The 144179-nt window shown below is 39.2% G+C and overlaps 2 protein-coding genes, 1 long non-coding RNA gene and 1 pseudogene across 5 annotated transcripts in view; 3 read left to right on the top strand and 1 right to left on the bottom strand.

The window, feature by feature from the left end:
* ism2b (isthmin 2b) overlaps positions 1–22193 on the top strand; it is a gene marked incomplete at its 3' end in the record, with an annotated part of 95363 nt that extends 73170 nt beyond the window's left edge. The window contains exons 2-6 of the mRNA XM_079889441.1: positions 17385–17627; positions 18147–18429; positions 21001–21138; positions 21231–21299; positions 21676–22193. Coding sequence (XP_079745567.1) covers positions 17385–17627; positions 18147–18429; positions 21001–21138; positions 21231–21299; positions 21676–22193 — 1251 coding nt within the window. The remainder of the gene's footprint in view (positions 1–17384; positions 17628–18146; positions 18430–21000; positions 21139–21230; positions 21300–21675) is intronic.
* A 9049-nt stretch (positions 22194–31242) lies between these two features.
* On the top strand, positions 31243–48823 carry LOC307168906 (cholesterol 24-hydroxylase-like; annotated as a pseudogene). Its single transcript, XR_013824094.1, has 13 exons — positions 31243–31315; positions 31421–31494; positions 32623–32709; positions 32789–32927; positions 33026–33137; positions 33229–33385; positions 34308–34379; positions 34454–34526; positions 34612–34696; positions 38772–38882; positions 48471–48559; positions 48661–48727; positions 48791–48823. The product of XR_013824094.1 is annotated as a cholesterol 24-hydroxylase-like (transcript).
* A 6004-nt stretch (positions 48824–54827) lies between these two features.
* Positions 54828–116827, top strand: ccdc85cb (coiled-coil domain containing 85C, b). 2 transcript variants are annotated; one of them, XM_079888655.1, is made up of 7 exons: positions 54828–56156; positions 94457–94536; positions 101270–101308; positions 104608–104709; positions 108250–108342; positions 109837–109935; positions 113078–116827. In XM_079888655.1, exons 1-7 carry the CDS (start codon positions 55457–55459, stop codon positions 113165–113167), a joined length of 1203 nt encoding a protein of 400 aa, XP_079744781.1. In that variant the 5' UTR covers positions 54828–55456; the 3' UTR covers positions 113168–116827. The 2 variants fall into 2 exon arrangements, with proteins under 2 accessions (XP_079744781.1, XP_079744782.1); XM_079888656.1 differs by lacking the exon at positions 101270–101308.
* Positions 116828–135670: 18843 nt separating this feature from the next.
* LOC307169051 lies at positions 135671–138737 on the bottom strand. The gene is made up of 3 exons (XR_013823032.1): positions 138254–138737; positions 137749–137837; positions 135671–136828 (listed from the first exon to the last, which is right to left on the bottom strand). It is a non-coding gene; the product is annotated as an uncharacterized lncRNA (long non-coding RNA).
* Between the last annotated feature and the right edge of the window lie 5442 nt (positions 138738–144179).

The following is a 144179-nucleotide window of genomic DNA, read 5'->3' as shown; positions in this document are numbered from 1 at the left end:
ATAAAAACGAAAGTAAGCACTGTTGGGCTCACGTAACCCTCTCATTAGAATCAAAATGTTTCAGCATTTGCGATGTATTTGGATGCTAAACTATTCTTTATTATAGGCTTTGTTCTTCACTCGTGTTCCAATATCGACGGAAAAAATCATCCTCTTCACACGCGCAAAAATGTGCTTGAAACATCACAGTGGTGCGGTGCTTACTGTGAATGTACGAATTGTACTACTGACTATTTAGAGCAGTGTAATTTTTATATGTTAGGTTAACTATTTTATTATTATATTTTATTAAGGCTATAATGAACAGGCTGCGATGTCAAGATTGCAATACTGGAATGTGTGTTTGTGTGTTTGTGTGTGTGTGTGTGTGTGTGTGTGTGTGTGTGTGTGTGTGTGTGTGTGTGTATATGTGTGTTCATGTTTTTCTATCCCGGTGGGGACTTCAACCTGAATGCACACAGACTCATGGGGACTCATGTCACAGTGGGGACCTAAATAGAGGTCCCCATGGGTAAACAAGCTTATAAATCATACAGAATGAGTTTTTTTGGAAATGTAAAAATGCAGAAAGTTTTCTGGGATAGGTAGGTTTAGGGGTAGGGTTAGTGTGAGGAGATAGAATATACAGTTTGTACAGTATAAAACCATTAAGTCTATGGAGAGTCCCCACAAAGATAGTAAACCGTGTGTGTGTGTGTGTGGCGTGGGCGCGATTGAACAGTGGACACATAAAAACATACTCCGTCATTATACAGGACGACATTCAAACTGCAAAGTGTTAACTTATATGTGTGTACAGTCGCAATAAAACACAACATTGTGCTTTTGTAAAATAATTTCAAGCAATCCACCCCCCGAAAGGCGCTAATTGTAAAATTAAACTAAAATGCTCATGGCTGCACGGGCATTCATAACGGTGCGCATCCACGGCGAGGAACGAGCAGAACAGAGTGAATGTTTTTCAGTTAATTCCTACTTCCATAGGAATTCATTTGAAACGCTCGCTCAACCACTATCAATGTCAGTGCGGACGAGCATATTTTACTTTCGTTTTTAAGTTGGCGATTCAAAAGCCCCCAGCGGTGTCACACATAGATTAACCAGTGGTAAAATATTCTCACCGTCACAAACCTAGTATATTTTTATGTAGATACAATAGGCCTACCTGATTTTGAACACAAGAGGGCAGTATAGCCCTATGTATGACTTGACTTTTATGGGACTAAATAGTACAATTACTATTTTTAAACTTATAAATAATTATTAAATTGGAAAAGAAAAGAATAAAATGGGTTTAGTTGTGATATTTTTATACTTTTATATAGAAATAAATGGTTTAATTACATTTTTAGAAGATGAGGCTTTAAGTGTTACTTTACTTTAGTCCCTCACTATAGCAAAACCGTTTGAGATGTTTAATATCCGTTCACAATTTAGCATCTTTAATGTATTTTCATCATTTTGAAAAAGTTTGGTGTGAATAAAATAAACCAGTTAGGAAGAGTAGCTAAAAACTCAGAGTCTGAAATATCCAAAAAATCCACATTCAAACCAAAATATCTGACTTCCTTTTGCTCTGAGCTAATAACTGTAAATTAGAAAGTTGTCCGGCTCGGTGAGACCAATATATATACTGATTTTTGTAACTGTTGGTAAAACTAACCCACCCACTTTTGTCAAACGCATGTTGAAAGTGACACACTTCCTGCTGCCAGTTGGTGGCGCTATAACTTTGACTCACGATAGTTACATCCATCTGATCTGCCTCTTACCACGAACACACTGCTAAAGTTTCATCAAGATCAGTTAATGTATGCAGAAGTTATAACACTTCGTCTCCTCTCTTTTCTCGCCATAAATTTGTTTCCTCGCCACGGCCAAACCGTTCGAGATATCAAAAATCCGTCCGCAATTTAGCATTCTCAATGTCTTGACTTCATGCTGACTGAGTTTGGAGGTGATTGAATGAATTCTCTAGGAGGAGTACATCGCATTCCACAGCAAGCGTTTTCCAAACAACCCATAATAGCCGACTTCCTGTTGGGCTGGCGTGAAACTTGACAGAGGGAAAGTTGTTCAGCCCGATGAAATCTATATGTGTACCGAGTTTCATATTAATTCATGCAAGCGTGTTTGATATATGGACCAAGTTTTCAGACCCTGTTCAAGAGGGCGCTGTTGAGCCCCCCTGCCACGCCCGTTTCTGAAACTTTTCACATGTCTACTGGCTAATAAGTGTTATGTGTCTGTCGAGTTTCATCCAATTTCAAGCATGCTAAGAGTTTCAAACGCATCCGAAAAGAATATTAAAATTTGATGCGTTGCCACGGCAACAGTATCTAAGATATCAATAATCCTTTCACAGGTCTACATCTGCCGTGTGTTTACATTATACACATAAAGTTTGAAGCAAATCGGGTAAAAGTAAGAGGGTGACTTCAAAGCATTTTGAAAGTGACACACTTCCTGCTGCCAGTTGGTGGCGCTATAACTTTGACTCACAATAGTCACATCCATGTGATCGGCCTCTTACAACGAATACACTGCTGAAGTTTCATCAAGATCAGATAATGTATGCAGAAGTTATAACACACTTCCTGTGTCCCATTATTCGCCATAAATTAGTTTCCTCGCCACGGCCAAACCGTTCGAGATATCAAAAATCTGTTCGCAAGAATTCATCCTCAATGTCTTGACTTTATTCTCACCGAGTTTGGTGGCGATCGGATGAAATCCCTAGGAGGAGTATTTCACATTCCATTGTATGCGTTTTCCAAACAACGTATAATAACCGACTTCCTGTTGGGCTTTTGTAAAACTTAGAGCACGAAAGTTGTTCGGCCCGATGAGATCTATATGTGTACTGAGTTTCATATTATTACATGCAAGCGTGTTTGATTTATGGACCAAGTTTTCGGACCCCATTCCAGGGGGCGCCGTCGAGCCCCCCTGCCACGCCCCGGGTACCAGCTTCAGTCCGGCCCTGATGGCCGTGGGTTCTGACGTGTGTGCAAAATTTCAAGAGTTTTTGAGCATGTTAAGGGCCCCAAAAGTGTCAAAAAGGCAAAAAAAAAAATAATGAAGAAAAAAAAAAAAAATAATCCTTACGGAAACAATAGGGCCTTCGCCCTTTCAGGGCTTGGGCCCTAATTAAAGCTGCAAGCAGCGATGAAAGGGCCCTCGCACCCGTGCCATCAACACTCGGTGGCTTTAGGAAGGCAGAGCATGGTTGGGAAATGTACATTTAAGGAGGTATATATAGTAAGAGTATGTCAAAGTCAGTTACAAAATGTTTTGTATAATGGTGATAATAGCATGCTTCATGACTCAGCTAAGTGTTGCTAGCATGTTCAGTCTGTTTCTAGCATGCTTAGTACACAATAATTATGTGGTTAGTACTGCATTACTGTGTTAACCATGTCAGTTTCTGTTGCCAGTAGGTGGCGTTATGACTATAACTGAATATGAGCATGGATGTGTGTTCAGGACAGAACTCTTATCAAACATGTGAAGTTTGGTGCAAATTGGACATTGCCTTCTTGAGTAACAACAAAGTCATGTTTCATTGAATTAGCATTCTTTAGAACTTAGCTAAGCATTGTTAGCATGTTTTAACATGTTGCTAGAACGGCATCAACGTGTTAAACATGTCACTTCCTGTTGCCAGTTGGTGGCGCTATTACTATAACTGAACATTCTCATGTAGATGTGTTCAGGCCATGACTCTTATCAAAAGTGTGAAGTTTGGGGCAGATTGGACATTCCATGCCTGAGTTACAGCAAATTCCTATTTAATTGCAATAATAGCATGCTTTAGCACTTGGCTAAGAGTTTGCTAGCATGTTTTAGCATGTTTCTAGTATGTTGTTAGCATGTTTAACACTTGCTGGCACTTTTTTATATGTTATTAGGAGTCCACAACAGTGTTAAACATGTCACTTCCTGTTGCCAGCAGGTGGCGCTATGACTGTAACTGAATATAAGCATGGTCATGTGTTCAGGACAGAACGCTTATCAAAAGTGTGAAGTTTGGGGCAGATTGGACATTCCATGCCTGAGTTACAGCAAATTCATATTTAATTGCAGTAATATCATTCTTTAGCACTTAGCTAAGTGTTTGCTATTATGTTTTAGCATGTCTCTAGTATGTTGGTAGGATGTTTAGCACCTACTGGCATTTTTTTATATGTTATTAGGAGTCAAGAACAGTGTTAAACGTCACTTCCTGTTGCCAGCAGGTGGCGCTATGACTATAACTAAATATGAGCATGGACATGTGTTCAAGAGATAACTCTTATCAAACGTGTGACGTTTGGGGTAGATTGTACATTGCCTTCTTGAGTAACAACAAAGTCCTGTTTCATTGAATTAGCATGCTTTAGCACTTAGCTAAGTATTGCTAGCATGTTTTAATATGTTTCTAGCATGTTTAGAACTCAATGGCATTTTTAACATGTTGCTAGAACGGCATCAACGTGTTAAACATGTCACTTCCTGTTGCCAGTAGGTGGCGCTATTACTATAACTGAATTTGAGCATAGGCATGCGTTCAGGCCATGATTCTTATCAAACATGTGAAGTTTGGGGCAGATTGGACGTTCCATGCCTGAGTTACAGCAAATTCCTATTTAATTGCAGTAATAGCATGCTTTATCACTTAGCTAAGTGTTTGCTAGCATGTTTCTAGTATGTTGCTAACCTGTTTAGCACTTGCTGGCTCTTTTATATATGTTATTAGGAGACCACAACAGTGTTAAACATGTCACTTCCTGTTGACAGCAGGTGGCGCTATTACTATAACTGAATATTCTCATGTAGATGTGTTCAGGCCATGACTCTTATCAAACGTGTGAAGTTTGGGGCAGATTGGACATTCCATGCCTGTGTTACAGCAAATTCCTATTTAATTGCAGCAATAGCATGCTTTAGCACTTAGCTAAGTGTTTGCTAGCATGTTTTAGCATGTTTCTAGTATGTTGTTAGCATGTTTAGCACTTGCTGGCACTTTTTTTATATGTTTTTATATGTCCACAACAGTGTTTAACATGTCACTTCCTGTTGCCAGCAGGTGGCACTATGACTGTAACTGAATATGAGCATGGTCATGTGTTCAGGACAGAACGTTTATTAAAAGTGTGAAGTTTGGCGCATATTGGACATTGCCTTCTTGAGTAACAACAACATCCTGTTTCATTGAATTAGCATGCTTTAGCACTTAGCTAAGTATTGCTAGCATGTTTTAACATGTTTCTAGCATGTTTAGACCTCAATGGCATTTTTAACATGTTGCTAGAATGGCATCAACGTGTTAAACATGACACTTCCTGTTGCCAGTAGGTGGCGCTATTACTATAACTGAATATTATCATGTAGATGTGTTCAGGACAGAACGCTTATCAAAAGTGTGAAGTTTGGGGCAGATTGGACATTCCATGCCTGAGTTACAGCAAATTCCTATTTAATTGCAATAATAGCATGCTTTAGCACTTAGCTAAGAGTTTGCTAGCATGTTTTAGCATGCTTCTAGTATGTTGTTAGCATGTTTCGCACTTGCTGGCACTTTTTTATATGTTATTAGGAGTCCATAACAGTGTTAAACATGTCACTTCCTGTTGCCAGCAGGTGGCGCTATGACTATAACTGAATATGAGCATGGCCATGTGTTCAGGACAGAACTCTTATCAAACGTGTGAAGTTTGGGGGAGATTGGACATTCCATGCCTGAGTTACAGCAACTTCCTGTTTCATGGCGAAACATCGAAATTTGTAAGGCCGCCGAGGACCCGCCCTTCGACGAAAACTCAAGATCTTCGCAATTTAACGTCGCAAAGGCCTTAAGATTACACTCACCAAATTTGAAGATGATCAGATTAAAACTGTAGGAGGAGTTCGTTAAAGTACGAGGCCTGAAAATGGCAAAAACTGCACAAAAATCTGAGAGGAAGTTCAAAATGGCTGACTTCCTGTTGTGTTTAGGGCTATGCTCCAAGAGACTTTTTTGTAGGTATTAGGTCATTACACGTATGTACCGAATTTCGTGCACGTACGTGGAACGTTGCAGGAGGCGCACTCCGTTGAACTTTTATAGGTGGCGCTATCGAGCCATTTTGCCCCGTCCAATTCTGAAACCTATATCAGATGTAAATTTTCGCCAGTTCTGACGCGTGTGCAAAGTTTCGTGAGTTTTCGCGCATGTTTAGGCCCTCAAAAATGCAATTCAATGCGGAGAAGAATAATAATAATAATAAATATAGCTGCGAGCAGCGATTGCGGGCCCAAGCCGGTGGCACCGCCAACCTGGTGCCTTTAGTTACACTAAAGGCACCGGGGTGGCGGTGTCACCGGCTTGGGCCCTCCATCGCTGCTCGCAGCTATATTTATATATATATATATATATATATATATATATATATATATATATATATATATATATATATATATATCAGACAAGTAATATTCTTTGTCTTGTCACTTAAAAAAAAAAAAAAAAATATATATATATATATATAATGACCTTTTTTTGGATGCTAAACTATTGTTTATTATATGCTTTGTACTTCACTCACGTTCCAATATCGAAGGGAAAAATGATCCTCTTCACATGCGCAAAAATGTCCTTGGAAAATTCACAGTGGAGCGGTGCTTACTGTGATTGTACGAATTGTACTACTGACTATTTAGAGCAGTGTAATCTTTATATGTTAGGTTGACCATTTTATTATTATATTTTATTAAGTCTATAATGAACAGGCTGCAATGTCAAGATTGCAATGCTAGTGTGTGTGTGTGTGTGTGTGTGTGTGTGTGTGTGTGTGTGTGTGTGTGTGTGTTCATGTTTTTCTGTCCCGGTGGGGACTTTAACCTGAATGCACACAGACTCATGGGGACTCGTATCACAGTGGGGACCTAAATAGAGGTCCCCATGGGTAAACAAGCTTCATACAGAATGAGTTTTTTTGGAAATGTAAAAATGCAGAAAGTTTTCAGTGATGGGTAGGTTTAGGGGTAGGGTTAGTGTAAGGATATAAAATATACAGTTTGTACAGTATAAAAATCATTAAATCTATGGAGAGTCCCCAAAAAGATAGTAAACCGTGTGTGTGTGGGTGGGTGTGTGTGTGTGGCGTGGGCGCGTTTGAACAGTGGACACATAAAAACATACTCCGTCATTATACAGGACGACATTCAAACTGCAAAGTGTTAACTTATATTTGTGTACAGTCGCAATAAAACACAACATTGTGCTTTTGTAAAATAATTTCAAGCAATCAACCCCCGAAAGGCTCTAATTTTAAAATTAAACTAAAATGCTCATGGCTGCACGGGCATTCATAACGGTGCACATCCACGGCGAGGAACGAGCAGAACAGAGTGAACTTTTTCAGTTAATTCCTACTTCCATAGGAATTAATTTGAAACGCTCGCTCAACCACTATCAATGTCAGTGTGGACGAACATATTTTACTTTCGTTTTTAAGTTGGCGATTCAAAAGCCCCCAGCGGTGTCACACGTCGATTAACCGGTGGTAAAATATTCTCACCGTCACATACCTAGTATATTTTTAAGTAGATACAATAGGCCTACCTGATTTTTAACACAAGAGGGCAGTATAGCCCTATGTATGACTTGACTTTTATGGGACTAAATAGTACAATTACTATTTTTAAACTTATAAATATTTATTAAATTGAAAAAAAAAGAATAAAACGGGTTTAGTTGTGATATTTTTATACTTTTATATAGAAATAAATGGTGTTTAATTACATTTTTAGAAGATGAGGCTTTAAGTGTTACTTTACTTTAGTCCCTCACTATAGCAAAACCGTTTGAGATGTTTAATATCCGTTCACAATTTAGCATCTTTAATGTATCTTTATCATTTTGAAAAAGTTTGGTGTGAATAAAATAAACCAGTTAGGAAGAGTAGCTAAAAACTCAGAGTCTGAAATATCCAAAAAATCCACATTCAAACCAAAATATCTGACTTCCTTTTGCTCTGAGCTAATAACTGTAAATTAGAAAGTTGTCCGGCTCGGTGAGACCAATATATGTACTGATTTTTGTAACTGTTGGTAAAACTAACCCACCCACTTTTGTCAAACGCATGTTGAAAGTGACACACTTCCTGCTGCCAGTTGGTGGCGCTATAACTTTGACTCACGATAGTTACATCCATCTGATCTGCCTCTTACCACGAACACACTGCTAAAGTTTCATCAAGATCAGTTAATGTATGCAGAAGTTATAACACTTCGTCTCCTCTCTTTTCTCGCCATAAATTTGTTTCCTCGCCACGGCCAAACCGTTCGAGATATCAAAAATCCGTCCGCAATTTAGCATTCTCAATGTCTTGACTTCATGCTGACTGAGTTTGGAGGTGATTGAATGAATTCTCTAGGAGGAGTACATCACATTCCACAGCAAGCGTTTTCCAAACAACCCATAATAGCCGACTTCCTGTTGGGCTGGCGTGAAACTTGACAGAGGGAAAGTTGTTCAGCCCGATGAAATCTATATGTGTACCGAGTTTCATATTAATTCATGCAAGCGTGTTTGATATATGGACCAAGTTTTCAGACCCTGTTCAAGAGGGCGCTGTTGAGCCCCCCTGCCACGCCCGTTTCTGAAACTTTTCACATGTCTACTGGCTAATAAGTGTTATGTGTCTGTCGAGTTTCATCCAATTTCAAGCATGCTAAGAGTTTCAAACGCATCCGAAAAGAATATTAAAATTTGATGCGTTGCCACGGCAACAGTATCTAAGATATCAATAATCCTTTCACAGGTCTACATCTGCCGTGTGTTTACATTATACACATAAAGTTTGAAGCAAATCGGGTAAAAGTAAGAGGGTGACTTCAAAGCATTTTGAAAGTGACACACTTCCTGCTGCCAGTTGGTGGCGCTATAACTTTGACTCACAATAGTCACATCCATGTGATCGGCCTCTTACAACGAATACACTGCTGAAGTTTCATCAAGATCAGTCAATGTATGCAGAAGTTATAACACACTTCCTGTGTCCCATTATTCGCCATAAATTAGTTTCCTCGCCACGGCCAAACCGTTCGAGATATCAAAAATCTGTTCGCAAGAATTCATCCTCAATGTCTTGACTTTATTCTCACCGAGTTTGGTGGCGATCGGATGAAATCCCTAGGAGGAGTATTTCACATTCCATTGTATGCGTTTTCCAAACAACGTATAATAACCGACTTCCTGTTGGGCTTTTGTAAAACTTAGAGCACGAAAGTTGTTCGGCCCGATGAGATCTATATGTGTACTGAGTTTCATATTATTACATGCAAGCGTGTTTGATTTATGGACCAAGTTTTCGGACCCCATTCCAGGGGGCGCCGTCGAGCCCCCCTGCCACGCCACGGTACCAGCTTCAGCCCGGCCCTGATGGCCGCGGGTTCTGACGTGTGTGCAAAATTTCAAGAGTTTTTGAGCATGTTAAGGGCCCCAAAAGTGTCAAAAAGGCAAAAAAAAAAATAATGAAGAAAAAAAAAAAAAATAATCCTTACGGAAACAATAGGGCCTTCGCCCTTTCAGGGCTTGGGCCCTAAATATAGCTGCGAGCAGCGATTGCGGGCCCAAGCCGGTGGCACCGCCACCCTGGTGCCTTTAGTTACACTAAAGCCACCGGGGTGGCGGTGTCACCGGCTTGGGCCCTCCATCGCTGCTCGCAGCTATATTTATATATATATATTAGGGGTGTAACGATACGCGTATTCGTATCGAACCGTTCGGTACGAGGCTTTCGGTTCGGTTTTCGGTACGCATTACGTACCGAACGGTTCGCTGGACCATTTTTTCTGCCGACCAAAATTTTGTTATTTCAAATGAAGGCGCATCGCGGGTGGCAAGCGTGCTCATAGAGGCTGGCGCGACCACAACATCAACTGGCAAACGCAATGTAAGGAACGAAACTGAGCTATGTGTTTGTGTGGACCGTTTATCAGTTTTGACCTGTGAAGCGGGACTCGCGAGCCCTATGCGCGAGCCTGATCAAGCAACACTACCACACAGCGCTAAGAGATCCAGACCAATAAAGAAAGCATTTGAATTTCAAATGCTTTTTGAATTCGCCACTGAAGTAATAACATCGCTGCGAGATCTAGTGAGAAATATGGACATTTCTCTGTTAACGGATCAAACAGCGCTGACGTGGAAACCAGGAAGAAACATCGTGCCATGAATGAACTGGCCGGTGTCACAGATCAGCAACATTCACCGTGGAATGGATTTGCTTAACACTAACTGCAAGGTATGGAAGTTTGTCAGGAATAGTGGGCTATAATGCTTTCAAGTAACATTACGTCGGTTTTATTTTGACATTATGAATACAATTGCTGCCCTCAAATGTAATCTGAACTAAACTAGCCTACTACTATACTGCCCTACAAAGGCAAAAGACCTTAAGTCGCTAGAGTGTGGAACTGAGAAAAATGACTTTAAAGATTTTTAGTTGTCCCGCCAAATTAATTATAGGTAGGACACTGGAAATCTGGCAAATAGATGTTTTAGTAATGGAAATTATATACATAAAAAAATCTTGAGCTCAAACTTGACTTTTGTCCACTATTTTAAAGTTACTGTACTCTGCCTTTGTATTGTCAGCAAAAAGTGAGAAGTCATGCCAAGGCAAAAGGCAGTAACTTCCACATTATCAATATTTAGTTGCTGATCACCATTAACAAAATCATTATAGTACACACCTGTATAAAATCTAGTGATCATGGCATTTATTTTGTATGATTTACAATTATTTATAGCCATCTACTTATTGCTATCCTGTGCTTTGGTTGCATTCTGATGGCATTATTAATACATTTGACATGACAAAATACCTCCTTAGTCCAGCGTTGACTCGACCGCGTTTAGGGCGGGGCTGAAGGCGAAGTTTTGGCACTCTGCCAGCTAGTTTGCCGAGCTTTAATTCTTGGTTGTATTCATCTGATACGGCAATGTGTAACGTTTTTCTGTCAACTCTGCAAATCCTTCGCGATCGATATTGCACGTTTGTCGATGGAGCAGACCATACTAAATGTTCTGACCGCTCTTAGGACATCAGAAGTCAGAGCGACTGATGGCAGCTGTACAAAGTCACAGGCTACACCGTAATTTTAATTTTAATGGACATTAAAACAAAGGCAGATAACCGTACAATCTGGTAGGTAGCATTATTTGATTAAACACCGGCACAGTAACTTCATATTGACGCGCGCTAAACAAAGGCAGAGCAACGTAACTCGTAATTTGAGCGTTCCAAAACAAAGCCAAAGAGCGGTAACTGATGTTACGGTGTTCTGCCTTGGTTTCTCATGGGCTTTTGGAAGTTACTGTTAAGACAAATCATTATTTTCTCGAAAAAAAAACGGAATTGATTCAAGATACTTATCCACATGATAAAGAAGGTCTTGAATGTGCCAAAAATATAAATAACTCATTTTCGACCAAAAACGAAGTTACGGTCTTTTGCCTTTGCACGGCAGTATAATACATTTCATTTTGTCCAAGGAGCTGTTTTGTTTTATATGCTCATAAGAAGAGTCAAGTATAGCTCCATTATTGCTAAAAAAAAAAAAAAAAAATCATACTTTATGATGTTAGTTTTAAAAATTTAAAAAAAATTAATTCAAGGAAATTTCCCTGGCATTTATTTATTTTTGATGTATGGAAAACGTACCGAAACGAACCGTACCGAACCGTGAGACGAGTGTATCGTATCGAACCGAACCGTGAATTTTGTGAACCGTTACACCCCTAATATATATATATATATATATATATATATATATATATATATATATATATATATATATATATATATATATATGCCAGTTGGTGGCGCTATAACTTTGACTCACAATAGTTACATCCATTTGATCGGCCTCTTACCACGAACACACTGCTGAAGTTTCATCAAGATCAGTTAATGTATGCAGAAGTTATATTACTTCGTGTTTCTCTTTTCTCGCCATTGTTTCCTCGCCACGGCCAAACCGTTCGGAATTTATCATCCTCAATGTCTTGACTTCATGCTGACCCGAGTTTGGAGGCGATTGGATGAATTCTCTAGGATGAGTACATTAAATTCCACAGCATGCGTTTTTCAAACAACTCATAATAGTCGACTTCCTGTTGGGCGGAGCTAATAACTTAGAGTGCGGAAGTTGTTCGGCCCGATGAGATCTATATGTGTACCGAGTTTCATATTAATTCATGCAAGCGTGTTTGATATATGGACCAAGTTTTCAGACCGTGTCCAAGGGGGCGCTGTTGAGCTCCCCTGCCACGCCCGGGTACCAGCTTCAGTCCGGCCCTGATGGCCGCAGGTTCTGACCTGTGTGCAAAGTTTCAAGAGTTTTTGAGCATGTTAAGGGCCCCAAAAGTGGCAAAAAGTCAAAAAAAAAAAAAATAAAAAAAAAATAATAATAATCCTTACGAAAACAATAGGGCCTTCGCCCTTTCAGGGCTTGGGCCCTAAATATAGCTGCGAGCAGCGATTACGGGCCCAAGCCGGTGGCACCGCCACCCCGGTGCCTTTAGTTACCTAAAGGCACCGGGGTGGCGGTGCCGCCGGCTTTGGCCCTTCATCGCTGCTCGCAGCTATATATATATATATATATATATATATATATATATACAAACACGTACACATGTACATTATATATATATATATATATATATATATATATAAATAATGTATATATATATATATATATATATATATATATATAAGGGACAAGACACAGAGAATTTTACTTGCCTGACCTGATTAGAACAACAAAAAAATTAAATAAAAAGATAACTAGGGAGTCACTAAATCGAGAGAATTATTTTGATTATATGATACACTCAAATAATTCCACAACAAATCCTTTAAATGTAATGATATTCAGAACGGAACAAGAATAGAAAAATAACTATAAACAAGCAAAACGAAATAAAATAAAAAAATAAATTCAAGCAATCCATGACATGACATGATTTATTTATTTTTTGGACTAAAACATTCTGGCTGTTTTTAAACTCAAAAATAATTCTTAAATAAAAAAAATAAAAAAAATGGGTTTAGTTCTGATATTTGTATAATTTTATAGAGAAATAAATGGTGTATAATTACACTTTTAGAAGATATGAGGCTTTTAGTGTTTCCTTTTTTGACATTACTTTAATCCCTCACTATAGCAAAACCGTTTGAGATTTTATTTTTATATTTTATTAAGGCTATACTGAACAGGCTGCGATGTCAGTGTGTGTGTGTGTGTGTGTGTGTGTGTGTGTGTGTGTGTGTTTATTCTGAAATTATTCTGATTTTATTCCATTAATTTTAAGTTGCAATAGTTGATAATAAATGTGTTACTGATCAATGGTAACAAGGTTGCGCTGCTGAGGCTCGTGCAGCTTCTCCAGGAGAAATGTAAACAAGTAAGCGCAGCACACATAAAATAAACTCAGTTAACAACATAGGCCTGATGACTAAAAATTACAAATATGGAGATTTTTTATATTTTATAACATATGATAGGCTACAGTTAAGCAACCTCGAGTCACTTGACGAGTGTCATTTCCTGAATAAATTAACAGTTGATAACTGTGACATACAACAGGTTAATAAACAGTTACAATTAAGTCACTTACATTTTAGATGCAGTATTGACTGTTTTTGTTCTGTTTCAGCAGCGAAAATAGTTAAACAAAGATCACAGCAGAACCATCACGCATCACGTGTTTTCTTATAACTGAACAATTCAGCATTTTTAACGAATCGGTTGACTCAAAGTTTGAATGATCAATCCATAAACATCTGTCTTAATCATGATCGACTCATTCGAATGAATCGTTTGAACGAATGAATCAATGACTCGCTTATTAAGATGGATGCCTGGCGACACCTAATGGCGATTTAGTGTTGTTTAAAAGCATCATTCTTTCCAACGTGTGTGTGATTTGTGTGTGCAACATTATCAATGTCCGTGCGGATTTTTCTTTCACTTTTATATTAGCAATTTAAAAGCACCCGCTCGTGTCACACGTCGATTAACCGGTGGGAAAATATCCTCAGACACATACCTAAAAAATGTATATTTAAATACAATATTGGCCTACCTGGTAAAAAGTTTTATATACTATTTTGATGTCCTTTTGGACACAAGAGGGCAGTATAGCCCTATGTATGACTTGGTTTTTTTTTTTACTTAATTGTTTTTAATTTTAGAATAAAATTAGAATAAAATTCTTTTTAAAAACAGAATAAAATGGGTTTAGTTGTAATATTTGTATACTTTTATATAGAAATAAATGGTTTTTAATTACATTTTTAGAAGATGAGGCTTTTAGTGTTTCCTTTTTGTACATTACTTTAGTCCCTCACTATAGCAAAACCGTTTGAGATGTTTAATATCCGTTCACAATTTAGCATCTTTAATGTATTTTCATCATTTTGAAAAAGTTTGGTGTGAATAAAATAAACCAGTTAGGAAGAGTAGCTAAAAACTCAGAGTCTGAAATATCCAAAAAATCCACATTCAAACCAAAATATCTGACTTCCTTTTGCTCTGAGCTAATATCTGTAAATTAGAAAGTTGTCCAGCTCGGTGAGACAAATATATATTCTGATTTTTGTAACTGTTGGTAAAACTAACCCCCCCCACTTTTTTCAAAAGCATTTTGAAAGTGACACACTTCCTGCTGCCAGTTGGTGGCGCTATAACTTTGACTCACAATAGTTACATCCATCTGATCAGCCTCTTACCACGAACACACTGCTGAAGTTTCATCAAGATCAGTTAATGTGTGCAGAAGTTATACCACTTCGTGTTTCTCTTTTCTCGCCATAAATTCGTGTCCTCGCCACGGCCAAACCGTTCGAGATATCAAAAATCCGTCCGCAATTTAGCATCCTCAATGTCTTGACTTCATGCTGACCGAGTTTGGAGGTGATTGAATGAATTCTCTAGGAGGAGTACATCAAATTCCACAGCATGTGTTTTTCAAACAACCCATAATAGCCGACTTCCTGTTGGGTGGAGCTAATAACTTAGCGTGTTTGATATATGGACCAAGTTTTCAGACCCCGTTCAAGGGGGCGCTGTCGAGCCCCCCTGCCACGCCCAGGTACCAGCTTCAGTCCGGCCCTGATGGCCGCAGGTTCTGACCTGTGTGCAAAGTTTCAAGAGTTTTTGAGCATGATAAGGGCCCCAAAAGTGGCAAAAAGGCAAAAAAAAAATAATGAAGAAAAAGAAAAAGAAAAAGAAAAAAAATAATCCTTACGAAAACAATAGGGCCTTCGCCCTTTCAGGGCTTGGGCCCTAATAATCCTTACGGAAACAATAGGGCCTTTGCCCTTTCAGGGCTTGGGCCCTAATAAACAGAGCAATTCCAAGAGGGTCCTCACACCATCGGTGCTCGGGCCCTAATAAACAGAGCAATTCCAAGAGGGTCCTCACACCATCGGTGCTCGGGCCCTAACTAAGCCCCCATTTTTGACTAAAGGTGGCGCTACTGAGCCATTCCACCACGCCCGTTTCTGAAACTTTGCACATGTCTACTGTATAATAAATGTGATGTGTCTGTCGAGTTTCATGCATTTTCAAGCATGTGAAGAGTCTCAAAAGCATCCGAAAAGAATATTAAAGTTTGATGCGTTGCCACGGCAACAGTATCTAAGATATCAATAATCCTTTCACAGGTCTACATCTGCCGTGTGTCTACATTATACACATAAAGTTTTAAGCAAATCGGGTAAAAATAAGAAAGTGATTTCAAAGCATTTTGAAAGTGACACACTTCCTGTTGCCAGTTGGTGGCGCTATAACTTTGACTCACAAAGGTCACATCCATGTGATCGGCCTCTTACAACGAATACACTGCTGAAGTTTCAGCGAGATCAGATAATGTATGCAGAAGTTATAACACACTTCCTGTGTCCCATTATTCGCCATAAATTCGTTTCCTCGCCACGGCCAAACCGTTCGAGATATCAAAAATCTGTTCGCAAGAATTCATCCTCAATGTCTTGACTTTATTCTCACCGAGTTTGGTGGCGATCGGATGAAATCCCTAGGAGGAGTATTTCACATTCCATTGTATGCGTTTTCCAAACAACGTATAATAACCGACTTCCTGTTGGGCTTTTGTAAAACTTAGAGCACGAAAGTTGTGCGGCCCGATGAGATCTATATGTGTACTGAGTTTCATATTATTACATGCAAGCGTGTTTGATATATGGACCAAGATTTTGCACCCCATTCCAGGGGGCGCTGTCGAGCCCCCCTGCCACGCCCGGGTACCAGCTTCAGTCCGGCCCTGATGGCCGCGGGTTCTGACCTGTGTGCAAAGTTTCAAGAGTTTTTGAGCATGTTAAGGGCCCCAAAAGTGGCAAAAAGGCAAAAAAATAAATAATGAAAAAAAAAAAAAAAAAATCCTTACGAAAACAATAGGGCCTCCGCCCTTTCAGGGCTTGGGCCCTAATAATCCTTACGAAAACAATAGGGCCTCCGCCCTTTCAGGGCTTGGGCCCTAATAATCCTAACGAAAACAATAGGGCCTTCGCCCTTTCAGTGCTTGGGCCCTAATAATCCTAACGAAAACAATAGGGCCTTCGCCCTTTCAGGGCTTGGGCCCTAATAATCCTTACGAAAACAATAGGGCCTTCGCCCTTTCAGGGCTTGGGCCCTAATAATAATAATAATAAATAATCCTACCGGAAACAATAGGGCCTTCGCCCTTTCAGGGCTTGGGCCCTAATTATTTCAAATAGCGTGAGATTCACCACAAAGGCCAAAGACGCAATCACACAGTGATCGTAACAGCTTCCTACAGGCGTCCAAAACCCACAATATCGCACATTGCTCAGTGATAATGAACCTTTAAAACCAAATCAGCACCTCAACTCCCATCCGTGAGCAAAGCATGAGTTTGATGGCACTTCATAACAGACAGTTAGTTAAGGGTCACCTGGTTCTTGTAATAAAGTAAAAGGAAGTGAAAGGTATATATCAGCAGTTACTTCATTGTTAGGCTCTCTAATCAGTAGACACTGGTTCTGAGAAAGGTTTACTGTTCCCCCAACGAGAACCGGCCAAGAGCATCAGCACCATCACAGTGATAATTGGGTACAAGTTAACTCATTATAAGCTTTTATTAGGGAACGTGATACTTTTTGCTTGAGAGTTATACCTCTAATGGAAAGTTGCAAGGTCTAATGCAAAGCCATTGTCAACTCACCATATGCAAGACTTCTGCAAGAGGAAATATCTTAATAGTGACTAAAATGTATTTTTCAAGTGAAGGTCACTTAAGATGTTCCGAAATGCTGAAATGCAGGTGCAGTTAGCACTTATTGTTGCATGCTATGTTTGTTTTTCATCAGACACATCCACAGACATCTTTGAGAGAAATTAGCAACGACCATAATCTCCTGCACCAGCAGAACCAGGTCCAGAGTGATTTGGCAGACTCACATCCTCACCAACACAGGTGGCTCCAGCATCGCTCTACAGGTGTCCTGCCACAGCCTGAGCCTGAGGAAGAATCAAAACCCTTTGTTCTAGACCTCAAAAACTTTCCAGACCTGGCAAATGCTGACATTGGCTCCCAAAACCCCAACATTCAGGTGAGAGCATGCAAGAGAACACATCTCAAGTTAGTAGTCATCTCTGTGAAATGCTTTATGTTAGTGAGTCCCTCCAAAACTTTTGGTGACTGAGCAGGGCAAGTCAAAAATGCAGGGCCGGATATAATAATCCATTACAGGGTTTCTCCTCTCTGAGGCTAATGTCTAATCCTGTCTAATCCAAAGTGGATTCATCAGCATCCATAGTGAGTCATCCCTCCTCATAGGATGTAATTAAGTGTAATAAGGAATCTTATCTTGAGATGAGGAGGAAGTAATTCTGCTTGATTTGATATTGAGCCTGAGCTCAAATCAAGAGACTCGATCGGTGAGTCACTGCTGAAACTAACTGCCACTGACTGTTCTCCAGACTAGAAGCAAGGCATTCCTCATGCAGAATGATTTGTCTTTGTTGCCTTTATTAGCTGTGTGTTTAAGTTCTTAAAACAACACCCAATTTTCAATCAAATTTTGATTCAGTGCTTTGAATCCCTGCATACTTTGCATCTTTGGTTGTAGGTGACCATTGAGGTGTTGGATGACCCCCCTATGGAAGTGGAGAGGGATCTGGTTAAAGAATGGAGCAATGACTGGCCCACATCTTCTCCCTCCTCTACTGTAGAATGGCTTGGTGGAAAGAAGCTTTTCTGGCCTTTATTTTGGGGCTACACGGATGCAGATTCAGGGGACGATGGTACTGTCCAAGCAGTGGAGGAAGAGGACGACTACACACTGGAGTATGACAGCGGGGAACCCCTCCCTAGTGGTCTGGGCAAGACAGATGGTGCTCAAAGCCATTATGGTGAGTGCTCTCTTGTATATTAGCTGTTTCTACACACAGTTCTCAAGCCTTTAGAAGTAAGACTGTTTGAACTAAGTGAAGTTCCTAAATGTAATTTCGGGAGGAGTGAACCCATCTAATCTTTCAATTACCTGCCGGAGCATATAAGCAGGCGCTCAACTTGCTCTGGCATCAGCTGTTTTGGCATCCCTCCACCTCCCCAAACTCCACCAACATAATTTAGACATCTTGCAACTAGACTTATCTTCCAAGCATTAGTAGTCCCACTGGGGGGTATATCTAAGCTTGAGTTGAAGCTGCTTCCTCGAGCCCCTCTACTACAGACAGCAAGCCAAATATGTTTATTAAAAGCTTAAAAAATTATATGGGCAAATGAACTTGTGAAAAGAGTATTTTCTGGAGTATAAAAGAGTATAAAACTGGAATGGAGAAAAAAAAAACAGCTGTTTTTAAGCAAGACCAGAATTAAGCAGATAAAGATGGAGGAACGGGAGAATTTAAGAAAGCTGGATTGCCAGCAGTCAGATAAAAGGTGATTTGAAGAGTAGTTGAAGGGAAAGAGAGATTTAGAGATTGGGGAGGGAGGGTCGAGCAAGCTGGTAAGGAGTGTTTCACAGCATTAATTCGGACTAAACTTTCAGCCAGTGATGGGGTATTTGTGAGTGTCGGACCTTTGAAGTAGACACTGGTCCCACTCTGTGGAGAAGACCGCTGTTTGAAGACGAGCCCGATCCGCTCACTAATGGCAGCGTGAGTGCGTTCTCTTGGACAAATAAGTCCATGCTTTTGTTCAATTAGAGCGCAGATCGGGAACACAGAGTGAGAGGGGTCATCTGTTTACTTTTTATGTCCCGCGGGTTGGGCCCCAGACCCTGCACCCCCTCCACCGCCGTCCAGTCCAGAGCGGCTGGGTCTTTTAAGCCTGTTCAAGAATCCTAGGCTTTTCAAGGCCATGCATAACATCACGCCTCTGTTGCTTTTTTGTTTTTCTCTCTAGGACATGTCTGTTTCGTGGTGGGAATTGTGCACTTTGCGCTGTAGCTCTGCAGTCTTGTTTCATTGGAGACAACGATGAAATGGGACAGGGATTTAATTTGAGGGGTCAAGGAAAGACATTATGATTGAGATTAAGGATGGCCTCAATCTAGACCAGATTCTCATAAAACATTCAGATCAGTGTGATGGGGCAGAAATGATATTCACGGATAAGAAAGAACATTTCTAGTCTAATATAACAGGAGAAAGCTATCTGTTAGAAGTTGCTTAGTTGCTACAACTGAGCTAGAAGAACATGGAAAAACATGGACAAAATATACTTGTCTACTCAAGAACTGAACAGTGGACCCTTTAAAAGTTCTTTCTGCCAAAGGAATCACTTTGGGGTCCTAAACTCAGATATACAGATATAATAGCCTGTTCAAAATGTTCTTGACTCCAGCAAGGGGTAACTGCTAATGCTAACCATCCTAATCTTGACCCTCTGGATGTAGTGGCTGTTTCTGCTTTGATTAACCTCTGATATAAGACTAACCCTGTGGCTGTTGTGGGTTTCGCAGTTTGGCACTTCTACAAAGCCAGCTAGAATAGTCGCTGAGCCTACGCCTCCTTTTCATCATTCCCTAGTCTGTCTGTAATCAGGGTGCCATCACTGTGTGTGCAATATCATTGGCACCCCACCCAAATTCAAGTTAAATATTTAAACATTCTAGTCTCTAATCTATACTCTTTATTACAGAAGAAGGAAGAATACATCTGTTGTCCTTGTTTAATTCATTATCTGCAGTCTGCTTTTGGTAAAGAGTTTTGAGATCTCCCCCAAAGCTAAAAGCTAATCAACTATTTGAGGCCTGTTTTCCTTTTTTTGGAGGCTATATTAGGCTTACTTACTCAGCTTACCGGTGTTTGTCCGTGGAAAAGTTGCCATCATGGTGTTCAAGTTTTGTTGTTGGTGTTTTCCAGGGTGCTCCTGTGCTAAGGTGTTCTTAGGGTGGTATCTTTAAGCTCAAAAGTGGTTCTTTGAGTGGTTGTTTTGTATTATCGTAGAACTGGACATTTCTGACATATAGACTTACTTGGACACAGTCACGTCTGATATTAATTTACTCTAAATTGTAATGTAGACAAATTAATTTTCTGTAAAGCTGCTTTGAAATTATATGTATTGTAAAAAGCACTATACAGTGCTGAATTGAATTAGTGTGTTGCTATGCATTTGCTGGGATTATTTATAAGACATTGCTGGAGTGATTGCTAGGCCACTTCTAACTGCTAAGTGATCTATTTGACTATATTTACACATTGCATTAGCATCAGTTTTTTGTTGATCGGATCACTGAAGCCCCATATGGTGGTAGTCAGAAACTAAATAAGCAGGGTTGTCTTGACAACACAAGTGGTCATAGGCATTGCATCGGAAATGCATGTTAATGCCAGGTGGAAATGGTAATTGTTATGAATTGATCACTGAACAGTACTTAAGGTTAGGGGTTTTGTTCAGAACCTTTATAAGCAATAGGGATGCTTGTCTTAACCACACATAAATGTTTAAACTCATTAGTCTTTTCCTCTTAGAAGAAGCAGAGGAAGAGTGGAGTGCATGGAGTCCCTGTAGTGTCACTTGTGGCCATGGCAATCAGACCCGCTCACGCTCATGTGGAGATTTCTGCACATCCACTGAGTCCCGGAGCTGTGACCTTGTCCCATGCCCAGGTTACTTCAGCACTCAAAAATGTGTCTGTTTTTATTTTTTAATTCAAACCCATTTTTATGTAATTTAATGTTAATGCTGATTTGTTTTTCAGATGATTGGAACAGTGTGGCTCATGTCTTTCCATTCGAGATGGAGAATGGTACAGAACCCTTTGGCACTGGTAAATGCTTTAAGTTTATACCTTCATCAGGCATATACAACATACTGTTCAAGCTCAATCACATGTAAAATTATATAATCATGACCAATCACTGCGAAGATCAATGACTGAATACATCATTAACTCCACATCATCATATACAAAAGTTACATCATATAACATTGTACATTGTTATTATATTATAACATTGTACATTATATAACATAAAAAATTGTACATTATATAACCGAGAATAAAAAAAAAACTATAGCACCACATTAAATAATACTTTATCATTCATGCCCATAGCTGAAAAGGGCATGAACTACCATAAATGGCACTATGCTATAGATGATTTGACTAATGTGTAATCTTTTTGGGTTTGGCTGTTTTGCAGATGTTGACAGCTGTGAGAAGTGGTTAAATTGCAAGAGTGAGTTTCTTCAGCGTTACCTGCAGCAGGTATTGACTGAATTACCCAGCTGCCCCTGCACCTATCCTTCAGAAGCCTCCAACAATATAGTCAGTCTGCTGGATGCAGAGCACGACCGAACCTTCCAATGGAGGGATGCTAGCGGCCCACAAGAACGATTGGACATCTACAAGCCCTCTGCACAGTCCTGCCTGCGTTCCAGCCTATCTAAAGATGGCACCACTCTGGCTGCCCAGCATTGTTGCTATGATGATAACATGCATCTAATTACAAGGGGCAAGGGGGCAGGAACCCCCAACCTAATAAGCACAGAGTTCTCTCCAGAGCTGTATTTCAAGGTGGATGTAATGCCTTGGATACTGTGCAAAGGAGACTGGAGCAGGTTTCATGCAGTCCGCCCACCCAATAATGGCCTGCATTGCACGGAGAACCCCCAACAGGACATTTTCATGAATGAATTGGAGGAGGCCAGAGAATATTAAATCACCAAATTACTATCCGTCCTCTGACTCACCGTCCTGCTGTGGTGCTTAACCCTATTAAAATAAATTAATTAATAAAAACCCCGGCCAGCCGCATAAGTGTGCAGTATAAAGCCAGTCTTGTGTTGTGGAACGCATAGCCGTAACTGTGTTCGCAAAGCCTCTAGCTTTTCTTATGTTTGGAATATTGTGGAAAATGAATGGAACGATTAATACAGCATTTTTTGTTGTACAACAGTTGTTGCTGCTGCTGCAATCACATACAGTGGGGTACAAACGTCTGACAATGCTAGTGAAAAATATTTGTTTTTGTGGTGTTTTTTTTATAATTTAATACAGCTTTATTACGAATTATATTATCAGAACAATACCATGAATTTCATAATTTATTAGTATTTTGGTGTGTCCCTTTTGTTTGAACGACTGCAGAACTCAAGCTGACATGAGATCCACATTTGTGCAAAACCTGATGATCATGTGATCCGGCATGATTTGAGAACGTTCCAAAGAGCATCTTATGTGCTTCAGTCTGACCCTTTGTACAAAAGAGTTGCTCATGTGATCAATGTCATTTGGTTATTTGGTTACCCTAGAAATAGTATAGAATCCAATTATTCATCCTAATTCATATGTAAAATTATTATTTGTTTTAACATGAACATATAATCCTAATAGATTTTGAATCCCATATATTCAGTGTGGCCTCAGACCTTTGGACCCCACTGTTTTTACTTCGATATAAGTGCCATCCAATGTAAAATCTGGGTCCTGAAGCAAAATGAGTTAAGAACCTCTGCTCTAGACTTATGGGTGAATGGGCACAATTTCACTGCCAACTCAGGGGAAATCTTTCCATAACAATCAGTGTTCATTTAGTTCTTTAATTGTTTCAGAATTTCAGAAAAGGGAATGAGCCGGCAAATGTAAAGAGAATATTATAATGTGATACTTTTAATATGATGCTTATGTATCGTGTTGCTGTTGTTTTTGGAAACTATTGCAGGGGAACTACTTAAAGGTCCCGTTTTTCGTGTGTTTTTGAAACTTTGATTTTGTTTACAGTGTGCAATATAACATGTGTTCATGTTTCGCGTGTAAAAAAACACAGTATTTTTCACACAATTTACTTATCTGTATACCGCTGTTTTCACTGTCCTAAAAACGGGCTGATGACTTCCTTGTTCTATGAAGTCCCTCCTTCAGAAATACGTAACGAGTTCTGATTGTGCCAGCGGTTCCTGTGTTGTGATTCGACAGCAGCTTAGTGCACGTTGCCCGTTGGGAAGGCCAAACAAAGGTGATTGGACTCCGGGTGAAAATAACAGCGTCTCGACGACATGGCAGCAAACACACTCTACAAACGCAACTCTTGCTCTTCTCCGTGGGAGCGCAACAAGACCATGCCCCCTTTTTTTTGTATTCCTGTGGGCGGAGGTTAGTCAAAAAACTGTTCTAGTGACGTCATTAAAGAAGGAAGTAGAGGGATGTAGTCCAAACCGGCCGTCCACTGTAGGCGACTTCTGTTAAATAAAATATCTCGCTTGGCATTGAACTTTGAGCTTTATAATTTTACAGATATTATTTATACTCTAACAACAACATTACACACTAACTAAAGTTTGAAACATGGGATCACGAAGAACGGGACCATTAATACTTCCTGAAATATTATTATTAAGAGTATGCAGACTGAATATGCACATGCTACGGCTGGCACTTTATTTAACATTTATTGAAATGTATATTTGCGTGATGTTATCCGTGTTTCTGGTGTTGCTATTGTGAAGAGATAGCTTCCTGGTCATTGTTACATTAATGCCAAGAACAAGTAGCCTATTTCTGTGTTGGCATGTGTTGTACAGTATTTATTGTATTTTTATCGCACATTTGCTGACGCTTTGAACTGATAATTCATTCAGGTGGTACACTAGCCAGAATCCTCCAAGACAAACTGACCTAAAAAGGGAAATCATACACCTCTTTAAAGACAATTAAAACAAGTCGATATTCGCTGTTCATTATCATGTGTACTTGCAAGTTGCAAATTCTATTAAAAAAAATACAAAGATGAGTTTGAAAAGACTCTTGCTTGTTTCTTGGAATAAAATGCATGCATCGATGTTCATTTGGATTATGAATGAATCTTCACATCTGGACAGAGGTGGGTAGTAACGAAGTACATTTACTTCGTTACATTTACTTGAGTATTTTTTGGGAAAAATTGTACTTTTAAGAGTAGATTTGAATGTGGGTACTTATTACTTTTACTCGAGTACATTTCTAATGAAAAAACTGTACTTTTACTTCGTTACGTTGGGCGACGTTCCTCTCGTTACTTTATTTTAATGCAATATGTGTTGTTAAATGCGTAGTTTATTCCAAGCGCGATGTATCTTTTTTTCTGGACTTGAGCGATGCTCAATTCACAAATAAATCACTCTTTTGAGTCGATTCTGTTCAAAGACTTCATCAAACAAGTTGGCAGATCTGTCTAAGTCAGTTCGCGAATCAGTTTGAATGAACTGTTCAGTTCCTGATTCTGTTCAGTTCCTGCACGCACTGAATCGTCTGAAGCGATTTCAATTCACACTCGACTCGGAGTCGTAACAGGAAGATTTAAGGACATCAAGAGCGTTGGATGAAGTGGCAGTGGACCTACAGTACAGTCAAGTGAGAGCAAATCTTCCAATGCATCATATATTTGCCAGCGATGAAGATCTTTATTAGTTGAACATCTTCGTAAGCTGTTTGTGAATGAATGATTCCACAGGACGATATATTCGATTTCATTTCACTCAGGTAATACATTTTACAACCAAACAGATTATCACGCCATGATAGCACTACTAGAAAGTATGACATTACCCGTTTTTTGGACATATACATTAATTTATACATTAAATAAGCTACCATTGTTCACAGTTTATGAACACCCGCCATCCCGCGGTAGTTTGTGTATTGTTGCGCAGTGGCGTGCGAACCCGACTTGAAAACGAATGCCTTGCCTGCCGTCGACACAGTTGAGTTAACCAGTTTAAACATGCTTGCAGAAATACAGTATAGCCTACATTTGATTATATTTTGGAGAACCGACAGAAGAAGATCCGTCGATGTACTTTTTTTTTTTTTTTTGTGTTCAGATATTCAGTAGCAGTCATGAGAGAGTTTTAACTCTTTCTTCTCTGTGTCAGTTACATGCTTTGAATGCAACACTCTGCAGATTCACTTTATTTCGACATTGTCTAATAATCCAAATGTAGTTGTATAAGTTACTATTATACAAACCAGAGGACAGTCAATGATTTTCTTTTTCGGGCTACAGATTTTACTTTTTGTTGCAAAGAGAGCCAATCTACTTATGAAAACAATAGTCATTTAAATAAATAAAAAATCTAAATAATATCAGTTTATATATATGATGACTTCAGATGCAAAATCCTAAGTACCATCTGAAATTTTCTTCTAAAAGAGCATTTTTATCAAGCTTGTATGTTTATGTTCAGTTATTTCACTTAAATGGCAATGAAAAGTACCTATTAATTGTCATTAAAGTGAAATTACTGAACTTAAATATACAAGCTTGATAAATGCTTGTTTTAGAAGAAAGTTTCAGATGGCACTCAGAGGCTTTTGCATCTGAAGTCTTCATATATATATATATATATATATATATAGACCTATATGATCCGAAGTAAGTTACTCGCTACTTGAGTAGTTTTTTCATTGGATACTTTTTTACTCTTACTTAAGTAACTATTAAGATTATTACTTTTACTTTTACTTTGAGTAAATATTTCTATAAGTACTTGTACTTTTACTTGAGTACAGTTTTTGGGTACTCTACCCACCTCTGCATCTGGACTAACTTATGCTAAGCACTAACACTCTGTGGAGAACTTTTTGGCACTACCAAACAAATACCTGTCATCCATTTATCTGAAGAACCATCAACAATAGATCAGTTAGAGACTCAGGGCTTATGTTTTTGATTACTCTATTTTTCCATTTGCTTTTAACTAGACACATCCAGCAAATGGAAACTCATCTCCCCGGGGCTATCATCCCCCCCCCCCCCCCCCCCCCACACACACACACACATTACAAGTACACATTAAAAGTAAAGTAAGTTACGTAATCAGATTACTTAGTAAAGTAACTAATAAAGTAACGGCAAAAACAATTCTGAGTTACTTTTTCAAAAAAGTACCTCAAGTTACTTTGTTTGCCAGTTTATTGACTGACAGCTCTCCTGTCCTCCTGTTGAGAAATCGTGGATAATGGTTATTGTAGTTCTATCTAGACTAAATGAGCACACATTTACTCATCTCACACAAAAACAGATTAAGTATTCCTCAAAATGAATAAAAACATGAAATGCAAACTCAGAGTATTACACAACCCTGCAATAATTAAATATGTTAAACTACACAAATATACTTCATGTATTTAATCTCACTTTATTAACCAATTCTTTGCTGCTGATCCAATTTAACAGTACCAATAAGCAGATGTAACTTTAGATAAGCATCACATTTGTTTCATTTTTTATTTTTTTTATTGCTGAATTAAGAGTGTTGAACTTTCTTTTTCTGCATCCCATTCTTCGGCAATCCAGAAGGTTTGTTTTAGCTACTGTACAAACGTGAATTTGCATTTCCTATCGCATTTGCACTTACATTTGCCAAAAATATACCTTTTTTGTTTTTAAAAATAAACAAGCAAGCCCAACACAGTTGAGAAAGAGTAATGCAAAAGTAACATAATGTATTACTTTCCATAAAAAGTAACTAAGCAACGCAAATAGTTACTTTTTTAGGGAGTTACACAAGTGTGGGGGAAAGTTTATTTTAAAAGTACAGCCCTTGCTCTCTGGTTGATAGATAGATAGATAGATAGATAGATAGATAGATAGATAGATAGATAGATAGAGGCTTTTTTGCATGTTGTCATGTCTGTCAGTATGTTCTTAGGCAGGGATTAGGGGGTCAAAGAGCAAGGTAACAAAAATCCATAGGATTAGGATTGCAGAGAAATCTCAAGGATCTTGTTCTTCAATACATATCTTAGAAATCCATTGACTTATCCAATCATTTGCAAATGGGTCACCATAAGATATTATACCGGAGGTCTGCTACAACATTACTTGGGCCTTAAGATGTTGTCTGTCAGAAAAGGTCTGTAGAAGTTCCTGTTATTTCAGGATGAAAAGATAAAATAATGTACATAAATGTCCATTTTTTGAAAGGCTACTCTTAAAATCCACCAGTATTTTACCATTACCAGTATTACCAGTGTGAAAAATGCTGGCATAATGCAACACAATGACAAAGTAACAAATGGTTAGGGATGAGCGAGTACAGCATTATCTGTATCTGTATCTGTATCTGTTAACCATATGAATTATCTGTATCTGTATCTGTACTCGGACTGGGTGGGGCCTAACCCGGAAGTGGGTTGGGTTGTCTTGAAATGGGCGGGGCTTTAACCGGTATGTTATTTTAAGCATGCAATTGATATGGGTTGATCAGAAATTGTTATATTTATTGCTGATTAGAAAACTATTTACATGACAGCATCAGCATTGAGCTTCAGATCAATGGTTTTGATCACGATAACAAACGAACTACAGAACAAGTTTTGCAACAATGAATACAACACATGCGGTTGCAATTATGAAGTAAAATGTAATGAACAAGAGTTTTCATCTCAACTAGGGCAGGGTGATATGGACCAAAAGTCATATCCCGATATATTTAGGCTGAATTTCGATATATGATATATATAGGCTATCCCGATATTTTTTTATTTTTCATGTTTTATTTTTTTCAAAATTTGTTGACACACACACTGAAGTACTGTCCCCCTTTACTTAACATAAATTGTAAGAATATGACTAATAGTAAAGACTAGTACTAATAAACATTAGGCCTATGCTAAAGGTATTAAATAGCAGTCCCAAACTAGTTTTTGTTAATACAATGTTGGTATGAGCCACCACAGTCATTTAAAAATATAAAAAAATAACACAAAGAAAAATAGTGGCATTTTGGGGTTAATATTGAAACGACAGTTACCATGGTGAATACACAATACTAACAAGAACTGTTAATGAAACATGGAAACTGCTCCTGGTGAATAGAATGAGAATTATAACTGCATTACTTTTATTTCGTGTAATTTACAACGTAACGGCGTTGCATGCTCGTAGTTTATTTTGCCCTTTATATACAGTGAGGCGATACACAGCGCGCGCCGCCGCATTTGCGCGTGCAATTGAGTGTGCGCTACTACGACTACAGTATAACGGCTGACAGGACAAGAAAGTCCGTTTTTCTGAGGTGAAAGACTTTATTTCATGTTATAACATAACATGCTCTAAACACGCACGCAAAGTGGAAAAGGATGGGCGGGGGCGCGGGGAGCAGTGCAGAGAGCTCCGGGTCAGCTTGCTTGGAGCAAGGATCACAGCGCAAATTTGAACTATATTGATATATGCGATATGGTCTAATTCCATATCGCATTTAAAAAAAAAAAAAGATATATATATATATATATATATTCTTTATATCGATATATCGCCCAGCCCTAATCTCAACATAACTTTCTTTTTTTTTTTTTTATCCGAGCACAGATATTGACTCGTATTACTCGTATAATACTCGTACTCGACAAAAGTGCTTTATCCGTACCGGATACTCGTTTCAGCCGAGTATCCGGCTCAACTCTACAAATGGTTGATCCACATCAGAAGTGCGGTCTCAGGCACCCTGCCAGCACTGATGTCTGCAGTGCTGTTTGCTCTCTCAGGGCCACAGGGATCTAAAACACACTCTGTGTGTGTGTCTGTGGAGCCCCTTCAGTACTCCTGTGCAGTCTGCCACCCACCGAGACCACAGATGGAAGTGATACAAGCCACACATGCTATAAACCCGATTATAGCATTCAACCGCCTTTTTTTCAGCTTTCTTTTCAATTAACTGGCTGTTTGAAGACTGAGAACTGTGGTGATTTGCACAGATAGAGGATGTGTTCAACTCATTGGAGGGCATCTGTGTAGGACCAGTTCATTCGATCTTCCATTTCATACCAGTGCATTATAGTCATTTGATTCTGATATTTTCTGCTGCAGATATGTACAATTTATTTAAATGACTAATGATTAGGCTTTAGGTCAAAAATCTCAATACACAAATGTTTTCTTGAGCAGTGGTTTTGAAATCTGGTTTCAAACACCTAGCTCATAACTTAGCTAGGTTTTGATCCTATAAAGCCTACTGTCTTATTTGATACACAAATTATGGTCTCTAAATTATCAACATGATCAAAACATTTCTGAAAAAGCTGTTAGCTACGTAATCTACCAGAAGCCTTCTGACGTCGGATTGACAGTTTATCATTTTTAACAGGTACAAAGCCTTTTAGTACGCCTTCAAGTTGTGGTATTTTATAGCTTTTGTTAGTATAGCCTATATTTCAAGATGAACACTTACTGGACTAGACTGGACTGAACCTGTAGGTTTACTTGAGCCATATCCATGCGTTATTTTTTAGTCAATACCAAACATAACATATCACTTTGAGCTTTTTGAGGAAAGTTAATTTGTACATTATCTGTTTTGTACCCCACAATAAAAACTACAGAGCTCTGATCATAAAACTATGCATGATTTGAATATCATCTTACATAGCCTATTATCGGGATATATGGTGATATTTAGCCTATTTGCATTTTATGTTAGTGTTCTGGCTCATTGATTTGCATTGCCAGCCATCAGAATTTCATCTTTTTGGCCTTAAAAATATAAGCAACAATTGCATATTTTTGCTCAGTTTGGGTCTTTAAATAAAATTTTAGATGTTTTTACCCTCGCTTCAACCTTACATTGTGTGCGTGTGCGTGTGCGTGCGTGCTTGTGTGTGTGTGTAAGAAGCTGGACAGACATTATTTTTCCTCTTGAATGTAGGAATGGAAGAAGGCTAGTACTGCCCTCTATGGTCCACAACCGTTCAGAACAAGTTCCAGAGACCCGGAAATTAAATCATTTGTAGGTAAGGCTAAGGCCGTAAGGCAGACGCACATTATACACTGAGCTACTGTACTGAACCATCATGATCTCAGAATGGGTCTCCTTTATGATGTTTTACCTGCTCGCTGCTGTTTTCAGTGCATTTATTGCATATTGTCTGTATGTAAGACATGTTCATCAGAAATATGATCATATACCTGGACCTCCAAGAGATAAGTAAGAAACTTTATGAATGTGTTCTCTATATGTGTTTAATACAACTACAAATACAACTACATAACGGTATTGCAGTAAGTCAGTATTTGTCAGTATATGATCAAAGCTGAGATAAATTAACATGAAAACTGATATTCTGACAGTTTTCTGCTGGGGCATATACCATCTTTCAGTAGAGCAATGAAATCGAAATTCTTGTGCACGACCTTTTTCTTCAATGATAAGAACAAAACTCTTGTATAAACAGATTATTTGCTAATTTTTACCAGAGTAATATCTTTTTGTTTTGACATTGCATCTACAAAACGTGTCAATTGTTACGTAATGTCACATAGGTAGTGACATTGCATCTCTCTCTCTCTCTCTCTCTCTCTCTCTCTCTCTCTCTCTCTCTCTCTCTCTCTCTCTCTCTCTCTCTCTGTGTGTGTGTGTGTGTGTGTGTGTGATTTGTTTAATATTTGTACTCTAAAAAGTCAAATGATTTAATGTAATTTAATATATTTTTTTCAGAAGAAAACTTCTGAACGTTATTGAAATATAGAGAAATATTAAGCCATTTTCTAGCATGTAAGCTTCTGAGAAACTGCTGGAAAATAATAGCCTACAGTTTTATGCTTTCCACTTCATCAATATACATTTACTAAACTATAATAAAAACACAGTTGTTTCACTGAATAGCAGGCATTTCCTCACTTCGGCTAAATAAATAGATATATGGATATAGTGTTTATTAATCCTCTAGGGGAAATTTGGTAAAGCGTTCTTCTCGCCAACGTGACCATGTTCTTGTTTTTAAGGGGAGAGAAATATGGCCCTGTCTACAGGATGTACAGTTTTCATTATGTCATGATCATGGTTTATTGTCCTGAGGCTACAAAGGTAAATATTTAATCTTTTATTTCTTTATTAAAAAAGAAAAGAAAAAATTGTATCAGAAGCCACAAAATCTAATAATAATAAAAAATCTCTGCCCTGTTATTGTAGACAATCCTGATGTCACCTAAGTATCTCAAAGATCCTTTTGTCTACAAACGCCTCTTTAACTTGTTTGGAAAAAGGTATGTTTAATGTTTTCTGGATATGTCATTGCATTGCTAGGTGAAGTCTAGTGTCAATATCTCTACATTGATAGCAGTGTGCTACACTAAGGCACATTACTACTATCATCTAGAAGTTTTTATGGTAGAGGCCCCATGAAATCAAAATCTGAGCTATGCTGCATTTAGTCCGATAGCTTTAAAATCATATACAGTAGTGGCAAAAAGTGATGTCCGGAGGGGATGTTTGTTTTTAATGACAATACAAGTTTGATAAAACCATCTACATACGAGGGGATTTAAATATGAGGGAAGAACAAAATGCTATATTCAGTTATTCATATATTGTTGTTTTTCTTGTTATTGCATCATGTGTTCATAATTTCTTTTTATGACAGCTTGGACAAAATTATGGCTGCACAATTTGGCATGTTTCATTGCACAACTCCACAATACACTGTATATGCTTTCCTAATGCTAAGTATACTTGCAGCCAGACTAATTCAGTATATTTCAAGTGTGTTAATGATTAATTAACTTGAATGTGCTATTTCGGAACAACTCATTTTGTATTATTATTACTCATTAGTATTATTAAATTGTAGTAAAGCATAACTTTTTAGTGTACTTTTATGTGCTAAATTGGAACAACTTCAAGTATTCTTAGTATACTTTAAGTATATGCCTGTGTAGGGACTAATTACATGTTTGATTAGTGATATTAAAGTGTGCTTTATATGTGTTACAATTTCAAATTCATTACGAGTGTCTTCGAAACATACAAGCAATATACCATAAGTGTATTATATTTGAGTAAAAAGTATATGCTTGCACTTATTGCACTCCACATGCTCAGTAATACCTTTGGCTTATTCCAAAGGTATTCAAAGAACTCACACTTTAAAGCTGCAGGTTTGCAGTTTTGAGGGGAGGTGGAGTAGACTGTAGACTATTTTTACATTTTGTATTTATTATTATTTGTTATATGTTGAATGTATGTTTTAAAAAATATGTATTGAATAAATTTTGCATTCTCAAAGTCTAGTGTGACTGCGGCTTAATTCATATTCTAATTGGAATATTTTATGGGATTTGCTTTGCCAGTGGTGAATTTACAGTTGAATAAGTCACATGACTCAATCTTCTCAGGTTCCTGGGGAACGGGCTAATTACGGCTGCGGACCATGACACCTGGTACAGGCAGCGTCGCATCATGGATCCTGCCTTTAGCAGCTTGTGAGTCAAATACAGACAATCTCTGATATACTTAAATGTGATACAGATGCACCTCAGCTGATGCGGTCTCATTCGTCAGATACTTACGAGGCTCGATGGGCACTTTTAACGAGATGTCGGAGCGCCTAATGGAAAAGCTGGAGGAAATGGCTGAGACAAAAACACCTGCCGTCATGCATGACCTGGTCAACTGTGTCACACTTGATGTCATTTGCAAGGTTTCACTTTCCTTTCTGCTAATCCAAGGGAAAGCCTAATACAAGGAAAGTCAAATCAGCTGTTGATCAATACTTAGTAGTCATGTTTTCATCCACAGGTGGCTTTCGGTGTTGATTTGAATTTCTTGATGCAAACTGACAGCCCCTTCCAGAATGCAATAGAGCTGTTTAAAAGGCATGGTGTTGGATCTCAGAGACCCATTTTTTAGTGTTAGAATCTAACCAAATTGCTTATGTCACCCTAAAGTAGTATGGTTAATGTAATATAATCTGTTTTTATTTTTTAAATGTGGGACCTCAGCTTTTTCCCAATAATTGGAAGATTATACAGCAAGTTAAAGATGCAGCTGAACTCCTGCGTAAAACAGGACAAAAATGGATACAAAACAGGAAGACAGCAGTAGAAAATGGAGAAGATGTACCCCAAGACATTCTCACACAGATCCTCAGAGCGGCAGGTATGTGGGCCTCAAGTGTATTTTCCTTCTTCCATTTGTTGTACAGTTAACTTTTAAATGGGCTGCATATTATAAAAATTTTAATTAATTATTTAAAAAATGTGCGTAAATTAACCATTTAATCATACCATACCACAGTTAAACCTAACAAGTGTGAACATTTGATAAGTAATTTAACATTTGAACAATAAAAAAAAAAAGTTCAAATACAATGCCAAAAAGTGAAAAAAATGCAACCAAAAGGAACAGAATACAGGAACCAGACACATTTTAAAAAGTTAAACTGTATTTGTAAATTTTAAACCTACTAAATCTGTAAAAATTGGTAAATAATTTACCATTGGAGCAGTTCAAGTTCAAATACAAGTTGGCCAAAGATCACAGAAAGGACACATTTGAAAGAAAAAAAAAAAGTTAAACTGCATGTACTTTAACTTGACACATTGTCTTAAAAACGTAGCTTTCATGGTGCAAAATGCAACTTAACGACTAAAGATGTCCATGTCCATCTAAAATGTTTACATAGATCAACACGGGCCAGAGTGGGGGCCATTTTCAGCACGGGATTTCATCAAGTTTTTTGTTTCAACAAAAATATACAGATAAATAACAATTAGCATACTAAACTTTCAAGCATTCTACAATCAAACTAAAAATAAAATAAAATACTGCACATTCAAAAATTCTGCACATACAAATTAAAAAGTCAAATAAATTAAAATGAATATCATACAGCAGTATACACACCTGTTTGTTCTTTGATTTTGCCTGAAGTATATCAGGGAATTAAAGTGGTTAATCAGCATATCATGTAATTAATTTCATTCCAAATTTGAATCAGTTAATAACCCTAATAATAACATATTCAACACAACACTGGTAGAGTTACTTAACTATTTAACACTTTCCATTTTTGCTGCAGAGGAGGAAAATGTTACTAACGCTAAAGATGATGAGCTGATGTTGGACAATTTCGTGACTTTCTTCATTGCTGGTGAGTTACAGCTTTGTTTGATTTTTGCTCATAAAAACCCCTGTCAATATAAACAGTGCTTGATTCTTTTGCAGGGCAAGAGACAACAGCAAATCAGCTCTCGTTTGCAATCATGGAATTAGGGAGACATCCTGAGATATATAAACGGTAAACGATAAAATATGGAAATATGGACCTATTCCACATTGACTTGTATTACAATGCTCTAGTTTGAATTTCTTTTCATTCCCAGGGCTAAAGCAGAAGTGGATGAAGTTCTTGGGACAAAGAGAGACATTTCATATGAAGACCTTGGAAAATTCACTTACTTGTCTCAGGTTGGTCTACAGCTGGGATGCCCAATCCTGTTCCCTTTCAAAAGCTACAATCAATGCTGCGCTGCTTAGCGCATTGGGAACGTCTTTAATTGTGACCAGCTGTGAATATTGTGTGTAACACGTCAATAGAATTGACCCGGAGGTAATATAGCTTCGGTCGATGAAGTCATCGGCACGCACCCGCGACACGAGGCTATAAATAGATGAGCCACAGGTGCATCGTCAGGTCTTTTGTCTTCAGAGGCCATTCTGTGCATGTGTGCGTCAAACTCTCTCTCTCTCTCTCTTTATATCTGACTACAGATCTTTGTAAGGAATTAGTTTCCAACTGGCAGTGTGCAGAAATTCTCATTTTCTCTGAACGTCTATAAAAGAGTTTATACAAGTAAAAAATTAGTCAACAAAAGAGTAAGTGCTGTGTCCCTCCATGTTCTCATCCTATGTCAGACTTGGATACACACAATTACTGTTTTGTTTGGTTGGGGGAGGAGCATGCGGCTTTGGTTTTGGAGAATGGTGAGTGTGAGCATTGTGAACTATTTACTGTTAAGATGCTGCATGCTCGCCTGAATTATTTCCAAACCGCACTCACATTACCATCGTGGGGCTCCCGCATGGATCTGAATGATGAGCAAGAGACGGATCCTTCCCTATCGCTTGCTGTTTCACCAGATCCAGACGTCCCCTCTCGCAAAAGTAAATCTGTCGAGGAATTGCTCGAGGTGGTTACTCGTGCGGTGGCCAGGTTACAGCTTGACTGGCCACACGAACAAGAGACCCCCAAACATAGTAAGCTAGAGGATAGGTTTCTGTCCAGTGGCAGGGGGGAGGGACCACAACATCAGTCTCTCCCCTTCTTCGAGGACCTCCATGACGAGCTGTCTAAGTCGCGGGGGTATACGGAGATGCCACATGTTGAAGAGACACTCGCGAGCTATCTCTCGCCTGGGTCGGCATCTTCGATAAAGAGACCTACCCTTCCCACAAAGACGTGCAGAACAACTTCGGCTCTTCTGGGTAAAGCTTACCAAGCTGGAGGTCAGGCTGGTGCTGTGCTGCACACTATGGCAGTGTTACAGGTGTACCAGGCTGACCTGTTGAAGGACTTGAGTGCGGGTAGTACGATTGACGAGGAAGCGTTCTCTGAGCTTCGTCGAGCCACAGATCTGTCTCTCCGTGCGACCAAGCGAACGGCCCGTGCCATCGGCCGTTCAATGTCGGCTTTGGTCAACACGGAGAGGCACCTGTGGCTTAATCTGACAGGAATTAAAGAGAAAGATTGTGTGTTTCTGTTTCATTCCCCTGTTTCACCCTCTGGCCTGTTTGGCGACTCCATTAATACTGTCGTCACCAGGTTCAGGGAGGTTAAGAAGCACGAAGAAGCATTCGTTCAGTTCCTTCCTTGCCGCACTCAAGGAGGGGGGCCATCGGCCACCGAACCTCTCCCCGGTCCTTCAAAAGCCAGGGAGGTGAAAAAGCAGAGCGTGGCGAGCCGTGCTCCCCCTCATAAGGATTGGGGACAGGCTCGTTGTGCTCAGCAACCTCCCAAGCCAGACCTCAGGACTCTCGGGATGGGGCGTGTACAAAAACTACAAGAGCTACAAACTCTTCTGAGCTAAGAGGCCATAGAACATGTTCCTCTTTCAGAGAGAGAGTCGGGCTATTACAGCAGATACTTCCTGGTTCCCAAGAAGGATGGGGGGGTGCGTCTAATCTTAGATCTTCGAGGCTAAAACCGTACTGTCAAAGCGCTCAAGTTCAAGATGTTAACTGTCAAGACAGTCGTGTCGCAAATTCAACATCACGACTGGTTCGTCACGGTCGATCTGAAGGATGTATATTTACACATAGAAATATTGCCACAACTCAGGAAGTTCCTGAGGTTCGCTTTCGGGGGCGAAGCGTATCAAATTCGGGTTCTTCCATTCGGTCTAGCCTTGTCACCCCGCACATACACAAAATGCATGGATGCAGCACTGGCTCCATTACGACTCCAGGGCATTCGCATTTTTAATTGGTTAATACTAGCACAATCGCAAGTGATGGTACTTCATCACAGAGCTCATCTAGTTTCTCTAGTGTTGAGACTCAGCGCCAAGAAAAGCGTTCTTTCTCCTGCCCAGAGAACAACTTTTCTCGGGATCATTTGGGATTCAATCACGATGCGGGCACAACTGTCTCCCACTCGAATCGAGACCATTCGGCATACCATGAGCAAAGTCAGGCTAGGCCAAGATCGCACTGTTCATCAGTACCAAAAAATAGTAGGTTTCATGGCTTCAGCATCCAGGGTGATTCCTCTGGGGCTGTCTGAGACCATTTTAGTTGTGGCTAAAAGCCAGGGGATTTCATCCAAGGGCCAATCCTCAAAGGCAATTAAAAGTGACGCACCGCGGGCTTCGTACACTATCTCTGTGGCTCAGACCCCGGTTCCTCGCCTTGGGTCCCACTCTAGGGACGCCTTGTCGTCGCAAACTGTTTACGACAGACGCCTCCCTGATGGGCTGGGGAGCGGTCTTAATTGGTCGTCCAGCTCAAGGGGAATGGGAGGGTCATCAGCCTGATTTGCACATCAACTGCCTCGAGCTGATGGCTGTATTTCTGTCCCTGAAATACTTTCTCCCTCAGTTGAGGGGCTGTCATGTCCTAGTGCGGGTGGACAACACACCGGCAGTCTCTTACATAAATCATCAGGGAGGTCTGCGCTCACGCAATCTGAACAGAATAGCGAGGCAGATTTTTCTCTGGGCCCAGGACAAGTTCCTGTCACTCAGGGCAGTGTACATTCCTGGACATCACAGCGGATTTACTGTCCAGACAGAAACTACTGATGGGGGAATGGAAACTCCACCCAGAATTAGTGAAACAGATTTGGACCAGCGGAGATGGATCTCTTCGCCTCCCATCAGACAGCACAATGTCCCCTCTACTTCTCTCTGAGTCACACAGCCCCCCTTTGTCTGGCCCAAGATGTGCCTGAATGCGTTTCCTCCTGTTTCTCTGCTCCCAGGAGTTCTAGCCAGAGTTCGCCAACAAGGGTCTTGCCTCTTACTGATAGCGCCGTGTAGGCCAAACAGATTATGGTTCTCGGAGATAATATCTCATCTCGATGGCTCGATTCCGGAGAGGAGGAACCTTCTGTCTCAGGTGGAGGGCGCGATATTCCATCCCAGGCCCGACCTGTGGAACCCTCATGTTTGGCCCCTGATGGGTACCAATTGAGAGACACTGGGCTTTCGCCTGACGTTATTGAGACCATTCTAAGTGCTAGGGTTCCTCCACTAGAAAGAGTTATGCCAGCAAATGGGGTGTATTTGAAAGGTGGTGTGTTGTACATAATGCAGATCTGGTCAACTGCCAGATTGCTTCAGTTCTGGACTTCCTGCAGGAAAAATTATCAACAGGCACATGCCCCATCACTCTCAGGGTTTACCTACTCAACTGTACGGGGTCCAGACACCTTCAAGCACGGTGGCGTGGGTATTCTCGTTCCCAATGCACTAAGCAGCGCAGCATCGATTGTAGCTTTTGAAAGGGAACTATCCAGGTTACTTGACTGTAACCCTGTTCCCTGAAAACGTTATCCTGACGATGCACCTGTGGCACATCTATTTATAGCCTCGTGTCGCGGGTGCGCACCAATGACGTCATCGACCAAAGCTATATTTCCTCCGGGTCAATTCTATTGACGTGTTACACACAATATTCACAGCTGGTCACGTTTAAAGACGTTCCCAATGCGCTAAGCAGCGCAGCATCTCGTTCTGGTTTTTCAGGGAACAGGGTTACAGTCAAGTAACCCGGATCGTTCCTGGAGATCTGTCTACCTGCAAAGTTCAGCTCTAACCCTGATCCAACACAACGGAACCGGCTAATTGAGATCTTCAGGAGCACTTGTTAATTACAGACAGGTGTGCTGGATCACGGTTGGATAATGAACTCTGCTGGTAGGTAGATCTCCAAGAACAGGATTGGACACCCCTGGTCTTCAGAGATGGTATTTTATGCTACAAACACAAATGGTTCTGTATCCATTTCTCTGAATGGTCTTTGTATTGTTGACTCAATGTATTAGGTCTTGAAGGAAACACTGCGACTGTACCCCACTGCTCCAGGAACCAATCGTTGGTTGCATGAGGACATGGTTATAAATGGGCTGAAAGTCCCAGGCGGCTGCTCTATTGCTGTGAGTATTGCCAGATTCCCAGTAATGCTGGTCTGTTCACTCTGTGGCCAGTGTGGTACCTGGCTGGGGAAGCTATTTCTAGCTACACAAGTACAGCTCCTGTCTACTTGAATGGAGATTGAAAGAAATCTTCAACATTGTTTGGAAATATTATATTTTAGTTAAAGTCCCCCGTAGTCAATAATTGTATCCCTTAAAACTCATCTTTGATCACCAAAATTACAAATGTAAATGATTTTTCCTTGAAAAAAATGTCTTCATGCCTTATAATAGCTTGAATGTAACTCTACACCTTTGACTCATTTAGTATACGCGGTTCTATCATCATCATCTTCTTCCGCTTATCCGGGGCCGGGTCGTGGTGGCAGCAGTCTAAGCAGAGATGCCCAGACTTCCCTCTGCCCAAATACTTCCTCCAGCTCTTACGGGGGGACACCGAGGCGTTCCCAGGCCAGCCGGGAGACAGGAGGGAGGCATCCTGAACAGATTCCCGAGCCACCTCAGCTGGCTCCTCTCAAAGTGGAGAAGCAGCGGCTCTACTCTGAGCTCCTCCCGAGTGACCGAGCTCCTCACCCTATCTCTAAGGGATTGCCCAGCCACCCTGCGGAGAAAGCTCATTTCGGCCGCCTGTATCCGGGATCTTGTCCTTTCGGTCATGACCCACAGGTCATGACCATAGGTGAGAGTAGGAACGTAGATTGACCAGTAAATCGAGAGCTTCGCCTTGCAGCTCAGCTCTTTCTTCACCACGACAGACTGGTACATCGACTGCATTACTGCAGAAGCTGCACCGATCCGTCTGTTAATCTCCCAGTCCATCCTTCCCTCACTCGTTCCTTCCCACCTTCCCAACTCTCCACCAACCTGAAGTGGGCAAGCCACCCTTTTCTAACTGAGAACCATGGCCTTGGATTTGGAGGTGCTGATTCTCATCTCAGCTGCTTCACACTTGGCTTCAAACCATCCCAGTGCATGTTGAAGGTCCTGGTTTGATGAGGCCAACACGACAACATCATCCGCAAAAAGCAGAGACGAAATCGCGTGGTCCCCAAACCTTACACCCTCCGACCCCTGGCTGCGCCTAAAAGTTCTGTCCATAAAAATTATGAACAGAACCGGTGACAAAGGGCAGCCCTGCCGGAGTCCAACATGCACCAGGAATAAGTCTGGCTTGCTGCCGGCAATGCGAACCAAGCTCCTGCTCCGGTCGTACAGGGACCGGACAGCCCTTAGCAAAGGGCCCCGGACTCCATACTCCCAGACCACCCTCCACAGTACGCTGCAAGGGACACAGACGAATGCCTTCTCCAAATCCATAAAGCACATGTGGATTGGTTGGGCAAACTCCCATGAACCCTCCAGCACCCTGGAGAGGGTATAGAGTTGGTCCAGTGTTCCATGACCGTGACGAAAACCGCACTGCTCCTCCTGAATCTGAGGTTCTACTATCAGCCGTATTCTCCTCTCCAGTACCCTGGCATAGACTTTCCCAGGGAGGCTGAGAAGTGTGATCCCCCTGTAGTTGGAACACACCCTCTGGTCCCCCTTCTTAAAAAGAGGGACCACAACCCCGGTCTGCCAGCCCAAAGGTACTGTCCCCGACCGCCACGCGATATTGCAGAGGCGTGTCAGCCAAGACAGCCCCACAACATCCAGAGACTTGAGGTACTCAGGGCGGATCTCATCCACCCCCGATGCCTTGCCACCGAGGAGCTTCGTGACTACCTTGGTGATTTCAGCTTGGGTGATGGACGAGTCCACCTCCGAGCCCTCAGCCTCTGCTTCCTCAATGGAAGACGTGTCGGTGGGATTGAGGAGATCCTCAAAGTATTCCTTCCACCGTCCGACGACATCCATAGTTGAGGTCAACAGCTGCCCACCTCCACTGTAAACAGTGTTGGTAGGGCACTGCTTCCCCCTCCTGAGGCGCCGGACGGTTTGCCAGAATCTCTTCGAGGCCAACCGGTAGTCCTTCTCCATGGCCTCACTAAACTCATCCCAGGCCTTATTTTTTGCCTCCACAACCACCCGGGGTGCAGTCTGCTTGGCCTTCCGGTACCCGTCAGCTGCCTCAGGAGTCCCACAAGCCAGCCAGGCCTGACAGGACTCCTTCTTCAGCTTGACGGCATCCCTTACTTCCGGTGTCCACCACCGGGTTTGGGGATTGCCGCCTCGACAGGCACAGGAGACCTTACAGCTTAGCAGCTTTACAGAGATAAACGTATAAGTTGGCACTTCAGCACTGCGTTGTCATCGGGTCCAGGCGAAGGACCTTTGTCAGATCTGGATACGGCCTGGATCCGGCAGGCTGCGGGAAGACCTCGGGATAAACACAGACACTAAAATTAGCGTAGATGCCATTCTTCTCATGATGTAACAAGTACATCAGGATTTATGGGAAGTGTTCCCGGTTCCAGCTGACCTAATCTATGCAGCCTAACACTGAATTATAGAAGTCTATAATGTATTATGTGAATGCTATGTCAAAGAGATGTGTCTTTAATCTAGCTTTGAACTGACAGAGTGTGTCTGCTTCCCGAACAATGTTAGGAAGATTGTTCCAAAGTTTTGGTGCTAAATAGGAAAAGGATCTACCGCCAGCAGTCGATTTTGATATTCTAGGTATTATCAACTGGCCGGAATTTTGAGATCGCAATAGACGTGAAGGACTATAATGCGTTAAGAGCTCGCTCAAGTACTGCGGAGCTAAACCATTTAGTGCTTTGTAAGCCATCAGCAATATTTTAAAATTGATGCGATGTTTAATAGGGAGCCAGTGCAGTTTTGACAGAACTGGGCTAATATGGTTATACTTCCTGGTTCTGGTAAGAACTCGAGCTGCTGCATTTTGAACTAGCTGTAGTTTGTTTATTAAGCGTGCAGGGCAACCACCCAGTAGAGCATTACAATAATCTAGCCTTGATGTCATGAAAGCATGAACTAATTGTTCCGCATTTGTCAATGAGAGCATATGACGTAATTTAGATATATTTTTAAGATGGAAAAATGTGGTTTTACAGATACTAGACACGTGACTTTCAAATGAAAGATTGGTATCAAAGAGCACACCCAGGTTCCTAACCGACGACGAAGACTTAACAGAGCAGCCATCAAGTGTTAGACAGTATTCTAGGTTATTACGTGAGGAAGTTTTTTGTCCAATAATTAGAATCTCTGTTTTTTCAGAATTTAGAAGTAGGAAATTACGAGTCATCCAATTTTTTATATCAGCTATGCATTCTGTTAATTTAGTGAATTGGTAAGTTTCGTTAGGTTTTGAAGAAATATAGAGCTGAGTATCGTCGGCATAACAGTGGAAGCTAATTCCATGTTTCCTAATGATATCTCCTAATGGTAGCATGTACAGAGTGAACAGCAGCGGTCCTAGTACTGAGCCTTGTGGTACACCATACTGAACTTGTGATCGATGAGACATCTCTTCATTTACTGCTACAAATTGATAACGGTCAGATAAGTATGATTTAAACCATGCTAGTGCAATTCCACTAATGCCAACATAGTTTTCTAGTCTATTTAAAAGAATGTTGTGGTCAATGGTGTCAAACGCAGCACTAAGATCGAGTAACACTAATAGAGAGATACAACCACGATCGGATGATAAGAGCAAATCATTTGTGACTCTAACGAGAGCAGTCTCAGTACTATGGTACGGTCTAAATCCTGACTGAAAATCCTCGCAGATATCATTTCTTTCTAAAAAGGAACACAGTTGTGAAGATACTGCCTTTTCTAGTATCTTTGACAGAAAAGGTAGATTCGAGATCGGCCTGTAATTGACTAATTATGTAGGATCAAGTTGCGTTTTTTTAACAAGCGGTTTAATCATAGCCAGCTTAAAGGTTTTTGGTACGTATCCTAGAGACAAAGACGAATTAATGATATTAAGAAGAGGATCTATGACCTCTAGAAGCATCTCTTTCAGTAGCTTAGTCAGTATAGGGACTAACATACATGTTGTCGATTTAGATGATTTAACGAGTTTAGTAAATTCTTCCTCTCCTATAGCAACGAATGAATCAAATTTTTCCTCAGGGAGACAACAATGCACTGCCTGATGCGATACTGTAGTAGACGGTTGCATAGTTATAATTTTGTCCCTGATATTATCAATCTTATAAGTGAAGTTCATAAAATCATTACTGCTGTGCTGCTTGGAAACTTCTGTGTTTGAAGCTTTCTTTTTCGTTAGTTTAGCCACTGTTTCAAATAAAAACCTAGGATTATGTTTATTTTCTTCTAATAGGGTTGAAAAATAAGCAGATCTAGCAGCTTTTAAAGCCTCTCTGTATGCAATCGAGCTCTTTTTCCATGAAATGCGAAATACCTCTAGTTTTGTTTTCTTCCAGTTGCGCTCCATTTTTCTGGCTGCTCTCTTAAGGGCCTGAGTGTGCTCGTTGTACCACGGCGTTGGATTATTTTCTTTAATCTTCTTTAAGCTCAAAGGAGCAACTGTGTCTAAAGTGCTGGAAAAGAGAGAGTTAAAAGTTTCTGTTGCAATATCAATTTCTTCTAAGCTATCCGGGATGCTAAGATGATGAAACTGATTAGGAAGATTATTGATAAAGCAATCTTTAGTGGCAGAAGTGATAGGTCTAACATATTTGAAACACGGAGTCAGCTTTGCAGCCTTGGCTAAATGTAATTTACACGAGACTAGATAATGATCTGAGATGTCATCGCTCTGCTGCAGAATTTCAACGGCATCAACATCTATTCCATGTGATAATATTAGATCTAGAGTATGATTACGACGATGAGTAGGTCCTGACACGTGTTGTCTAACTCCAATTGAGTTTACAATGTCTTTAAATGCCAAACCCAATGCATCTTTTTCATTATCGATGTGTATATTAAAATCACCAACAATTAGTACTTTATCTGCAGCCAATACTAACTCTGATAGAAAGTCCGCAAATTCTTTGATAAAGTCTGTATGGTGCCCCGGTGGCCTGTATACAGTAGCCAGCACAAATCTCAAACGTGATTTATCATTTATACTATATATTTTTACATTAAGCACTAACACTTCAAAAAAATTATATTTAAAACTTGATTTCTTGGTGGTTTTGAAAATATTACTATAAATTACAGCAACACCACTCCCTTTGCGTTTCAGAAGAGGCTTATGTTTATAAGAGTAATCTTGAGGGGTGGACTCATTTAAAGTAATGTAATCGTTTGGTTTTAGCCAGGTTTCTGTCAACCACAGCACATCTAGGTTATTATCTGAAATCATATCATTAACAATGAGTGCTTTTGAAGTAAGCGATCGAATATTCAGCAACCCAAGCTTTAGCATTTGCTCATCTGTATTATAGCTGTTTTTTATTTGTTGAACATCAATTAAATTTTTAACCTTAGATGGGTTTAAATGTTTTTTGGATTTCCAAATTCGGGGAACAGACACAGTCTCTATATGATGATAGCTAGGTGAAAGAGGCTCTATGTGATGGGATTTATCTGACCTGGGTGACGCGAGGCCGCTAACAGACGGTCGGTTTAGCCAGTCTGTCTGCTTCTTGACCTGGTGCCCAATTTGTCATGTTTGAGCTCTAAGACTATGAGCCATATTACTAGAGAGAAGAGCAGCACCATCCCAGGAGGGATGAATACCATCTCTTTTCAACAGGTCAGGTTTGCCCCAAAAACTTTTCCAATTGTCTATGAATTCTATATTATTAAGCGGACACCACTTAGACAGCCAGCGATTCAGTGAACACAATCTACTAACTATTTCATCACTCCTGCGAACAGGAAGGGGGCCAGAGCAAATTACAGTGCTTGACATCGTACTTGCAAGTTCACACACCTCTTTAATATTAATTTTGGTGATCTCCGACTGGCGTAGTCGAACATCATTAGTGCCGACATGAATAATGATCTTAGAGAATTTACGATTAGCATTAGCCAGCACTTTTAAATTTGCTTTGATGTCAGGCGCTCTGGCTCCCGGCAAACATGTGACTATGGTCGCTGGTGTCTCTATTTTCACGTTCCGTGTGATCGAATCACCAATTACTAGGGCACAATCAACAGAATTCTCAGTGGGTGCTGTCACCCATTTGCCCGGCTGCTCAGGCACTACTTCAGCTGGAACCACACCATGTAAAGAGTTCACGCTAGGCACATCCAAAATAGTATCTAAAGCTCTAGCACTCTTACTATCCTCAATTAAAGTTTGGATGCGTGTCTCTAGTTCTGAAATCTTCTCTGTCAGCCTAACTGACTCCTTGCATTTATCACATATAAATCCTATATTGCCAACAGAGAAGGCTATGTTAAACATGTGACATGAAGTGCAGGTGACAATAACAGGACAAGACATTACTCACCGTGTTTGTTAACTGATTCTTACTCACCTGAGCAGCTTTTAATGAACTCAAAGGCGCGGGCGCGTGAGAGAAAAAAAAAAATAAAAAAAATAGCTGAGCGCACGGGTGGCGCGTTAACAGGCTAGCGAATTACTAGCGTGTTCTGCTAGTAGTAACGGAAGCTAGCGATGTCAGGTTAATCTGAGATGTTGGGTAAGCTGTATTTAGTATAAACAACTACAAATTGCAGTAAATGATGGTTCAAATCAAAGAAATACGGGGCTAAAACGGAGCTTACAGCACCGAAGCAAACAAACTCACAGCAGGCAGCGAGGCAGACAGGAGCAATCGATCAGCAGAGCAATCCTAGGGTCTCCTGGTGCCACGTGCACTGATGGATACCCTTATGCTTGAACATGGTGTTCGTTATGGACAAGCTGTTACTAGCACAGAAGTCCAATAACAGAACACCGCTCGGGTTCAGATCAGGGGGGCCGTTCCTCCCAATCACACCCCTCCAGGTGTCACTGTCGCTGGCCACGTGGCGTTGAAGTCCCCCAGTAGAACGACAGAGTCCCCAGTCGGAGCACTTTCCAGCACCCCTCCCAGAGACTCCAAGAGGGCCGGGTACTCTGCACTGCCATTCGGCCCGTAGGCACACACGACAGTGAGAGACCTATCCCTGACCCGAAGGCGCAGGGAAGCGACCCTCTCGTTCACCGGGGTGAACATGGCGACTGAGCTGGGGGGCTATAAGCAAACCCACACCAGCCCGCTGTCTCCCACCACGGGCAACTCCAGAGTGGTAAAGAGTCCATCCTCTCTCAAGGAGTGTGGTTCCAGAGCCCAAGCCGTGCGTGGAGGTGATCCCAACTATCTCTAGTCGGTACCTCTCAACCTCACGCACAATCTCAGGCTCCTTCCCCCCCAGCGAGGTGACGTTCCACATCCCTAGAGCTAGTTTCCGTGTCTAGGGATCGGGTTGTTGAGGCCCTGCCTTCGACTGCCGCCCGATCCACTTTGCACCGGCCCCTTACGGTCCCTCCTGCAGGTGGTGAGCCCACGGGAGGGCGGCCCCACGGGCCTCCCCCACCCCCGGCCACCAGGCGCTCGCATACGAGCCCCAACCCCGGGCCTGGCTCCAGGGTGGGGCCGGGCTGGTGGGGCAACGTCACAGTCCTCGTTTTTAATACTATCATAAAGGGTTTATGAACCGCTCTTAGTCTGACCCGTCACCTAGGACCTAACCCTACCAGGGGCATATAGCCCTGGACAACATAGCTCCTAGGATCATTCGGGTACTCAAACCCCTCCACCATGGTAAGGTGGCAGTTCAAGGAGGGGATTCTGTGAATAGGCGGTTCTTTGAATATGCAAATTAGCCCCGCCTCCACTCACTCACACCAGCTCAGAGATCCACTTGTTGATGATCACACGTTGATCTGATTGGTTACAGGGTAGTTTGTGACGTCAGAAACACCAGCGATTTCAAACCGTGCTTTTGAGATTGTCTTTGGTTCACTGCAGTTTTAAGGAGAAAATACTCAGCAATGGTGTTGACTTATGAATTTACACATGGTTTTTCTTAAATCATATTAAAACACCACATAGACATATAAACAACATTATAAGCTTGATTTTGACCACAGGGGGTCTTAAAAGGGTTAGTTCACCCTCATTTACTCACACGTGTGTTGTTCTAATGCCATATGCCCTTCTTTCTCTTTCGGACCACAAAAGGAGAATTTGTAAAAAAAGTCCCGCTCATGTTCATCCATATAATGGCATTGAATAGCGACCAGCATCAAGTTTTTTTTTAAAAGACGTAGTAGTATCACAGAATGATCCCATGTGGCATGTGTCGTAAATTCCAAGTGTTCTGGGCATACAGTATACAATAGGGTTTGGCAAAAAAAAAAACGAAATTGTATGTATTATTCTCCCAAAATCCTGCCATTGGTCTTCTGTGCACGGCTGCACAATGTGCGCGTTTACCCCAACTTGCCCAGAAACAGCACACAAGGGGCCCTATTTAAACAATCTGAAACGCAAGTATCAAACGTGAAACACAAGTTTCTTTTTGGGCGGATCTCGGGTGCTGTTGCTATTATACTGGCGGGATAAATTACTCTTGCGCCCGACGCAAATCTAAAATGGGTTGGTCTGCTGTAGCTACATTACTCATAGGTGTGGTTTGGGCGTAACATGAAATAAAACAACCAGAGCATCATCTCACATTCCCTTTAAGAGCAGACGCACTTGTTCCATGGCGGATTGCTATTATAATGGCGGATTTGCCAGGAGCACGCCAGGAGCAGTTCACAGTCGAGGAGACCGACGTTCTTGTCAGGGCCATAAAAGACAGAGAAGTGACATTGTATGGGGATGGGAGAAACCCACCCAAATTAGCTTAGGTTAATCAGGCATATAATAATTTTGGTAAATGTGTAAGCTAGATTTATGCCTATTTTTTCACATCTTCATGGACACCACAATGATTTTCCTCATGTGGAATATTTTTCCTTGTAATTATGTATGGTTTGCAAAAATTGCAACTGCTGCGTCTATGTGTAGATGAGAGAAGCAAAGTGTATGCGCGTTGTGCACACGCTATATTATGGCCAAGCGTGCACCCTTAAAATAGCATCTGAACGCACCACTGAAAATACGCCACTGACTTTAGACTAGGTTTTTCCTGGTCTGTGGCGGAATTGTTTTCTGGAACTGCAAAATAGCACCAGGGAACGTTTGCGCCATTTTTATCCATCTTGATTTCTCACAACTTGTGTGCTTTTTCTGGGCGAGTCAGAGTGAACTGTGGCGCTAATAGAGTCTCATGAACATGCAGTCGTGCACAGAGGTCAGGATTTTCTTTAAATAATACATTAAATTTTGGTTGGATTTTTTACCAAACCCTATCATAAACCCTTCAGAACACGTGGGATATACGACACGTTGCATGGGATCATTCTGTAATATTTTCGTGTCTTTTTTTAAAAAGCTTGAAGCTGGTCGCTTTTCACTTCCATTATGTGGATGATGCAGAGCAGGACTTTTTTTCTTAAATTTCTCCTTTTGTGGTCTGAAAAAGAAAGAACAGCATACTGCATTAGAACAACACCAGGGTGAGTAAATTATGAGTTAATTCTATTTTAATAATTCCAATAAATTCAAATAATGGCATCATCAATTTTACTTGTTTAATTGTATTTGAATACATTACTATTTTGAACCATTTTGACCTTTTTCCATACAGTTCAGTTCTTATGTCTCTCAAAGACTGGAAAAGTTTTTCAAAGATCAGTTGAAGTTTGATCCTGAGAGATTTGATGTGAATGCCCCCAAGTAAGTCATTATGAGGACAAGCTGTAAATTAGTTTTATGAGGATGTTATAAACATTATAGCATCAAATCTGCTGATATCAAATTGTATTCTTGTCTGAAAGGCCTTATTACTGCTACTACCCATTTGCACTTGGTCCACGAACCTGTCTAGGGCAGGTCTTCTCACAGGTAACAAACACACTAGGGTGGCCCTTAAATGTACGGAAATTTTTTTTTTCCGTTTTTCTGCAGCCTGACCCGCTAGATTTGTTCCATTTATGCTAAAAACACCCCAGAAAAAAATGGGGCAAAAATATTAATATTTAGAGGTAGCTCAAGCACATCAAAGTTTGCTGTTTTTGTAGGCAATTCTACAAGTCAGCAAAATTCTTCATTCTAAAACGTTTAGCATTGAGCATTGTATTCAATACTACACACAGTTTGCAGAATGCATCAGATCACATAGCCTATTACTTGATCACAGTTCAATGTGAGTACTTTATTAATTATTTAACCAAATATATCTTACACAACATACATTTGACTATTGTAAGATAACTGATGATACGCATCTTTTCACATTTAGTCCAGGCAAAGTAACTAATTTTGGAGCCAAAAATAGAACTAATTGTAAAATAATTTTTTGCAGCTTAGATCATTTCTATGAGGTGTCCAGAACAACATACTAAAAGTCCTAAGAAATCCTAGTTGAGGAAATATGTTAAATTCTCATCAATCTGAGATGTGTGCCAAGGGCCAGACAACAATACACGCCAATGGGGTTATTATTTTCCTTTACTCCTATCAAAATGAAACTTTACACAATGAAAGTACCCATGAAGAGTCAAATTTTTTGTATTACAAGTTTCTTTGAAAATGAATTTGAATATGCAAATGAGCTATACACTAATCGAATATAGGCTACCTAAAATACACCCGCATAGGCTTAATTTTTTCCTTTACTTCTACCACAATAAAACTTTACACAGTGAAAGTATACATGAAAAGTAACATTTTTGTTTTACAATTTTCTTTGAAAAAATCTATTTTAAAAATGCAAATGAGCTCAACACTAAGCCCAATTGACTTATGGCCAAGAAACCATAAAGTCACAAGTAGAAAAAACAGGGGCCAAATAACTAACACATTCATGTCCATTCAGTAAGTTAACCTATGAATAAACACAATACATTTGAAGTCACTTGCCACACTTACCTGGGTCACTTGCCACAAAAAGACTTATATTGACCTTAAGAATTGATGGCACAATCTTGCCTCCAGTTGCTTTCTAAATTCTTCTTTTTTTTTTTTTTTGCGAACAAGCCTTACCTAATGACATTCCCCCACAGATAACATCAGAAGAAAGTCAGAATAGCCATCTTAGTCATTAGTAACGTGGTGAGATAAAATTTTGGGCTGGTAGATTTACAAATGATTAGTATTGTTGGTAAAATTACGAGATTACAGGCAGAAGTCATTCTTACCAACTAAACGATTCACTCTCACACAGAAGACAGATGAAAAACCAGATAGACACACTTTCCAGACATTACAGCTCTTTAAAATAATTTTGCCAGACACCAAAACTGCTTCTCTTTTTGTAGTTAGCAAGTATTTCAGACCAGGCGTTGATATGCTTCTACCTTCTTCTACCGTTTGTAAAGTAGCTTTGCATTGTTATGAGAAGCTAGCAACAGCAATATCTAGGTTAGTTAAAGAAAAAACCTAAAATCAAATAAAAAAAATAAAAAAGAAACCTCCCCATGTTGTTGTTACCTGTTGTTACCGACCCTGAAGACTATACCAGTGGGGGTTATACCCCTGGCAGGTACTACCAAGCCAGGCAGTTTTCAGGTTCGAGGCCAGTCTAAAAGCAGCATTGCCCTCTCCCATTGGCAGTAGGATGATTGGATGAAGATCGGGTCGATGTATTTGTCATACATATGAATGGTGTTTCTGCCTATATGCAAATTGGGACATTCAATAAGTGTGGCACTCATGTGCATATTCAAATTCATTTCAAAAGAAACTTGTAATACAAATAAAGTTACTTTTCATGTATACTTTTACTATGTAAAGTTTTATTGTGGTAGGAGTAAAGGAAAAAAATAAAGCCTATTTGGGTGTATTTTGGGCATATTTGATTAGTGTATAGCTCATTTGCATATTAAAATAAACTTTCAAAGAAACTTGTAATACAAAAAAAATTACTTTTCGTGGGTACTTTCATTGTGTAAAGTTTCATTTTGATAGGAGTAAGGGAAAAAATAGCCCCATTGGGGTGTATTGTTGCCTGGCCTTATTGGCACACATCTCGGATTGATGAGAATTTAACATATTTCCTCAACTAGGATTTCTTAGGACTTAGTATGTTGTTCTGGACACCTCATAGAAATGATCTAAGCTGCAAAAAAATATTTTACAATTAGTCTGTCGTAAAACACTACTTTGCCTGGACTAAGTTTGCACAGTTCAAAGTCAATAGTTCAGAGTTTCTTAACACCACGCATTTCTGTGAAAGTGGCTTCGTTAGCCCGTCGTTAACACAATTTATTCTTCTGCAAGAAATGCATAGAATATATTTTGTGCAAAATAGGTGTAAATTCAGAATTGCCATTAAATAAGCAAGTATGTAATTTAAATAGTTTAGATAAAATTAGGCAAGTGGTAATTATCACAAATTGAGCATAATAACTGATTATACTACAGGGCCGTTGAATGCTTGAATCTGATTGGTTGACGAACGTTCTAAGGTGTGCATTATTTTCAGGGAAACGCACGGCTAAAGTAGTTCCAGGCAGGTCTTGACCGCATTACAGTTCCATATCACTTCGCGTAGTTAACGGTAATAACGGAAAATAGGATACAATTCATAACAAGAAAAAACATTTAGCCGCATGCGCTTGATCTGGAATTTTCAGTGTCTAGCTTCACAATCAATGGAAACATGCAGTTTAATGTGAATAAATAAAGTATATAGTCCTATCTATAATCAATAGAAAATTAAACTGAATATAGGCTAAATAAATGGATAATCCTGCAGCACGGATTATTATTGCAGATAATATAACAAATAAATAATTATTGATAGGCCTACTTGTTAAAAGGGGTTTGTGTTTCATTTATTTGGCTAGTCTGTCAATAATAGAAAAAAAAAGAATGAATTCGAATTAATTAAAAGGAATTGAATTAATAAATAAATAATAATATTGACGCACATGCTTTTCTGTCTCATTATTGCAACATCTCTCTCTAATATCTGCATTAATAACTGCATAAAGCCGGGGACACACTTTAAGGCCGGTTATGAATGTAATTTGATACTTATGACTGATCATGTCCAAACGCGTGTTCAGCGCGTTCAGTCTGTGTTCAAAGTCGGTGTTTAAAATCTGCTGCAGTCAATGAAAACAGTCAGAGAATGTGTCAGCTAGTCGTGTGTCCCCAGCATTAGTCTGCTATCAGTGGCTCAACCCTCCGTTACTAACTCTAAAATGACGTTTTGGAATTAGCAACGGAGGCAGTGGATTAGATGCGTAAGAAATTAGTCCTACATACAAGAGCGTTTTAATGACAAAAACTTTACAAACGTCTAGAAATATATAATCTGAACAATGTTTCGAGGTGTGGTAACTGTAGTATAAGCGGAATAATTGACTTCAGGCCGTTGAATTATTAGAAAAATAATGCACACCCGAGGTGAACGGCCACTCCGCTTCGCGTCGTGACCGCATTACCACCTCGGGTGTGCATTATTTTTCTAATAATTCAACGGCCTGTCGTCAATTATTCCTTACTTATACAAGATTTCAACGTCATCGAGCCACCTCTAAATATTGTTCAAATGAGCTCATATTTTGCCTGAATTATTTCTTCATGTATTGGAACAACTTGAAGGGGTCAGACAATTATAAATCAAAACTTGAAAAATAAGGGCCACCTTAAAACACACATTTGCGCAATTTGTTTTCCAAGTGCCAAATTAACCATGCTCATAGGACATGTTTATGGCACTTGTTTTGTGTCAACTCTTGTGTAACTTGGCAAACATGGTCTTGGCAAACATTAACCTAAACACAGAAGTTGTAACAGGGGATTCATCTATGATACTTTATCCACACTTTTAATTGATTTGGTTTTATATCATCTCGTAATACATTACCTGGATTATATACAGTGCTGGGTAGCAACTGATTACCTAACCCTAACCCTAACTGATTGGATTATGTAATCAGATTCCAAAATGAAGTAGGCTACTTGTAATTGGACTATTTTACTTTTTAAAATACTCATAATCAGACTAGTTACTTTTCTATTGATTTTATGATTCATGATTACATATTAGTAACACAATGGCAGTAAATTATTCATAATTTTATCTTTTAAATTTTTATTAAATATATATATTTATATTAGATTAACAACAGATTTGCATGTTCTCGGTTCTCTGATAAAATTTAATTATGGTCACAGGACTTGCAGGTAAATGCGGTATTTCAGTCTTTTTAGTGTTTTATTTTGAATGCTTTAATTTTTCCTTCAGAAACCTAAGTTTGGGAAACCCTGATGTAATGTAATGTTTAATGCACTTCATTTAGTTAATAACAAACGTTCTGTTTGTATTTTTATATCAATATGGTACAAGATTATCATATTCAAATCAATGTGATAAATGAGTTGGGTCAAAAGTAATCTAAAAGGTTCAAAAAGTAGTTTGATTACATTACCTAAAATGTGTAATGCTATATATTTTTAGATGTAATACATTTTTGTCATGTAATTTGTAATCAGTAACAGACAAATAATCGACCCAGCACTGTTTATATAAATATGAACATTTTACAAACACAATAGGAACTAATGAAACCACTGGTGAAAATGCTTGTTTTGCTCATTTAATTCTTTTTTCATTAAAAATTATATTATCAGCAAAATCTTAAAACATTTTGTTTATCAGATTTTAAAAAGGTCTCTTTACATAATATATTTTCCTACCACTTTGCCAAACAGGTTAAACACAGTGAATAAAAAAACATAAAAAAGCTGATTTACGTGGGCTTCTTTTTCTTTTGAAGAACACTGTTTCGTATTTGTATTATGTGAAACTGTAACACTTGTTCTTGAAGTACGACAATCATGTATTATGAACGTGTCATAAGAAAAATCATCGCCTTTCCAGGCCCCAGCGAGGATCGAACTCGCGACCCCTGGTTTACAAGACCAGTGCTCTAACCACTGAGCTATGGAGCCAGCTGTGGCAGTGAGGCGGAAAAAACTCTATTTGATCATAACATGACACGTTTTATCTGGTAGAGTGTAAAATTGACAAGGACCTTCTTATTTTTTTGCTAAGTGATGTGCCAAAATATAACTTTACCACATTTGCCGATTTACCACCTTTTTATAGAAAATATACGAATTAAATGAGATTGAGATTAATTATTAAGGTATAGGCTACAAGTATTTTTTTTTTTTTTTTTTTTTTTTAAAGAGGAAGGATAAAGAGGAAAAATGTGTGTGACTTTACCAACCGACCAAAAATACTTTTTACGGATTGTTCGTCGATGGTTTCGTGGCCTGTAACAGCCTGGAAATAGTACCCGGATGGAAATATAATGTTTGGCCACTAGAGGGCGAAATTCACCAACAAAACTCTACACAATCACTTCTGCAGGAACCATTCTCAATTTAGTCATTCATTGAAGTGAATGCTAGATGTGCCAACACTAATAGGCCTAATAATAAATATTTGTTGAATAGATGATGTGATAAGGTAGGGAAACATATTTTGTGAGAAAATGAAAGTTTGACCCAAACAGAAATGTGAATAATAGCCTAGATAAAAATCACAAATGTCCTAAAATAAAGATCTGATAACCAAGTGGATCTGATTTTATGTGATACCAGGTTTTTTTTTTTTTTTGTTTTTTTTTTTAGTGTGTGATTGTAATGTCATATTTCTACACCTGACAGACACTTTTATCCAAATCACATTTAAGTATACATTTTTATCGGTTTGTCTGTTCAATTTACATTTTAGAGGAAAAGTAAGTCATAATTGACTTTATTTGAATGATAAATAGGCTATCTCTGGCAGCCACGAGACATCTGCTACCAAATATAAAATGGTCTTTAAAATGAGTGGTTTGAAAGTAATGACACAGTCGATCGACGTTCCATCATTTATTCTTTCCCTTTACTTATACCTAATAAATAGAATAACAATCATCCCGCTTGTGTATCTTTATAAGGGGTTGGGAAATGTAGGCTCTGTCTCTTTAAGAGGGCAGATCCTGCTTTTTGCCTCTCATCCCTGAACCTGCTCCGATCCGCTCGGATCATTTCTTCACACACCAGTTCAGAGGAAGAGCAGAACCCGAGAGAGACCCTGAACATCGACACACACGAGGAGCTAAACTACAAACCCATTCTGATCTGAGCTCTGAAGCTTCCGATCCATCTGAACGTGAATGCAGGCATGTTTTTTTTTTTTTTTAAATGAAGGCTGTGTTTATAGTTATTATTATTTTTCTTAATATTGCTCTTGAAACCTCTAAGATCTTTCGTGCCTAAAGGATTTTTTTCTTGAGAAAAAACGCGTTTCATTTAAAACGATGCCCGTGGATTCATATATCGTGCACTAAAATGTGCACGATATTTAAAAACATGCATGATTACAAAGTTAGTGGTGGTGAGTGAGGCGTTAATAAAGGTGATAGTTTGAAAATACATTTCTCTGGAATACAAATCAGTTTATGCACAGTCTTGCAATTTTTCAAAGGGATTCCCGTGAACATTATATGAATCCTTTTGGTTTTTAATGCGTTTTTACATTGTGCTTTTCTGGTGGGATTGAAACAGCATTATGTTAGATCTATGTTGAATATTTCACCCTGAGACTGTTCCTCTGTAAGAGTCATGATGGCAAAACACTGTCCTAACGATGACCTGAGTAAGATCTCTGATGATGAGCTGATCCGATGGAGCAAAGAGGACTTGATTAAGAGACTGAGAAGGGTTGATGGCGAGAAGATGAGCCTGATGCTGGAACATGGGAACATGATGAAGGACATCAACCGCAGACTGCAGGTGCACCTCCATGAGATCCGTAATCTGAAGGATATCAACCAGAAACTGCAAGACGATAACCAGGAGCTCAGGGAACTCTGCTGCTTTCTCGACGACGATCGGCAGAAAGGTAAGAAGCTGTCTCGGGAATGGCAGAGGTTTGGCAGGTATACGGCGAGCTCCGTGTGGAAGGAGATGAGCACCTATCAGCAGAAACTTAAGGACCTGGAGGTCAACCAGGAGAACATTCTTCGGGAGAATGCAGAACTAAAGGAAATCATTCTCATGTTGGATGAAGACAGGAATGGAGCGGGATCAAGGAGTTCTATTGACAGCCAGTCCAGTCTGAGCAACCTAAATGGAGGTTCGGGAACCGTCAGAGATGTTGGTGACGGGAGCAGTACCTCCAGCGGTGGAAGTGCTGGAAGCCCAGACCATCATCTTAATCATATACACAAGACTGTAGAAACCAAGGTTGGCACCATAAGACGATCGATGGATGATCTCTCCGCTCCACATCATCACAGGAGCATCCCCAACGGACTCAATGGTGAGTAAACGTCTTTGCCACCATTACTGTTTAAACACCACAATGAAATTGTGTTTGAGTTTGAGTTTTTGTCTTTCAGTGCATACCTTTTAGCTTTGAGGCCATGCATATATTAGTACTCTCTTAATAAGTACACATTTAAGTCTTTAGGTCCTTGCACACTGAGTCCTAAATTTTTTTATTAATTTTTTAAATTTTGTCAAGGACAGAAATCTTGCACACTGAGTCCGATGCGTATTAATTAGGCTAATCTGTTGCGAAAACATTCGCAAAACAATAGAAAATGGAGTCTTCAAGCAGTGAGGATGATTTTGTTGTCCTCTCTCCTCTTAAAAAGAGAAAAATAAAGAGGAAATATTAGGTCCATCATCCAATCATGAGATTGCTTAGAGAGGAAGTAGAGTTCCACTTCCTCATCAAGGAAGGAGCTGCGGGATTATCCCGAGCGATTCAAAGTTTACTTTTACATTGCGAATATTTCGGACTCAGTGTGCAAGGACCTTTTGTCTTCCAGAAAAACAAACCAACAATTCTGATGACTCATCTTGCACTAGTGGGTGTGTCCATTTTTTTTCTTCAATCAAATTCTGTCTAGAACAAGAATGTCCCACTTATTTAATAAAGAGCTGGAGGGCTCATGACGTCACTGTGCCACCATATTGGGATTCCCACACATGCTACTATCTTAATTAGCAAACATCTGATTTAAATGTGTGAACATTACCCAACCGGTTTTCTAGATGAAGTTTCAGTGGAATGCCCCTCCCCCTAAATTATAAATGCCACATAAATGCCTCTGATTGTCAATTGCAAGCAATAAATCATGGCTCATGACTGCAGCATAAACAAAAGTGTATTAGCTATTCAAAACAATATTTCCTGTTAACTTACTGTTTCAATTTGAAATATGTAAACAGGGGAGAAAACTGCATTTCATGTGGGGTTTTAACAGTATTGCTCATTAATCTGAGGTATGAAGTTTGATTTGGCTTGATTTCAAAGAGCTATTTAACTAATACTAGCATTAGCATTATTGGAATCAGTAATTTCCTGACGCTTTAGTTTTAAGTTCTGTAAGTAATATGAAACTAGAGGAGCAAACTTGCAAAATAGCTTGGGTGAATTAATGTGAACGATTATATTACTAACAGTTAACTGTAAGCTAGTGTTTAGATCTCACACTATTACTGAAGATGTAACTAATTACCCCTGTGGTAATTACTTGAATCACCTCAGATCAATAAAACAACAGTATCACATGTGAGTGTGGTCTTGAGTGAAGGTCTGGTGTTAATTGCTTTTACAGTAGGTCGGGTGTATGGATTTTGGATTTGCTGATGGTCTTTGTTTTCTCATGTTGTGAAAGGGCTTACAAAAAGAAATCAATGTGATCACCACCCTAAACACCCACATGAGCTGACTGTTTGATAGCTGTAATGAAATGGCGTATTAAGCCTGGCTTTAGTTGCACTCCCAACAATGCCATGATTTCAGATGACAAGACAGTATTGTGCTTTTGAGGCGACATCTGAAAATGCTTCCTGCTGAGTTGGCTAGCTTTTGACTTTTGAGTCTGCGTTTAACATAAATGCCAATTGACAATGTTTAGAAAGCTTGTAATGTGTGAGCATAGATTGACCAAATATGATGTTGACCTCTGATACATTTAAAACATCAGTGTTTGACAATGTATAATTTTTCGGTCTCACTTCTGCTGTCTTATGCTTATGAAGCCTATGAAGTCATATTTCACCCCAAATCAAAATGAATAAATTATATTGTGCTTAAAGGGGTCATATAATGCCATTTTTGTACAAGCTAATATGATTCTTTAGGGTATAAATAAAAAATTTGTAATATACTTTAATTAAAAATTCTCATTAGTATTGTAAGAAAACACTCATTTTACCTGGTCAAAAACAGCTCTGTTTTCAGCACGCTGTTTAAGTGCATGTGTCTTTAAATGATAATGAGCTTTGCTCACCCCGCCCCTCTGTTCTGTGCGTACACCGTTTCTAACACAATAACACAATAACCATAATGCGTTGTTCATTATAAAAGTGGGATTATTAATTATATTGAGAACGTTGTACATAGAAAACATGCCGTAATGTACCCTGAGTGTAAACAGCCGCATTCATCGTGAAGCGTGCAGCAAGCGATTTGCAAAGATTAATATAAATATTAATATAAAGGTTAATAAAATGTTGCACTCACTTCTTCTTCTGGAGGTGCAGCAGGAACACGAATAGTTGGTACCGATCCTATTTTCAGGAACAGCTTCTTAGCAAAACCAGCTTTACTGACCCTCTTTGTAAAGCTGTCTGGTGTGAAATGATTTGCGCAAACATGAAAGCATGGATGGACCCCCGCGAGGGAATCCCCGCGTCAGTGCTTTGGGAATATTCAATCAAAACATCAAAATGACTGCTGTGTTCCTTATTACACCCAAGAACAGAACGCGCCACAATCGCTTAGACGCCATTCTTCTCCAGCATATCAATGCACTATGATGACGGACAGCTCGCTCACGAGCGAGGGCGGGTCTGTGTTGAAACGCTGCTGTCAACCACAATCGTGGGAGGGGCATCGATTTTGTGACATCACAAAATCGAACGGCTTGATTTACGAAAGTGTAAAACATATAAGGAGATTATAAAAAAACCACTGGATGGATTTTTATCATTTTATGATGGTTGTGTACAGGCACTGCCAACACACATTTCAGTACAATCAACTTGTAAAAGTGCATGTACCATTATATGACCCCTTTAAAAAAAATTATGCCTATTTTTAGGACCATTGAGGTTTTTTTATTGTGGCAATTAAGCACAAATATCATTACCATATTAATAAAAATCTTATTCTCATTACTGAAATGCAAAAACGATAATATTTTATTTAAAGGGGCTATATGTAGAATTCAGAAACCCTAGTTATTAGCGACACCGGTGGCCGTTAAGTGAACTGCGTCCACTTTGCTGAGAGCGACATTTAGATTAATATGTAAATATGTGCTGCACGCTTTTCTCTCAATAACAAAATAAACACAACAAAAATGACAGCGATGAAAAAACAGCAGTTAAGAAAGCATCTGATAATTGCGATGTGGATGTTTGCACAAGGTCTATCATTCACTGGCATCATGTTGACAGATGAGGTAATTAAAATGACACAGTTATGATAATTTGATTATAATTAGAGACTATAGACCTGGCTCTTTGAGACTATAGTTTGAATCAATCCCTTTTCTTTGCATGACACAGACGTTACTGTACAGAATAACTCTTTCTGCATTATCCTGAACATTGTATAAGCATTCCTTTCATGTGTCATTGAACGGAAGAGAGGATCTCTGGAGTGTGTGTAAAAGTCACATCCTTTGAATTATCTCGGCAAAAATGACCCGAACAACTAAGACAATAGACAACTAAGTCAGGGAAGGTCTTTTATTTTAAGTTTCATTATGAACTGTAAACACATTTTTGTCATTACAATGTAACTGTGCAAAAGTCTTTCATCAGATTCACCCATTTCCACCCTGATAAACTCTCCATGGCTTGTGCGCAACATGGTGGTCTACTTTGATCTTAAAGAGGCCTATCGCTATGCCATCTTTTCCAATCGATGAAATCAATTTTATCATGGTTAAGCCCCTGGGGGTCAATGTGTGTGGTCTGGATTCAATGTGTGGCGCAGTGTCATTTAATATGATGTCAGGTAGAGTGCATACAGTATATGTTCGGACGGAGTGTGTATCTTGATTCCACAGGGATCCTCAGACTCGCTAACAGCCGTAGGAAGGTGATAAATGTGTGAAGTGGGACCTGTGGAGGTATTTGCCAGAGATGTTGGCTAGTGTAAGGAAAATAGAGAGTGGATGGATTTGAGTGTGTGTGTGTGTGTGTGTGTGTGTGTGTGTGTGTGTGTGTGTGTGTGTGTGTGTGTGTGTGTGTGTGTGTGTGTGTGTGTGTGTGTGTATGAGGTCCCCTGCTCTCTTTCCTCCTTAAGGGGTCTCATCAATCAGTCGAGCCGTTGGCCGTCCCAATGCACAGATGGTGCTGCGGTGATCTTCAGAGACAGGTTCATATTTCATTGCAGTGTTCGATCCCAAGCTGTGTTGCACAACTGTTCACAACTCTATGGTTTCAAGAGTTGAAGCCTTCACACACAAAGAATTCTACATTGCTAGCATATTCTAACACTGGTTTCTGTGGGCAACATTTTTGCAATTCAGATTTCGAAAGTAAATCAAGATCCTGTGAATCACTGTCTAACAAGTGTCCTGATGATTGTCATGCATAAAGCATGTTAATGGATTTAGTCATCATCAATTTCTCACTCAGATCTCCTACAGCAACCTGTGTCAGTCAACTTAGACTTTTGTCAGTTTAATAGTTAATAGAGTGCTCAGGTTAATTCTAAAATCCATGGTGAGATTTCAAGTCATGGGTTCCATTGGAATTTCAAACCGTTTTTTTTTTTAACGGCAGTTTTCAAATTGGCAAAAATTCTAATTTCAAGCTGTAAAACAGTGTGTGATTGGTCTCTCAGCATCGCCCATACCCACCCACCACACCTGAGATCCAGTTTCAATTGGTTGAACTTTCAAATGATGACTGCTTTCAAAACAAACACTGCGTCATGACCGCGATACGATCAAATCCCAGAAATACTATATCTTTAGCCAAGCAGCATGTTGTGTCTCTCCATGATCTACGTAATGTCTTATGTTTTGTTTTGCTTGTCGTTCAAGACCACCTGCTCTAAATAAAGATATGCGATCTATTATGGTTTAATAATGTTTTGTGAAGTTACAAAACATGCGTTGGCGGCCCTTTTTCATGCAAATACTTGGTATAGTTTGGTCTCAAACTGAAATAAATATGCTTGTTGTATTCTGCTAGTGGAGACCTTTTCAACGATGTATGACACAAGTCTATCTGTTATGTACGGTGATTTTACAGATCACATTTTCATGTACGGTAGGGGGCACTATTACACATCTTCTGAAATAGTACTGACGCGATATCATGTAGGCATATGCATATGTAAAATAACGAGATCATCAACCTTAAACAGCATATAAATCAGAACTGCCTAATGTTACTGAATAAAATGTCGACCCAGGACCAGCTACAGGACAGTGAAGCTTTGGGGGTGTTGATGGACTCAATCTTCTCCATCTACTTCTGATCATCGTTCTGAATCTGATCCAGACGTAGTCTTTGACAAAAATGTGATTTTCTCAGCTTTTTGCTCAAAATGTTGCTTTTTTTAATGAAACACCCACATTCAAGTGTTGATAAAAAGGAATACATGAAGCTAAAATAAATGCACGTTCAGATATTCATACAACAAAATATTCTGGGGGCCATGAACCTTTTGTGAAAATGATCAAAAATGCTGGCAGTGGCTGGCAACTTTTTTTCAAAAACTCTGGCGGGGGAAGAGTTAAAAGCACTTGTTAAGTGATGGTGATATGCCTATATTCCTTGTATTGCCACGCTTCTAAGCTTTAACAAGACCTATTTTGCCACATAAGGACTACAAATACCCAACCCATGGAAAAGACCCAATCTCAAAATATACTGTCTCACGGTAAAAAACGTAGCTATTTTGCGAGGTGGTGATTTTGTCTCAATCATACAAAAAAACTGAAATGAGATTCATATGATTTTGGTCACTAGTTTGCCCAAATGTAAAATTAAGAATTACCATGAGATTGTGTTGAAATAGCAAAAGAAGTTTATGTACTTGACAAATCAGACAAATCAAAGTTATATGTCCATTTCAGGTACCAAACATAAATGGACTGGCAAAACAGTAAAGCAAAGCGGGAAAATCACTTAAAGTAATATTAACCAGACCTTATTTTACTGCATGTATCTATACTGTATAATTCGAAAACCGCTGTTACAAAACCCCACTGGAAATGATAAATGAGCCTGCTGGGTTGATCTGAAAAATTAACATCATGACTTGAGCTCTATTGAAAACTCTTGCATAATAGTCTCAGTAATGTAAAGACGAAGGGGATTACATTTTATGAAAAATTAGGAACTATGAGATTATACATTTTGGACCTTAAGACCTGGAATATAAATTCAGTGTTGATTTCATATTGATGTTTGTGTTTAAAAGTCATGAACTCCAGCCAAACAAACTGTTTAACCAAAAACATTAGCTTGATTATTTCTAATTATTTTTTGTCCACTTTTACTTTACCTATAATTGTATAGGCATACTTGGTTATTGTGTTTTTTTTTTGTTTTTTGTTTTAATTTGTTATTGTAAATTATCTATTTCAGGTAATTTACAATGCTAAAAATTCAGTTATTAGAAGCAGAGGGGAAAACTTTGGCTATATATGTTAATAAGGGCATGAAGCAAGAAGACAGACATATAAAATGGCAATGTGATGATAAACAGAGGGAGTATTATCAGACCAGTGAGGGGTCCATTTGTTATTACACTTCGGTGAGGTAAATGTTGTGAGTTACTGAGTAACTTCTGAATGGATGTGGTAATCTGGATATCATTGACTTATGCAGAGGTTCTCAAAGCTAAGTGCTGCATGTAATTTGAAATGACCCTGCTGCAGAAACTCAACCAGTGTCAGAAAAGTGTCAAAAGTATCTAGCTCAGTATCCCTATACTAACATGTAGTAATATTGGTCTCAAATCAGTAAAAATTCAGTAAAAAGTAATTCGGTGCATCCCTATTAAAAAGTGCCATATTTTTAAAAGGTGTTTATTTCATCTCATCAACCCCCCATAAAATAATCTCTTGACAGCCCGCACAATCTTTTTCACTTATGTTGCTGTTGAATTAAGATAGCTTATGAGGTCTTTTTCACCTTGTATCAATGTTAAATCACTGAACCCAGTTTAAGAATGAGGGCAGTGACCCAATGAGGGTTAAAGTGAACCTGTGAAACTAGCTTAGCCAGGTCTTCACAACTCAATCATTTGCCAAGCCTGCAGATTGCATCTTGGTGTGGTGACCCTGCATAACATTCATGGAAATTCAGACTGTAAACTTTTATCAAATGGTGACCAGATAATTTTCATCTTTGAATTTTTTTTCTATTATTTTAAAGCAGGGGTTTCCAATCCTGTTCATGGGGGACCACATTCCTGCAGAATTTAGCTTTAACCCTATTTAAACACTCTTGAACCAGCTAATCAAAGTCTTCAGGATCACTAGAAACTTCCAGCCTGGTTTGTTTGAGCTAAACTCTGCAGGAAGGTGGATCTCCAGGAGCAGGATTGGACACTCTAAAGGATTTGTAAAATGTAAATAGTACGTTTCCCTATAACCTGGCAGAGTTCTTTATCCAGGCTTGTTTCTTTTCTTAATTATATTCTAGGAGTTTAAAGGGTGTGCCACTCAGCTGGCCAGCGTCAGAAGTGTTACTCTTTAAAAACTCGAAACTTTTCCAGTATACGCAAGACAGATAAATCACAACATGGTATTCTTGAACAAAACATCTTATCTGTGCTGTCACAGCATGTAGGACAGTTACTGAATCCATGGCAGAATTAAAGGGAAAACCAATGCAGCCAGAGTTTATTTTTTTACTTTGTTTGTGGCTCTGCAATAGTGGAAGGTCTTTCTTGGTCGTTTGGTCTAGGAGTGCAGGCATGAGATGGCCCACGCAGGCTCTTTCAGCTGGCTTTATTCAGACAGAAAGGCTGCCTTTCACAAATTCCCACATTCCTTATTAAACAAAACTTTCACAACAACCTGAATAAAGAGACATAAGTGAGACTCATACAGTGAACCTCACATAAGACGACAAGAATTGAGATGGAGAATTTCCACTTATACAGTGTATAGTTTAAATAACCTTTGGTCTTAGAAAATGGTTAAGTAAAATGTCTGTAGATGTTCTGTGTGAAACTCTTGAGCTGGACAGCAGTTGGCACTGTTGCTTTTAAATAGCTTCTCTTTTTTGTATTACTGGCAGCTTTATTTTAACCACAGCTATTGTACAGTTATAAACATACAGATGGACATCTTTTGATGTTGCATCAATACTTGCGCTGTATTTCGAGCATTTTGTGTCATTACCATTGTGTTTTTTTATGGGATACTCCTTAATTTATCAACTGTGGTCATATGGCTTCCTGTCATATTTACTTTGTGTGGTTTTTGAAGCTTCAACTTTGGGCGATCCTTACACTTGCATTATATGGACTCACAGAGATGAATTGTTTTTCTTAACTTTTTTGTGTGTGAAGAAAGAAAGTCATACATCTGGCATAAAGTGAATAAATGATTAAAGAATTTGTGTAAAAGTAAAAAAAAATATAAAGGGTAACTTTTTCAAAACTCATCTCGGGACCCCTAAGAACATGTCCTAAACTACTGTCCCTATGTGTCTGAACGTGGGCCAGTTGAACCCCAAATCAGCCTTATTATTCTTATTCAGGGCTTCCTGAAAGACCAGTTAATCAACTTCCAGTCGGGCTACTCACACTAGTCGATTAAAAGTTTTGCATATTACCAACTCCACAGTCAGTGTTTATAACTAGAGCTTGTTGAGCAATTTCATGGGCTTGTAGCATCCATCTACAGTAGGTCCAGGTGGGAATCCATTGATTGTCTGTTTATTTATTGCTGCCTAATGAAATGCAGCGTAATGAGGTTGTTAATGAAGAGACCAGGTGGCACATTGGCAGGGCACTAGCTGCTCCAAAGCACACATTCAGCAATCCAATTCTGTTGACGCAAACGATGACCTTCATTTCGTGTCAGGCAAAAGTTAACCAAAGTGTCCCCAATGTCATCAGTGGCCAATTTGGATGGAGCTCTTCCTGTGAGCGTCAGCCGTTTCTGCAATCTGCCAGGAGATTAGCGTATTCTCTAAGCAAATTCACAGAGTGTGTCTCTGTCTTTCACCTCTGACATTTTGTCCTAGTGTCCCAGATGTCATTGTGATGACTTTGTCCAATTTGTGGGATGCAACTGCTGGACTTTCTTTATTAATCTGTATTATTTTTTTGATAGGTTTTTGCCTTCATTCATCCTCATTAAGTGTTCTTTTTGGGATTCATGAAATCGGTCATAAAGTGTCTTGCTTTCAACTTCATTCATTCCTCCCACGTTGATGATTCCCATGACATACAGGTGCTGGTCATAAAATTAGAATATCATCAAAAAGTTGATTTATTTCAGTAATTCCGTTAAAAAAGTGAAACTTGTATATAGACTCATTACATGCAAAGTGAGATATCTCAAGCCTTTATTTGTTATAATTTTGATGATTATGGCTTACAGTTTGTGAAAACCACAAAATCAAAATCTCAGAAAATTAGAATATTACATGAAATCACACAGTAATTGCACAGTGATATTGATGGTCATTGAACCAGGTTTTGGTTATTTTGGCAGTGTGGGCAGGTGCAAATCCTGCTGGAAAATGAAGTCAGCATCTCCATAAAGCTTGTCTGCTGAAGGAAGCATGAAGTGCTCTGAAAATGTCCTGGTAGACGGCTGCGTTGAGTGGACAGCACAGTGGACCAACACCAGCCGATGACATGGCTCCCCAAACCAACACAGACTGTGGAAACTTCACACTGGACTTCAAGCATCTTGGATTGTGTGCCTCTCCATTCTTCCTCCAGACTCTGGGACCTTGGTTTCCAAATGAGATGCAAAATTTGCTCTCATCAGAAAAGAGGACTTTGGTCCACTGTGCTTTATTAAATCCAGAGTCAACGCATGCGTCGACCAGGACATTTTTAGAGCACTTCATGCTTCCTTCATTTTCCAGCAGGATTTGCACCTGCCCACACTGCCAAAAGAACCAAAACCTGGTTCAATGACCATGGTATCACTGCGTAATTACTGTGTGATTTCATGTAATATTCTAATTTTCTGAGATTTTGATTTTGTGGTTTTCATAAGCTGTAAGCCATAATCATCAAAATTATAACAAATAAAGGCTTGAGATATCTCACTTTGCATGTAATGAGTCTATATAATATACAAGTTTCACTTTTTTAACGGAATTACTGAAATAAATCAACTTTTTGATGATATTCTAATTTTATGACCAGCACCTGTATATCACCTAAATATAAAGCAGGGACATGGTGATAGGGGGACAAAAATAGATGGGAGGAAAATATATATTTCAATGCTTTTGCATTCTCTCAATACTTTTGTGAGGGAAATAATTAAAGATGCACTGATATATCGGCCAAAATTTGGTATTGGCTGGTAAAAGCAATTATTTTCACTATCAGCCATTGGCCGATTTTTTTAAAAACAGCCGATGATCAGGGCCGATTATATCTTGTCAATCAAAAGGTAGTGAAAACAAGTGAACACCAGCCTCAGTTAAAGCGCGAGGCATCTATTCACCACTTTAATACAAGTTATAGCACTAAAAAACATGCATGAACATCAGAAGGTATGCATGCATGAACAAATGAAGGTATGTAAAAAAAATTTTTTACAACTAACTGAAATGTATCATATTGTGTAATTGCTCAATCAACCGCAGAAACACGCCAATAAAACAGCCTGTGAACAATCTCACTTAACATTGCATTTACCGCTGGAAAGTTATCCAGTGTTCACAGTTTGTTAGTAAGCAATAAAAACACTTGAGAGGAGCTTTTTTTACTGTACTGTATGTATGCTTGCATAAATTTGTCATGAAGACAAGTGTTTATGAAAACTACCTTATGTGCAAGTGAGTATACAAACATATAATATATAACAAAGTATAATAAATGTGAAAATAAATAGCATTTGAATATAATACTAGGATCTGTTATTGATTTTAACCTCCAATATTATAGTATAGGTAGTACCAAATGAGAGGGTTCCCTAAATAGTTTGTAGCATTAGTTGGTAGAAATTTTTGTTCCTTAAGAAAATCAAACTATCGGTATCAGTATCGGCAGATATCATTCTGAATAATCAGCTATAGGTATCGGCAGAGACATTTTGTATCAATGCATCTCTAGAAATATGAGGTAAATGGAAACCTTCTGATGTTCATGCATGTTTTTTCGTGCTGTAACTTGTATTAAAGTGGAATAGATGCCTCGCGCTCCACGCTGCAGCTTGAACTGAGGTTGGTGTTGACTTGTTTTTCACGCTATAATTTTGTTAAAGAACACAGAGTTTCTTGGGTAACATAATGCTTTTTTTTGCTTTTTTTTTCACAATGATCTTTATATTTCTTCTTGCTTTTGGAAGAATTGAGGGTCTGCCTCTCCATGTTCTGAGCTTATGTTTTTTGCCTAAATAAGTGGGCCATCTGTCCATTGCTTTTGTCTAAAAAAACACAATGCTGATTGAGCTTCCAAAACTGTTGAATGGTCCTCTGGAAGCATGAACGCACTAGACATGTCTGCAGGCAAGAGGGAAACCTACTGAGCTGGGGAAAAATGCCCATCCTGTAAACCTTTAGTCCTGGGAGGGGGATTTACACCTTTTCTATTACACCATTTGAGCAGGACTGTCTAACCCTGTTGGTGTCTCAGTTCTCATGTGAGAACAGGATTGGAAGGGTGTGTGTCTTCACTGGAACAACTGTGACCTTATTTTACCCAATCATGAGATGATGGACTTTTGAATATATTGGAAATTTGCAGCGTTTCTGCAGAATTGTGCAACCACTGAATTATTGAAAATGAATGCCCACCTTGTGGTAGCAAATGTGGTCATGCAGCATTTTTTTAGGTTTTCATCTCAAAAATATTTCCTTACCTCATTGATTAAACAGCCTGCTTAGAAACAGCCCAAGCCACTGTTAGTAGTTTGGAAAATCTCTAAATAGCTTGTCATCAAATTTTCTTGACCACTGTTTTTGTCTTTTGCTCTGGTGTTTGCTGTATTCAGTCTCCAGCAGTCTAAAGGGCTAAACTAAAAGCCAAGTGGTTTTACAAAAGTGTATGATTCGTGAAATGACAGCATCTCTGAATGATTATGCCTTTAAGATAGCTTACAGTGTTTGCTTCAGCTCTTAGGTTAGCTATTCTCTCTAGAGACTGATATGATCTGTATGCGTTAAAGGTATGTTTTACCCATGCAGCATCATTCCAGGTGCATTCCACAGGAGCTTGGAGACAGACACACCTTTAAAAAAATAGTCAATAAAGAGCAGATAAATGAATCCATCCTGTTTTGTCTTGCAGGGAACATCCATATCAGCTTAGGTGAGGATGTTTATTATCAACTATTAACTCAAAAATTTGATTCTGTCCTGTTTGCAAAAATGTTCAGTTAAATCACTGAAAAGAATGATTCTATTCATGTATTCTGCAGTTCACATGAAGTGAACCGACCAGTTTCTGTCAGCAAATTCAATTGGAAATTATTTTAATTTTAGGTTACACTTTATTTTGATAGTTCACTTGAGACATTTTACTAAAAATAAGTAACTTTGCAACTACATGTGAACTAACTCTCATTAGAGTATTAGTAGATCACAAAAATTGATCAAGGATCACAAAAATGTTTCTTGAGCAGCAAATCATCATATTAGACTGACTTCTGAAGGATCATGTGACACTGAAGAATGGAGTAATGATGCTGAAAATACAGCTTTACCATCACAGGAATAAATTACATTTGACTTAACAAAAGTTGAGGAAACTCTTCTTTTTTAAGTTGTCAACTGATCACTTTTTACAGTGTATTTGTATATTATACATATACTGCTGGATCTTTAATGTTGTGGGCCTATTTTTTAGCTGGAGGTCCTGGACTTCTTGTTCAGATACATGCTATCATGTATTCTAGCAAATACCAACAGATAAAAAACCAAAACCTGAAACCTGCTGGAAATCATATAATAATCCATGGTTGGATCTTCCTTCAGGACAATTATCCAAAACAAACATCAAAATAAACCAAAAAATTGGTCACTGAGCACGAAATGGTGGTTCTGCCATGACTATCTCAATCCCCTGACCCGAACCCAATAGAAAAGGAGTGAGGAGAACTGACGAGAAGAAGCGCCAACATTAAAGATCTGGAGGGATTCTGTATTAAAGGATTAGTTCACTTTTAAAAAAACTTTTGCTGATAATTTACTCACCCCCATGTCATCCAAGATGTCCATGTCTTTCTTTCTTCAGTCGAAAAGAAATTAAGGTTTTTGATGAAAACATTCCAGGATTTTCCCCCATATTATGGACTCTAATGGGACCCAAACGGTTCCCGTAATGAAGTTAAACACTCCTGCATCAGTTAAAGACACACCCTTCATTCAGCTCATAGTTTTAAATCAGCAATCTAACCTCTCCTCCATCACAAACTGTTCTCTACTCAAAATTCAAGCAAGAGTGAAGGGAATGTTTTCTTATGAGTAGAGGGATTCACAAGGGCGTAAAAGATGAAAGTTGCTCTTCACGGGGGTTGGGGTGCTTTTTGTGGCGAGCTCAAGATTAAGTCTCAGAATCCGTAAATTTTGCAGTGCAAGCAAGACTGTTAAGTCTCTTGTTGCTAGGATACTATTTTTTGTGTTTTTGGAGTGTGCACTATCCTCTCCCACGGTATTGTCACTTTGCTATTTTTTAACTTCAAAGGAGGTCAAGGCTTGTTTCAGACCCTCGTTTATGAATAAGCTTGAGCAATGAATAGAACAACAGTTGCCTCTCAAACGAAAGTACATCTCTTGCTAGAAACAAGCCTAAGATGGATATATAGCAACACTGCAACAGATTTGTCTGTTCACAGAAAATGTCCTTACGCCTGGGACTCTGTCCCTGTGGTTCTAAATTCTAGGAATGAGGTGGTTACATAACCCACACTAATTGGGAAAACTCGTGAATTTGGTGGAAGATATCACCACTGGTTGAGCTCAGTTTTTTCTTCACCACAGATGTGTCAGTCAGGGCTCTGTAAAAACTGCACTGAAGCCGTTTCCATCAGATGAAGTCAGAGCTTGCCTGAGGTCTCCGCATTGCGGTTTCATCTCTGGCTCCACCAGCGCGTCTTATAGCTATCCAGTGGGACCAGTGAACGCTTGGTGGTCCGAGATTAAAAAGGACACCAGCACAGGGGTAGGTACTAAGATGGCAAGATGTGTTGGAATGCAACTCAATATGAACTTTTTGCGGGACCTGCCAGAAAATCTTAAGTCCTGGATATGGTGGAGGGATAAGCCAATGCCTTAAAATTCACGCCTCCAATTACTCACAAGGCCCCAGAGGGATGGAGACTGCAGAAACAGAAGTCATACTACTGCATGCACATGCACTTTTATGTTACGATAGACCCTCATGGAAAGACTGAGAGGGATGCTGACATGGCTGTGGTTCATTGGCATGTTGAAGTAATGTTTTTCCCGGGTCAGTTGCATAATATGTGGGAAGATAATAACAAGGAAACCTGACCATAAAGCATAAACATAGGCACGTTAAAAATGCCCATGCTAAGGTCATAGATTTTTGATTGTTTTGGACTATAGATTTGAATCCAGCATTGTAGACATAAGAGTTTATGACTTCTAGCTCTTTGAGAAGATTGTGATTGTGTAAAATTCAGACACATCCTCTAAATTAAACTGAATTGACGTAGGCAAGCATGAGAATTAACATAAGAAAATGGACTTGTAGTTTAGGAAGGCTAGTCTACATATGATTAAAACATAAATGTAATGGGTGATTTCTTGATGTAGCAAGGTTTGTTGATAAGGGAAGAAGGAGGCGGCGAACCTTTCCACACTTTAATAATAAAACAAATTCAAAACGAAAGTAAAAGCGGCAGCCCTTCATGGACAGCTGCCGCACAGACATAAACAAAACATAACGTAAAATAGTCCAGGCCTGGTCCTCTCTCATCCTTCACTGTCGTCATGCCTCCTTTTAAGCTTTGCACCATTCTCACGGACCTCTGCCCGCCCTGCTTGCCACACTTGAATGTAGAGTTCATAATTCATAATAATTTCATAATTTCAAAAAGTGTGGTTGTTTACAAATGTGGTTGTTCATATGTAGTATGTTAAGCATCCATTTTTTGGTAATTCTGAGATTTATCATCATTGGCCAGCAGTAGCGGGCAGTGCATTTCACACCTAGGCCTTCAGTGGTGTCCTACCTGAATTAATCCACCTATTAATACCATCATTATGACGCCACGGCTATAGAAACCATCAGTATTATACTGCAACGCAGTGTAACAGGGCTTTGCATCACATACAGGTATCTTATTCAGTGAGAATGAATGCCATTACTAAAGCAAGAAACCCAATTAACACAATTCAATACAGTCCACCCCACCCCGTGTTTTCCGTGCATTTTTGTAGTAGGCCACCTTTTGAGTTCTCCGACCACGGAAAGCCCGGGGAATACGGTTTTTCCGGGGATTTGAAATTAAGGCAAATTGTGTGTTTTTGTGCACATTCTACAGAAAAGATAACGCAAAAGCATAACTGGTTCTTGAAAAAGCTAACCAACTGTTTTGAACAATCAAAAGTATGATACATTTCTTTCAGTTGAAAGTCTATGGTTCAAATTTAATACAGTGTTTTTCATTAAAAATGATTTAAACCCACATTTATTTATTTTAGAAATGCACTTTTAATAGTATGAATGTTTGAAAAAAAATGAAATTTCGATCATAAATTTACAAGAAAAATTAAAAATCATATTCAGCACGGAAAAAGCGGGGACAAAAAAAGCATTATACTCACCAAACCTACTGATTATTTTTACCTTCTTCCCTTAAGAAGACTTAAATTACTCTGTTGTACAGGTTATCTGTGCGTTGCAGTTCCAACAATAAGTCCTTTTCTATCACCATGGAAGATAATGCCTAAAGTCGAGTCTGTTCAGTCGTATTTCTGGCATGAGTTTTAATTCGCTTTAGGGCTGAGAGTGTCTGCTCGACAGAAGCAGTGGACACGGGGACAGTCCCATGCTCTCACCCAGTTTTTTTTTTAAGGAAATCAATGAGATCAGCAGGACTTTTGCCTTCAAAATCAGTCGTGGCATACATTACAGTCAGTTCTGTTTTTACCCGGACAGATAGAATAGTCCATGACTCTGCGTTAAGCTGGAGAAGACTGAATGCGGGAATTTTTTACGGTATGCTTGAAACTGCTGGGGGTCGAGGAGGGGGAGAAACAAAAACAGTTATTAAATCTAGAGGAATATATTTTAGTTTTAATTTATATTTATATTTTAGTTCGCTAAAGATGCGGTTTGCTAGCTCTGACTACTAGTAATAGAACGGTCCCGACGGACCATCACTATTGGCCAGTAACCAGTGCTAAACCTTTGAACTTTTCAACAATTAAATTATTGTAACACGTTCTGGTTTTCAAACCTCAGTGGAACAAGTCTATATATAATGTGATGAACAACACCTGTGTGAACTTGAGGGGAACTGAATTCATACATCCACTATTAATCATTTTGACACCAGTGGGTTGAAAGTCTTTGTAGTGACTCAGAAGATTGTTCTGGAAAAAAGGTCTGACATCATTTGTTTGACACTTGCTGTAATAATTAGTGATCTAGAAGTGTGACTAGTACACACTTGTTCATTTGTACACCTTCCTGCTTTATGATCTTCTAATGAGTGGCAAGTTCTGCTCTCAGTAGTATTGTTCCTCTACAGAATGTGAATTATTCACTTTTCTTCTTTTACTATTCATGGATATGTGGAAGGTTTTTTTTCATACTTTCTCTCACCACACAGCCAAGTGGTGTCAGAACAGCAGTAGAACTTGAATATTCCCCAGTTGCCTTGTTAAATTTTGTGAAACAGTCTACTGCAAGCACCATATATTGAGAATGTTGCACAAAAATAGGCACTTATAACTGTTATATAAACCTACAGTAGACACCAAAATGTTCTGAAGTGCATTTAAAAACAAGAATTTAAAGGACATATTTGGACATGCTCACACATGTTATTCTTGCACCTTCAAGTCAAATTCCTGGGAGTCATTGAGAAGTCAATTTAGTCCTTTATTCAAATTTATTTGTCTTATGTTTCTCTTTTTCCCTGAGATTGTGTTTAGGCTGAGAATGGAAGAAAGTCTCGTTGTCAGTCTAAGCAGGGAGTCAAAAGGACTAATGAAACCTTGTCTAAAACTGGATGATGTCAATTAATTATCATAAAATCAATTCTTTTGGATCTATTTTCATGTATGTAAAAGGGGAACCCGTTATATAAAGAACACTACAGAGGACTTTAAATTTGCCAAGTTGTTTTTGGAAACTGAAGATTTAATGGTTTATGTTTATTCACACTTGAGTGAGGTGGAGATTATCACAGTGCTTCACATGATCATCTTCTGTTTTTTTGAACAGGACAGAACAAAAATGCTGTCTGACCTAACATGAAGAAAAAAATTGCCAAAGAAAAAGTACACCAAAAAATAAGAATTCTGTCATAATTTACTCACCCTCATGTCTTTCAAAATCATATACTGTAAAAAAATTTTCTTTTTTTCGTGAAACACCAAAGAAGGATAAAAGTTTCTGAAGCCATAAAATAATTTTGCAAGGAACATTTATTTTCATATTACTTAACTGGTGATGGAAGACGTTAGCTACGGTTACATGGACAATTGAAATCATCTCGATTGATGAATCCAAACAGTGTTTACATAAACACTAAATAATGTGATGGGGTTGATGTGTGCGTTTATGTGATAAGCTTACTTTACTTCAGTAAGAGGATTTAATATTTTTTCATGCGCTCGTCAAATATACAGAGTTTCCAGCTGTTGCTGCAGACTAACCATCATCCTGCCATCGCTTCTTTTCTTTGTTTTGAACAGCGGACTTAATATTATCTATTTCGGGGCCTGATTAGGAGACGACGAGCACATGAAGCTTTGTGCCGTGCTACTTGTATTAAACATAGAGTAAAAACGCCCCTTCCCGCACCCAAAACAAGGTGTCTGTGGAAGAGAGTCTGAAGGGACGCCATTGTCCTGCAGCACTTCACAAACGATGAGTGGAATGAGAATGACACAACAGTCATTTATTACACTATATTCAACAACAACAACAGCTCATCATTACACCATCTTTACGTCATTGCACATGAGAACTTTACAGTTTTGATTTTCAATCTGATCAAGTGTTTACATGTACTATCGAACAGATTAGAAAAGGTTTAAACCACCCCTTTCAATCAGATTTATCCAATTCATTCCAATATACGTGGTTACATGTGACTTTTTTTATTCTGACTGTGCTAGTCCGATTACAAATGGATTATTAGGGTCCATGTTAATGAAGCTATTGACAACAATTGTGCTAATCTACCAAATAAAATTTGTGCTTTTATTGTGTTTATCTTCCAGTAAATATCTCATGACCGCTGTCACCCTAAACTTTTGAGATCATGGCTCACGGCTCATATGGAGTCTGTGGGACTTTTTGACTTGCTACATCGCATCCACATTTTAAAATACTTAGTTTTTTTTTTTCTTTTCAGAAACCTCTGCAATGTTAGTGGTCCATGTGGAGGGAAAGTAATCTGTACTTGGCCAGAAACTACACAGATAATTCAAGTTCATGTCTTCCTAGATAAACACATTGGCGTCTTGGGTTACATAAGGGTTCCTCTTGCCAGTGTTGAGATTACACCCTTTACCCGGCTTAGAGGATGCATTGAACTTCTGAGGCTTATGGTGTCAGCGTTAGTTAGAAGTATGTGGCATCTGCTAGAATTGGACCGCAGGCGCTCTTCCAGCCACCCACCAGCAAACAAACAGCTCAGACACTCCAGTCTGCCCTGTGTGTGTTTGTGTGTGTGTGTGTGTGTGTGTGTGTGTGTGTGTGTGTGTGTGTGTGTGTGTGTGTGTGTGTGTGTGTGTGTGTGTGTGTGTGTGTGTGTGTGTGTGTGTGTGTGTGTGTGTGTGTGTGTGTGTGTGTGTTTGTCTGCTCTCAAGAGAATCAAAAGTGGAAGGCAAGTCTACACGTGATTTACATGTGAACTTAGTGGATAAGCAGGTAATTAGTTTGAATGTACTTTTTTCATAATTACCATGTTCAACGAAAGACATGTCTTCATGGCCACACCTTATGTGGTGTTAGAACTAATGGTAGTGTCTAGTGACTAATTTGCTATATGTCATTCTGGCCGATTCATCAACAGTTATTTAGCTATTTTGAGATTATCGATCACATCATATTCTGAAATTCATGTGAATTTGTCCATTAATTACCTAGACTTTGGGGGCCCACCATAATCATATATTAAAATAGATTTAAAAAAAACTTCTCATAATAATATAAATGTCTCTATTAGGTTGTTTTGCACCATTGCTTTGGCAAAGTATCTGTCAAACGAAATTAAAACAAAAGTGTGATATGACTTTGTGCCCTTGCCAAATCACAAAAGACTAATTTAATTAAATAAGTATATACTACTACTACTACTAATAATAATAATAATAATAATAATAATGAATAGTATTATATTCTTATTGTTTGGCTTCTTAAAACACCAGTGTTAATGTAATGTAAGTCAATATAGACAGACACTATATGAGGTTTTATTAAAAAAGTTTGGGAGGAGCACGTTCAGATAATTAACACAAGTGGAGAGCACTCAGCAATCAATGGTAAGAGGTATATATACACTCAGCAGTCTCACCTCAATCCATTGACAGTTTTGCAGCATCCCCCCACCACCCCTTCTCCACACTTCTAGTCCTAAACACTTACATACTGGAGGAGTACTCTGGGTTCGGGCCGAACTCCGAGCTCGGAGCCCTCCCCCGGACAGCACGCCAAATACGCATTAAACTTTACCCCCTCAAACTGTATGTAAGTGTGAACTCATGAAATCACAACTAAAAAGACCCCAGACCCCCCTAGAGGGACCAATGACCACCCACCTAGTCTCACAAAATCCTGAGGGAAATACTGGTATGGTAGTAACAATAATTGTATTGGATTATGTATCTAAGGTAGCTTTTACTAATGTATGAAGACTGTTCGGCTACCGATGTTGTAGTCATACACTTGTTTCATGTAAACTGAATGGAAAGGAATCTCTTTGACCTTGTTGATCTTGGCATCTGGTTGTAAATAAAATATTTATTGGACATTTGTAGTAGCTGTGATGTGCTCAGCTGCATCTCTGAAGGCCATCTGATGTTGTGATGCGTCTTCTGTCCTCCAAGGAAATGTGTTTGATCCTGCTGTGGTCTCGTGTGACCAGCATTTACATGGTTATGTAGCTTGTAGACCTGAGGGATTATGGGATAAGGGTCTTATTTTGTTCTCATAAGTCAATTTGATTGTGGAAGTTCAAGAAATAATTAAAGTATGTGGAATTTTATCAAACATACCTGATATAACTTGTCAGCTCATCAGTTGAGGATCCAGTGACCTGCATTGGATACGTTTAAAGTGGAGACATCCTAAATCCAAACTGTTTGGGGGCCTTCAGGAACAGAGTTGGGAAGTACTGTTGCTTTTCAATCGGGAGAAAAAAAAACTATCAAATCAAACAAGCCAAACTCTGGTGTCAAACAGTAAAAGGAAACCAGTTTCTGCAAGTTATAAAAAAAGTGCTCACTTCTCTAACAGTTGCCTTTCTTTTCCAGCTGCAGTTTGGTGGGATGGCCTGATCTTTGGTAGTTTGTTCTTGGTTGCACCATGTTTTTCATAGTTGACTTCACATTGCTTCAAGAACAGATCTAAGCTTTACCAATCTTTGTGTAATCTTCTCCAGCTTTGGTCCTCCGACCAACAGGCAGCTCCTTCAACGCATGGGAATAAGAACAAGGGGTTATTCAAGCACTGTATAATTTAAAAGGTCTGGGAGCTCAAGCTTATAATTGAAATTAGTGTAAGAGTTTGAATACTTGGCCTCACACGTCTTAAAGGTGAAGTAGTAAGTGGATTATTTCTGCATCATTTGTTGCATTAAATGGAATCGTTAAAATAACGACTTTTCAAACTTCACCCATCTGTCATTGGCTTCACAAACAGACGCTGGTCTGGACAATCAAGTTTTTTTAAAAGACAATAAACATTTTAAAATATTCTTCTGTAGAGCTGCTTTGCAGCAGAAATTAAAGTCATTTCTTAATTGATGAATTTTGCAACAGTTATTTTCCTGTTTATTTCTGTGAAGCTGCTTTAAAACCATCTGTATTTTATAAATCGCTATACAAATAAATGTGACGAATTTATTTGAAAATGGTCAGGAAAAAGTATTTCAGTGTCCAAAATTTTACAAACTTTACCTTAAAACACAAGACATAATAAATATCAAAACCCTCCCTAGTATCCTAACAGAGTAAACAAACAGTACTCAGCACTTGTCTCCCTGAGGAGGTGACTAGGCTCTGGGCAAATGGCTTCATTTGTAGTTGTGTGCTCAAGTGAGGATCAAGGTCACTATTGCAGTCAATGATTAAACTAAAGACAACGCTCCCAGCAGCAGGTAAAGATTGAAGCGTACTGTAACATTGTTGCTGGTTATTCAGTCACTTTACTTTGGTTCAAATCGATAGTTCAGCCAAAAATAAAAATCCTGTCGTCATTTACACTCATGTCATTCTGAATCTGCATGACTTACTACTTCTGTGGAACACAAAATGTTTTTTGTCCATACAATGAGTCAGTGGGGTCCAGTGTTTTTTTTTTTTTTTTTTTCAAGACTTTCATTGTATGACTTTAATGGCAGTCTAGCTGTTCATTACCACTCTCTCCACCAGTGAGACTTTGTCCGCACTACTGTATTGTTTACGTTGTGTTGTGTAGCCCTAGATCTTCCAGTTTCTCTTTTTGAATTGACGAATACAGAGTACTGCCACCTGCTGGTATGGAGAGTTATTTCCTCTCAAGCAGGAACGTGCCAGTTGGCCGTTGGCTGTAGGGTGGTGAGTAGTGTGTAGACCATTGGCTTTGCAGTGTGTTCAAGTGCAACTTTCAGGCCCAGACGCAGGCGAATTGAGGCAACACCACAGTCTACTGTCGTCACCTCCAATTCTTTAATGTTGGATTGGTGTTTCTGGCCCTTATGGGACTTTTCCTCCATTTTATCATCCGTCAGGTGAAATTGTAAAATGTGGAAAAAAAAGCTCTTAACAAGCCACAGAAGTATCGTACATGTTACTGTTTAAACAATTTTTCTGCAAATCCCCAACAGAGCAATGCTAATAGTGGAGCATGCCTTAGCAAACACCACTAATACGCCTAATGGATCCCAGTCTAGAACCTCAACATGAACTCACTATCCAAACATGACTTCTCTCTCTCTATCCATTTCTGTGTTTCTCTAACATTCTTTGTTTTCTCTTATCCTCTGTTCTTATTTCCCCTATTCTGCTGTGAGACAAAAATCTTGTGCAGGCTTTTAAACAAGATTGGTTCTCACTTTCTTTTTAACCAAGTTTGAATTCTAAACTCAGACAAACATTTAAGTTTTTTTTTTTCAGAGTTAATTTAAGTTTATAGACGGCCAATAGCTTTTTCCCCCCTCTCTTTAAGTTTCATTGTCTGCCGTGCTGTAGTTTTCTAACAGAATGAGGTCAGACTGTAAGGAATGAATTATTTTAGGGACTGTTGTTTCTGCTTGGACTGCCACATCTTGCAGCAATTGATCCAGCAACTTCTTGCACACACCCATTTTAAAGCTTTCGCTTTGAGTTTTTTCCTCAAATTTTTTTCCCTTTCTGTTTCTCTTCTTCAAGACTCACTTGAAGAGTCATTCACAAACACACACACACAGTTTTGATTTGTATTTAAAACACATGCAGTATTGGCAGCGCCCACTGTGTGTTGCAACAGATGTTCAAAGGAAACTGAACGACAGCATTCCTGTAGGCTCATCAGCGTGTTTCCAAGAAGTCTGAATTCATCTCAATTCTCTCGAAACAAACCCTGCTGCATTTGTTGGATTTGGTTGCGACTGCTGTTGAAAGGGAGTGCTTGTGGTGTCATGAAGACAGCTTTACGTTTGCTGTGGCCTATCCTGAAGATTCCCGCGTGAGCCTTGTGCCGCAGTGTTTGGAAGTGGGTCATGGCATTGCTGATGCGATTGGAAGCGACAAAGCGAGAGGGCCAGACTCAGTCCCCCACCCCCACAAGCTCATCCACGTCGTGCCGCCACACACAAACATCCATGTCAGTTCACTGAACTAACATGGGCAAATAGCTGATCAGCATGTTAGATTTATTTGATTATGATATGCAGAGTTGTCTCTCAATACATTTGGAGCTGAATTTTTGTAGTCTGTGATATAGTAAACCAAACTACAAGAAATGGCGCACATTATGTGCAATTTTTTTTTTTTACCATATAAACTGCAAAAATAAACAATACTGACATACACACCAAACAATACAAACACAAAAATAAAACAACTATTTTGAAGATTTGGAAGCAGCAGAATAGTTGTCAACTTTTAGTCAAAATAGTCAGATTGTATATACAGGCGGCAGTGGCAGTGACACCTAACCCCAGCTGCTCCCGACGAGCTGGATGGCGCCTTGCATGGCTGACGTCGGTGTATGAATGGGTGAATGTGAGGCTATGTAAAGCGCTTTGGTGGCCATAGGTCTGTGAAAGCGCTATATAAATGCAGTCCATTTACCATTTACCATATATGAAATATAAAGTATATGTGGAAATACATTTACAGAAAAGTACACCTTAATTTGCAACACGGAAGCTATTTGATGAGAAAATGTGCGAGACTTCCAATTAATTCGCCTCTATAGGTAAATAACTAGGATAACAGTGCATAAATGGTAAAACATTTTGTGCTAAAAACCAGTGTGTGATTTTGATTATGGTAAATAAAACAATATGATAACAAATGTCAGTTTGCAAAATTAAGCAGCATAACAGACTTTTTGTGTACATGACTGGAAGCAAATGACACGGGAAGCCTTGCACATTCAAGCTAAAAATGGCCGTGCTCCTCTTATGTTAAAAATAAGTTGGATATATAACAGTAAGATTTAATTTACGGACTGGCATATGAACTATTAAACACTGCAATTAATCCTAAAATTAATTGTTTATTTAAAATAAGTTTTTAAAAAAATATATATATTTTATTAGCTCTATAAACACAAGCTTCCACAGAGAAAGTGGTTGCTAGCAAGCTGCAAGTTCAAACTAGATGGGCATTTAAGGGATATGGTACAGTTATACCACTTATTACACAGTATTTCACCACATAAATAATAATAAGAGATATAAAAGAGATATTGATTTGAGATTAAACTAAATCATACCTGTTTGTTATTTTATAATCTGTTATAGTGTACAAGCACAAAACAATCGTCTCACAATTGGCATCAGCTGCGTTTGTATGAAACAAGAGAGTGAGTCCACGATACCCAGATGACATAATTAAATAACTGTACACAAAATATTGATTTGAGTTTTAATATTTTATAGCTCACCAAAGGCAAAACTTCCACAAGGAAAAATATTTCCTAGCAAGCATAAAGCGCCGACTTCAGTAACCCGGATGATCCAGTGTTATCAGTTTTTACAGGTTGTTATTGGGGGAATAACATACTGCTAGATGGTGTGATTGACCAATCAGAATCAAGTATTCCACCGAGCCGTGTAATAAATTATATGTAAAATGCAACCTGCCAAAGTGGCTAGTAGGAGTGACTGCGTTACACACCACTGCTGAAATCCACCCGCACTAGTGTTAATGTCAAGCCCTGAATTTAATGTACTTAACCACACTGCGAGTATAATAGTTTTGAATATGAAATACTGAATAATACATGCACTGGTTGTTATCTTGAATCAGGCCCAGAGGGATTTGTGAAGACTTAACATAGAGTTGTTTAAATGTCCGTTGTCTTTTGAGCTGAATCTTATAGCAAAAGGTCAGTTATGTTGTCCTCAAACCAATAGCTCTGATGAGGCTAAGTATGAAAACTGGATGTTTATAACTGCTTTTGGGTATAGTGGAGTCATATTTTGGTAATACTTTAGTTTAAGGTCCAATTCTCACTATTAACTAGTTGTTTACTTGCATGCATATTATTAGGATATTGTCTGTTTATTAGTAGTTACAAAGCAGATATTAATGCCTTATTCTACATGACCATATTCTACATCCCTTAATCCTACCCAATACCTAAACTACCATTCTAACTATTAATAAGCATTAAATTAGTAGTTTATTGAGCCAAAAGACACAGTTAATAGTTAGTAAATAGTGCGAATTGGACCCTAAAACTAAAGTGTGACCCATATTTCTAATAGCTGGTTCTGGTTGGAATGGTGTTTGGTAGTGGATGGTTCTTACTAGGACGCTGGTCCAGAGATTTTGTGGATCGGAGTTGATTCTTAATCGGCTTGGCCCGTGCCCATAGTTCAGTCAGCCAGATGAAGTTAGATTAGAGTATCACAAGGGAATTGCAGCCATCCAGCACTGCCTCGCTGTCCACCACTGAGGGCTTTACTCAGACACGCCAGTGGGTTTAGCTTTTAGGCTAATAACTAATGCCACCCATCTTATACACCCTGCCAACACAGTTGGTATATAAAATGACTCTTTTATAACAGGAAATATGAACATTATTGTCTGGCATTCATTTTTGATATTTTCACAAAAACTGAACAGAAGCGCATTCATTAAATGATTAAAATCAGCACATAAACACTTTTTGTCTTTTCTTCCTCAAAAGGGAACTTTTGGCTGTTACAATTTCCCAGTTTCCCAGCTAACTGTCAGCACATGTATTTCATTCCTTGGATAGCCAAATGAAACAAACTGCACACCTTAAACAGTTTTTTAAAAAGTTAGTTAAAGTATGTGCTTTATTTCTGCTCACAATAGCAATTGGTGAACTGCAGAAGGTCGGAAAGTATGGTCTTTGCTCAGTTGGTCAATAAGACCAAATGTTAAATTGCAGCGTAATATATTTTACAAACAGGAAATATGTTATGGGAATGTAAACAGGTACAGTTATGTTATGGGAGTGTAAACAGTGTAAAGTCACATTTACTTAGTGGGTCCCCTCATCTGAGGGGTCGGACAATGCTCCTAGTTGTTTCCATTAATTAGTTCAAATGGTCGTTTTCAATGAATCTATTCAAAACTATAATTTAACGATTTGTTTGCTTCATGACTCAAAAATGTTTCCCGAAGTCACTGTGTTGTAGTCAACAATTTTATCCCTCAAAACTCATCTTTAATCACCAAAATGACATATAAAAAAAATGCCTTATTCATGCCTTAAAATAGCTTGAATGTAACTCTACACACTTGCCTCATTTAGTATACACGGTTCTATGAATATGCAAATTAGCCCCGCCTCCACTCACTCACACCAACTCAGAGATCCACTCGTTGACGATCACGCGTTGGTCTGATTGGTTACAAGGTAGTTTGTGATGTCAGAAACATCAGCGATTTCAAACCGTGTTTTTGAGACTGTCTTTGGTTCACTGCAGTTTTAAGGAGAAAATACTCAGCAATGGTGTTGACTTATGAATGTATTCATGGTTTGTCTTAAAGCATATTAAAAACACCACACAGACATATAAACAACATTAAAAACTTGATTTTCACCACAGGGGGACTTCAAATTTTTTTGTTAAAAATATAATCCGTTCGAATGTGTTTTCACATCTGGAAGTGGTCAAAAGTGGACAAGCTCAAAACGTTTTAGACCCTGTTTACACCTGTATTTAGCATTGTCCACTTGTGATCCGATCGACCAAAACACAAATCTTAATGCCAGGTATAAACAGTGGCTTGATATGTGACACCCTTTATAGGCATTGGGACATTAACAGTTACAGATTTCTTTGCAAAGTTCACTGCTGTACCATCTACAGCAGTTTAGAGTAGCAGCTGTAGACTGCGGTAAAATAATTCTCTCATGACAATTCTTGGAGTGTTTGGCATGGTAATGGATATGACAAAGTTGATATGTTTGGTCTCGGTGTAATAGATCTGCTATGGTGCTGCTGTTATTGCTGCTGCTGCTGCAGAGCAAGTACGGGACTTGCTATTGCCAATACAAACACAACACTCTGCTGTTGTCAAGTAAGACATGCTGTTGCTACTGTACAATAACATACATGATTTACCTTTAGCAGATATATACAGGTGGAGCTGGGGAGGGTGGAGGGTTTCTGAAAGTGTGCTGCAACTGCTACAGCAAATGCTGACCAAGTATTTGAAGGTTAAGCAGCGAGCTCATTGGCTACTGATATAGCAGGAACCAATCAGCTGTGCCCTATAGAGAATGATGTGACTGCAAGCAGATTGAGTTAAGGATCTATCAGCCTGCACCATCTAGACTTTCATGACAGAACTTTGTATTTATCATTCACTTAATCTAAACCCTGTAACCTGTGATCTTATAATTCAGTATTGCATTCCTTTTCTTGTTTGTTTTTTGTCTTGCATGTTACGAGGTCTGTGATGTGGTGTATAATTTTCCATGCGGTCCTAGCCAGAACCATGATGCAAGCCCAGAAATTGAAAGTAGTATTAGTCATGTTACTGGCTCTGTACAGACCACATCAAACCATGCATGACGCTTTTGGTCATTTTAATTATTTGACACTGTGTACAGAGAAAACATAAATAATCTCAACTGTGTTACCAGAAGGCTAATTTTAGGCTTAAAGCACTGTGGGATTAAATTAAAAACACAAATGCATGAGAAATTAAAGCTGCAGTAACTTTTTTGGGTTAAAAATGATCCAAAATAAATTTTTGAGCAGGTACATAACCAGCCAGTGTTTAAAACTATCTGCTTGCCTTAGCTAGATTCAAAACGGTAAGCTTGTTACCGTTAATGTTTTTAATTCTAGTGGTACTGGTGGATTTCCGCGGGAAATTCGAGCATGTCTTTGCGTCATTATGTCACATCTGTACACATAAAGAAGGAGTCTCGATTTATAGCCTTTTATAGATTTATGGCCTTTTCTCACAGCACTTGATAAAATTAAACTTATCAATTTGATGGCGGATCCAGAAAGGTTCAAACGACAATCACCAGTGACAACTGGAGATTCACCCGTTGTAAAATGCAAAAACTTCAGACTTCGGAGTGGCTACAGAAAAAAAGAGACTGCAACCGGGCCCATGCGAAAACAAGGATAAATATAGCTGCAAGCAGCAATACGGGGCCAAGCCCTGCAAGGCAGAGCAAGCAACAGCCGCTGTAGCGCAATGCGGAGCCAGAAGAGCAAAACATCAGAAATTTAATGTACATCAAGCACAGTAAGCACATCAATTACAGCAGCACAGCTAGCATTTAAGCACCAACAGCAGTGCAGAGCCGGAAGGAATTTAAATTATTATTTTATACACAATTTCAAAGTCGCCCCACACTGGTCTCGAACCCACGACCACAATGGTTCGGGATTCATGACGCATGGTTGAACCACTTGCGCCACCCAGAGGACATGTTTTACAAAGCTGCAGAGGAGAGGCTTCAGTGTGTGAATGAGCACACAAAATCATGTTAACGAGATTAGCATGCTAAGCTAACTTAATGCTAATATAGCTTATGATGTGGTACATCCAATGCTGGCAAAATAGATATCCTCAGATTCGACATGACGCAAGGAATCGATAGACACCAATTTTATGATTTTGTGACAAACTGTTCACAAGTTACAGCCTCTGAACCAATTATGGGTTGACCTCATTAAGTTTGCGACATCATAACTTTTTTTTTCCAGTATAGCAAAAAAATCGGGGACAGTACTTTTATGCGGCTCAGTCCGAAGATCATTTGAGTACATGTTTGGACAAAATTAGACCAATTTTGAAGGAGGAGTAGCGAAAAAACTGTTTTACATTCACTCCAATATGGCGGCCAGTCACATTGTTGATAAATAACATATGAGATATCGTTGAAATCGGCATAAGCCAAGGAATATATTGACATAAAGAAATCAAATTTCAAGCAATGTTAGCAAAAGTTATAAGCGTTTTTTCAAAAAACAATGATATCTCTGGAACACTAGGTGGCGCTGTGATCAAATTTCTCAGGTACCTTCGGGCCATGCTAATGATGATCCATACCAAATTTGGTGAAGAAATTTCAAATAGTTTAAAAGATATTGCAAATTATGACATCATTCAAAATGGCGGACACGTGGTACATCCCATCATGGCAAAATCGATATCCACGGATTTGTCATGACCCAAGGAATCGATAGACACCAAGTTTATAATTTTCTGACAAACTGTTCATAAGTTATTGGCCAAAATATGCATTTTCCATATCTCATGACCCGTAGGTGGCGCTGTTCCCAACTTTGGCATGGAACCTCAGATCATGCTTCCGATGAAGTGTACCAATTTTCGTTTCGATTGATCAAAGTTTGGCCGAGCTATAGCTTCTGAACCAATTTTGGGTCGACCTCGTTAAGTTTGCGACGTCATAACTTTTGATCAGAGAAGAATAAAAAAAATCGGGGACAGTACTTTTATGCGGCTCAGTCCGAAGATCATTTGAGTACATGTTTGGACAAAATTAGACCAATTTTGAAGGAGGAGTAGCAAAAAAACTGCATACTGTACTTTTCAAAATGGCCACTACTGTAATGGGCGGAGTCTTGATGTAAGATATTGGTTCTGATCAGCATGATGAGATAAATCAGGTGTACTAAGTTTCATTTTTCTAGATCAAAGGGTTCAAAAGTTATAACCATTTCAATGTTGGATTTTTGAACTGCTGGTGGCGCTATAGAGTTGGTCCTAGAGACTCAAAAATTGCTACAATTACTTTTCATTACCATCACTACAAGTGTGCCAAATTTCATCATTTTCCTATGTATGGTTCATAGGGCTGCCATAGACTTCAAGAGGAGGAAGAAGAATAATAATAATAATAAATATAGCTGCAAGCAGCAATACGGGGCCAAGCCCTGCAAGGCAGAGCAAGCAACAGCCGCTGTAGCGCAATGCGGAGCCAGAAGAGCAAAACATCAGAAATTTAATGTACATCAAGCACAGTAAGCACATCAATTACAGCAGCACAGCTAGCATTTAAGCACCAACAGCAGTGCAGAGCCGGAAGGAATTTAAATTATTATTTTATACACAATTTCAAAGTCGCCCCACACTGGTCTCGAACCCACGACCACAATGGTTCGGGATTCATGACGCATGGTTGAACCACTTGCGCCACCCAGAGGACATGTTTTACAAAGCTGCAGAGGAGAGGCTTCAGTGTGTGAATGAGCACACAAAATCATGTTAACGAGATTAGCATGCTAAGCTAACTTAATGCTAATATAGCTTATGATGTGGTACATCCAATGCTGGCAAAATAGATATCCTCAGATTCGACATGACGCAAGGAATCGATAGACACCAATTTTATGATTTTGTGACAAACTGTTCACAAGTTACAGCCTCTGAACCAATTATGGGTTGACCTCATTAAGTTTGCGACATCATAACTTTTTTTTTCCAGTATAGCAAAAAAATCGGGGACAGTACTTTTATGCGGCTCAGTCCGAAGATCATTTGAGTACATATTTGGACAAAATTAGACCAATTTTGAAGGAGGAGTAGCGAAAAAACTGTTTTACATTCGCTCCAATATGGCGGCCAGTCACATTGTTGAAAAATAACATATGAGATATCGTTGAAATCGGCATAAGCCAAGGAATATATTGACATAAAGAAATCAAATTTCAAGCAATGTTGGCAAAAGTTATAAGTGTTTTTTCAAAAAACAATGATATCTCTGGAACACTAGGTGGCGCTGTGATCAAACTTCTCATGTACCTTCGGGCCATGCTAATGATGATCCATACCAAATTTGGTGAAGAAATTTCAAATAGTTTAAGAGATATTGCAAATTATGACATCATTCAAAATGGCGGACACGTGGTACATCCCATTATGGCAAAATCGATATCCACGGATTTGTCATGACCCAAGGAATCGATAGACACCAAGTTTATAATTTTCTGACAAACTGTTCATAAGTTATTGGCCAAAATATGCATTTTCCATATCTCATGACCCGTAGGTGGCGCTGTTCCCAACTTTGGCATGGAACCTCAGATCATGCTTCCGATGAAGTGTACCAATTTTCGTTTCGATTGATCAAAGTTTGGCCGAGCTATAGCTTCTGAACCAATTTTGGGTCGACCTCGTTAAGTTTGCGACGTCATAACTTTTGATCAGAGAAGAATAAAAAAAATCGGGGACAGTACTTTTATGCGGCTCAGTCCGAAGATCATTTGAGTACATGTTTGGACAAAATTAGACCAATTTTGAAGGAGGAGTAGCAAAAAAACTGCATACTGTACTTTTCAAAATGGCCACTACTGTAATGGGCGGAGTCTTAATGTAAGATATTGGTTCTAATCAGCATGATGAGATGAATCAGGTGTACTAAGTTTCATTTTTCTAGATCAAAGGGTTCAAAAGTTATAACCATTTCAATGTTGAATTTTTGAACTGCTGGTGGCGCTATAGAGTTGGACCTAGAGACTCAAAAATTGCTACAATTACTTTTCATTACCATCACTACAAGTGTGCCAAATTTCATCATTTTCCTATGTATGGTTCATAGGGCTGCCATAGACTTCAAGAGGAGGAAGAAGAATAATAATAATAAATATAGCTGCAAGCAGCAATACGGGGCCAAGCCCTGCAAGGCACAGCAAGCAAAAGCCGCTGTAGCGCAATGCGGAGCCAGAAGAGCAAAACATCAGAAATTTAATGTACATAAAGCACAGCAAGTTCTGTAAGCACATCAATTACAGCAGCACAGCAAGCATTTAAGCACCAACAGCAGTGTGGAGCCAGAAGAACAAAAATAGCAGAAATTAAATATACGTGTAAATGTACATCAAGCACAGCAGCGCAGCAAGCATTTAAGCACCAACAGCAGTGCAGAGCCGCAAGAACAAAAACTGCAGAAATTAAATATAAATGTAAATGAAGCACAGCGAGCATTTAAGCACCAACAGCAGTGCAGAGCCGGAAGGAATTTAAATGACAACTTTAAAGTCGTCCCACATGGGACTCGAACCCACGACCAGAATGGTTCAGGATTCTAGATACACGGTTTAGCAGATTGCACCACTCAGAGGACATACAATCACAAACTGCAGAGGAGAGCTTCAGTGTAAGAATGAGCACACAAAAGCAAGTTAACCAGATTAGCATGCTAAGATATCTTAATGCTGATGTATCTTATGGCTTATGACGTGGTACATTCAATCCTGGCAAAATAGATATCCTCGGATTCGACATGACGCAAAGAATCGATAGACAACAATTTTATGATTTTGTGACAAACAGTTCACAAGTTACAGCCTCTGAACCAATTATGGGTCGACCTCATTAAGTTTGCGACATCATAACTTTTTTTTTTCCAGTATAGCAAAAAAATCGGGGACAGTACTTTTATGCGGCTCAGTCCGAAGATCATTTGAGTACATGTTTGGACAAAATTAGACCAATTTTGAAGGAGGAGTAGCGAAAAAACTATTTTACATTCGCTCCAATATGGCGGCCAGTCACATTGTTGAAAAATAACATATGAGATATTGTTGAAATCAGCATAAGCCAAGGAATATATTGACATAAAGAAATCAAATTTCAAGCAATGTTAGCAAAAGTTATAAGCGTTTTTTCAAAAAACAATGATATCTCTGGAACACTAGGTGGCGCTGTGCTCAAACTTCTCAGGTACCTTCGGGCCATGCTAATGACGATTCATACCAAATTTGGTGAAGAAATCTCAAATAGTTTAAAAGATATTGCAAATTATGTCAAAATTAACAATGGCGGACACGTGGTAAATCCCATCCTGGCAAAATCAGTATCCACGGATTTGGCATGACGCAAGGAATCCATAGATACCACATTTATGATTTTATGACAAACTGTTCAAAAGTTATTGGCCAAAATAGCCATTTTCAATATCTCATGACCCATAGGTGGCGCTGTTCCCAACTTTGGCATGGACCCTCAGGTCATGGCTCCGATGAAGTGTACCAATTTTTGTTTCGATTGATCAATTTTTGGCCGAGATACAGCCTCTGAACCAATTTTGGGTCGACCTCATTAAATTTGCGACATCATAACTTTTTTTTTTCCAGTATAGCAAAAAAATCTGTTCAGTCATTTCTGTGTGGCTCAGTCCAAAGATCATTTGAGCACATGTTTGGACAAAATTGGAGCAATTTTGAAGGAGGAGTAGCGAAAAAACTGAATACTGTACTTTTCAAAATGGCTACTACTGTAATGGGTGTAGTCTTAATGTATGATATTGTTTGTGATCAGCATGATGAGAGCAATCAGGTGTACTAAGTTTCATTTTTCTAGATCAAAGGGTTCAAAAGTTATAACCATTTCAATGTTGTATTTTTGAACTGCTGGTGGCGCTATAGAGTTGGTCCTAGAGACTCAAAAATTGCTACATTTACTATTCATGGCCATCACTACAAGTGTGCCAAATTTCATCATTTTCCTACTTACGGTTCATAGGGCTGCCATAGACTCCCATTTGCGGAAGAAGAAGAATTGTTATTTTGACAATAACAATTGCTAATATAGCTGCAAGCAGCAATACGGGGCCAAGCCCTGCAAGGCACAGCAAGCAAAAGCCGCTGTAGCGCAATGCGGAGCCAGAAGAGCAAAACATCAGAAATTTAATGTACATAAAGCACAGCAAGTTCTGTAAGCACATCAATTACAGCAGCACAGCAAGCATTTAAGCACCAACAGCAGTGCGGAGCCAGAAGAACAAAAATAGCAGAAATTAAATATACGTGTAAATGTACATCAAGCACAGCAGCGCAGCAAGCATTTAAGCACCAACAGCAGTGCAGAGCCGCAAGAACAAAAACTGCAGAAATTAAATATAAATGAAGCACAGCGAGCATTTAAGCACCAACAGCAGTGCAGAGCCGGAAGGAATTTAAATGACAACTTTAAAGTCGTCCCACATGGGACTCGAACCCACGACCAGAATGGTTCAGGATTCTAGATACACGGTTTAGCAGATTGCACCACTCAGAGGACGTACAATCACAAACTGCAGAGGAGAGCTTCAGTGTAAGAATGAGCACACAAAAGCAAGTTAACCAGATTAGCATGCTAAGATATCTTAATGCTGATGTATCTTATGGCTTATGACGTGGTACATTCAATCCTGGCAAAATAGATATCCTCGGATTCGACATGACGCAAAGAATCGATAGACAACAATTTTATGATTTTGTGACAAACAGTTCACAAGTTACAGCCTCTGAACCAATTATGGGTCGACCTCATTAAGTTTGCGACATCATAACTTTTTTTTTTCCAGTATAGCAAAAAAATCGGGGACAGTACTTTTATGCGGCTCAGTCCGAAGATCATTTGAGTACATGTTTGGACAAAATTAGACCAATTTTGAAGGAGGAGTAGCGAAAAAACTATTTTACATTCGCTCCAATATGGCGGCCAGTCACATTGTTGAAAAATAACATATGAGATATTGTTGAAATCAGCATAAGCCAAGGAATATATTGACATAAAGAAATCAAATTTCAAGCAATGTTAGCAAAAGTTATAAGCGTTTTTTCAAAAAACAATGATATCTCTGGAACACTAGGTGGCGCTGTGCTCAAACTTCTCAGGTACCTTCGGGCCATGCTAATGACGATTCATACCAAATTTGGTGAAGAAATCTCAAATAGTTTAAAAGATATTGCAAATTATGTCAAAATTAACAATGGCGGACACGTGGTAAATCCCATCCTGGCAAAATCAGTATCCACGGATTTGGCATGACGCAAGGAATCCATAGATACCACATTTATGATTTTATGACAAACTGTTCAAAAGTTATTGGCCAAAATAGCCATTTTCAATATCTCATGACCCATAGGTGGCGCTGTTCCCAACTTTGGCATGGACCCTCAGGTCATGGCTCCGATGAAGTGTACCAATTTTTGTTTCGATTGATCAATTTTTGGCCGAGATACAGCCTCTGAACCAATTTTGGGTCGACCTCATTAAATTTGCGACATCATAACTTTTTTTTTTCCAGTATAGCAAAAAAATCTGTTCAGTCATTTCTGTGTGGCTCAGTCCAAAGATCATTTGAGCACATGTTTGGACAAAATTGGAGCAATTTTGAAGGAGGAGTAGCGAAAAAACTGAATACTGTACTTTTCAAAATGGCTACTACTGTAATGGGTGTAGTCTTAATGTATGATATTGTTTGTGATCAGCATGATGAGAGCAATCAGGTGTACTAAGTTTCATTTTTCTAGATCAAAGGGTTCAAAAGTTATAACCATTTCAATGTTGTATTTTTGAACTGCTGGTGGCGCTATAGAGTTGGTCCTAGAGACTCAAAAATTGCTACATTTACTATTCATGGCCATCACTACAAGTGTGCCAAATTTCATCATTTTCCTACTTACGGTTCATAGGGCTGCCATAGACTCCCATTTGCGGAAGAAGAAGAATTGTTATTTTGACAATAACAATTGCTAATATAGCTGCAAGCAGCAATACGGGGCCAAGCCCTGCAAGGCAGAGCAAGCAACAGCCGCTGTAGCGCAATGCGGAGCCAGAAGAGCAAAACATCAGAAATTTAATGTACATCAAGCACAGTAAGCACATCAATTACAGCAGCACAGCTAGCATTTAAGCACCAACAGCAGTGCAGAGCCGGAAGGAATTTAAATTATTATTTTATACACAATTTCAAAGTCGCCCCACACTGGTCTCGAACCCACGACCACAATGGTTCGGGATTCATGACGCATGGTTGAACCACTTGCGCCACCCAGAGGACATGTTTTACAAAGCTGCAGAGGAGAGGCTTCAGTGTGTGAATGAGCACACAAAATCATGTTAACGAGATTAGCATGCTAAGCTAACTTAATGCTAATATAGCTTATGATGTGGTACATCCAATGCTGGCAAAATAGATATCCTCAGATTCGACATGACGCAAGGAATCGATAGACACCAATTTTATGATTTTGTGACAAACTGTTCACAAGTTACAGCCTCTGAACCAATTATGGGTTGACCTCATTAAGTTTGCGACATCATAACTTTTTTTTTCCAGTATAGCAAAAAAATCGGGGACAGTACTTTTATGCGGCTCAGTCCGAAGATCATTTGAGTACATGTTTGGACAAAATTAGACCAATTTTGAAGGAGGAGTAGCGAAAAAACTGTTTTACATTCACTCCAATATGGCGGCCAGTCACATTGTTGATAAATAACATATGAGATATCGTTGAAATCGGCATAAGCCAAGGAATATATTGACATAAAGAAATCAAATTTCAAGCAATGTTAGCAAAAGTTATAAGCGTTTTTTCAAAAAACAATGATATCTCTGGAACACTAGGTGGCGCTGTGATCAAATTTCTCAGGTACCTTCGGGCCATGCTAATGATGATCCATACCAAATTTGGTGAAGAAATTTCAAATAGTTTAAAAGATATTGCAAATTATGACATCATTCAAAATGGCGGACACGTGGTACATCCCATCATGGCAAAATCGATATCCACGGATTTGTCATGACCCAAGGAATCGATAGACACCAAGTTTATAATTTTCTGACAAACTGTTCATAAGTTATTGGCCAAAATATGCATTTTCCATATCTCATGACCCGTAGGTGGCGCTGTTCCCAACTTTGGCATGGAACCTCAGATCATGCTTCCGATGAAGTGTACCAATTTTCGTTTCGATTGATCAAAGTTTGGCCGAGCTATAGCTTCTGAACCAATTTTGGGTCGACCTCGTTAAGTTTGCGACATCATAACTTTTTTTTTTCCAATATAGCAAAAAAATCGGGGACAGTACTTTTATGCGGCTCAGTCCGAAGATCATTTGAGTACATGTTTGGACAAAATTAGACCAATTTTGAAGGAGGAGTAGCAAAAAAACTGCATACTGTACTTTTCAAAATGGCCACTACTGTAATGGGCGGAGTCTTGATGTAAGATATTGGTTCTGATCAGCATGATGAGATAAATCAGGTGTACTAAGTTTCATTTTTCTAGATCAAAGGGTTCAAAAGTTATAACCATTTCAATGTTGGATTTTTGAACTGCTGGTGGCGCTATAGAGTTGGTCCTAGAGACTCAAAAATTGCTACAATTACTTTTCATTACCATCACTACAAGTGTGCCAAATTTCATCATTTTCCTATGTATGGTTCATAGGGCTGCCATAGACTTCAAGAGGAGGAAGAAGAATAATAATAATAATAATAATAAGAAAACTAACAGATACAATAGGTGCCATAGCCCCTTCGGGGCTTGGCCCCTAATAATAATAAGAAAACTAACAGATACAATAGGTGCCATAGCCCCTTCGGGGCTTGGCCCCTAATAATAAGAAAACTAACAGATACAATAGGTGCCATAGCCCCTTCGGGGCTTGGCCCCTAAATATCGGAAAGGCATTAAATGTAGTCACGCAATGCTGAATTTGTTAACATTAACAATTTGAGTACAAAGTATAATTTGCACCATTTAACATGATATGATAAGCAAACGTCAGATTTAATCAGCGCGATTTACTGCAATGCTTTTTTTCCCTTAGTTGGTTAGAACAAAAGTGGATGTTACTTGTTCAGATGACATTTTCCGGTGAAAATTCTTATGTTGGTCATACTTCCAAAAAGTAGAATCTGTGATTGCGAATGACAGTATCCACACCGGTGCGGTGACTGAAAGCCGCACATTCTCCTCAAAACATTGGATTCATCCGCGCTATGCCGTGCCGAGGCACAACCCGCGTAAAGTTGATAATTCCGCGAATAACTGCAATTGCAGATTTCGAACAGACAAAGAGGAAAAACTACGGACTGCAGCTTTAAGTAGGCTGAATCAATTCAAAGCAAAAACCCCAAAATAGATCACAGGGTGAATTCTCAAGTCTTTAATTAAACTGAAGTTTCACTGCAGTTTGAAAAATATCAAAGGTATGTGATTTTGGGCTTCAAAATGCTTCACCTGATGTGGTAATTAGTGTTTGTGACTTTGATTCAACAAATCTTTTGATCAAAGTACCAAAAAAGACTTGTTCATTGATTCATTTAGCAACACTTTCTTTAATTGTTGAATGCGATTGACACTTCTGAACAGCTGATCTGAAGAAATTAGCAATTGTTGGTCAGCAGGTTGTCTTGTAGAGTGTGTTTGTTCAGGAGGTCCAACCTGAAATGTTCCTTTACAGTAAGTTCACAGCAAAAATGTATTCTCATACAGTATATGATTATCAGTTCACAACAGAAAAGCCACTAGTTACACTACTAATACTGTGGTTTTTTTTTCTTTCTTTACATTAGATTACATTCGATTTTAAATGTTCTCCCTTTTCTATTTTGTCTTACAGATGCATCCTCAAACTACATTCGCCAGCTGGAAACCAAGGTCCGGATTCTAGAGGACAATAACAACAAACTTCTGTCACAAGTAAGGACTGTGTTAACAGCATGCTTTCTTTCTATAACACTTGCATATATGAGTAACTAGACCTAGATTTGCCATCGGGTGCCAACCTTAGTGGTGGCAGTTTGGGGTTATGAAAGAGGCAGCCAATCTTTAATTCATGGTGGGTCAAACTGTTAAATTGGCACACAGCATCCCCTCTGGCATGAAGAAGGAGCGGCTTACCGTCACGCTGGGATTGTGTGGGCATCTCTGAGCGTCTGTGGCCTCAATTTAACCTCTCTCGTGGAGAATGAGTGGGTTTTACCAACCGAAAGAGCATTTAAAGTTCACCTATGTATCCTTAGGGTACCACAATCAACCTGCTTATCACCAAAAGTCAGAAATGTATTTCCCCTCTATAGTACAGACATCTACAACAAAACGCTTACCGTGAACCCACCCAGCAGAGGAACATTACAGCCCACTCTCCTCTGCACTTGAATAGGATTTCAATCGTTCTTTCACCTCAAGCTTGTGTAGGTAGGAATAAAACGTGCATATTTAGAGAAGTGAGGGGCAATTACATTTTCATTGCTTCACAGAGGTACTTTTTAAAAGCTGGTAAAGGGATAGTTCACCCAAAAATCTAAAAGTGAACTGTACTTTGATGACTGTACAGGGCTGTTACTACTGTAACAAGTGTTTTGATTATCAATTAATCTGTTAAATATTTCTTCAATTAATCGGATACAAGATTTACTGTACTTAATTGTTGTAAATCCTACCTAATGTACTCCTCTTAAGCAATGACCAAAAAAGATGTATTGAAGTAGCGTATGCAGGGTTTGAAATGAACTTTTTCACCCTCCGGCCAATTTGGCTGCTAAATTTTTAAGTGACCGGCCATTCAGAACTTCTACTAGCCAAAAAAGAAGAAATGAACCAAGTTAACTACGTCACAGCTTTTATATATATATATATATATACAGACCCTTTCCAAAAAATTTGAATATCATGGAAAAGTTTATTTATTTCCATAATTCAATTCAAAACGTTAAACTTCCATAGATTATAGATTCAGGGCCCACAACTTAAACGATTTCAAGTATTTAGTTGTTTATTTGTACATAATTTGGGCTTCCAGCTCATAAAACCCACGAAAACAGGATTTCAAAAAATTTGAATATTACATGAAATCACACAGTAATTACACAGTGATACCATGGTCATTGAACCAGGTTTTGGTTATTTTGGCAGTGTGGGCAGGTGCAAATCCTGCTGGAAAATGAAGTCAGCATCTCCATAAAGCTTGTCTGCTGAAGGAAGCATGAAGTGCTCTGAAAATGTCCTGGTAGACGGCTGCGTTGAGTGGACAGCACAGTGGACCAACACCAGCCGATGACATGGCTCCCCAAACCAACACAGACTGTGGAAACTTCACACTGGACTTCAAGCATCTTGGATTGTGTGCCTCTCCATTCTTCCTCCAGACTCTGGGACCTTGGTTTCCAAATGAGATGCAAAATTTGCTCTCATCAGAAAAGAGGACTTTGGTCCACTGTGCTTTATTAAATCCAGAGTCAACGCAGCCGTCAGGACATTTTCAGAGCACTTCATGCTTCCTTCATTTTCCAGCAGGATTTGCACCTGCCCACACTGCCAAAATAACCAAAACCTGGTTCAATGACCATGGTATCACTGTGTAATTACTGTGTGATTTCATCTAATATTCTAATTTTTTGAAATCCTGTTTTCGTGGGTTTTATGAGCTGGAAGCCCAAATTATGTACAAATAAACAACTAAATACTTGAAATCGTTTAAGTTGTGGTCCCTGAATCTATAATCTATGGAAGTTTAACGTTTTGAATGGAATTATGGAAATAAATAAACTTTTCCATGATATTCAAATTTTTTGGAAAGGGTCTGTATATAATATATATATAGTTATTTATATCTTTTGCTGTAGTGTGTCAGTAGGAAATATCAGTTTACATTTCCAAACATTCTTTTTGCCATTAATTGTAATAATCCAGTGAGATTTCTGTATGCACAAGGAGTCTGACAACAGCCGGTATGATCTGATCTCACCATCATCGAGTCCGTCTGTGATTACATGAAGAAACAGAAAAAACTGAGACAGACTAAATCCAGAAGAACTGCGGAAACGTCTCCGTGATGCTTGAAGAAACATCCCTGCAAAGCTACAGTACTGTGAAAAGTACTGGCACTTGTGTTAAAATGCTGTAAAGTGAGAATGCTTTCAAAAATAAAATCATAAATTGAATTTATTTATGATTTAACTTCTATTAACAAATCCAAATCAATATTTGGTGTAACGACCCTTTGCGTTTAAAACAGCTTGTGTCGAGGTACACTTGCGCATAGTTTTTCAGGTAGCTTTGCAGAAAGGTTTCTTCAAGCATCTCGGAGACGTTCCCGCAGTTCTTTTGGATTTAGTCTGTCTCAGTTTCTTCTGTTTCTTTACAATTAATGGCAAAAAGAATGTTTGGAAATGTAAACTGACAGTTCCTACTGAGCACACTACAGCAAAAGATATGAATAACTGACTTAAAACCATTTTTGGGGATATTAACATGCCTAAGACTTTTGCACAGTACTGTATATATATACAGTATATATAAAATTTTGATTTCATATTTCTTGGATAGGATAATCCTCTCATCCAGCCATCTCCTCCCTTCCTCATTCATTTTCATCCTTTTCACCATAAATGTGTTTTAGGTGGACAGATCAATCAAGTGAGTAAACATAGTAACACGCTAAATTGGCTAGTGATTTGACAGCGTTACCCGCCACACTTGATTTTTACCCGCATTTGGCAGGTTGGCGGTATGGAATATATTATGTCGACCAAAAACGTTTTAAAATATAAACATTACATTATAAATCAGAAATCAACTGTTTGTTTACAGATACAATATATACACTAGTTAAGTCAAGTCAAGCCACCTTTATATATATATAGCGCTTTTAACAATATGGATTGTTTCAAAGCAGTTTTACAGTGATAATAGGAAATTAAAGTAACAGAGATTGTTTTGGCTTTACAGCAGCTCTAGAATAAAGTTATTGTCCAGCTAAAGTTAGTTTTGATTGATTCACTTCCGTTGCAAAGATCATTAGTTATTAACTTAGGGGGCGCTAACACGACACTGTTCTAACAGAAAACACTTAACACACTCCGGCCCGCTCATCCGCACAACAACAGTGCCTGGGGCTCGAGAACGCAAACCTTGAAATAGGTTCCAAGGTGCAAGCGTTGAAAATTTTTGAAAAATGTTATCTTCTCCGCTACACTACTGGGCAAAGGTTTGAAATGATGGGGGGGGGGGGGGGTTTATGTTTTTGAAAGAAGTCTCTTATGCTCAACAAGGCTGCATGTATTTGATTAATAATTCAGTAAAAAAAAAACAGTATTGTGAAATATTACCATTTCAAATTATTTTCTATTTTCAAATATTTTAAGTTCATTCATTCCCGTGAAGTTCATTTTCAGCATCATTACTCCAGTCTTCAGTGACACATGATCCTTCAGAAATCATTCTAATATGCTGATTTGCTGCATCACAGGAATAAATTACATGGTTATTTTAAATTGTAATCATATTTTACAGTATTACTATTTTTACTATTTTTGACCAGATAAATGCAGCCTTGGTGAGAATAATAGACTTATTTTAAAAATATTTTTAAAAATCTTAATTTTTCCAAACTTTAGAATGGTACACTGTATACTGAAATTTATTTTTGGTTTGAATATAAGGGATTCTATTATAATGCCATTTCAGTAAGAATATCATTGTGGGATTACAATTAAATCATTTACATCTTAAAACTTTTTTTTTGTTCAATGAACGAATATTTTATTTAAAATATATATTTTAGTCAAAATAATTTATGTTCCTTTTCTCTGATGCTGTCCGCCGACATCCACTCAAATAGGCCTATGGCATATGGTGCTAGAGATCAGGTTTGACATTGAAATCAGAACATCAATGTGGCCAGTGTCACGACTCCATGGCTTCAGAAAGCTTAGAATATGGTGCACAAGCCAATGCCATATCAGTCCTTTCACCTTTAATATGTACAGTAAAAGAGCAGCCAGTCCTTTCTTTAGCATTTCTTTTTTGTGTTCCACGGTTGAAAGAAAGTCATATACTGGGAATGACACGGTGGTGTATCTCTGGGTGAATTATTCCTTCAGTCTCCAGTGAGGATAAAAACACTGTGTGGGCACTGGAAATACTGACTACAAAGCAGTTCTCATGAAGCCCTTTGTAGGTAGAATTCATCACAGTATTCATAGAAACAAAGCCGAGAGTGTTGGCATGGCCAAGGGCTTGAAGAGAAAGAGTCCATGGATCTGCAATAATTCTCTATTTTTAATCACATATCCTCATTATGTTTTCATCGCCAGCCCCGCTCTGTCTCGCTGTGGATGTGGGTGTATCAGACGGTGGTACGCTTAAAATGTTGTGCCATTTCGAGTCAAAGCTATTTGAGTCTCTATCTCTGAACATGTGGAACATAGGGCTTTGAATGTCTGAAAGCATTTTATCCCCAGGATGGAAAGCACTTTGTAAGAGTATGATTAAAATGCAAGAGAGTTACTTTCTCCCTCCGGTCAAATGAGAGAAAACGGTTTTCGTCTCATCGGTGCGGTCCTCTGAGAATGAGAGCATTCACTTGAAGCATGATTAATTCAGAGGAGAGCTCAATCCTTCAGAGAACACTGTCCTGAGCGCACATGAACCAAGCTGAACTCGTGATTTCCCAGGATACCTACACTAGGCTTTTCCTAAAAGCCATTTCAGCTGTTGCGATAGATGACACTTTTGGTTTGTGACTTACTTGTGACCCTGAGATTGAAAGGTCTGTTGTCATGGAAAGGCCCTATAAGTCTTTGTTTTGCTGACAAATGTCACATTCACGTCATGGTACCCATACAGAAAAAAAATATATTGAAATATATTTTAAAGTGTCAAAAATATGATTGAAATATATTTGCATTGTTGTTCCCTTATATTTATCATTTTGAAATATATTCTGAAATATAACAAAAATATATGATGTTAAGTGTGAAATATATTTACATTTATAACATGTAATGTAAAATATATGACAAAATATATGGTCAAAATTTTTTTAGCTTGCTAAAGAAGGGTCGAAAATGTATTTTGATCATAGTAATTCCTCTACCTTTTCCCCTATACACAACAGTAGGCTACCATATTTCACTACTGTATTATGACACACAGCTATAATAAATACTGTACTTACATTTAAATGACTGCAATGTAAAATGACAGATAGTTGCTTTCCTAGGACTATTAGGCCATATTAGGTGGCACGTACCTAACACTAAGTGCAATTATTAGATTTATTGTTGTTTTATTGACATCTTTCCTGAAGTCATTTAAATATTGAAAATATGCACAATATTTATGATGCAAGTATAACAGTGACACTCCAACAGTGAAGTACACTTAAACAATAGATAGAACTCAGTGTCTAACACTGCATACACACACTATTAAATAACTGTATTCAATTCTGTAAAAATAGGGAAAAAAACGCTGCATTCTGTGTGTTATTTCCTACATAAAATTGTCATTTTAGGCCAATAAAGTCAGTAAAGGGGCAGCCGTGGCCTATTGGTTAGGGCTTCGGGCTTCGGGCTTGTAATCGAAGGGTTGCCAGTTCGATCCCCGACCAGTAGGAAAAATGTGGGCCGGGGGAAGTGGTAGAGCACTGCTCTCCCATGCCCACATCCACAGCTGAAGTGGTCTATCTAAAAAATAAATTGAAAATGTGTTGTTTGTTTGTGAAAATGATAACTTTTTAAATTTCAAAATATATTTCAAATGAAACAATTTGCAAAAGTTAAAACATATATGAACATATATGTAAACATATATGAAAATATATTTACATATATTTAACTAAAATATATTTATTGGGCCAATTACAAAAATATATTTTGAAAATATATTTCAAATATATTTCTTTTGTGTATGGGTAGAAACTGGTCACCAGTGTTAGGGAAAGTTATTTTTTAAAAGAATGCATTACAATATTGCGTTACTCCCTAAAGAGTAAGTAATTGCTTTACCTTTTTGCTTTTTATGGGAAGTTATATGTTGCTTTTGCATTACTTTTTTTCACCTGGACTAATAAATAAATAAATGGTTTTTTTTGTTTTTTTTTGTTTTGTTTTTTGGCAAATGTTGGGGCCCCCTCACTCCAAAAGTGAAATGAATGAATGAAATGCAAATTCACTTCTGTATAGTAGAGGCACAGCTCAAACAAACCTTTCAGATGTGCTGGAGAAAAAAGTTCAACACTCTTACTTCAGCAATAAAATCAAAAAAATGAAACACAAATGTGATGTTTATTTAACGTAATTTTTGCTTATTAGTACGGTTAAATTGGATGATCAAAGGTCAGCTGCAAAGACATTGGTTAATAAAGTGAGATTAAATACATTAAGTATATTTGTGTGATTTAAAGTCCCCCTGTGGTGTAAATCAAGTTGTTTAAATGTGTATGTGGTGTTTTAATGTGCTTTACACATGTTCAAATTCATATGTCAACACCCGGTATATTTTTCTGTTGATATGAGGAATCATGTGAGCAGCAACAGAGGGTTAACACAAAAATGTGAAGTCTGAAGCCTAACTGTTTGAATAGGCAATCTGATGATTATAATGTATTTGTTTAATTGGTTTGTGAAATGTCTCTTGTGTTCTCCAGCCCTGTAGCCGTTATAGCTTATCAAAGCTGTCCATGAAGGTAACTTTACCACACTTTTGCTCAGTGGTGATGGAGCTTTATATCCTCCTAGCTCTCTTCTTGCTTGTTTCTTATCTTTGTATTCACGTTCTCTAACTTAAAAAAGCTGGTGTGTAAAATGGCATGCTAGTCTAAGTGCTTGTGCTAACATGCTGGGCTGATGGCGCATGAGCTCATATGCTTGTCCCTCTTTCTGATCTTATCATTTATTCAAGCAACACAGGTAGTGCAGCATCAATTTTTCATGTCTGACAAACTGATGGATGTAAAGATGAGTATGAACATATTTAAAAAAAATATATAAATGCCCCCTTATCTGTCTTGGCCATCGTCCCAAATCTTTTCTAAGAAGATGCACCATTCTTTTTTTGGTTTTAGCACTGTCTGTCAAGTTTGAATCCAGTTGAGTTGCATTAAATTATATTTGACTGTCCAGTAAAATACGGACGTGCTTATGTTCAAAACTCTCTAGTTTTTGGGTAGTCTGACTGAATGAAGAAACCCTATAATTACAGTCCATCAGATTTTGGACAAAGCAGTTTGCAATATTAAAGCAATTTGTTACACAAAGCAGTGTTTTGATGGGAATTAACTTTTGTCCCTGAATCACTACTGCTAAAATATTAAAGCTAAATTAAAAAAACAAAGTCTTGACAGTAATTGACTAGTCTGTTGCTGAGTGACGGGGTGATCCTACTCATCTCTAGTTTAACGATAATTAAATATGTAAAAAGTCTTGTCAAATAAGAAAGAATGCAAAGTGTGTCTGTCTAGTCAGGAATAACTACTCTTTTGTAGTCAGATGTTTCATTAATTACGTGATGTTGACTCTGATGTTTTCTGAGCAACAATACATTCAGGTGAGGAATTTTGGCCCTTCGAACAGGTTGCATTCCGGCAGTGCAGGTATTTCATAGGGTGAACCTATTTCTATTGACAGAGTTGACGCGCAATAACGTCAGTCTACAGGAATTCTGACACTCCCTCAGTGCATTCAGGCTCATTTCAACAATAAACACAAGGTGTTCATATAATGCTTCTCAGAATTTTGGACACCATTGTATATAATTCCATCTTATAAATCAAATTGAACCATACAGTTTGTACAACAAACTTCAATTTTTCAAAACTTCGGTAGATGACTAAGCACAAACACACCCTGTTTTTATACCCTCTGTAAGTTGGGCATAGTTTTTAGTGATACCGGTGGCCATTAAGTGAACTGCAGTCAGCAACTTACTGCTCGTTCTCACACTCATGCACACGTAACACACAAGAGACTCAATGTGATTCAAAGCCTTCACTTAGAGTTTAAAGTTGAAAATACCTTTGCAGCGATATACTGTTAACGAACATCCAGACGTCTTCCACGCTGCTGAGAGTGACGTTTAGATGAATATGTAAATATGTGCTGCATGCTTTCCTCTCAATAATAAAATAAACACAACAAAAATTAAAGCGGTAAGAAAGTGGTAGTTAAGAAACCATCTGATCACAGAGATGTGGATGTTTGCACAAGCTTTGCAATCCACTGGCATCATGTCGACAGATGAGATGATTCAAATTACACAGTTATGATAGTTTGATTATAATTAGAGACTATACAGATCTTGCTCTGTGAGACTATATTTTGAATCAATACCTTTTCTTTGCATGACACATTGACATTACAGTACAGAATAGCTCTTTCGACATTATCCTGAACATTGTATAAGCATTCGTTTCATGTGTCATTGAACGGAAGAAGAAGAGAGAAGGTTTTGTTTTTTAAGTTTCGTTACACACAGCGATTAATACATGAAAATTCTTACATATAGCCTCTTTAAGTGGATCTGTAATGTGAGCATCATAGCAAAGTATTAATACATTGCTGTAATAAGTTACTAAACACACGTTATTATAGGCCAGGTAAAAAAAAAAAGAAAAAAATGCACACACACACACACACACACACACACACACATATATATATATATATATATATATATATATATATATATAATATTATTATTATTTATTTTTGTTTTATTTTTTTTATTTTATTTTTTTTTTCTGCCAAGTTTGATCAGGATTCTTCATCAAATTCTACACAAACCGCATACAAGCAAAATTGTACTTGTTTATACAAGTACATCAGTGCTGCATCAAGGTGTCCTAAATACCATGAATGGTTAGTGGGCGAGACAGTATGTTTAGTTTGCAGGCAAATGTAAAGTTCACATCTTCCTTACAGCCACTGAAAACACAGTTTCTCTTCTGAAAGAGAGTGACAGAGTTATTTATAGGTCTTCTTACAGTAATCACATGCATTCAGAGGACATGAAAGCAAGACATTGAAAATGTCATAAGGATCACTGGTGATTAGAGATGATGCCAGCTGGAGCCTGTGGGTGTCTCTATTACAGCAGCTTTATATGGACAAGAATACCTACAGGAAGCTGTGTGTTGAGTTTGTTCTGATCGAGGGTAGTAATGCTATGTTTCATTCAGCTCAGAAACACAGAATTCTATACTTCATACTTGGGAAAGTGCAAAAGAACGCAACTTTGAAGTCAGGTTTCCTATTTTGAAACTCTGAATCTGTTTTTGACGAGATGCAGGAATGTGATTTCATACAAACATGTCTATTGAGCTCACTACCCACTGAGCATGTGCACAATTAATGATAAAAATTCACTTTTAATCAAATAAAATGCATTAGTGAACAAAGTTCTTACATTATATCATAATAAAATGCATCAAATGATCTTCTCTGTTGTTAACACAAGCAAAACAAAGAGCTTACTAAAGCTTGTCTTTTGCTAACATGGCTTATGAAAGGTGAAGAAGATTAAAATTAAACACATTTGACTTTGAATACAATAGACCTTTGAATAGACCTTTTAAGGCTAGTCAATTCACTCGGCGGCCATCTTGGAAACCCCTTTGGTAGCTGTTTTCTTTGTATGCAATAGATGTATAGCTTATTTGTTTGAATGGGAAAAGACCAAAATCTCTAAATCTTTTTTTCAAGGATATGTTTCAATAACATTTCCAAGCTAGCCCACCTAGCCAAGATCTAGTCAAGAATAAATAAACAGCAGATTTTTAACAATTCTTTTTTAATTGAAGCAGAGATTCCCACTTTCTCTCAATAATTTTTCTTCAAGTGACCTGTCTCCTCTTTCCTCATACAGGCTGTGACTTACAAAACTATATTTCTCCCACTTTTTAACTTTCCACTATTATTTTCATTGATAACAGTGAAGTATGTTTTATTTGATGGAATGTTTTGTTTAATATGCTCTCTTTCCATCCAGTGTAATCCAGGAGACCTGCGTGTCCTGCGTAAAGGCACGACCCTGTACCGCTCGGAGTCACAGCTGTCCTCGCTCCCCCAGAGGCACGAGGCTCTGCTGAATGTGAGTGATCCTCTCCAACCCACTGCACAGAAAGCATCTAAGTTAACTGCTGTTACCATATTTTCCTAAATCTCTAAATCTACATCAATGTGCGGCAACTTATATAATGCAATTGACATCAACCAAGCAAAACTGCACAAAACTCACATTTGGATTAGTGCCAAATGAGAGGTACATGAGTTTATTTGTAGCTCAATTCCCACATGCCTGTAGTTTCTGTTTTGCTGTAAATAAATTAATTTAGGCTTGGCTTTTATAACAAGTGTTGTTCATAATAAATGCCACTAATATTTATGTTTGTTTTAGACTTCTATATTTCATTCCTGTTCTATTTTCACTTCTTTAAATTTGAAGGATTTGTTGTGGCGTGAGGGGAACTAAAATAAATGTTTATAGCGTTTATGTTTGTGAAGGTTTTTTTTTTTTGTTTTTTTTTACTGGTATTTTACATTCTTTTTGAATGTAATAATAACATGTGACTAATACACCGATGCGACTTATCTGCGTGTGTATTTTCTCTCAACAATGCAGTTTTTAGGTGTGACTTATTTTCTGGAAAATATGGTATTGTGAATAAAAAAAGTGATAAAAAAATTACATAATTAATCAAGTCAGTCTAAATGTGTGCATACAGTTAAAAGTAGCACAGCTGGAATAGAAGAACATGTCCTGAGTGACTTTATTCGATTCTGAACAAACAATTAAATTACTGTGGATTGTAGGCGAGGGATGGGATTATATTCAATGATATGAAATAAAACTAACTTTTTGTCATTTCTGTTTAATTATGTACTGGTCTACAGCAAAAAGGTCTTCAAATAACCTACTTTTGGGGGCTTTTCTCAGTAAATATTGAAGTGTTTAATTCAGGTAATAAATCGGCATGTATTTAATTATGCAATTAATTAGATTTAAATTTGTAATCAATTGGCACTGGCAGCCCAAAAAAATTGATCAAACCAGATATCATAGAACACACAGAGATTATTATAACAAGAAAGTTCAGCTTAATCAGTTTGGCACGATTCTTTGGGAAAAAAGGAGATCCTTAGTACGTCAAAACTTTCATCTGTTGTACTTCGCTTTAGGCTTTTCCTGTATGGAACCGGAGGCCCTTTTCATATCTTTGAAAACTTTTTTTTCTTTAATTGGCGCCTGGAAAATTAGCAGAACCATATGCTGAAAAATCTGATGAATAAAAGGAAATGCTAATGAGCCTTTAGCCAGTGCACAGGAAGTCTCGCCGGTGTGTTTTATGTGGGAGGCTTGCGTGAAAATCTCCATTGTCAGCTGAAATTCTTTATAACGTTAATGTAGAGCTTGAATTGAATTTCTTTAAATTGTTTTGACTCAGCATCTCCACTGAGAAAACAGGTTAAGCTTCCATTTAATTCCATTTGACCTTTCACGTTTTATAGATTGTTGGTGTCACATCCAATCAATGTGTGGTTTGAACAAACGCATCTCACAATACCATCGCACCGCATTGTTTTGTGTGTAGCGCTAGATTATCTGATGGTTAATCAGGTATATGATAATTAAAGGCAGCTAATCTCAGCTAATTTAATTTAGTTACTTTGAATCACAGAATTAATGATTATGTTCACATTTTATTTGAAAATAATACCATGAAATAATGAGTTTACTGAAGTATTAGCTAATTTTTTAAAGTGTTGTGAGTTCCTTTAGAGACATATTTGTTTTTTTGTGTTTGAGAGACTGTTTGCAATACTACATATTGCATGAAGTGCAGTGTAGTATGTTGATGTTGTGAATATTGTTGATTAATCTCATGCAAAAAGGATGTGGCTGAGTGAGTTAGTTAACCTGTTAGCAAAGCGATATTACACTGTTTTAGCTCATCATAAAATTATTTTTAAAGGATTTTTCTTATTATTCTAAAACCAATGTTAGTGCATTGTTCTTCCAAGGTAATTTTTCACTTGTCATATTTTCATCAACATTATGGTTTAATTGAACTAGTTAAATTATAAGTATAATGCGTCAACTGATAAAAGTTTCAACTGATTTTCAGTTTAAATTTTGTTGACAAGATTAACCATGGTTTCCATCCAGTTGTGTATTTAAGTAATGCACAACATTGGACTATCGCATAAAGCATTTGCGAACAAAGCAGCGTTTATTCCATGCGTTCAAGAAAACAAAATCGTCACTTCCTGGGAAATTGGCGCAAAATATATTTTTATCTCTTATCTCTAATTAGAGTGAGAATGACTATATTCAACCATTTGAAAATAGTTTTCTGGTGTTTCCATGGAAACAATCTCATATTATGAAGAGTTCCTTCCAGAAGCGTTTGATTGGTAAGCTCTCTCATGAAACACGTAGCGAAGTGTATTAGATACTTATTAGATCATCATTAACACGGCACACAGCACAACACATAAGCGCTTTTCCCCCATCATTTTCTGTTCAAGAACGTTTTTAAATGGGCTGTTTTGTGGCCATCGTCAGTATGAATGTATGCGGATCATGTCCGGCTCTCTTCATGCAGTATGAATGATTAAACACAACCAGGGGCTTTTTGTCCTCCACAGCTGTCTGGGCTGTGTGTGCAATGTTGAGCTAAGATGAATGTTTTAGATGGAATGTAGTTTTCATTATGAATGATCCCCATATCTCTGAGTTGAGACGGTTAATTAACAATGATCTATTAGTCAATATATCACCAATGAGAACAGGACCATGGTGCATATATGCATGGTAGATCCAAAAAGATCTACCAGCTTAGCCTCGTATCAAAATAGTCTGAGGTAGTCTGACAAAAAAAGAGTCGGTCTACTGAGCTGTTATCATCGCTCCTGTGTACTTGAATGGCGAAGCATCAGATTCTACAGAACTGTTGGTTACACTTTACCTCTCTCTAGTTTAACTGGTAAACCACTTAAACCAAACTTGACCCACTAATGACCAGCTATAAACCAAGTACCGTGTTTCAGTAGTTTAGCTGATTTTTCCAGCAGTCCAGACAGCAACATACAGTACTGTCGGCCCAGATCCGGCCCACATCTGGGCCGTCTGGATTCCATGTGTACCAGATGTGGGCCGGATCTGGGCCGACACTATGTTGCTGTCTGGGAGGATGCTTTTATATTTTTTATGTTGTGCCCTTATCTTTTACAACAAGGGCATAGATTTGGTTTGAAAGGTAGTTACAATAAGGCAGGAGTCAACCCTGAAATTATCATTTTATTTATAACAAACCAGCAATTAAAGCAACGAGTCACAGGACTTGAATCATATTCAACAAGTTGGTGTTAAAGAAGTATAAAGAAAAGAAATAATATCGTGCTGGTCTAACTGGTGAACCAATGTAGTCATGAACCAATGTAGTCATGCTGTTCTCAAGAATTATAATATAATAATAATATAATTGTTTGTAACAATGTAAGTGTTTACTGTCAATTTTGAGCAACTGTAAGTTGTACACCATGATGCCATAAAAAAATATGATGTACCATGGGAATACCATGATGTTGTCTAGGAGCAACTGACCACCCCATGCGTTCTCCTCTCCAGGGAACTGGGCGACTACAGACCAGTGAATCTTCTCCCTCCACTGGGTTTATCTCATCTGTACAGAAACCTGAAGCTGTGGTTCATGCAATGAAGGTACATACATTACCACACTCACACACATTATCTAATAGCATATATATATATGTATGTATATACTTTTATTTATATATATATATATATATATATATATATATATATATATATATATATATACACACTCACCGGCCACTTTATTAGGTACACCTGTTCAACTGCTTGTTAATGCAAACATCAGCCAGATGATCAAGACGATCTGCTGAAGATTAATATGAGCATCAGAATGGGAAAGAAAGGTGATTTAAGTGACTATGAACATGCATGGTTGTTAGTGCCAGACGGGCCGGTCTGAGTATTTCAGAAATTGCTGATCTACTTGGATTTTCACACACAACCATCTCTAGGGTTTACAGAGATTGGCCTGAAAAAGAAAAAATATCCAGTGGGTGAAAATGCCTTGTTGATGCCAGAGGCCAGATTGGTTCGAGCTGATAGAAAGGCAACAATAACTCAAATAACCACTCGTTACAACCGAGGTCTGCCGATCGAGAGCATCTCTGAACACACATTGAAGCAGAAGAGCTACAGCAACAGAAACACACCGGTGACCCTCCTGTCAGATAAGAACAGAAACTGAGGCTATAATTCACACAGGATCACCAAAATTAGACAATAGAAGATTGAAAACATGTTGCCTGGTCTGATGAGTCTCGATTTCTGCTGTGACATTCAGATGATCGGGTCAGAATTTGGTGTAAACAACATGAAATCATGGATCCATCCTGCCTTGTATCAGCGGTTCAGGCTGCTGGTGCTGTAATGATGTGGAGGAGATTTTCTTGACACACTTTGTCTCTCTTAGTACCAACTGATCATCGTTTAAATGCCACAGTCTACCTGAGTATTGTTGCTGACCATCTCTATCCCTTTATGATGACCACAGTGTACCATCTTCTGATAGATACTTCCAGCAGGATAACACGCATGTCACAAAGCTCAAATACTCTCAAACTGGTTTCTTGAACATGACAATAAGTTCATATATACTCAAATGGTCTCCACAGTCACCAGATCTCAATCAAATAGAGCTCCTTTGGGATGTGGAGGAACCGGAGATTTGCACGTGTGATGCTTTCATATCAATATGGAACAAAATCTTTGAGGAATGTTTGCAGCACCTTGTTGAATCTGTGCCACGAAAAATTAAGGCAGTTCTGAAGGCAATATAAACAATCAACACATCAAATATGATAAACAGAACCTCAAAAACATGAGAACCAATGAAGTTTGTCTTCTAAAGAACTAAAGTCTTAATGGTTTGGACCGAGTAAATGTAAGAATTTTTATTTTTAGATAAAATGTCCCTTTTTCTAATTTTAATACTTTTTTCAGTTATTAAATGTATTTTCAACATAATATTTTGAGAGAAATGTTAAAATAAAATGTTTGCTTTAGTATTTGTCCCTCTTTTGCAGGAAATTACATCAACAGTTGTACAGTATGTGACTATATGAGTTGGTTTAAAAAATGCTCTTGACCATGTATTAACAGGTTCTGGAGGTTCATGATAATCTGGACAAGAAGCTTACAGAAGAAAGTGAGGAAGACCTGAATGAGAACGAGAAAGCCATAGTGCGAGAGATGTGCAACGTGAGTGTTTATCTTGATTTTTGTCTGTGATAGACTCATTCACACGAAGCACGATAACTTTAACGACAATGATAAAGATATAGTTCTAAAAAAACGTTTAAAATATAAAAGAATAGCGGAGTCCACACAACTATAATGATAACATCACAGAGAAGCGATTTCGTTTTTCCAGCTGATGAATGATAAAATAAACATTGACAGCCAATCAGAATCCATCCTGCTTTAAAGAGCTCGAGCATTTAAAGCGACAGACAATAAAACTGCAGGAGGGTTAGAATAAATAGAACGATAACGTCCGCTGTTGTAGACACTAATATAGTTATCTTTATAGTTATCGTTCTTGGTGTGAATGGGCCTTTAGCTCTCTCAGGCGCTCTAAAACATAAGTAATCCAAATACTTCAATGACTTCATTCAGTTGACTCTTTGTTAAGTCTGCATGCTTATTGCATAATTTAAATGTTTAAAGAAAAATGGAAGAGAAAAAATGTATTACACCAATTCAGCCCTTAAATTTTACTTAAAATCACTCAATTTGTACTTTTTAAGCACATTTTACTGAAAATCCACGGACATGTCCAGTTCATTTCTGCTGAATGTTCGTTCTGTAAAGCTTCCCTTCACAAGGAAGTGTTACCAAGTGGGTGCAGCTTTTGGAAGGGTCAGTTAATGGACAGGTTGATACTCAGAGCTCTTGATAGCTTGAGCCAATAGTTTGATCTGTTTGTTGGGCCCCTCTGTGGAATGTGGGAATGAAGGAATCCAGCTCGGATATCTGGCTCACAATAACACCTCTGTGCTTCTCACCTGGAGACATCTGGCCTTTAACCCCATTGCCAACACTGATCATAAGAGTTCTGGATGGATTGATGTTTGGGCTTGTTTTTGCTTTCTTTCTGTGGGTGGTAATAGTGTTAAATATGCTAGACTAATAGCAGTGACTTTTGTGAATAAGGCGCAATATATATATAAAAAAAATATAATTAGGATGCACACTATATCTGTATCAAATGGGTTATCGGCCAATATTACTATTTTTTTTATTTTTTTATTTAAACGGTCGATGTTAATTTAATTGTGCTTGCTCATTTTCCCTTAATTTTACTTTTCTGTTTTTAGTACGTATCCTCAAAACGGTACGTTTACACGACAACGATGTACTAAAAACAGAAATGTTTTTCTATTGCATTTTGCGTATAGACGACCATGTTGTCAAAATGATCCCCGTTCACACGGATCCGACGACTAAAAAAATTCATGCCTGGCCAGTAGTTGGCAATGTCACTTTGTAAAGAAAAACTACACGCCTATAGACTGAACACGTAATACGCATGCACATGACGTTACCGTTTTCACAAATTTGCATTTTTGTAGTTTACACGGAGACGATAACAGTATTGTTTACAAAAACGAGCACTTTAAAACCCCTTTTAAAGTTTACATTTTCAGGCCCCCAAAACGCCGTTGTCGTGTAAATGAACGTCCAAAACGCATAAAAAATTATCCAGTTTTAGTTGAAAATGTCCCCTTAGATTATCTTTTCCGTCACCTAATACTCACTTTAAAACACAAATAACACTGTTCACTGTAATCTTTAAATTCAAATCTCAGAATGAAAATACGTCTTTCACTGTACCATTGTGATGCATAAATTTAGTTTATTTAGACAAAATGTTATTGAATATCCACTGTTTCAGTAAAAACAATAGGGCTGTACTCAACCAAAGAAAATCTTGGTCGACTGAAGTCCTGAAATTTTCGACTAAAAATCGACTAAAAATGATGTTAGAAAAAAAAACGTTAAATTAATTAGATGCGCACTGTGCGCAGTACTTGGTAGCCTTGTTGTCCGCCTAAATGAATTATAAATAAACATAAACAACTAGTAGGCTATTTGCAGTATATTAAATCGTTTTTGACCTAATTATTTTGCACTGAAATGAGTCTGACACTCGAGTCTGTCAGCTCTGACAGCGCTGCATCACGTGCACCTGCGCAATATCATAGCTTATGATTTCCGAAAATAGTACTATGTTGTCAACTAGTGATATCATCACAAGAACTGTTGAGGAATATGCAACATAATTTAGACAATTATTTTTGTCATATGTTATAATAATAAGTTATAACTGTCAGACACTATCATTTCACCGTGCATGTCCTCGCACCGAGCGAGGCTGAACATGAGCTCAGCTTCGCAGCTGAGACACGAATAGACTATTAACTTAAAGCTTTTACTCTTAATAAACACAAAAGGCACGTCCACTTTAATAAAAAAAAAATATTTATTAAACAAACCAGATCAAGAGCAGAAACGAAATAAAGTGCATAACTGAAAAATAAAGCATCCTAGGCTCAAAACTAACACAACCAACAGCACAGCGCAATTGCGCATTAGGCTCCAAATAAAAAATAAAAAAGTTAGGTTATCACACTAAAACATTGAAATATGCAAATTCTGATATGTTCATAGCCTACTCAAAACAGACTGGGCAAGCTAACGCAGACAAGTGAGCTTACCACTTTTAGATGATATGTCATGTTTGTCGTCAAGCTGTGGAAAACTGTTGCTTGCAAACTTTGCATTCGACCTTTTTCCTGTTATCAATTTTAACAAAATGCTGGCACACTGTCGATTTCTTTGTTGTTGACATGTTAGAAGAGGACTGACTATTAAACGCTCTCACAATTAAATAAATAATATTCAGCATCAAACCTTCTACGCTCGACGCTCTCTCTTGGGTTGAACTAATCCAAAAAAGGTGAAAACAAGGGGGGTGTTTTGAAGACAGACTGTTACAGTGAAACAAGGGTACTCTGAAAACACCCCCATTAGCAGTTAGTGCTTTCCACCTGATGAAATGAGCGCGCCTCAGCGCGGCAAAACTGATGAAATAAACGCGGCAGAAAATCGACCAATCAGAATTTTGGTCGAACCAGAACGTATCGACCAACTAATCGACTAATCGACTAGGACAGTACAGCCCTAAAAAACAATAGTTAGTGCATCCCTAATTATAGGCTACAAATGATATATGAGCCTAATTTACATAGAAAGGACTGAAGAATGATAAGGTGTTTTAAGAGGCAGGTTGTGGACTGCCATACAGCAGCTGTTTTGTGACTGGCCTCTTTGTGTTCAGGTGGTGTGGCGAAAGCTGGGCGACGCAGCAGGATCAAAGCCGTCCGTACGACAGCAGCTCTCTGGGAATCAGTTCAAAGGTCCTCTATAGCAGCTCTAGCACACGAGGAACGTTCCTCCTCCTGTTCATCCAACATGAAACTCCAGCAGAGCCAAACTGAGAAACTGCTCACAGGAACAACGGGCAACACAAACATTCCCATCCACAACCATCTTCCATGTCAAGTCATTTGGAGTCGAACTTGCCATTGGCGTTGGGTCACTCCACACCAGTTTTCAGATAGTAGCCATGTTTTGTATTCAGTGAATCAGTGAACATTCAAAGCAATAATCCACATTTAAATAAGTGTTTGACTATTAATTATCATTTCTTTATTTCCGTGATGGATCTTGTTTGACTTTATGGCCTTGGCCCAAATGACACATCCTCTATGAGCCAACAGTCATTGGCAGTTACCCAACAGTCAATGCGGTCAAATGTAGACTCCACAAAGCACGGTGTAATTTGGGACAAGGCCCATGAAGTGTTTATGACTGGCAGCTAGTCTTGTTCGGTCAGTTTGCCTCATCTGTATTTTTTTAACGTCTTTTTCTTTTCTTTTCTTTTCTTATTCTTTTACATAACAGTGATGTCAGAAAACTCCTTATTGTGTCCTTCTAGACAAAGTTGGGTCCATCAAACTTTCAGAGCAAAGTGGGCGACACCAGATAAGGCTCACTCACTCCACTGTGTTCTGGTGCAGAAATGACTCTGAAAGACAATGTAAGATATGTACATAAGCTTTAAATCACTTTATTATTATGTTGTCTTTTTACTTTTTCTAGTGGCTGTTTTTAACTCAACAGCGAATGGGGTTTCTTAACAGCGCAACACTTTTTAGACAGTGCAACTGAGACACAATAGCAGCACAATACATGCTAAATATGATTTTTCCCTGTTCCTGTATTTTAAAAAAAGTTGTCGGTCACAACTGAAATTCATTGGTTTTATATGTTTAAGATGTCAAATTTTAAAACGGTATGCTGTGCATTCTTGACAATCACGTCTCTCAGGTCTGGGGAAATTATAAGTGTAAATCACATGTAAATCATGTGTCTGAAACAATGTATTTGTCCTTTTTTCCAGCCTTTCTGTTTAAGTACATGATTACAGTTGGTTTGAGAATGACACTCCAGTCCATTTTTATTGATCCATAAACAGTCAAGACTAATATATTGACAGAAATCATTGTCCTAACCTAATGTTTAAAGATCTAAGCTGTCCGGTTCAACCTTAACCTTATTAACCTTAAAATCTAAGACTTCTGAAGGCCTTTTCATGTGATGCAGGTCAAGGCATAACGCATCACCAGTGTGGGGGGTAGTAACGCATTACAAGTAACGCGAGTTACATAATCAGATTGTTGGAGCTGCGCCCTCTATTGTACAGAAGTGAATTTGCATTTTCTTCAGCCTGAGGCTTATTCATTTCATTTCTGGTATGAAGGGACCATAACATTGCCAAAAATAGAAACTTTGTTTGTTTTTTTTGTTATTAAAAAACAAACAAGCAAGCACAACCCAGGTGAGAAAAAGTAACGCAATTACTTTCAATTAATTTTCCTAAAAAGTAACTAATTTACAATTAGTTACTTTTTAGGAAGTAATGCTATATTGTAACACTACTTTTTAAAAGTAACTTTCCCCAACACTGCACACCACACATGCCACGCACTGCTTTGACCTCCACATGAATGCATGGCACATAAGGGTCAACGGTTTAAACTGAAGGAGGTCTATGTCTTAAAAAAGTCAGAATTTAATACTTCAGGAAAGAAAACTGCACTCATCAAGCATTTTCATCTTCAAGGTATTTAGGCAGTTGTTGCAGGGAGATTATCTGTCCCTGTCAGTATTATTGACAGTTATTTTGGATGAAAAATTATCCTCATGCAATCAGAACGCCCACCATTCACAAACTTATTCATGTTTCCCACCCTTTGCTTGTTGGATTATTCAGTATCATGGCTAATTTGATAATGTTTTCAGTTATTAATGTGTAGTGTAGAACTTTCAGCACTATATAACACATTTTATGTTTAAATTCCACACATTTACCCTCAAAAGTCTGCAGGGCCTGCTATTCGTCAGAGAACAAGCATCAATCCTAAGTAGTGGTCAAGGTCTGGATATAGCAAGTGATGTTCAGCTAATATAAATGCATGTCGGTAACACTTTAATGTATGTATGTGAGTCTCTTTTTCCTGCTTTTTCTTTTTCTTTCAATGTCATATAAACTCCTGAGCTAACCAAGTTGTAAAACAGGCATGCTTATAATTGAAATACTAAGGCTGTGTTCAGAATGCAATACTAGCAAAGCCTACTGGTTATTGTGCAATATATGCTGAATACTAATATATATATATGTGTGTTAAAAATATGAAATGTTAAAAAAGCTAACAGTATGTAAAACAATACACATACAACCATAAACATTAGTACTGTCATATGGAAAATTCAAGTAAATATCCCAGACAGGAATATAGTGTTGGCCTAGCCTGGGTTTTCCCATGCTGCCTTGCGCGCAGCATGATTATATTCACGCTGCTAGGCAGCCTGGATTCCATGGACCAGATTTTCGCCTTAGCGAGGGGACCAATCACAGAACGGGGAGGGAGCAGCAAGACGATGACGACGTCAATGCGACACACCGAAGCAGTTTGTTTATATCTATGGATCCAACATGGCATCAGACGCGAAGTTACCTTTCGATGCAGCCTTAGATAGTGTTCTAAGTAGTTTAGAACGCAAGTTTATTTCGTCTTCTTCCTCGTCGAATTTCTGTCGCTCTACATACGTCATCTGGTATAATTGAAACGATTGGCTATGAGCTACTTACAGCGCATTTGATAGACATTCGTAGCGCCCAATAAACAGCTCTGGGCATTCGTAAACCACGCCTCAAATACGAGAAAATTAACACGTGGTTCCCAGACCACGTCTCAATGAGACTAGGTCTGACGTTAGCCAGTCTAGTGTCGGCCCAGATCTGGTACGTGTGGATTTAACATGTAACAGATGTGGGCCGGATCTGGGCCGACACTATGTTGCTGTCTGGGATATTTCATATTCAAATAAATTGCAGCTAATTCCAGTTCAATCTTCAAGCTACAAATGGAAGGATGAACGCACTGCATTGTGGGATACAATTTTGTGAAATGTCTTCTTTATTGTATCCTACATTTTGTTAAATTTATATAGCAAAAATTACTAGAGAAATATGTTAGTAAGCTATTCTGAACATAGCCAAAAAATGTCTTAAGAAAGAGTCAAATTGATCAGAGGTGTTTTCTCTTTAGGGAAGAGTGCATTTGATTGGCTGGCATGAGTTTTGACCCACCTGTGTCACAAACATGAGAACTTACTGTTGTTAATGAAAGGAGTTGCAAACAGATCCTATTCAGATTCTCTTGGGAAACGGTCTGAACACAAAGCCATGAGATATATATAAAAAAAATTTTTTTTTTTTTTTTGGGATGATTTTATTTGGCTCATGTCCCGCCTCTTTTGTGCACGAGGTTTTGTTTGAAACCTATATGCACCTATACCCTGTGTTGTTTTATTGTGTAAAACCTCTGAGGTTTATCCTGTCTTCAGTATTAATGCAAGCATGGCTGCAGGAGATGTCGGGGTGATATTTTATGGCGGAGATGTAAAGAAAAAAGTTGTACAAAGTGAACCAGGTCGATTTTGTCAATAAAATAAACTATTGCTTTGACTCGTCGCGTTTATTTATGTAGACAATACAGACTGTTTCAAAGCAACTTTACAGTAATAAACCGTTTTAACAGTGTCAATGTTTACAAAAAATCCTCAATAGCCGCTTTCCGACCAAGTAGTTACAGGAACTATATGAACTGTCCACTTCTAAACAGTTCTATGAACTACTCTCCCCCAAACTCGGTTCCCTTTCGAAAGGGAACTCTACACTACGTCAGAATGACGCTATGGGGAACGCCTCAGGCGTGACAGGTGTCTGAAATAAATATCAACTCACGTCAATCATGTTGACCGGCGACAGCCCGTGCATCATCAGCTTGAATGATGAGCGCGCGACCTGGATGTATAAAGGGGAGCCTTGCACACATGACAACATCTTTTCGTCTTCAGGGACTGTTTGTCTGTTTTGAGAATATCGCTGAAGCGTGCGGGAGGCTCTCTCGAGAGCCTCTTGTGCAAACTGTGAGCGTTTTTCATTTAAAGATGCTCCGCTCTCGTCGGACCCTTTTCTCGAGGGAGGAGGGTTCAGCATCTGAGCCCCGTGGTGCACGCGATTTGTGAAACAATACTGTTTGGGTACGAGGCGTTCACAGCAGTTCCTGAGGGTGCTGACAGTGTTCAAAATATCTCGGCGCGCGTGCAAAGAAAAAATCCGTGCGCTGTCGGATGTTTCAACCTCGCACCTGTTGACTTTCTTCTCGAGGGATGAAAGCCAAATATATTTTAACGGCTCGTTCTCGCGCTTGCCGAGGCAGTGTGTAGATTACGAGAACGTATAAATATTAAAACAGTATTGTCTGGTGATTATGGCTGCATTTAATTCTATGAATTAAAATGATGGAATATTATCTGACTTTTAAGAAGTTAGATATTTAGTAATTCAGCCTATCATCCAGATCGCGTTATCCAGTGTTTTTGGCTGCATTTTAATTTAGGAATTAAAATGATGAGCAGCGAACAAAAAGAGCAGGTGTAATTCTGGTCTTTTTGTAAAATGTGAAATTAACATATTTCTGTTTCTTTTCAGACCACGTCTCCTGTTTTAGAGTCTGGGGCAAAATGTTTTGGGTAAGAAAATCTTTAGATTTACTTTTTCGATGGTCAGGTAGTAGGTCTTAACAGGCCTCCTTGACCATACAGTCCCCATTTTGCAACCGGACAGCGCTTGGGCCTCCCTGAGGTGAGCTCCCAGGAATTAACTGTCAAGGAGTAATGTGGTTATCAGGTCATAGGCCTCACTAGGCCTTCCTGAAAATGAGCTCCCACATACTGTGGTTGAATGAGCTCCCACATTCTGTGGTTATCAAGTTATAGGCCTCACCAGGCCTTCTTGAATATGGGCTCCCACATACTGTGGTTATCAGGTCATAGGCCTCACAAGGCCTTCCTGAGTGTGAGCTCCCACATACTGTGGTTGAATATGAGCTCCCACATTCTGTGGTTATCAAGTTATAGGCCTCACCAGGCCTTCTTGAATATGGGCTCCCACATACTGTGGTTATCAGGTCATAGGCCTCACAAGGCCTTCCTGAGTATGAGCTCCCACATACTGTGGTTGAATATGAGCTCCCACATACTGTGGTTGAATATGAGCTCCCACATACTGTGGTTGAATATGAGCTCCCACATACTGTGGTTGAATATGAGCTCCCACATACTGTAGTCGCCAGGTTATAGGCCTTACCAGGCCTTCCTGGTTATGAGCCTCCATATGTCAGGTTACAGGCCTCACCAGGCCTTCCTGAATGTGAGCTCCCACATACTGTGGTCATCAGGTTACAGGCCTCATCCGGCCTTCCTGGTTATGAGCTCCCACATACTGTGGTTGGATGAGCTCCCACATACTGTGGTTATCAAGTTATAGGCCTCACCAGGCCTTCTTGAATATGAGCTCCCACATACTGTGGTTATCAGGTCATAGGCCTCACTAGGCCTTCCTGAGTATGAGCTCCCACATACTGTGGTTGAATATGAGCTCCCACATACTGTAGTCGCCAGGTTATAGGCCTCACCAGGCCTTCCTGGTTATGAGCTTCCACATGTCAGGTTACAGGCCTCACCGGCCTTCCTGAATGTGAGCTCCCACATACTGTGGTCGCCAGGTTACAGGCCTTACTAGGCCTTCCTGAATATGAGCTCCCACATACTGTGGTCACCAGGTTACAGGCCTCACCGGCCTTCCTGGTGATGGGCTTCTACATGTCAGGTTACAGGCCCATCCGGCCTTCCTGAATGTGAGCTCCCACATACTGTGGCCGCCAGGTTACAGGCCTCACCCGGCCTTCCTGAGTATGAGCTCCCACACACCGTGGTCGCAGATCTTCCTAGTTATGAGCTTCCTCATGTCAGGTTATAGGCCTCATCCGGCTTTCCTGAATGTGAGTTCCCACATACTGTGGTCACCAGGTTTCAGGCCTCATAGGCCTTCCTGAGTATGAGCTCCCACATGCTGTGGTCGCCAGGTTTCAGGCCTCTCTGCCTTCCTGAGTGTTAAGCTCCCACATTCAGTGGTCACCAGGCTTCAGGCCTCCTAGGCCTTCCTGGTTATGAGTTTTCACATGTCAGGTTACAGGCCTCACCAGGCCTTCCTGGATGTGAACTCCCACGCACTGTGGTCGCTAGGGTATAGGACTCACTGGTTGTGAGCGTCCACATGTCAGGATGCAGGCCTCATCAGGCCTTCCTGAATGTGAGCTCCCACGCATTGTGACTATCAGGTTACAGGCCTCGTCTGGCCTCCTGATCATTGGTTCCCACATGCTGTGGTTCCCAGGTTACAGGCCTCACCGGCCTTCCTGGATACAAGCTCCCACATTCTGTGGTCGTCAGGTCACAGGCCTCAGCGGCCTTCCTGAGTATGAGCTCCCACATGCTGTGGTCGCCAGGTTAGAGGCCTCACCAGGCCTTCCTGGGTTCAGAATGGATAAGTACATGCACTTTCGTTTCATGCACTTTCTAAAATCCATATTTATGGTAAGGGTTATGCGCTGTACGCTTCGTTCCCTTTTTTATGTGTGGTTCAGACTCCGGTTCTTCACCTTGGGTCCCACTCTAGATGCGTCTTCTGTCGCAATGTTTTACGACAGGCGCTTCCCTTTCAGGCTATCTCCCACATTCTGTGGTTACAGGCCTCATTAGGCCTTTCTGAAGGTAGCCCCACATTGTGTGGCTGTCAGGTTACAGGCCTCTCAGGCCTTCCTGAATACGAGCTCCCACTTACTGTGGTCACCAGGTCTCAGGCCTCACAGGCCTTCCTGAGTATGAGCTCCCACATACTGTGGTCGCCAGGTTAGAGGCCTTACCAGGCCTTCCTGGATTTGGACTGGCCAAGTACACGCACTTTCGTTTCGTGTACCTTCTAAAATCCATATTTATGGTAAGGGTTATGCGCTGTATGCTTCATTCCCTTTTTTATGTGGCTCAGACTCCGGTTCTTCACCTTGGGTCCCACTCTAGATGCGTCTTCTGTCGCAATGTTTTACGACAGGCGCTTCCCTTTCAGGCTATCTCCCACATTCTGTGGTTACAGGCCTCATTAGGCCTTTCTGAAGGTAGCCCCACATTGTGTGGCTGTCAGGTTACAGGCCTCTCCGGCCTTCCTGAATACGAGCTCCCACTTACTGTGGTCGCCAGGTCTCAGGCCTCACAGGCCTTCCTGAGTATGAGCTCCCACACGCTGTGGTCGCCAGGTTAGAGGCCTCACCAGGCCTTCCTGGATTCAGAATGGCTAAGTACACGCACTTTCGTTTCGTGTACTTTCTAAAATCCATATTTATGGTAAGGGTTATGCGCTGTCTGCTTCATTCCCTTTTTTACGTGGCTCAGACTCCGGTTCTTCACCTTGGGTCCCACTCTAGATGCGTCTTCTGTCGCAATGTTTTACGACAGGCGCTTCCCTTTCAGGCTATCTCCCACATTCTGTGGTTACAGGCCTCATTAGGCCTTTCTGAAGGTAGCCCCACATTGTGTGGCTGTCAGGTTACAGGCCTCTCCGGCCTTCCTGAATACAAGCTCCCACATACTGTGGTCGCCAGGTTACAGGCCTCAGCGGCCTTCCTGATATGAGCCCTCATGTACTGGAGCTCCCCACATGAGGGGGTCATCAGGTCTTAGGTCTCAGTAGACCTTCCTGGGTTTGAACCCTCTCTTACTTCCCCAGTGTTCGGATCGAGCACTGGGTAGACCCGTGGATTGAGTGGACGACTTCCGTCGTTTCTTGAGGTTAAGTCACACTCTCTGGGAGATCCCATCTCTGTGATCCGGAACTGAATGGTTTCTGCCAGCTTTACAGGCCTTCAGTTTCTGGATGCCTTATCCAAGGCAACTTCCAGAGGCTCTGTCTTGGACAGACAGGCAATGGCCAGACTGTGAGTCTTAGTATAGATCACCAGGCCAGCCTGGTGGCATTTCAGGAGGCCTGAATAGTGACTGGCTGGGAGTCCCTTGGGTCCCCTAGCCACACTCCCTAGAAGGGACCCCTTCTATTGGAAGTTGTGGTCCTAAGCCTTTGAGCTGGCCCAGATATACCCCCAATTAACTATGTTCTGGCGGTTTCTTGGTTCATTAGCTTGGGCTATGACCGGTAGGGAGTGCTGTCACTGACAGCCCGATGTGACCTAAGGGTGAGTGGTTCCAGTGTTTCTGAATTACTGGTTCGGACAGTTGTCACTGCCTTTGGGCATGCACTCCCCTCAGCATGGTGGCATTGGTATATCGTTCCCCATAGCGTCATTCTGACGTAGTGTAGAGTTCCCTTTCGAAAGGGAACGTCTCAGGTTACGACTGTAACCTATGTTCCCTGAGAACAGGGAACGAGACACTACGTCTTCCTGCCATGCCTCGGGGCCTGCCTGCAACAGTCCCTTCAGACGATAGGATGTTGTCATGTGTGCAAGGCTCCCCTTTATACATCCAGGTCGCGCGCTCATCATTCAAGCTGATGATGCACGGGCTGTCGCCGGTCAACATGATTGACGTGAGTTGATATTTATTTCAGACACCTGTCACGCCTGAGGCGTTCCCCATAGCGTCATTCTGACGTAGTGTCTCGTTCCCTGTTCTCAGGGAACATAGGTTACAGTCGTAACCTGAGACGTTTTGCTGTTTGCGTTTGCACGGTTTGCACTGGCCAAGTGGCCATAGGAACTGGTAGGAGGGGTAAGGGAGTGACGCAAGCACGGCGACTTTTATTTTGACGGAGCGACGGACCTTTATTTTGACGGCGCTGAGAACGACAGAGCAAACAATGCTCGCATTCTCTGTGTTCATTAGTTAGCGATCTGTCTAACATGTTATTAGATAGAATTGTTATAGAAAGTACACAGTATATGAAAAAGTTATTAGCCTATGCCGTGTGGTTGATGTCCAGTGTTGTTAGCTGGGCAGATAAACATAATCATGTTTGACTTGGTCCCCTCAAAGTTGCGTTGGATTTTATCTTCAGCATAAAGGTTTAGAGGCCCATCTATATCACTGTTTTCCATGTTTGTATCTAGTTTCTGGAGTAAATATATAGGCTATAATCTGTGTGTTTATAGCGGTTTTAAAAATGGCAGGTGCTGGTGTTTTGCGTGCGTTCGGTCAATCAGCGTAACGTTACACTAACGTCACGGGTAGTTCAGTGCTGGTTTAGACCCTACTCTGAAGTAGGAGCTAAATTAGTTCCTCCAAATGGAGTTCCTAGAACTACAGTCGTTCCTAGACGGCGTGTTCGCACCGCAGGAACATACGGCTACTTTAGCCAATAGTTCTAGGAACTGTGAAAAGGTTCCTCTGGTCGGAAAGCGGCTAATTATAAAACAACTTCAGTTCCGCCCAGACAGCAACGTAGTGTCGGCCAACATCTGGGCCGTGTGGAATCATCGATGTGAAAAACCAGTGTTACAATAACTTAATACTCTTTGTAGCAACAAGTGTCTAGAAACTAATCCAATAAATTGAAGATCAACTACTAAACGTACTTTATGTAGCATATTTAGTTCAGTGGTTGTCAAATGGTGGGTTGTGACTGAAAATGGGTCACAAGGCTGATCTGATAAGGTTTCCAAAAACAGTGGGAAAAAATACTGCTAAATGCAGCTAAATGTATTTTGTGCACAGTTGTTGATGTCAAAAGTGAGGTGCAGATTTATGTCACTTGCTAAATTAAGTTTTAACACTTACACTTACATTAAACAGCGGTTTGTGACATGGTTTGTGCTTACCACATTCCTTTGGTGAATTATTGGCTGCGTATTTTGATATATATTTTGGTACTGTGGGTTGCCACTTAATGTCCAATGTGAAACTTGGTTCTAGTTCACACGCCAATGCAAGATAATCAAATAAATGTTTGAGAATTGTGCCCCCTAATGGCAATAAGGGTAAATTACTTATTTTCATAATCATTTAATCTCACTGACAACCTCACAAAATTCAAACCAAAACAACATTTGAACGTTGGTAGCTTTTGGTAATCACTGTATTGTGACCACAAATTTTTAATTATGTGAATGCTTTCCAAAATGCTTAGTAAATAACTATTATTTTTTATTTGTATTTTTCTTTTCTTCTTTTTTTTTTTTTTTTTTTTTTTGCTAAATAAAACAAAAATAGATATATCCACCTGTTTCTCCAGCAACCAATGGGCGATTACCTACTTCCGCTTTCCGGTATTGTGTTTCCTGTTCAGCGGCTAACCTCTGCGTGCTAAGTTGCTAGCGTTCGAACTTGATAACAAACTAAGTTGTTAGTGCCATAATATCAGAATAAGTTGTGTTTAATGTTGTTAACATGAGCTCAGGTTCAACTTGTGCCGTTGTTGGCTGCCATAACAATTCAAGAAAATTGAATATTTTGACGGAAACGTCTTGCTTCGAACATCAACAACTTCGAAGAAATTGTCCGTGTCCATCGCCCTATGCTTTGCACTCCATGCCAAGGAATGAGGAACGCAAAACAGCGTGGCTTGCAGCTTTGAAACTAAAACACCCTCCAAAGAGAGTGTATGTTTGCTCTTTTCATTTCTTAAAAAAAAAGCCACCCGAACTGCATCCTGATCCGGAACTTTTTCTGGGCTACGACCGACCACCTCCGAAGACGAGGAGAAAGCTAGTCCGGCTAACGTTAAATGTGTCGGAAACGGCTAGCAGCAGCAATGAAGACTTCGAAGGCAGTAAGTTAAACTGTAGCTTTACAGTTATTCCATGTTTTATGCATTAAGTTATATAAATACTGGTTATGTAACGTTGGGCTGGAAACTGAAATGACGTAACGTTAAGCCAAACCTTACTTTTAACTTAACGTTACTAGAATTCCTTTTCGTGATATGTGAGATCCGGGACGGCTGAAAAAATTCAGATAAACACCATTTTAAAAAGAAAACGTTACAGACGTTAGGGTTCTGCTTAAGTACTTCAAACTGTATGCTGATGCAACGTTAGTTTGACATATCAGTGTTGTATGAGCTCAGAGAAATTTGCTATTTCATTCGTCATGTGTTTCACTCATTATCAGATCATCCCTATACGTTCTTCTACTCCACTACATTTCAAAAGGCAAATATTATAGCCTACTTGTAAGCCACTACAATTATTTGAGAGCTTTATTTGCTAGTTACCTTTTCAGTTTTAGATAATTAATACAAAGCATACATTTACTGTTCAATTATGACATGTTGTACTTCTAGTGTTTACTTTACTACTGTGTAACTTTGGCAATACTTTTGTTTTGGTCAGACTGCTCAGCGGGCCAGTCCTCAGCTGCTTCAGACCAGATCAGCAACTCAAGTTCTGCAACTCCCATTCACCAACAGTTGCACTCAGTCCATACACAGTGGGAGGACCCTGCCAGACAAGATCATGATTACTGCAAGGCAGCCAGCAGAAAAGATGTGCAGGATAAGATGACTCAGTGTGATGACATTGCCTACTTTTTGCTTCAAAGTGACGCGGATGCTTTGCTCTACACTGGTCTGAATCTAGAAACATTCGACATTCTTGTATCATCACTGGAAGGACATGCCAGTAATTCATTTACAATGCCTGTTCGAGATCAAGTTCTCATGACACTTATGAAATTAAAAACAAACCGTGTAATAGGTGATCTAAGCAGACAGTTTCATGTATCACTGAGCATGGCTAGCAAGATAATCTCATATTGGATCGACAAACTGGAGGAAGTTTTCCGACCTCTAATTCCATGGCTTCCAAGAGAAACTATTCAGGCAACCATGCCTGCAGCCTTCAAGAGGAATTTTCCAGGTACAACATGTGTTATAGACTGCAGTGAGAGCCTTTTACAGAAACCCAAAAACCTTGATTCCAGAGGAGAAACATACAGCCATTATTATTCACATAACACTGTGAAATACCTGGTAGCTGTGGCCCCATGTGGACTAATTATGTTCATTTCTTCAGCATATGGAGGGCGATGCAGTGACAAATTTATCACTATGGATTCAGGCATATTGGACTACTTAATGCCTGGAGATGAGGTCATGGCAGATAGAGGCTTTACCATAAAAGACTTGCTGTTTGAGAGAAAGGTGAAGTTGGTAATGCCTTCTTTCACAAAAAAGCGTGGACAGCTAACAGAGGAACAGGTGACAAGTACTAGACGAATTGCACATGTGAGAATTCATGTTGAAAGAGCAATTCGGCGTTTGAAAGTTTACAAGATACTGTCCCAGGTTGTTCCGATCACTATGGCTCCTAAAATTGACAAGATTCTAAGAGTGTGTGCTGCTCTTGTTAATCTGAGGGAGGATCTTATTCGAAATTAGGGCTGCAGCTATCGATTTAGTAACCAGATAAGAAATACTTTTGTTTTATTGCTAGTTTAATTTTCGGAAATAGTAACATTTTTATTGCTTACAATATCGCTCAAAAACTAAACATTTTTAGTGCCATATTACATTGTTTTTAAAGAAAACACAAAATTCAAAAACAACTTCAAACTACGGCATACATTAAACATACATAAACATTACCTTCAAGGGATAGTTCACTTTAAAATGAAAATTCTGTCATCGTTTACTCACCCTCTAGTTGTTACAAACCTGTATGAATTTCTTTCTTCTGCTGAACACAAAGGAAGATATTTTGAAGAATGTCAGTAACCAAACAGTTAACTGGAACCATTGACTTCCATAGTATTTTTTTTTTCCTACTATGGAAGTCAATGGTTCCAGTTAACTGTTTGGTTACTGACATTCTTCAAAATATCTTCCTTTATGTTCAGCAGAAGAAAGAAATTCATACAGGTTTGTAACAACTAGAGGGTGAGTAGGTTGTGCAACTTAACTTTTAGAACTACAAGTGTCAACCTGAAACTGATCTGTATATAAGCCTAACAAAGCTTAATAATTAAATGTTACCCATGTATATACAATATTTTATATATATATATATATATATATATATGACATCAACTGAAATGATACAAAAACGTGAAATGAGATGATACAAAAACACTACAAAACGTGTAAAGTGTATGTGAAAATTTGTGTTGTACGGCATGTGAATATGTGTGCATTTTTTTAACATAATACAAACTTGTATTATACTGTATATATATATATATATATATATATATATATATATATATATATATATATATTAAACTACTTGTATATGGTTGAAATCACATTGCATATTTTTTCATAAAAAAATTAAGACTGGCAGCATGTTTTTGCTTAACACTGAAAGAATGTTTACTTTACACAGTCTAAAGGTGTGTCCCAATTTTCTCAGATTCTCTTAATGTATGGCACACATTTATGGTCATGCTACATGTGCAGATGTTCACTGAACCTTGTCCATTACCTCAATGTATCTTTTATTTAGCTTAAACCGTCCTGCAGCATATTCATCTACAAGCCGAGGTAGCATACGTGAGAAATAAAAACCTCGCAATCGCTTGACTTGCTCCGTCACAAATGCCTCATCGTACTGCACTGTAAGGGAAACATGCTCTTTGGGTGTCCAGATCAAAAGTGTAGCAGATTTTAGACCTGTGCAAAACATTGTAAGCTGTATTTGCATGTAATATCCCCTACTACCAGTTTTCTGCAATTGCAGCCCTCCATCTACTAGTTTGATATCACTGCATTTCTGAGTAAGCTGTACAGTAAGTGAGGGCTGGGTTGGCACTGGACATTTTACTTCCAGTAGCACACATGACTCAATGACCCCATCAGGACTGGCAGAGAGCCATGGTTCTTGGACACTTACAACAGTGCCCCTATGCGTAATGCACATGCCCTCTTCTTTTAGCTCTTGGCAAGCTCTATATTCATTTGCTTTTCCATAGTTAGTCGCATAGTTACCACGAAATGAGGGGTATATGTGCTCACACAGAAATTTGTCACTGCTTGTGGTTGCATGGACGGGAACCTTTTTTGCAGAACTTGCTGTAAGTCTAATTTTTCTACAATTGTGCCACAAATCAGAGGCACTTTGCTCTCTGGTTTCTAATTCTAATTGAGCTGCTTGATTATCACTAACTTCAACATATGCCTGGTAGAATGCCTTGCATGAGTTACAGCTAAGCTCGTTATTGTGTATCTGATGTGGCTGAAGAATCGTGTCATCAACTGCACTGTAACTAGTGCTAGGTTGTTCTGCTGATGGTGAGGCATTATAACACTTCCCTAATAATGTGTTCTTCAGGACAAAAAGTGGTTGGAGAGTGGATTTGTCCACACTGTCTCTGAAGTCTTTGTGTGACACATGATGTGGTGTATTTGGGAGTCGTTGACTGGCTACAACCCTACAGTTAACACTGTATTGCTGTTCTGCTTTGTGGTGCCTGAAGTTAATCTGACTCAGACGTTTAGGCTCAAGGTTCTTTGATGTCCCTGCATTCCACCTGCGCTGCTCATCTGTACATGCAAGCCCTGTCTTTCCACCAATCACTGCATTTTGCACCTGCAATGATGGCATCAACACTGTCTTGGTTATTTATCCACTTACTATTAACATTGCTATTAACAAAGACAGTAAGCATGTTAGCATGAAAGCAGTTTATTAAATTACAAGTGTAAAAGTACATTTTGACAAGTGCTGTGCATATGTAGATTATTTTTACCTTCCACAGAATAGCTGCTGCATGGCTACATGACTTCCCTAACCCGGCAATGCAAGAGCACCCGACTGTCTCAATGACTCCACTTTCCCTCAGCATTACCCATGCAGTATGTTTAGCATTATTGACACTCTGACTGGGCTCTACTGCTGCTTTCAAAAATATAAAGCCGCTGTGCTTCTTCAACAATACTGTACCTATTTTGTTACTGTGCAAGTAAGTATATGCTTCTGTGCTTTTGTAATTCCGCAATTCTTCGCCATCAACCCCTTCAGAAAATAAAAGGTAATTAACAACGTCGATGTAGCTAACATCGGGCCATTGCTTCATGTCATCTAGCCACTCCGTCATAAGGGATGGATGAGGGACTGTTACGGTACTGTCGTCGCGACTAGTTAAAACATCCATGGTGTGAATCCACCTCCGTTTTTTGTCCATTTGTGCTTCATCCATGGAGAAACACCGGCTTTTACAGCAAACAAGCTAGTAAGCTACAAGCTATCAAACGTACACAAGCTTCGAACCGGAAAAGGACAACCGGCTTCCGGTTCAAATCCGCTATGAATCATGGGTAAATTCGCTAACCAGGAAAAAGGTTAACGTATATACCAAACAGTTAACTGGAACCATTGACTTCCATAGTAGGAAAAAAAAATACTATGGAAGTCAATGGTTCCAGTTAACTGTTTGGTTATTGACATTCTTCAAAATATCTTCCTTTGTGTTCAGCAGAAGAAAGAAATTCATACAGGTTTGTAACAACTAGAGGGTGAGTAAACGATGACAGAATTTTCATTTTAAAGTGAACTATCCCTTGAAGGTAATGTTTATGTATGTTTAATGTATGCCGTAGTTTGAAGTTGTTTTTGAATTTTGTGTTTTCTTTAAAAACAATGTAATATGGCACTAAAAATGTTTAGTTTTTGAGCGATATTGTAAGCAATAAAAATGTTACTATTTCCGAAAATTAAACTAGCAATAAAACAAAAGTATTTCTTATCTGGTTACTAAAATACGTTAGCCGACGATATGTACAACACTTTGCTCAGATCACAATACTGTACAGATTATTATCATCATGTATATCAGGCAATAGCAAAGCTAGTACTTAGACCCATACCTGCATGTGTTGTGTGTGTCAGCCATTAGGAGACAGTTTCCAGAGGAAGAGGGACTTTATAAAGGCTTTGAATTGACCCATTTGGTGACGATGAATAAAAAAAATGATCACAATCACAACTCTTACTGTACAAAAACTTTATATGTAGAAACAGCCAACACAAACATTAAAGTCGGTTTGTACAGATTGAAAATGAATTATAGAACATAATATATTATATTTATAATAATAATAATAATAATAGACGTCGGCTGCAGACTAATAACAAACACATAAATGCATTACATTACAAGTTTATGTAGGATATGTTAATGAATTAAATTAAGACAAGGCACATTTTGTAAAACAGATGTACAATAAGTGATCTCTGACGGATCCGTGAGCGTCATGTTTCCCGCTGGCGGCCGAACCATGCTGACGGCGGACCGGGCGACCCGATGAAGGAGCCGGGACAGTGTGCACATATCATCGGGATTATAATCATTCGGTCTGTAGTGAACGCTACACACTACCGCGTTTTTCAAAGCAGAAGAAGTGAAGTCCCGTCTCTTACCCGGCACAAAACGCACACTGGCACGGAAGATTGCACCCTCCTTTTTCTTATTCGGAAACCTGTGTGGACTCGATGTCCTGACAGGCCATAATTCACAATCATTTACCACGACGATGATTAATTGAAATACAATAAGCACAGAAAACACACTGAATCATGACCGCTCAAACTGAATACCAACCTATCTCTGCACTGAGCGCGAACCAGTGTTGCCAACTATTTTCAAAGGAAAGTAGCTAACGCCTCCCCTAAAAGTCGCTAAATGTCGCTAGATGACGTCATACGTCAATTAGCATATTCATTACGTCATCGCGGCGTACTTGCGTTCTGCCTGCCTAATGTTTTTTCTCGTTAAAATCATGCTCACATACTGTATTTTAATATAACATAACATAATATAATATAATATAATATAATATAATATAATATAATATAATATAATATAGCCGAATGTCCAATAAAGCTGTTCTCATTTATAATATAAATTTTTCTCAGACAATAGAACGAGTAGCTGTTGAATGACTATTTTATATATGTGTAAAATGATCTGAATTGAAAGAGTTCGCAACTGGGTGAACTAAAGCACTGTGATAGTGAGTATTACAAGTGATAAGCACAAGTAATAAAATAAAATGGTCAAACTAAATTCTTTAAATATAAAACAAGATAAGTGATAAGTCCGTGGAAACAACACTGCTCATTCACGTCTGTTCCGTGCTGCTGCTCCTCTCTCAGCCATTCACTGAACAGGGTAGACGCAGAGAGAGGTGTGTGACGGCAAGGAGAACGCAAACCTCGCGCTCGCAGGACTGTGCTGGCAACATTTGGAGGTTACTGAGGTTTGTCAAAAAAGTAGCTAGATTTGTCGCTAGTCGCTTTTTTGAAAAAATGTCGCTAAAGGGGTCTGAAAAGTCGCTAAAAATAGCGACAAAGGCGCTAAGTTGGCAACACTGGCGCGAACGCAGAGCCAAACGACTACCTCATGTGACGTCATATGACGCAATGGTGAAAAAAAGCAAGTGGTACTCGATGCAGAGCCAAATGGGAGGAGCTAGAGCTCCAGCTCCTCCCCTCGCTGGATTTAGTGGGAGGGGCCGCGCATGCGCAGGTTAACTTTCTCGCTATCAAAGAGTTACGTCACGATCTTTTCCCGCAGCGTTGCATTCCGGGAAGGCGCCGCCATTTTAGGTGGTAACTCTATCAGTTGCCATGGTTACTTCTACAGTGAGGCCAAGATAAATAGCAAAAGAGAGAGAAAAGATCAGCTTGATATGCGTTTGCATTTTAGCGATATGCCACAGTTTCTTGGGAAGATATGGAGAAGGAAAAAGCTTAAAGAAACGGCCTATCACGTTAATGACGTAGCCTACGACCAGTGGCGTTTTCTTGCGTAGGCCAAGGGAAGCCAGGCTTCCTCACTTTTTCAGAATATAATCGTCATTTAATAAACACTTTTGTTCTCACAGTTTATGTAATCCTTCTGTCATCTCCTCATCGTCTCTCTTCATTCATTACTGAGCGTTTTATGATGTGTAAAACAGCGCCCCTATAAAAGTGACATGGTGAATGAGCGTTGAAAACACTGCACCCTGTGTCTGTGAGGAGGCCAGGCTGAGTTGGCATCCCTTGATAGAAAAAAAAAAGAATGATTAACCAATCAGGTGACGCTATTGTCACGACACTGCTCCCCTGTGATTGGTCAGGACAGTGTCAAGGGAAGCCATGAACTTGTTGGCATCAGGCCAATCACATCACGTTATCATCGTCAATGAATGAATGAATGAAATAGCGGAAGATTTGTGGATTTGTGTTGACATCTTGTTTAGCTAGTTAGCTAAAATTATTAATTGTAATTATGGAGGGTGGAGATTTGGAGTATTTGGTAAAAAAAATCTTTTACTAAACTGCCTCTACAGCAGCAACTCAGTTTAAGAGGACTGACTGTGTGTGTGTGTGTGTGTGTGTGTGTGTGTGTGTGAGAGAGCTAGCGCGTCTGGTCTGAACTGCCCATTTAGCGATGTGTTATTTTTTTTATGTGATTATAGTTCGTTTCTTGCGTGCTTTGATTAAGCAGCATGTGAGTGCACTTTGTTGTTTATTGTTGTGATTGTTTGTGAATAACCACTATTGTATATCCTTACATGAGCGTCACACCGATTTAAGGGTGTATTAAATGAAAAAGGTTATCTTCTTGTTGCTTACCGTTGGCGTTTCCTATCTGCGAATGTTTTAATAAAAAACACCATGAAAGATGTTTAAGAGGACTGACTGTGTGTGTGTGTGTGTGTGTGTGTGTGTGTGTGTGTGTGAGAGAGAGAGAGAGAGAGAGAGAGAGAGAGAGAGAGAGAGAGAGAAAGAGAGAGAGAGAGAGAGAGAGAGAGAGAGAGAGAGTCCGTGCTCGAGTGTAACAAGCGTAAGTCCCGGTAAGATGATGCTGGGCGCTCTAATAGTTCATCCAAATAGCAACATATAAATGGTAACGTATGATTTTCTGCCCCCACCCCTTAAAACACACAGCTTAGAGGTTGTGTCTTAATTGGCCTCCTCAGAATTTTCCCCACGCCACGCCACTGCCTACGACATTGCCAGAATGTACGATCTGTCCGCACACAGCAGGTCCAAAATGCACATCCAATATCAGATTTATTTCCACATATAAATAAACCCCAGGCAAAATTAATCAGTGAGGCCCTATTTTTAAATATATTTTATATAGTCCTATAATGTTTTTTATATAATATATTAAAATGTATATTTGTTAATAGGCTATCTTCATTGCCTAGATATAATTAAACAAAAACACATCTAACAGAACATAACCTGAGTTGTTCATTTTTTACAATATGTTCTTATTTATTTTTTATTTATTTATTTTTTCATTAACGAAATGTCAATCTTCGTCTTTATAACAGAAGATACAAAAAATATTCAGCCTATTACATGTATAACGGATTATCACCTTATAAACAGTCCTTTGTGGAATAAGGCCTAATGCTATATAGAAATAGCATAGCCTACCCAGCTAACACAAATACGTGACTGTTACGTAACTGCAACGTAATCTGGTGACCAAACTTTCGTCGTGGCGACAACTACATATAATAATTATTTTAAATGGGCCTATTTAGACAGTTAAGTTAACTATAACTAATCAAGCCCTGAAAGGCATGACCATTTTCACAATCACAATAGAAATTGTGTAAGGATAATTACACATTTCTCCAAACAGTATTTTCATGTACACTTATACCATATTTCTAAAGCATCTTTTTGAAACCTCTATGCATTTGTTAGAGAGCCCCTTCTGATAACACCATTAAGCCTTATGAATCTGAGATAGTGCATTGTTTTGCTGTGTTTTTCGAAGTTAATATATATATATATATATATATATATATATATATATATATATATATATATATATATATATATAACAAAGTTATTTATATTACAACACACACACTACACTTTGCACATTATATTACATTACACACACAAACACATATATTTTACAAAGTTATTTATATTACAACACGCACACTACACTTTACAATTTATACTACATTACCCCCCCCCCCCCCCCCCCCTTATTTATATTATTTATATTATACACACATGCGTATGTCATAATAATAATCTAAGACAAGAGTGGCTTGAATTATTAATAATTGAAATGAGACAGAATTCCTGCCATAAAATGACATTTTACAATGGATATTCAAATGTGAAATCTGTGAATATAAGACCAACAATTATTAAAATAAATTGTAGCCTAATATTACTACACAGAACAAGAGATTATGCTATATTCTCGCCAATGTTTGGATAGATTTGGAGATTACACTCGTGATCTATCTATTCAGTTTCCTGCAAGTTATACCCTTCCGTCAGTGTCGTTGGCTTATGATGGCTGATGAGGTATGCTCAGCGTTGTGCTTGCGTCACTCTATCATGAATAATTCAAATGAAATAAAGGTGTTGTGTCACGTTGACACTGCCTGTCGTAACTGTTTGTAATCATTCTCATGACTATTAATGTAATGATGCACACCTTCGTTGTATTGTATTTATTCATGAGATTGTGAACGAGCTCTTACCTAATGGATACGTTGAGCCTACGTCACCTGGCATCTTCAGTTTGGTGCACGCCCGTGATGCGCATCGTATAGTAAATACAGAGACGTGAAAACAAACAGCACAAAACATAGCTACTTTCGGTTTTAATAAACACTGTTAAACATATTACGGTGGGTTGTATACGTTGAAAATAGTTATTTTTTTTACTTTATTTAAGTTTGTCATGAGTTGCTTCGCGATTAGCGCGACAGTCTGCCATTATATGCAATCAAAATACCGTTGCATTTGGAATCAATACGATTTGATGTTGTTTCAGAGTTATGAATTATTTATCTTCGACTTCGAATTATCCCCCCATGTCTATTAACAGAGAGTTGGCTAAGTGAATGTCCGTAGCCTAACCCATTTCTCTTTTTTTTTCCCTCAGAGATGACATTTGGTAGCATATAATTAAATAATCGATATCAATTATGTAAAAAAATAATTTAAGTCCTTAAAATAAAAATATGAGCACAACTGGCACAACTAATCAAATGACAAAATGACAAAAATTAGAAATTGGATGCAGTTATTATAAACGTCATTATAAACTGAATAACACAATAAATAAGTAAAGATAGATAGATGACAGACAGACCCTTACGAATATAGGCTAACAGTTTTACTATAGAAAAATAATAATAAATTGGTCTTCTGTGGTCGACAGTGCGGTGAGGGTGAGAGTGCGCGCGCCGGGCGGGCTCTCTCTCTCTCTCTCTCTCTCTCTCTCTCTCTCTCTCTCTCTCGGAGGTGTGGAGAATGTTGTCAAGGCTGGATCTGGATTTTCCCTTTGCCTGCAGAGATTAGGCCTATTGTCTGTGATGTGGACAAAGTCCTCCGGCTGGACCTGACATGAAGACTTGATACAGAAGCAGAAACAATCTCTCTCACTGACCTTGATTATGCAGTTGCGCAAATTTACAGGATTTGTTTGTTATTTGTGCTTGTGCAAGATAGCCATACCAGCCAGTAAAGTTCCATGGTTTCCAATGTGCCAGCACGCAAATCACGTGTGTGGTGTGTGTGTAATGTAGTGTAATTTGTAAAGTGTAGTGTGCGTGTTGTAATATAAATAACTTTGTAATATATATGTGTTTGTGTGTGTAATGTAGTATAATTTGTAAAGTGTAGTGTGTGTGTTGTAATATAAATAACTTTGTTATATAATATATATATATTAACTTCGAAAAACACAGCAAAACAATGCACTATCTCAGATTCATAAGGCTTAATGGTGTTATCAGAAGGGGCTCTCTAACAAATGCATAGAGGTTAAATTATAAAAAGATGCTTTAGAAATATGGTATAAGTGTACATGAAAATACTGTTTGGAGAAATGTGTAATTATCCTTACACAATTTCTATTGTGATTGTGAAAATGGTCATGCCTTTCAGGGCTTGATTAGTTATAGTTAACTTAACTGTCTAAATAGGCCCATTTAAAATAATTATTATATGTAGTTGTATCCTATATTCTGAAAAGACATTGTTCAACATGTATGTTCACATTAAAAACGTCTTTTTACAACCTTAATCTAATTAGGTTCTGTGTGTTTGAGCAAGAGCACCAAACCAGTAGGTGGTGCTAATGTCTAATAATTTACGTGTTAACACGCAATTTACGTGTTAACACGTCATTTACGCGTTAACACGTAATAACGTGTTAACACGTAAATTGCGTGTTTACGCGTAATTTGCGTGTTAACACGTAATTACGTGTTTACACGACAGTTTCACACGTTTTGGCCCTTTTGGCCTTCCATATAATTAGTTACGTCTTGGCAACCGGAAAAGTGAAATTCCCAGATACGTTGCTACAACGTAACTTTGTAACGTTGTCAGCAGGTAACGGCGACGTCGTGGCAACGTTGTGGATCGACAGTCGTGTGTTGGTAACCAGTTGGTCATTTTAGTTTTTAATAATATGGGCGGACATGCAGTGGTCTAATTGAACTTGTCCTCATTGGCCCAAAACTATTTTAGAGACTTTTTCAACGACATATGAACGATATACAGACTCAAAATTTGGTTAATTCAGTTCATTTACTATAGAACAAAGCACAAACAGCAAAAACAGTTTGCAAACAGGTTATACATTTAAATGAACAAGATTTTCCTCAAAAGCTTGAACATCAAACTACTCCTACACGTCTTCATTTTGGTGGCCCTAATAACAAAGCAAGAATAAGAAAAGAAAAATGCAAGAAAAAAGAACAGTTGAGTGTTTTCCCATTTAACATTTAAATACACAAAGCAATTAGCACTGAAAGATAGAATCTATATAAGACAGTTTTGTTTAAAAATCGCTTGTATATTTTTCTAAAAATTGTCACAAAGTTATGTTGTGGCAAGTGCATTATTTCCTTTTAAAATAATTTGATAACTTAATGACATGTATCACTATATTCTATAAAACCTTAGTTTGAAATCATTTTTTTGTACATTTAATAATACTTATTTTGCTTTTCTTCTTCTGAAGTCATAATTACAATGTCCTTTTTTTTTTAACTAGGAAACTAGGCCTATTTATGATTATTCCTGAAGGCAGCATTAAACTCCTAAAATGTCAGGTGGTGGTGCAACTGTCCGAACAAATAAACAGATTAAGAAAACAATTTAAAATGGTGTCTTAATAATAACAAAATAAAAACTATTCCATCATTTTAGGTTTGAAGCCTTTCATATAATTGTTTTTTATAAATATCAGTAGTTTTAAAGCTGTTGAGATAATTGAGAAACTTTTGTCCGCCATTTGTATATTCTCAAATGTTATTATGAATTTACAAGGTAATACCAGTAAACATGATAATGCATCGTCCAGAGGAGCCTAACTGATCTCTTTGGCAGAGTGAAAAAGTTTGTAGAGCTCTTTCAAATACTGATAAAAACTGCTAATTTCAAGTATGGGTAGGTTGGTGGTACACTTTCCATGTCAGGTGGTACAACTACAATACATAATATTTTTGCTGTACTACCTGACATAACTTAAATTAGTTTAAACACTTTAAAATATCATTTAACATCTGAAAATTGTTTAAACACATTGTCTTCAAGAGTGTTGATGTCATTAGAAGTCTTCCCAAGTGAGGCTGGATCCGAACTGGAGCTGCTGTAATCTCTAGTAAAATATGCTGAGCATCCTGAGATAGAAACAGGGAGACAACAGGAGAAAGATTAGCATTGCTGCTGTTCATATTATTTCAGGCAAAAGATGGTCATGTGCACTTTTTACTATTTCATCACATATAGTGCAAGATTATGAGATGTGTTAATTGAATGCTTGGCTAAAGAGATGTGTCTTTAATCTAGATTTAAATTAGGATAGTGTTTCTGGGCCCCAAATATTATCAGAAAGGTTATTCTAGAGTTATTCCCTTACATTCTATTGAATTAATAGGAAATCATCTGATTTTAAAAAGAAAACATGGCCTCACGAGTCAGCATTTTAATATTTGAATACTATACATTCTTACAATGCAAACGTCCTAAACATTTCTGAGTATTATCAATGTTGAAAACAGTTGTGCTGATTAATCTTTTTGTGTAAACCAATGTAAAAGTTTAATCCATTTTCTTTTTTCTCTCTCCAGGATTCATTGTTAAATAGACCCAACATATACACTACTGTTCAAAAGTTTGGGTTCAATAGAGTAAAAATAAAAATAAAAATCATATTTTATTCAGCAAGGATGCATTAAATTGACCAGAAGAGAGAGTAAAGATTTCTGTTTCAAATAAATGATGCTTTTTTTCTCTTTCATTCATCAAATAACCCTGAAAAACACAAAAATGTGAAGCAGCACTGCTGTTTTCAACACTGATAATAATCTTAAATGTTTCATCTATGTTTTTAGTTTTACTTATTCACTTATTCATATTGCTCATACAGTTTCACTTAAGTTTGGATGTCAAAACTTTCTTAAAATAAATTAAACAAATAAATGTAAATGTAAATATGAGAATTTAAAATAACAGATGCATGGTGATGTACAGTAAGTTAGGTGACAAAATATTGTGAGAAAATGGATATGAAGTTATTTAATGAGCTTCCTCACTTCACCTGTTTCCAACTTCTCTGGCAGCAGCTTTCTTCAGAAATATTGAAGTCGTGGAGCTTCCCTCTGTTGTAGAAGGATTATTTTGTTGATGCTGAAATCACAGAACTAGTTTTATCAATTTGTGTTTACCACTGAGCTAGTTTCAGCCAATTTTCACACTCCATGTAACGTTAAGTGACGTCATCGAGTACGTTTATGTTAAATACGTTTATGTTAAATAAATTAGCTCACTTCCAAACTAACTTATTTTTTACAAAACTATCAAAACCTCTCATCTACCCATAAGATGTGATTAAAATCCTAAACTTTCATTTCAAAAGCTCAAGCTATGAAGTTAGCATAACGTTATCTCTTCTGAAAACGGTTGAGATGCTAACGGACTTTTTCCTAAGACACTAAACCATTTCTATAAAGCAAATATTCAACAGAAGCGTATCAATTACAAGTACGAGAAGTGTCAAGAACAGTTGAGTGTATTATTTGTGTGATTTTAGAGACTAAACTCACCTGAAAGCAGTGAAAACAACAGCGAGAGACGGAGTTCTGCCGCTTTGTCAGTTGCAGTCAGTGGGGCGGTCGGTGACGCGCCGTTTCCATGGCAACTCATCTCCGCTCCAGTGTTTGAGGGCGACTCGAAGGTTCACGCGCACGCCCATTAAAAAGTCAAAGCCACGCAACATTTACAAACATAAACATCTAAAATTATAACCTTACTTGAATAAAATGAACGTATTTCAAACGTACAGTACGGAATACTAAACAAACAATTGAAACAAATAAAATATTTCATAGAAATGCAGTCTGATAAGATGGTAATGAAATTACGGGCCCGTGACGTTGCAGTTCCGTTGCCAGTAAGTCATGAAATTACCAAGTTATTACGAATAGAGTACGTATCTGGAACGTTGTTGGTTATCTTATAACCTTAGGAGGACGTACTGACGACGTTGTGGGTTGGTAATATGATGGTAATGAAATTACGGTCCTGTTACGTTGCAATTCCGTTGCCAGTAAGTCATGAAATTACCAAGATATTACGAATAGAGTACGTATCTGGAACGTAGTTGGTTATCTTATAACGTTAGGAGGACGTAGGCTACTGACGACGTTGTGGTTTGGTAATATGATGGTAATGAAATTCCGAGCATACGACGTTGTAGTTACGTTGTCAGTTGGTAAGTCATGAAATGACCAAAAAGTACGAATAAATTACGTAACTGCGACGTCGTGTGTTAGCTGGGTATGGTTATAGCATCTTAATTTAAACTTTATTTTGGTAGGTTATTAAAATGCTAACTCGTCTATCTAATGTAAAGAGCTGGATACTAGGCTACTTAAATAGGCCTTATGTCATTAAATGTAGGCCATCTACGATAACTAAATATTTTTAACGTTAGTCATTCATTTAAGCAATGACTAATATCGCACGTTAATCAATCCTGGGTGCAGTTCAAGCAAGCACCGGCAAAAGTAGGCTAATGATAATAAATGTGTCTAAAAAAAATAAAGCATTTTCATTATGTATTAATAGGCTGTGTACAGTATCATAACACTGAACAACTCAACAGAAATCAGATGATTTAGATTAATTCACAAATAACACACACGTAAATGCGGTGGACAAAAAATAAATAGGGGTGCACTGCACTATCTAAGCTTTCACATTGCCTTTTAAGTCTAGTAATTTACATAATAATAGCAGACGCTTTTGTCCAAAGCAGCTTTAAAAGTGAGGAAAACAACGAAACCGTTATAAAGATAAAATAATACATAGATAAAAAGTTTCAACCGTTTTTAGAAACACACACACACACACACACACACACACACACACACACACACACAGTGTGAGCAATGTTCTTATTAGGTGTTTACGCGTTTGTCACAGAAACGATAAATATTTAATCATAATCACGACAAATATTAGAGAAAAATACAATATGATGTATGCCAGCATATTGCGCATCAAAACAAACTTGTCCTTCCATCACGGTTGAACTCGCACTAGATCCAGCAACAGTGAGCTAGAGCTCTAGCTCCTCCCATTTGACGCTGCAGCGAATCCCCGCTCACTAAATTTAGCAAGGTGGAGCTGGAGCTCCAGCGAGGGGAGGAGCTGGAGCTCTAGCTCCTCCCATTTGGCTCTGCATCGAGCACCATCTCAAAAAAAGCGCTTTTTCAACACGGTCAAGGAAACGGTCACGTTTTCTATTAAATTTGTGCCCTTATGTCTTGCAAAACAATTTTTAATCCTGCATTTACTTTTCATATGGTATTTTCATACAAGGTTATATTAATTAAAAAAAAAAAAAAAAAAAAAAACCTGCAACATGGACATTCCAGTTCAGCCCGCCGCAGTTTCCGCCAGTAGTGGGCACTCGTGCATCGTAAGCAATGACGTACATCCGAGTGAACGAGACGGAGGGAAGTTAGCGAGTGAAGGGCATGACAATTTTGGACTGGAACGCAGCACAGGTTCAAAACGGTGCGCAACGTTTTGCTACGGTTTCCGGTTGAACGTCATGTTTCCTGGAAACGGCGTGCACCGGTGTGCAACGGGGTTTGAGATACGTTTTCTCAGAGACGGACTCTGGTTTTATCTTGTTTGGTGGGTGTGTCAGAACTGCAGTCCAATCAGCAGCAACATGTATAAAGCACGCGGTATTAAAGTGAACGTACTCGGTTACCAATGTAACCTCGGTTCTCTCTAGAAGAGGGAACGAGTATTGCGTAAGTTGCTTACACATCGGGAAAGTCTTCTTTCTTCGAGATCTGAAGCCAAAAATTATCCTTAATTTTGTATTCATTGTCAACGCAGTGCGGTAGCCGGCAGACCTAGGCAGGCTGTATAAGCGTGCTCATTGGCTGCTCGGCGGCAACTGCTTAAGCCTATGAGTGAGCGCTCTGATACGCGGCCTCCAATGAGGGCGCTTCGCGCCCTCCACACCCTTCTAACCGTCAGAATGGGTGTGGCCAGCGTGTATATAACCAGCGCTCACAGGCTAAATATCTGGTTTTCGCAGTCTGAAGCGCAAAAGCTCGTGGCGCGACACGGCAGGTTACGCAATACTCGTTCCCTCTTCTAGAGAGAACCGAGGTTACATTGGTAACCGAGTACGTTCTCTTACGAGAGGTTCTCTCGTATTGCGTAAGTCGCTTTCGCATCGGGAACCCTTTGTCAACGCCGTGTGCGCCGAGCATCCAGCCCATGAATCCCAGGGAGACCGGGGAAAACATACTGCTGGAATATGTGGCCGGTCGGAGAGACGGGCCAGCACAGCACAAAGCACTTCACTCAGTCTATAAAATAGAGCGGCGCGGCCGGTCTATAAGCATATAGTAGTGCAAAACAGTAGGGCCGGCAGAGCGAGGCCACACAGTACATAAGCACTCATTAGGGTAAGAAAAGAGCGACATAGTCGGTCTTTCATGAAGAGAATAAACCCCCGCGCTACATAGTGGAATACGGGCGGCCAGCAGCGCGGGTCAGCACCGGTAAAACAGCGCGTAGAGGGGAATGAGAAACAGAACGGCCCAGCCGGTCTGAGTATAAAAACACTTCACCCTAAGTATATACCAGAAGTATCGTTAGCATGTGAACGTAGTCTGCACATGAGAGACTGGGCAGAGCATACATGTCACTTATACTGACAATAATTTTGCCTGTAAGGCGGGAACTTCCAGGTTATAAAACCTCACGAATGTTGATGGGGAGGCCCAGCCCGCTGCCATACAAATATCGTGGATAGAATTTCCGCTGGACCAGGCCCACGACGAGGCCATGCCTCTAGTAGAGTGGGCTCTGATACCCAGAGGGCACTGCAGGTGTTTGGAGGCATAAGCTGCTGCAATCGCGTCCACTATCCACCTGGACAGGCTCTGTTTCGAGGCGGCGAGACCCTTGGTGCGTCCGCCGAAGGAAACAAAGAGCTGCTCTGAACGCCTGAAAGTGGTGGAGCGCGTGATGTAAACTCTCAGCGCCCGGACAGGGCATAGGAGGTTATCACTGTCCCCATTGTCGGATGCTGGCAGAGCCGAAAGGGAAATGACTTGTGCCCTAAAAGGGGTTCCAATCGCTTTGGGGATGTAACCGTGTCTCGGTCTGAGAATGACTTTCGAGTCGTTCGGTCCGAACTCAAGACATGCAGGGCTAACAGATAGCGCGTGCAAATCCCCCACACGTTTAACTGAAGACAGAGCTATCAGAAAAACGGTTTTAAGCAACAGGTACTTTAAATCCACGGATTCGAGTGGTTCAAAGGGAAAAGCCTTCAGGGCCCCCAGGACCAAGGACAGATCCCAAAAAGGAACCGAGGGGGGCCGCGGGGGGTTCATCCGTCTAGCTCCTCTGAGGAAGCGGATAATGAGCTCATTCCTTCCTATTGCCCGGCCGCGCGTCGTCTCCACGAACGCTGCAATAGCCGCCACATATACTTTGAGCGTGGAAGGGGACCTGCCCTTTTCCAACAGCTCTTGTAGGAAGGAGAGCACCCGCGGGACCCCGCATGCGCGTGGATCCAAGCTTTTAGTAGCGCACCATTTGGAAAACACCGACCATTTAGGCGCGTAGAGCCGTCTCGTAGAGGGGGCTCTAGACTGTGTGATCGTGTTCACGACCCCTTCTGACAGGTCAACGGGTATCCGTTGATCACCCATGCATGCAGAGACCAACGCTCTGGATGGGGATGCCAGATCGATCCACCGGCTTGGGAGAGGAGATCCCTTCTCACCGGGATCGGCCATGGGGATGAGTGCGACAGCCTCACTAGCTCTGGGTACCAAGTTTGGTTCTCCCAGCGCGGGGCTATCAGAAGCACTGAGTGGTGCGTTTCTCTGATCCTCAAAATGACCTGTGGCAACAGGGAGATCGGAGGAAAAGCATACAGCGGGAGGCTGGGCCATGTCTGGGACAGCGCGTCCTCGCTTTTCGAGTAATATTTCGGGCAGTGAGCGTTGTCTTTCGACACAAAGAGGTCGATCTCCGCTCTGCCGAATAGGCGCCAGAGAAACTGGACTGTCTGGGGGTGCAGGGACCATTCTCCCGGGGGAATGTTGTCCCTGGACAGTCTGTCTGGACCGACATTCAGGTGGCCCGGCACGTGCGCGGCTCTCAGCGAGCGCAGCGAGCGGTAAGCCCACACGAGAAGGCGTTCTGTCAGCTTGCACAGATTCCTGGATCTGACACCGCCCTGTCGGTTCACATAGGATACCACGGACATGTTGTCCGAGCGGACTAGCACATGGTGATCCTGTATGAATGGGAGGAAGCGCTTGAGCGCGTTCTCGACCGCTATCATCTCCAAACAGTTTATGTGGAGGCATTTTTCCTGGTCTGACCACAGGCCAAAAACCGGTTTGCCCTCGAAAAGAGCGCCCCAACCTGAGGTGGAAGCGTCCGTCGAGATAACTTTGCGGTGTGAGATAGCTCCCATTGTCACTCCCCGCTGGCACCAGTCGGCCGCTAACCAGGGCTTCAGTGTTGAAACACAGCTCTGAGTCACTCTGATTCGGATGCCGCCGGAAGCCCATGCTCTGTGAGGCACTCGGGCATTCAGCCAGCGTTGTAGCGGGCGCATTCGTAAGAGACCCAACTGAAGCACTGCTGCAGCTGAGGCCATACAACCCAGCAACCTCTGAAATGTTTTGAGAGGTGCGGTGCTGCCCGGCCGGAAGGATGCGGCCAGGCGTCGAATGCAACGCGCGCGCTGTGTCGACAGGCGGGCCGTCATCGCTACAGTGTCCATATCCAAACCCAGAAAAGAGGTTGATTGACTGGGCACTAGCGAGCACTTGGTCCAGTTGACCGTAAGCCCCAGGCTTTCTAGGTGGCTGAGAAGCACTGTTCTGTGGCGGATGAGTTCGGCCTCTGACTGTGCTAAAATCAGCCAATCGTCCAGATAGTTTAGAATTCGCACTCCCTGCCCTCTCAGGGGAGCGAGAGCCGTGTCCATGCACTTCGTGAATGTACGGGGTGCTAAAGACAGGCCAAACGGCAGGACGGTGTATTGATATACCTGACCGTCGAAGGCGAATCTCAAGAATGGCCTGTGACGGGGTATTATCTGGATCTGAATGTACGCGTCTTTCAGATCGAGAGAGATGAACCAGTCCCTCGGGCGAATCTGCGCGAGGATCTGCCTGGTTGTGAGCATTTTGAACGGTCTTCTCATAAGAGCTTTGTTCAAATATCTCAGATCCAAAATCGGTCTGAGAGCTCCGTCCTTCTTGGAAACGAGGAAATAACGGCTGTAAAAAGCCTGGCTCGCTCATAGAAGGGTGAACCGGTTCTATAGCCCCTTTGCCCAGAAGTGTGCTATTTCTGCTCGAAGTAGATGTGCTACTTCTCCATTCACTCTCGTCTCGGTACGCGCCTGAAAGCGCGGAGGGCGGCGAGCGAACTGCAGAGTATAGCCCATTTTTACTGTGCTTAGCA

Source organism: Squalius cephalus (genome assembly GCF_949319135.1).
Source record: "Squalius cephalus genome assembly, chromosome: 12".
Taxonomy (NCBI): domain Eukaryota; kingdom Metazoa; phylum Chordata; class Actinopteri; order Cypriniformes; family Leuciscidae; genus Squalius; species Squalius cephalus.
Note: the sequence above shows the minus strand (reverse complement) of the source record. Positions and strands in the feature narration are given on the sequence as shown.

Coding starts and splice junctions, on each gene's coding strand:
- ccdc85cb (XM_079888655.1), top strand. CDS start 55,457: ATGATGGCAAAACACTGTCCTAACGATGACCTGAGTAAGATCTCTGAT. Junction 104,710..108,249: donor GGCACGAGGCTCTGCTGAAT/GTGAGTGATCCT, acceptor TCTCCTCTCCAG/GGAACTGGGCGACTACAGAC. Junction 109,936..113,077: donor TAGTGCGAGAGATGTGCAAC/GTGAGTGTTTAT, acceptor CTTTGTGTTCAG/GTGGTGTGGCGAAAGCTGGG.